The 117770-nt window shown below is 37.3% G+C and overlaps 3 protein-coding genes across 4 annotated transcripts; 2 read left to right on the forward strand and 1 right to left on the reverse strand.

The window, feature by feature from the left end:
• Positions 1-533: 533 nt before the first annotated feature.
• On the reverse strand, positions 534-47897 carry ZFC3H1 (zinc finger C3H1-type containing). The gene is given in 37 exon segments (XM_036864922.1): positions 534-1462; positions 1592-1654; positions 1919-1958; positions 2596-2697; positions 4883-4983; positions 6107-6272; positions 6404-6508; positions 6780-6890; positions 10151-10245; positions 10832-11030; positions 11113-11218; positions 13528-13765; positions 14412-14600; positions 15956-16142; positions 17595-17778; positions 18686-18805; positions 19010-19111; positions 20077-20198; positions 20305-20436; positions 21299-21408; positions 21494-22036; positions 22413-22544; positions 22786-22960; positions 24749-24898; positions 25310-25431; positions 26052-26189; positions 27117-27281; positions 27482-27691; positions 29023-29120; positions 31258-31381; positions 32793-33016; positions 33268-33466; positions 36011-36075; positions 42806-43222; positions 46986-47073; positions 47075-47140; positions 47142-47897. Coding segments are annotated over 37 exon segments (5970 nt in total). The 5' UTR covers positions 47586-47897; the 3' UTR covers positions 534-1324.
• A 134-nt stretch (positions 47898-48031) lies between these two features.
• THAP2 (THAP domain containing 2) lies at positions 48032-61096 on the forward strand. The gene is given in 9 exon segments (XM_036864923.1): positions 48032-48534; positions 48537-48552; positions 54293-54488; positions 57273-57312; positions 57315-57401; positions 57404-57433; positions 57436-57519; positions 57522-57649; positions 57652-61096. Coding segments are annotated over 9 exon segments (702 nt in total). The 5' UTR covers positions 48032-48464; the 3' UTR covers positions 57703-61096.
• Positions 61097-64648: 3552 nt separating this feature from the next.
• Positions 64649-87342, forward strand: TMEM19 (transmembrane protein 19). 2 transcript variants are annotated; one of them, XM_036867235.1, is made up of 6 exons: positions 64649-65360; positions 74230-74343; positions 81700-81837; positions 82222-82476; positions 83326-83535; positions 85529-87342. In XM_036867235.1, the coding sequence occupies exons 1-6, from the start codon at positions 65168-65170 to the stop codon at positions 85693-85695; spliced, it is 1077 nt and encodes a 358-aa protein (XP_036723130.1). In that variant the 5' UTR covers positions 64649-65167; the 3' UTR covers positions 85696-87342. The 2 variants fall into 2 exon arrangements, with proteins under 2 accessions (XP_036723130.1, XP_036723129.1); XM_036867234.1 differs by lacking the exon at positions 74230-74343 and having other exon boundaries at positions 64657-65360.
• The last annotated feature ends 30428 nt before the right edge of the window (positions 87343-117770 follow it).

The raw sequence follows: 117770 nt of genomic DNA on the forward strand, positions 1-117770 counted from the left end.
ATGGGGCTGTTGCTCTGCCTTCAACAATTAGATTGCATTGTAGCTGTTAAGACCAGATTTGTGGCAGTGTGTGTGTCATTAACAATTTTTCTACCAAGCGCAAATAACCCACTACAGACTGAAAACAAAACAAAACAAAACAAAACAAAGCAAAACAAAAACAAAGTCACCTTTACATTTGGTCATATTGATATTCAACGTAAGACCACATGTCACTAAGCAAATCCTTCAAACTATAGTTGGGAGATACTTTCTAAACACCGTGGTCTTAAGAACAAGGAATTTAATGGTAGTGCAAGCCTATCTGTTCATCGTCCTCAAAATAGAACAGGACCCATCTTCTCGTGAATTTTAAAAGACACTGGAATGTTTTTATGGGAAAGCAGGTTCAAAATAAGAAGTACTGATAACGTTATAGTGAATATACATATCTCCTACTTCAACCCTTTCCCACCGGAATGTGAAAAGTGAATAAAGACAGCAACATTTTTCAAAAAGTTAACTTATATTAAAAATATTTTTATAAACAATTTTAATACTACAAAGTAGTATTGCAATACAAAGCAGTTCAAATATTAACTGTTCTTTAAACTGTTAAACTTTATTATAAATTAAAATTTCTTTACAAAAAAAATTGCACATAATATTTGACCACTCTTAGGTTCTGATGCACTGGCATTTGCAATAGTTTCTTTAATCTTCAAGTTAAACAGTCTCGGCAAGGAGTCCAGAACGTAGAAAGGGCAATAAACAACCCTGTTAGAGCATTCAAGTGCAACTAGCAGACTTGTGGCCATGGCAGTTACACTTTCCTTAAGATGGACTGCTTAAGTTTTAAATCCTGAAATGAAGAATCTCAAAAGGTTTAAAGAGGAAAAACTAAAAGGGACTGCCGGCTTTTTACTGTAAACACAGCCCTGGAAATTAAATCCCAAACAAGAATCTCTCAGGCATCAGAGAGTGTCAAGTGAATCAGGAATAGCACAACATAAAGGAAGGGGGAAAAGTAAAAAATAAAAACAAAAACAAAGCAAAATGAAAATAAATGTCAGTCACTTTGAGGAACTATACTTACGTACATGATGTTATGAGAATCTGGCAGGGCCTAGAAGCAGGCCAAACAGGAAGTTCATTTATCCAAGCGAAGAGGGTCATGTTCATTGCTTCCGGTTTTGAGGATAGGATATTGTAGGGGACTTGATATGATCAGTAATGCTTGTCTGCCTTACACAGACCTTAGCCAGGGATCAGCCTAATCTTGAAGGATCATTCAAATAATATTTGGCAATTATTATAAGGACTTAGAACTGACTGCACCCAGTGTTCAGTGATTCTTGCTTTCTGTTTTGTAACTGTTTAAATTTAAGAGCTCATTTAGGCTGACTCCAATCTCTTGGCACTTGGAAACTAGTTTTCTCAGGTTATCAGTTTTACCTCCTTCTGATGCTTCAAACAAGAGTTGCTGTAAAAGACAGGGAAGCACAGAAGTAAGACTTAGCTAGATTTTGAGCATTACCACATCAATGGATATGGCACATGCAGAAAATTTATAGGAAAACTTCAAGATGAAATAAAAGATAAAAAGCATTACATCTTTCCACAGTGATGCACAAAGAGGTAACTTCTGTAAGGCTCTCTGATATAAACGGTGGACCTATAAGATAGATATATATACAATTCCATCAGGAAATGTGGTGGAAAACACCTTCATAATCCTAACTATTTGAATGGTACTGCATAATATAATAACATTCAAGACAACATGGTTATGCTGGATTTTGGAGTTTCCAAACATTTAGAGTTCTTAGAATGTTAACTTCTATGCTTTAATCCTTTTAAATTGAGAAGTCAACAAAAAGGGCAGAATAGCTATTAAAAAAAAAAAAAGCAACCCATCTGATAGTCAATCATGGCTTACCTCTCTTTGTCCCTTTAGAACAATCTCAGCAGCAATGGCTCTAAGAAAAAAAAAAGGAATATAGAAAAGGGAAAAGAAAAATTTATATATCTTTGAACAAAATGAGATACTACCACTGGCAGAATACTGACTGTGGGAATCTGAGTACAAAACTTCCTGAAAGTAACAGGCTAAATTTCCAAGGAGGGTAACCTATAGTGAAAAGAAAAATTCAACAATTTTTATCAACTTTACAATAATAAAGCAGACCAGTGTTTTGAACATAAATAACGTTCAGGAAAAATACTCATAATTACTAGTAAAAAAAAAATACTTGGCACTAACACCTTTAAAAGAAAGAAGACATCAGATTATAATAGGGGGAAAACCCCGCATTTCAAAAGAGATAGTCTTAATATGTGTATAGCAGATCTGTTTGTTTGATAACAGTATTGTTATCTATATGTTCTCCTTCAAGGAAAAGTAAAACTATCCATTTTGCTTTTAGAGGCAATTGTTAATGAGCACTCCTTCACTCTTGGTATAAAACCTCAGCAAGTGCCAAAAACAAATCTAAATTAGAAGAGAGATCTCTCCGGGGGGAAAAAAATAGATGTCATTTCAGATTTACCTGTCTGGAGCAAACCTTATAAATAAAAGCAATAGCTATAAAAACATGTACATGATTGTTGCATTACATTTTCCAGGTGGCCAGGCATGTTGGGATATTATATGTAAACATCTTGGCTTGAAGTTTCAGAATCTGAACATTGCTTTCTTCCCATTCATGTTGAAGTAGCCTGTAAAGTACATTCAGGAAAATGAACAAAAGCATTGCAAGTATAGGGAACTCCAAATGAGCTCTATGAGCAGAATGTTTGATGAAGCATAATTTTTGGTCAGTTAAATTCTATCAAGGCTATTCAGCAAGTATTTGTAGAATGCCTCTTACAAAAATTACCCTGGGAAAGAAACATGCAAACTAGCAAAAGGTCCAGTCAAGACCCATACCATCTTCAACAAACTAAAATAAGGCTGATGTATTCCTATAGGATACTAAAGCATTCTCTCCAAATTACACTCCACATTCTCCCTCCCCGTAAACTTTCTAAAATAATAATTGATATATTAGTGCAATTTCTTGGTATTTTTCTTTCTTTATTAAACACAGTATACTTAATTGTGAACGTTTCTTGAGCTAAAATGTAATAAGTATGGTGACTAATTATTAAGTTCTCTATTCTGAAAAAAAAAGGACAAGGATGACCTTAAGGAAATAAGAAGTATCAAAAGTGGAACTTTACCAACAAAACCAACAATTAAACTACCTATATTCCAAAATGCCTATCATTATAGAAACTACTCAAAACATCAGCACATTTTCTATTTCACATGTTTTATCAAAGGTGATGTTTTATAATACAAATTTCTATAATTAACTTTGGCAGATTAGCATGCTTACTAAGAATTTTTATTATAAAACACTATGGCGGGCTTCCCTAGTGGCGCGGTGGTTGAGAATCTGCCTGCCAATGCAGGGGACGCGGGTTTGAGCCCTGGTCTGGGAAGATCCCACATGCCGCGGAGCAACTGGGCCCGTGAGCCACAATTACTGAGCCTGCGCGTCTGGAGCCTGTGCTCCGCAACAAGAGAGGCCGCGACAGTGAGAGGCCCGCGCACCGCGATGAAGAGTGGCCCCCACTTGCCGCAACTAGAGAAAGCCCTCGCACAGAAACGAAGACCCAACACAGCCAAAAAAAATAAAATAAATAAATAAAATTAAAAAAAAAAAACCACTATGGCGTTATTTTGTTACTCTTATCACAGTCTTAGGCCTTTGTTTTTCAATCTCTTATATCATTTTCCTACAGACATGCTAAGTGGAATGTAAATGCTCTAGAACACAAAGGAATATTTGATAACTATTTTAGGTACCTTATAATCCATAAAACAAGCTTAGAAACATGAGACACAACTGATGCAGTGGAAATGACAGCACAAGTAGAAGCCAAAGCTTTAGTATGCAGTGTACCTTTTTGAATCAAAAAGCACAATTCCTGAGGCTTGAAATGGGTTTTACTCTATCAGAGCAGAAAAACTACAAAGAAATGCTCTAAAAAAATCTTCTAATTGAATGTATGAAATCCCTGGATAAGTGTTTCTCAAATGTGGTTTGAGGGCTCTAGCTCAGGAATCTGCATTTTAAATAACCATCCCATGAGATTCTGATGCATGCTAATATTTGAGAATGGCTAAGAAGTCATAGTAGGACTTCCCTGGTGGCGCCTGCCAATGCAGGGGAAACGGGTTCGAGCCCTGGTCCGGGAAGATCCCACATGCCGCGGAGCAACTAAGCCCATGCACCACAGCTACTGAGCCTGCACTCTAGAGTCCGCGAGGCACAACTACTGAGCCCGCGTGCCACAACTACTGAAGCCCGCGTGCCTAGAGCCCATGCTCTGCAACAAGAGAAGCCACCGCAATGAGAAGCCCGCACACCGCAAGGAAGAGTAGCCCCCGATCGCCGCAGCTAGAGAAACCCCATGCACAGCAATGACGACCCAATGCAGCCAAGAATAAATAAAAAATAAAATAAGTTAATTTAAAAAAAAAGTCATAGTAACCAAAATATACACGGGTGGCTGCTTATCTCTTTAACACTTAAAAAAAACCTCTTAAGTAATACTCCTTTGCTGCATAAAACATGCTTTGTGCTTATAATGCATGTACTACGGACAGATGGTGTGTGCTTAGGGGACACAGGTGAACTTTACTTGAATTATATGCCTCCTTATAATCTGCAGTTTTCTGAAGTGACCAGATCTCCACACTGACTTTTACATGAATAGTTACATATTGCTTAACAACTCTGAAATTAAAGTGGAAATGAGGCGATAGCCAAAGAGCAGACTATTAGCAAGTTTTCAAGAATAATTTTATATGAAGAGCCTATACAATTGAGCTGAGAATTTTATTTTTTCTTACCTCAGTGCAAGTCCAGAATTAGACGGCATAATTGAGCAAAACCGTTCCAAGGTTTTGGAATGCTGGATCTTTGGAATACAGCTCAAATAAAAGAAAATAACCTGTGAAGGTTGGGGAGGTGGGGAAAGGAATACAACAAAATGTGAAATCCAGTTACCTATGTGTTTTAATGAGAAAACCAAAATGGTCTTTAAGACATGAATGTATAAATTATAACAATGTATGATGCTGTGAGTTACAGTTCCTACCATTAATTATATTAGTGACTTTCCAAATATGAATTAGGAAATATGGTCTAGTGATGACAGCCATGGACTGAGAACACTGACAAGAAGCCAGGAGTCCGGGTTTTCATTCCTGAGTCTACCTTTACTTGCTGTATAGCTGGGCAAGTCATAGGGCTAATAATACCTGCCACATCTTGCTCATGGAATGCCCGTGTGTAAATGACTTAATGTCCATAAAGTGGTTTGAGATCCTGGGATAAAGAATGGCATAGAAGTACAAAGCATAATAATTGGTTATCCCGGTAACAACAAAACCACCCCACCAAAAAAAGAAATAAATAAAACACAGAGATGTTTTAGTCTATACTGAGCTTTAGGAGGAGCTTTTAGCTTACACGCACTGAATAAAAGGGGTCTCTGAAAATAAACCACTTTTTTAAAAACCCTTTGCTTCACTGCCTATAAGAAGATGACCTTATAAATATATCAATATCCAGACTCCACTCTTAAAATTCCAAACAGCATCTGATTTCAGCTTTCTTATGTCCTATGTATAGCTATATCTGCTTGACAAAATACTGATAAAAAGAGCAGCTACAACATGTAAGCACATTCTTACTTATTTTGAAGTTATGGAATTTTTCATTCAGTAAAATTTCCAATTACTCAAGCAAAACATTACTGACATTATTACAATAACTTCTTTTGATCTCTCTTCTTTAATACGTATTAAACCTTAACATCTCTTCACTTTTGCTTCAATGTTAAATTTTCTTAAATAGAAGATAATCAATATGCACATTTTATCTTAACTGAACTTTAAAGGGCTCTGTGCCTAGATTTTGAAGAGATAAATAGAAAACATGGTCAAGAACAACAGTAAATGCTAGTAAAGTGGTCCTAGGAAAATCTCTCGATATTAAACAGGAGTTTTGCTATCATTTAAGTCCCCTACTTTTGTATAAATATCTAAAGAAAATAAGCTTTAAATTCTTACCCTATTATGAAATTCATAGTTGGACCAGTAATCAGCACTGCTAAAAGGAATGGGGTATCGGGCAGGGACTGTAACCAAACATCTATTCACTAAATCAGTAAAAAATCTGAATTCCTGGACTTTGTTTCTGGATCCAGCAGCTCTATTATTGGCAAAGACAAGATAACTGCCAAAAGAAAAACATCATAATTTAGAATAATTAAGCCAGTAATTCTCTAACAAGAAAGCTCATCACCCCTTCCCCAACCATACCCCCTTATTTCAAATCCCATTCTTACTAAGAGGAATTAAACTTACTCCATCCAAATCTTCTGCACTATATCAGACTTCATGGCCACCCCTAACGCTGCCTCATATGCCTCCACTGTCTCTTTAATACTTGATTGAAGAGGATGACAAAGGCTGTTTAAAAAAAATGAAGGAAAACATTGTATGTCTACAGCTCAATTCAATCAGGTAAAGGAATGACAAAGTATAAACATTACAGATATTACTACAATAGAATCCTTCTTTTGATCTTTCTTTTTTTAATAACGTATAAACCTTAGCATCCCTTAAATTTTGCTTCAATGACTTTAGCAACAGGTTAATTTTAACACAGTGTAATTCAGTAATAAATAACAAATGCAAGCCTAGTATGCAACATTTCTCTCCACAGTAGATAATGTCTCACCAGTATATCAGCCACAAATAAGGAACTTGGTGGTTAAACATTTCATCATCAAAATTTCCTTTACATAAACGGGCTGGAATATCAAGTGGTCCTGGGATATTTAAGAGATGCCTGAGGAAAAAAATCATGTTTGAAATTATGCCTATGTACACATGGATTACTAATGCTTTTTTAAAAAAAAATCCTGTTTCAACTAAAACTTCCTTGAAATATTTTTATACGGTAATGAGACTTTATTTTCATGTGTATACCACACCACTTTGGTCACATCTCCAGCATCATATATTTATTATCTTATACCTACTTGAATAACTCCTCTTCTAAAATGAATTTTTAAAATTTTATAGCCCAAATTAAACAAACCACCATAATCATCTAATGAAACCTAATTAAAAACAGAGAAGAACAAATGAGACTACCAAGTATCTAAAATTTTCCCACAAAATCTGTACTTTCTTGAAAAAAAAAAAATTCTTTGAGTTATAAAACTTGATATCTGAAAACAATTTCTCCCTCACATACACACATACACACAAATACCACTCTACATTTAATTTTAGACATGATATAAAAGCATATTCTATAACATATTGGCCCATAAGGCACTTGTCAAAAAGAGGTATATGATCAAGTAAGATTGAGAAATACCGCAAATTAAAGCCCCCTCTTAAAAAGCCACAACACATATTAGGATATTAAAGGCTCTAAGAAGCCAATCAGTAAAAAAATCTATTTTACTTTGGTAATTCAGGTTCCCCCCCAATATATTTGAATCTGTGTGTATAACATTACCAGCATCTTCAGGAACAATGTTTTTAAAGGAAATACGTTGATTTCGACAATGACAACCTAGTATAACTGTTCACAGTGAATTTAGCAATTATTTCAAGGAACTAAGTTTTAATGGATTAGAGAGGCTGTATGGCGGCTGGGGTGGGGGAGGTTGTGTGCTGGGGGCCGTAGGAAAGGGAAGAAATGGTACTTCTAGAAGTCAGATTATCATCCCGACTTGGCCGTAACTAGCTGTATTACCATGAGTTAATCACTTAACTTCTAAGAATATTGACTTTTCTCAACTGAAAACTGCAGTAAGTAAGAAGAGGTAACTTTAAATCTAATCTATGTAAGACTATCCCTACGCCAACTTCAGTAAGGTGAATGAAATCCCCAAGTTAACTTTTATGGTTATCTACTAATCTTCAAATTGATTTGAAACACAGGAAAATTACCCCATCTAGATCTTTCTGTCTGTCTTTATACTAAATTTTACACATAAAATTTTCCAGTATAAAATTTATACTAAATGTTATATAGAAAGACAAATGACAGACTCTAATTCTAAATAAATATTACAGTTCTACATACTTTGTTTTACAATTTCTACTCATGAAATAAAAAAGTATTTTGAACTTATTAAGAGCACTGACTTCTCCTATTAATAAGCTTCGGCTCTTTTATAAATTTAAAAAATTTCTATCAATACCAAGTAAGTATGGCAATGCTGAAAACTCTCTCACTTACTGCCATTCTCTTAATATTTGACTCAAAAGATTTCCTAAGTTAATAGAAATACACACTCTGTAAATAAGGACTTCAAACTGTCTAAATAAACTAAGCACAGGATACCTTTTCCTCATAATTCTTGGTGAATTATGAATTACAACTTTACACAAAAAAATTAATAAAGCAAGATGACTTAGCAAATAATCAGAAGATTATTTGGAGGTAGCCCACTTTCACATTTTTATTGCCACTTATTTATTCTGCTTCATTAAGCTGACATCAAGAAGATCTGAAGATCTTTGACCATGGCACAAACTGGCAGCATCTTCTTCAAAGCTAAAACAATTACCTCCATGCTGAAGGGAAGATCAGAACCAGCAAGTCTTTAAAAGTCTGGTTCAGCCTTGAATTTATCCTGTGCTTAAGTCTGAGATGTTAAAGCAATCTAATTTAAACAGGGAGAAAGTCAGCATGGGGAAGCTAAACAATCTCTAAATTTCTCACACAATAGTTAAATTTTTCTCTATTAATTTGCATTTCAAATTATTCTTTTGGAATTAATTATAAGATGTTAATCTATATGTAGCAAAGCAGAAAGACTTTCAGGAAGAGTACTAAAATCACTATGTCAATAAACTGGCTACCTACCATAAGAGGACAGATGTAAAGACTCAAGTCTGGTAAAGAATGGTGACCCCAAATTTTTTGCCAAAACTCAAATAAAACTGCATGGTCACAAAATATTCTAGGGTGGATAGACCACTGACTTAACAAAATGTGGGTTATTTTTGAAAATATTTTTTTATATAACACTGCTATACTGTGGGTGGGTGCAGGGAGGGAGCACCTAAGAAAAGAAAAATATATGCAAGCATTAGACTTGCATATATAAATCCAAGACTCTATCTTCACTTAGTATTTTCCACAAGAATATTTTTTTAGGAGATATCCAGCTTAGACCTTTCTTCTCTCAGTTCTTCCTAACATACAATAAAAAAGTATGTCATGACAAATATTTTCCTTTTGATGCTGTTTTACTTAGGATCAGCAAACTACACCTATCTTCATAAATAAACTTTTATTGGAACACAGCCATGCCTATTCATTTATATATTGTCTATGGCTGCTTTCTTGCTACAAAAGCAAGGTTGACTAGTAGTGACAGGCCATATGGCTTGCAAGCCTAAAATATTTACTATCTGGCCCTTAAGGAAAAAAGTTCGCTGATCCCTACAGAGAGATGAGGAGGAAGAAGGAAAGAGAACTTTAAAAGCCTCCAAAAAAACCCCACTCTTTACGATCTTCTGTGGCCTCTTATTGTTGTTAGAACAAGAACTCACAGGGAAGCAAATAAAGGTAGTAAATACAGAACTCTATATAAGCTACTGAGAAAGTGATGGTTGAGAAAAGAATTCTCCAAAGTTTCTTAACAACCTTTCAGAAGTTAAAGCGGTTCTCTTTAGAATTTTTTTTTTTAAAAAGGCATATTATTTACATTCACTTTAAAATCACCAATCCAATAAATTAAAACTCATTTTTTTGAAAATCACTGAGATTGTCTCAGGATAATTTGTTGCTACAGTATTAATTGCTAAAATTAGCAATGACAGTAATTAAAAGCATGGATCACCATGGTGTTAACATAAATTTAGTGTTCTTAATCCAAAGAACGCAAAACATTTTACATCTTGTGTCCATTTTTATTAAATTCTACTGCCCTTATATCAGTTCTGTAAGAGGGTATTCCAGTGTCTTAAAAAAAAAAAAATCAGTCTAAAATATAATCAATCCACCAAGAAATTGGTAATCTTTCCACTGAGCTACACTATTTCTCATTCCTCTACAAATCAAGAGTTCTACAAACTTACCGAAACAGATCCAAGTTACTATACTTCTCAAACCCAGGTTTAAAGAAGGATGCGATAAATTTCCGCAAAAATGGAAGAAGATTATCTCCTCGATTCTATTTTTAAAAGAGAGAGGAGGGATACACATTAGGCTTACAATGTTTAATTAAAATCTTTCAAGGGAGGAAAGGCCCCCCTGCCCCCCCAACCACTGGTTAGATTAGGTTTTTTTGAGTAGGTGGAGGTAGAGATGACTTTTGTATTCTGATCTCCAAATTGAACTAAACATTAAACAGTTTAACACCCAATATACCACAAGCTCAAGTTTCACTCACCAATTTCACCAATTAGCCATTAAGCTCTATTTACATGTTTGGCACTGTGCTAGGTGTTGGGAGTAGGGGAGCTCTAAATCAGAATAAGACATGGTCCCTGCCCTCTAGGAGTTCTTAGAATAGTATATAAAGTAGCTGTAAGCAAAATTACAATGTAATGTAATTAAGTGCAACGGTAGAACTATGCATGAGGTATTATGGCAGAAAGAGAAGGAATACCTAACAGTATTGCAAAGGGCAAAAGGATCAGTAAAAGCATCCTGGAGAGGCTGATGCCTGAAACATCTTAAAGGACGAATAAACGTGAAACATAAAAATATCATATTTAAGAATTATGAAAAAAAAAGAATTGAGTCTTTTTTTTTACCTGCGAGATGAAGAATTTGCACGTATGATAAAAAACCTCTGCATTCTGAAGATTTTTTTCAAATGCAGTAAGCCACACTGCCCTAGCTTTGTCATGCTGATTTGTTTCCAAATATAAAGCAACGAGGGATTCCAACAACTGGCAGTTCATGGGACATGATTCCAATAAATATTTACAAAGCTTCACTGCAGCCTCATACCTTCACAAGAAAAACACACATTTAAACACATGAAAAAATCAATTTTTAACATGAGGTTAACTGCTTGTCAATTAAGTTTTACCTCCCAAGAAGCTGGTGCAGAACAATCATGTTTGTGTAAAGTGGAACACAAGCCTCTACTCTTTCCTCAACAGTAAGGCTCTCATCTGTGCAAGCTTTCACCGCATCTATCCAAAAACACCACAATAACATGAATCAAACATAAAATGAATTATGTGACTGTGTTATTTAAACTCTAACGTAGCCTATTCTTTTGTTTGACTATATCTTATTCACCTTTACTAAACTCCTGGTTTTCACCCAAAGGAGGTATTTCAGATATCTCCAAACTCCTAAAATTGAATCTTTCACCCTCACTTTCCTGTTAAGAATAAAACACCCAATATGAGCTCTTGCATCTTTGCATTTATACTAAATTCCTGAAAAATTATGTCAAAGAAATTAAAGAATGAATTATCTTTTCATCTTTCTCCGACCCACTTCAAGAGGCCTTGCTCTGCTGATCTACAGCCATTTAAACGTCTCCCCCTAAACTAGATCTTTTCCTTACTCCTTCAAAACACTTTTCCCTTTGTAAAGAGTCCTTTAATCGATGTTGCTACTTCTTAGAGAAAAGTCCTCCACTGTTTCACTTCGCACAACTGTCACCATTTCCTCCTTGCCCAAGGTGGTACGACTTCCCAGAACTGCTGAGTTTAAAAATGAATGCCATTCTGAAACAGCACTTCTGAAGTTCACTTATAAGGATCCTATCTAAACAAATATATCTCTACATTCATTTTATCTGATTAGCAATTGATAATGTTCTTCCTCTTCTTTTTAATTTCTTCTTGCCTCTGCTTCCAAGAGATTGTTTATATTTTCTCTTGGTCTCATTCACTGACTCAATTCTCCCTTTTACCCCTTACTGCTATACTTTAAAATCTCCATTTCCTCAAAGAAAGTATCTCATAGCTTCAGCTGGTGAATAACTTACTGGGAGTGCACATTAAAAACTGTAAAGCACTATATAATACAATAATTTCTATGTTGATAACTTTCAAATCCATTTCTCTATCCATAATTGTCCATTTAAGGTGCACTTCCTTATTTCCTTCTGCCAACAAGCATTTCCACTTGGGTGACCAATTATCATTCACAAATACCACTCCTACTACCAAAATCAGTCTTCCCAATTCACCAGTTTTCTATTAGTACCCTTTCCTTTTCCTGGTCTCAAAACCCTGATATCACCTTTGACTACTTTTTCTCTTCTTCCCTGACATTTAATCTGTCCCTAATCTCTATATGGTAACTTAAAATGTCTCCAATAAATACTCTTTCCCAGGTTACTTTTTTTAATGCCTCACTTATGGCTGTCAGCTTCTGGTTGGTTTTCCTACCTTTGGTATCATTTCTCTCCAGCATATTCTTTCTTTCTTAAAGAATCTCTATTGCCATCAAGCCTACCAGACTTAAAAGTTCTTGAAAATCTGGTATCATTTCCACTTATCAAGCTGAATTCCTACTGTTCTCCAGCACAAAAAGTCTCACTTTGATAAGGAGTCTCCCTTCTTCTAATTTCCCTTTAAATCCATTGCACCAATTCCTATCTACTTGTTGCTTTTTGTTTACTTAGCTCGTCTAATAGGAATGTCCTTTTACTTCCTTTCTTCCCTAGTTTATTCAATGAACATTTACTAAGCGCTCAGTACACTGCCAGACATTATAGGCCCTTGAGAAATATAAAAATAAGACAGGAGTCCCATCTTTGCGGAGGAGGCCCACCATGTCAGTCACATTATAGGCAAGCTTCAAAGTCCAGCTCCAAGTCCTAATTCATCTATGAAGACATACTTGATCATGCCAACCTGCAATAATCTCTTCCCTTCAGGTTTATGGCCTGTACCATGTAATTCTCTAAATCACAGATCCCAGTCTCTTCTCTAAGCACAGAATTTAGACTATATACTAATAGACAGTTATGCGGCCTCATATGTTCATTAATTATGTCAGATGTATAGATTTTATCTTCTAACTAGGCTATATACTTCTTATTAGAAGGGAACAGGCTTTATATCTTATATATGTTCCAAAGCAGATACCTCGGTTAGTACATAGAGGAATCAAACTCACTGATTGATGGAGAAAATATTAATTACTTGAAAAAATAAGATATTATCTTTTAACTTTCACCTTGATAGATTGCTTTACAAAAATATACCTGGTTCTATGATTCAATCAACTCATTAAACCTATGTAAATATGCTATATTATGTACATATTTAGCTGATATCCTTTGCCATAATCAGAAAAACGTGGCTTTCATAGATGCCAATGCCCATCTTATCTGATTCAATCCTTAATTTTTTAAGCAGTTACATAATAAAGTGTAAAACCACAACTTGCAATACATAAATTTGTTTCATTTAATTTCAAAGAATCATAATAAGCAATAAGTTGATGTTCTAAATAATTTATAAACATTTATACTTACCTTCAAATACTGCTAACAACATGTCAGGATTAGTCTTTATATCTTGAACTGCTTGCCACGGCATTACAAATGGTTCTATAGTAACAATTCTTGAAGGATTGGCATTAGACGGATCATAAAATTTTGAAGGGAGAACGTTGAATTCAATAAGATGTATGTAGGCCAGCCATGCCAAACATCGATCACTTGCTTTAAGGTATTCAGCTACTATTCCATCATTAGCCAATTTCAATGCATTCTAGGTAAAATGGAAAAATAATCTGAAGGTGTTTTTAAAAATATTCCTAATAAGATTCAACTGTGAAGGCAAAGAAGATTAAAAGTGTTTTGTTTCTTTGGCATGGTTCTTAAATACCTAAGTCAAAATTCTGATACTCACCAATTTTTTTAATGGAAAAACTCTTTAGAGACATCAATACCAGATTAACATAATTTTTACTATGCTAAGGTTTATGACATAATTAATGAAAAGGTTAAATTTATTTGTACATTTTAAGTATCTTGATATTCAAAATCTAGTAAGATAAAGAGAAAAGAGTAAAATAAACAAAAAACCTCACCACACCCATATAGAAGATTTTCACTATGGACTAATTTTTTCCCCTTTTGGTCTGAATATTGAAGTTTATTCTGGTGGGTACTCAGCAAATATTATTTTCATTTAAACCTCATAAACACTCTAAATAAGGTATTATCCCTACTAAATAAGCAAAGGAGGAAACAGCTGTAAACTTACCCAAATTCACACAACTTACCAGTAAGTGGCAAACAAAGATTCAAATCTAAAGCCTGTGTCCTTATCTTTCAACAATGCTACCTGTACTGTTTTAAACCTTTAAAAAATTCTCTACAGAATGTCATTAAATGCTATAATAAATGTTTACCTGTAAAACTGCAAGTGCACTTTGGCATCTTCCAGTAAATATGTGTAGCTGAACTCTAAACAAAAGAGCCTCTAAAAGCTGAAAGGACAGAATATCTGATGGTTCCCGCTTGGCTGCTCCCATCAGGAACTCCATCATTCTCTCACATACGTAATCCTTTTCTTCAAAGGTGCTTTCTAGGTGCAGAAACTGCCCAAAGGGATTTCATATGATTACTCCTGCTTCATAAGAATAATCTAAAACTACAGATTTTTCACATTTCATTAAGAAACTATCACATATTAAAAATTCAATTTCTATAAAAAGGATAATTGCAAATATGTATAAACCCATCGTACAGTACTATAACCTAGATTTCCCCTTCTACCACAAGTTGGAAAGTGGAATCAGATGAAAACTAAAACAATACAGATATACTCTCAGAATTATCACTAAAGCAATTTCACATCTCCTTTCCTTGAATCAATAAATGGCAGCAAGACCATGGTGGATCTCCAAAAGCTCACATGTTTATGATCACATACAATCTGAATTGCTCAGGTGTGTGACTGTATAAAAATTTTGAGAATAGCATTCATATAAGAAATATGTGACAAAATAATTAAAAGATTTAATCTTTTAAAGAAATTAAGAGGTCCTTTAAAGAAAAAACAACTTAAGGAAAAACATTACACCCTATAATTTGTGGTGATCAATAGCATTAACTTTGGTACAAGGCTGCAGGTTAAAAGTCAAGCATTTTTCGTTATCTAAATCTATTCAGTGAATTAGGAGAGTAAGAAAGTGGCAAGTTCATTCATTAAGACATACCATGTTATCCAAATCTATCTGTTTTGAATTTCAGTTAGCAAGTAAATAACAGATCTGGTAGTAACAGTTTATATGAAAGTTTATCTGAATCTAATAATTCCTGAGTTCAGCTGGTAAAAGTTCACATATTAATGAATATTTATTTTATAAGTGAATTAATCATAATTTTAAGTTTAAGCCTGGGTAAGAAACACCCCATTTTCTCAGAGAATGAGGAAAAAACCCACTTTTTCACCAACTCTTTTAAACTTAGCAAGGTTTGATATTAGTATGATTTACAGATAAAGTTTTCTCCGTAAGTAACGAGGGCATATAATAAAAAGACCAAATTATTTCCTGGCTTTCATGAAAATGTTATATAAGCATAAAAAAATTTTTTTTAAATTATTTTCAGGTGCTTAGCAAAAAATTCATTTAACTTTGCCCAAACCAAAACTGCTTAAGAATAGGTTAGTGTAAAATGTTTTAAAATGTTTATGTTTCCTCACTACCAATGAAGTAAACAACAACAACAAAAATCATCTCTTCACTAAATACTGTCTTGTTTAGTCTAAATTAATCCTGACCCAGAGAAGTGGTTTTGAGGTTACTGGACAGTGAAAGTAAGGTTATTATTATATCTGTAGGCAGACAAAACATATGATCTATTAACCTACACATCAATATTTAAGATGACCTAAAGAATTATTGATAGCACACACATACACACACACAACTTTATCTTTTCTACTCACAGTCCAAAAACTTTGATAATCAGGAGCATATTCAACAGCTGTTTCACACATTTCCTGCACCTCCTCCTTGGTTCCTCTTTTTGAGAACAATCTGAGGTAATGACACCAAATTTCTGGATTGTCTTTGTTGCTTTCCAAAGCTCGAGCCAGAACATTTAAAGCAGAATCCAAGGACTCAGAACATAGCCTACATGTTTGAAAGAAAAAGCAGGACCATTTCTTTTAACACTTGAAAATACTTTTTAAATCAGTCTAGTTCTAATAAGTCAACTTTTTAATTCCATTTTCTATTAGAACCTACCAAGAAGCTAGAATCACCAATGACAAAGGGAGGTAGATTAAGATTTTAAATCACATCCATCCAGAACAGGTCCCGATTTCCCACTGACCCAACAATTCCCTTTTAAGTGGATGTTCAATGCGCATTTACCAGATAAAAACACAGTGCTATAAAACCACTAGATTATCAACTTCAAGTGTGCTTTATGTCCATATTCAGCAATACCTTTTATGATTTACACTGGTCCGGGAATGGGAAAAGTTAAACAATTCTCCCTCAAGGCCAGCTACTACCAGCACAAAATAATCAAAGCTTTCAATATAATAGTTCTTTTCAACAGTCAAGGGCTTGCTATCTCTTGGAGAAGAAAACTGTCTGTCATGATCCTATTCATAAAATAATGTACAGTTTTTTGGCCTTCACTCAGTAAATGAGTCAGAAAAGAAAACACTGTAACTTATCCTATTAACATGAAAATGACACACAAGGCAAGTTAAATAAGCACCATATTCAGGTATGTGTGATGTATTAGCATTCTGCAGTGCTACCTTAAAAAAGTTTTTATACCAAGTTTTAAGACAGAGCAGCCTGTTTAAAAAAAAGAAAACCTTACTATTGTAATTCTAAAATTACAGTAATAAATATTACTCCTGGTAATACGAGATTATTCCTGGCAATCCTATCAACAAGTAGGAGTCAAAAAACACAATTATGTAATAGGAGCTGTCATTTTTGAGGTAAATCACTATTTATCTTATTTGAATACACGTAATATAACACCACACACAGAAAAAAGTCAATTCACCAGAATTTAGAGGTTCTTAGACAAGCTTTAAATCTCCAAATTAAAATTAACATAAAATTTAACCTATTCCACTGTGACTTTATCACAATTTTATTGAGACCATGACTACCTGACTTTTTAAAAAACCCAATGATTAATTCTTGGACGTTTGGTAGTGTATGTATGTCCATGCCACTCTCTCACTTTGTCACAGCTTACCCTTCCCCCTCCCCATATCCTCAAGTCCATGCTCTAGTAGGTCTGTGTCTTTATTCCCGTCTTACCCCTAGGTTCTTCATGACCTTTTTTTTTTTTTCTTCTTAGATTCCATATATATGTGTTAGCATACGGTATTTGTTTTTCTCTTTCTGACTTTACTCTGTATGACAGACTCTAGGTCCATCCACCTCACTACTTCTAATAGCTTTTAAACAATTAAGTGCTTTTGGCTTTGTCAAAAAACAAAGACTCCATTGATAGTAGCAAGGAAACCTGATTACCAGAGATAATTTTTTTACTTCAAACATAAAAATATAAATGTGCAACAGTTTACACAAAGATAGAAGGGGACGTACCCCTCATTTTGATTCAAGTACTTGTATGCAAGCTTGAGCCAAAGTTGTACATGAGAAGGATTTTCAAGTACACTTGCTTCTAAATTAGCAATGTCATCAGTCTCATTTGTAAAGTATCTGACATCATCTGGAGTGACAACTGTATCCAAAGCTGGAACATTTATTCGGTTCTCTGGCTGGAAGGCTATAAGAAAAAGCACTATTAGCTTCACAATTTCTCTAAATCCACAAACCCAAGAAAAAATGATTGGCCTTATCTTTAAAATAATCTAAAAATCTAAAGCTCATAGCTTTAAGGTAGAGCAATCATATAGTTTATTGTCCAAACCAGGACACTTCTAAGAGTAAAAAGGGATGTTAATAAAAATTACACCAGGATGACAGGTATAAACTAGGACTCTGCTGGGCAAACCAGAAGTATGACCTCTCTACTCTAAGGGTAAACGACATCAACTGATAATTAACATTCATTAAGTTTTAAGAGAAAGTTATAACAATTTATGAAGATGACTTATTCCATATTCCACTACATCTAAATTAGAGAAAAAGTGTTAATGTAAATAAGTACAGGAGAGCATATTTGCCAATCCACAAAGAGTAGGCAATTAAATTATGCAAACTTGAGAATATAACGTAAGATGTACTCGACAATAAGGCACTCATTTATACATTACTTTGTTCACTCATTTAATTCATTCATTCTGTGCGCCTACTGCATGTCAGAAAACACAGACTCAAAGATACAACAAAACAGAACTCCTGCTCTCAAGAAGGACACGGGCCAGGCGGTAGTTCTCAGATGGGAGCAGCACTGCTCCCCTCTCCCCACTCAAGTAATATTTAAAGCTGTCACATTTACTAAAGGGTGATCCATGCATTTACTGGGCAGGGGTCATGAAAACAAAACATCCTGCAATATAAGGCACAGTCTTGCCCAAGGAAGAACTAATTGCCTTAAATGCCAAGCAGCATCACTTTTTTAAAAACAGAAACTTTTAAAAGGCTAGTAGATTACACCAAAAGATTAGCAAAGTGTTAGCAAAGTGTTAACACCACAATTTAATGATTCTGGATCTTAAATTACTTCTTACCATACTTAATAGGTCCTGTAGACTGTTCCTCATCACTACTGAAATTATTCTCTGAAATAGGTTTTCTCCAAAACTTTGGCTTCCACTTTCTTTTATCTTTGTAGGTTGTAAATGGAGGTGCTAAAGTAGACAGGAGAAGACTGCTGGTTAACAGAACTAGTCTTTTATAGTTTTGAAGGATACCCAAATAGTACTCAAAAAGAGCTAAATTTATTCTATCATGTTACGCAGACATGATATATATATATTTTTACATAATGCCAAAAAATTTGTTCTCATAAACTCTAAGGTCCTTTTGTGCGAGAGAAAGATACATATACTCACTATGGCCTTTACTTTCATTGATATTGCTCACAAGGAGAACAGCCATCTGGTCCATTGACATTCGATCTTTGTTTACTCCAAAAAGTTTCTCAACATATTTTTCTGAAATTAGAGCAATGATATCTTCATAAGAAGTATAAAAAACATGGATTACAGAGATGAGGCTAATTAAAGAGTATGAAGTAAAGAATAGTTTAAAAATTAAAGGTACTAGTCAAAAACACCTATGGCCTTCTAAAGGGCAGGGTCTACATTATCTTAACTACTACAGCAAATCCTACCATATCATGCACCCCAATTTGGACTGAAAAAAAGTATTTCCTAAAACAACCTAAGCAAGTGAAAATTAAAGTCCCTAATTAGGAATGACTAAATAGATTCAGTGATGTTACAATCACTCTGAGTTGTGATAATACTGAATTTAACAAACCCTAATTCCCCTACTTCGAAAAGACTTGTAGTTTAAGGTTTAATATTTGGCACTAAATCTGGGGAAAAGCTTAACAACATTTATTCACAATGTCTGGCAGTAATCTATGCTTTCTACAGTGTCAAAGTGTATAAAGTCCTTTTTTATTTCATTGTAGAATCTGAAACTATAGTCACCTCAACTTCTAATCCCCCTCTATTTTTGAAAATAGTAAATAAAAATAGGGTCTATTTTTAAATCATTGGTAATATTTCTATACTATGTTAACGTATTCTTCTAAATAAAGTGAAATATTTAGATGAGCTCCGTCAAAAGAACTGTCTGCAATAATGGAAATGTCTTACATCTGCACTGTCTTACTGGTAAGCACTTACCAATACTGAGCTCAGTAGTGCCTACTGAGCACCTGAAATGTGGCTAGTGTGACTGAGGAAGCAAATTTTTATTTTAATTAACTTAGATTTAAATAGCAACACATGGCTAGTGACTACTGTACTGGACAGAGCAGATCTAGATAAAGTGTCATAGATGAATGTATTGAATTATTATGGCTATTTAAAGATGTCAACAACTGAATATAAAACTTTTAAATTGCCTAAATTCAATTTTCACTTGGGAAACAAGAGGTCTTTAAAACCTGCTGCAGCAGCAATTTCTTCATCAGTGCTCGTCTCTGAACAACCAATCAAAGACAGATTATATGACAGAATGTCCTGGAATAGCTGTTTTCGGCTAAGCGTATAGTCTTGTGTATGCTGCCTAAAATAAAATAACAACACAGAAAAGATAATCATGTATATATCAAAGCTACATAACCAAGACTACCTTTTAAATTATAAAATGTTAACAAATAAAAACTACTCACCATTGACAATCATCATCATTACATGTTCCTGTTAAATCAAAACGGCAGAAACACTGATCTGGTTCGATCATATTACTATACGATACTGAGCTTAGGGGAAGTTTTTCCTTGGTTCGATAGTATGGACTGAATCTAAGAAGAGAGGTAGAGAGGCACATTACGATGCTCCATAAACATTCCTCAGAAATTTTTAAATTTTTTCATTTTTTCTTTCTCAACTAAAGTTTCTATACTTTGAGCTTACTATTTATCTAATTACTTAATACCAAAATTAACTCTAGAAAACAACCAGAATATCAAGTCATAGGGACAAACTACTTTTATACCCAGACATAAAATATCTGAAATAGAAAACAAAGAACAAAAATATCCTGTATTCTAAACGTAGTGTTTTCCTACCACATAATAAAATGCTGTATAACGCTGGTACTTCTTCCACACATCACCAGCCAACCAAAAACCTAGAGAAAAAGTCAATAGTACCTAGTAGGTGTTTTACGATTTTATGATTAAATCATACCAATTTAATAGTCTCACAGCTTCTGAAGAGTCTTTAAAAAAAAAAAAGAGACAACCTCCCAAAGTTAATCATCTGAAAATGTCAAATCAATTTTATGAAAGCTAGCCAATGCATTCCTTAGAGTAACAATAAGATGAAAAAGCAAAAATTTTAAATTCTCGTAAGACTCCAGTTATTTTTCCTAAAATTCTTAACAGATATAGTAATTCAGAATTCTCCACAATTTCACCAGTAGCCAGAAATTAGGATTTGATAAGAATTAGTAAACCTAAGTGTGAGTTAAATCTTACTTCCTGTTTGGTTCAAGTATGACAACAAGGCACTTAAATTTTTATATTCCCTAAAAGGACAAGTTCATTTCTGAGCAGCCATGATTCAATTTTTTTTCATGGTCATCACACATTCAAGATTAAGATATCACTAAGAACGAGGAGCAATCCTGAACCTCAAGTTTACTGAATCTTTCTTCTATACCTGTAAGACTTAAAAACTAGAAGGGGACTATGGTAGGGTCTAAACGGACATGGCTTCACTTCTGTTGTTTTACTCTGTCCTGTCACGAAATCCACATCCACAGAAATCTCCTGCAAAAGAAAAGAGAAATCTCATAAGGTAATAAAGGCTAGGGTGAATTCTAGATTTTATAAAGAATATGAAATGTTCAGTTACCTGACCATGCAAAACCTTGTCTGTAATGCCTGTGGTAGTTTTTAAAATCAGTTGTTTTAAGCTATCAGCTTTTGAATATAATTTCTGCAATTCACCAATTTTTAACCCTAGAAAAAGTTCTGGTTTTTCTACTGTATTCTTAGTAGGTTTGTTTATACATTCTTTGTTAGGTGTATCAGTGTGCTTAAGGTTAGGTTTAGTAAAAGAATTGGATTCTAAGAAGGATCTTCTTCTTTCTCTGTTTGACCCAGACAAAATCTCATCATCAACATCATTTTCCTCAGTGTCCAGACTTAATTTATCTTGAGTCAGATCATGAAGTGAGGGTTGAGGCAAAGAAAATTCAGGTTCCTCTTCCACAAGTGGACCAATATTTTGCTGTTCCTTTGCTTTAAGGGCCCTGGCTTCTTTTAGTTTCTGAATTTTCAGGGCATATTCATATTCTAGCTTTTGCAATCGTCTTTTTTCCATAGCAATTAGTTCTGCTGAATGCTTTCTTGGACTTGATATTGGAGAATTGTCCAGTCTCATCATTTTGTTAGGCTGGGGGGAAAAATGATATCAATATTTTATACTGCTATGACTTTATAAACAATTTTTGGTAAGATAATTGTGCTATCCCTACAATACAATGCCAACATTATAAAACTAAGTCAATAACGAGAATAAAACAGTTTTACAAAGGCCTCCAACAGATTTGCTAGTTAATCTATGAGGTACAAAAAACAAACAAAAAAAGTCAAAATAAATAAAAAAATGAGTTTCCAAATATGTGGGTGCCATTTAAAAACAAAACTTTAATCTTATTCTCTTTGAATCTGCAGGGAAAAGCTTGAACTTTTTATGCATCTCTTACCCTCAAAAGAATAATTAAAACCTTCTCCTTTTCAAACATTAAATATTTCTACAAACAACTTACTCCAAGGCGATCTTGTTCCAGTTTACGTTTTCCTATTTCTTTACTAGCCACTGCTTTTGCACGAGCAAGTTCTTCTCCATACTTCAGAGTCAAAGCTTTCTTAACTGTAACACGTTGTTGAACTTTGTGAATCTGAAATATAGGGTAATTCTGAAAATGTAAATCTTAGGAGAGGAAATACCTTCTTAAACATAATTTCTTTAGGGTATTCAACTGAAAATTTAAAATATGCTAATATTACGTCTCAATGGAGAACAATGTATAGGTTACACATTTTGATGGCTTTGGTTTATGGTTTTATTAAAAATTTGGCCCATAAAAATGTGTAGTAAACATGGGACTACAATATTTGAATTTAAGAAAAGAACATTACTTGTTCCTGAAGCTTCTTCAAAAACATTCTGTTGACACTGAGAATTTTCTCTGTTGCCTGAAGCTGCTCTGTAAGTTTTGTAATTTTTGTTTCAGCATTTCGAACAGATTCTTTCTTCTTAGCTTCTTGCTGTACTAGATTCTTTAAAACAGATTCATCTTTCATCAAGAGAATCCTAATTGGGAAATAACAAAAGTCTTATGAACATTTTTCTAAACTAGCGGACTGACACCATCAGAATAAAAAACTTACAAAGTAATAGCTCATTTTTAAAAATATGTTTATGCTACACAGAGGTGAATATTTAGAAGAATAAAATAAGTATTCAGATAGACACTGTTAAATTTTATGAAAGCAAATATGGGTTGGTCGTTTTTTTTTTTGGCGGCACCATGCAGCTTGTGGGATCTTAGTTCCCCGACCAGATACTGAATCCAGGCCCTCAGCAATGAAAGCGCAGAGTCCTAACGACTGGACCACCAGAGAATTCCCTGGGCCTGATCTTTAAAAAAAAAAACAAAAAACATGCGTCTGAGTAATGTGAATTACAGTTGAAAAGCTATTAATAGTAAACTTCAATGTAGCCCTAAATAACTCCTGAAAAATGAGGACTTAAGAGGGCTTCCCAGGTGGCACAGTAGTTAAGAATCCGCCTGCCAATGCAGGGGTCACAGGTTCAAGCTCTGGTCTGGGAAGATCCCAAAGGCCATGGAGCAACCAAGCCCGTGCACCACAACTACTGAGCCTGCGCTATAGAGCCCACGAGCCACAACTACTGAAGCCCGTGCGCCACAACTACTGAAGCCCACACGCCACAACTACTGAAGCCCACATGCCACAATGAAGAGTAGCCCCGCTCACCACAACTAAAGAAAGCCCACGTGCAGCAACGAAGACCCAACACCCAAAAAAAAAAAAATTAAAAACATAAAAAATAAAAAAAACCCTCAAATAAAAAAAGAAAAATGAGGACTTAAGACAGAAAATCGCTATGTTTAGTTTCATTTATAATGCTCCTAATAAACACACAAATAAACATCTAATAAACATAATCAAGCACATTTAATTAATTTACAAACCTCTAACTCATTTTATCTAAAGCAAAGCAAAGGAGAGAAAAAGAAGTCTAATTTTTAAACAACAGACAGATGTAAAGTCTGGAACTGAGAAGTAAAAATCAGGACAAAAAGACAAATTTACAGATACAGATTTTCATCTTTTCAACTACTGAATATTATGATTAAAAAAAAAATGAAACATCTTTCCCAGAAAGATACCATATTTCAAACAGTCACAACACATGACATCTAGAATGAATCATAAAAACAGAGAATATGTGATAAAGAGAATGGGGAATATAAAGACAAAGAATTTTTTAAAATCTTTTCATTTGTTATAAAAGTTATTAAAGAAATGGAATCTATATGAATTTATTTTACTTTCTTTTAAAACATACACAGTACCATTTCTCGTTGATAATTTTGGAGGTTTATGGTCACCACAATATTTCATCTATGAGGAACATTTTTCAGATTTCTAATATCAGGGTACATCTTAATGTTACTGCATATCATAGTTTTTGTAATAACACAATATTTGACCATGTGTCTTACTGAACAGACTAAGTAATGACTATTTCCAACAATCAAGTCTACCAATTTTAACAATAAAATATGCCTTCCAATAAAGGTCTTTAAAAAACATGCCAGAGGTTTTAAGCAGTACATAAATCTGAAGGGGAAAACTTTCTTTTGAAGTCTTGATATTTTTATTTAAACATTAATACTATTACTTCACGTAGATGTACAATTCAACAAAATGATAGCCTTCTCTAGGCTTATCAAGTATGAAAGAATTAGTAATCACACAGTATACTTATTATTGACATACACCACAAAAATACATCCCTCTAATATAGAAACACTTAGATACATGCAGTATTTAATCAGATAATGAGACTCACCTATGTTTTTTAAGTTTTGCTTCTGCATCTGTAACCTGCTTAGTAACCACTGCTATCCTGCCAATCCCATCAATTTCTACATCAGAGTTTGCTGGGGATGATGAACTTGTCTTCAGCTGATCTGATTTAATCAAACGCTGTTTCTCACGACTAAAATAATCAATAAAGATTAATAAATTACACCAAAAAATAAACTGAAATTAGTTTTTAAAGATGTATTCTATTTCATAAAATACAAATATTAACTAAGTGACTAACATATTGACTAATAACAATGATGACCGACATGCATGACCCAAGTTGGCATTCAAAGCTGATAGTGTAGTTCTCCTTTGTAACAGCTTTTATCTTTTTCTAAGCTGTTTATACCTCAGTGCATCACTGCCTTCAAGTTTATAGATGATCATCTGGCTCCCCCTCCTGTGCAAGTTCGAAAAACATTAACTCTTCATCTTGGATAAAAATCAACATCTTCATTTCCCAATGCCAATAAACTGTATACAGATTAAGCACCGAAAACAGCACACACCTTTAAAGCTAATTACATAAAATGCCACTTACTTGGCAATCTCTTCCTTTAACAATCTATATTCAATCTTCTTTTCTTCAGGCAAAGCTTCAGGTGTTCGCATGGGATCATTTTCTTTTTCAGATTTTGGAGGTACTTTCGGTTTTGAAGCTTGCTAGAAAACATTTGAAAGTCAACCAGATCAAAAGCTTTTATAATCCCACACTAAGATCTGTATTTTACATTATCCAGTGCACATTTATATATTTAGAAATAAATAAATATCTTCATCATTATTTTCTATTCCATTTAAAAAAACACAATGCTGGTCGTTAACCACCAAATTAATTGTACAATCCCAGTAAGCAGTCAAGACTTATGGTTTGAAAATAATTGAACTATTTCATATCTAAGCAACTGTTGCAATTAGGAATAGGGATAAAAGTTGTACTTAGGTGATACACTTTAATAAAAAAACGATTTTCTGGTAATGTAACAAAATTCCAAAACAATAAATTTCCTTAGTACAGAGGACAATTACCCACACAATTTTACTATTTTGAAAAAAGGGACAGTCAACTGGAAACAAAAATAAAAGGGTTTTTTTAATAGTTAAATCTATCTAAATTTATACACGCTTCATTATATAAACTCCTAATAATACAAATACTTAAAATATTTCTGTAATTCGATATATTAAAAATCTAAACCTCTAAGGTCTAATTTCCAGGAAAAACAAACAAACTGTAATGATTGTCAGTAAATCTTCTTTTCATCTTTCATTACTGCACTTACCTCGGCAGTTCGCCTTGCTTCTTTAATCATGGACTCCAATCCCCCGAAAACACTACTGGTTGACTTGGATGCCTCTCCATCAGATTCACTGTCATCGGAATCATTTAGGGTTACAACCACTGATTTATGCTTTGGAAGCTGCAAAGACAATCTATCTGTTATTCCTGATAACAAAAGTATCTCTATCCTTTTCTTGGCTCTACCACAATTAGCTTCATGACCTTGAACAAGTCACTTTATCTGTATGAATTTAAATTCATAAAAATAATGGGTTCCAAGCAGACAGTCTATGGTTCCTCCTGTTTATATTGTATTAATTGACTTACTTTGTCCCACTCCACAGATACTGGTTATATCCAAAAACATAAAAATATTCTATTGATTATATTCTCAGTCTCTCTAGATACTACTATCATTTTCTTCATTAAGTCTTATTTTCTCCAACTTTCTATACAGAACCATAATGCAGTCTAAATTAACCTTTTAAAGCCAAAGAAAAAATTAATAATTCTACATTATTATTAACAAAACTTTTTGGCTTTTGTGCTTATATATGGAGGATAAGTTTACCGAACAGAGGCAAGATTTCAACTTGGCTTTGCTCCTTTTATTTTACTTTAAAGCCATTAGAAAACAAGGTAGAAATAAATTGTCATTTCAATCTCCTTAATAAACATTGAAAAACATCATAAGTTCTTCCATTATAGTATAGTCATTAATTGAAAAATTATGAGCAAAGATGGGAGAAATAAAAAATATATATAATTTGCTAAAACTGACTAGACAGAAAATCTAGATGGACCAACTTATATGGAACAAAAACTGAGGAAATGGCAAAAAATACCACTCTGAGGAAAATAATGCTTCCCCAAAAATATTATCATGAACTCTACCAGTTTTCAAGTGAAGAAGCTGCTCCCATTTCACTATTAATAAACAAAAAATAATACATATATGTTTGTATATAATAAACTAGGAGTTAGGGAATAGGACAGCAAAACTGCAGACAAATTTCTCACAAGCTGTTTAAATAACAATAAGACTAATTATTTTGTTTGTTTTTACCGAGATCACAGTTCGTGGAAGACGAGGTCCTCTGTGAAACTTTGGGTTCTGTATCCTAGGCTGAGATACTGTATTAATACTGACTATGGATAGATTGCTTCTTGGCACAGGCTGTGAACTGTTCAGAACTGGAGGTGAAGGCGGGTCACTATTACTGGATGTTTCCTAAAGAAGAAAGAGACAGATATGAAGCAATTTTAAATGAAAAGAAATTTCTGTCACCTTTAAAGGTCTTGAGCAAAGTAGTATCAGACTTATCCCCACTTTACTGAAAAGCCCAATGAATCCCAAACTAGCAGAGAAAAGTAGGGCTACCTAAAACTAAGCTCAATAGCACCACCTAGAGGTTCAGGTACCTAAATTACCTCTGGCTTGAAAGCTCTTTTATTTGCTAGAGATTTAAGTAGCTCTTCTCGAAGCAGCATTTCTTCCTCTTCTTCCTCATCTGCAAAAGGTGGTTTTGGAGGCTGTTCTGGATCTTCAGGTGGAAGAGGTGGTAAAGGTGGTAGAGGAGGTAGAGGTTCAAGAGAAACACACAAGCCTTCCACATAAGGCTGGCTCAAAGGTGGTATTGACTAGTTGTTTTTAAAAAAGAATAAATAATAATTACTATGCAAATTTTACCCATTCCAAGTGTTTATCTTTACAGTAACATTAAATTAGACAAAGGTAAACAGGTTATTACTTTACTGTAAGCATAAGTGAACTAAGAATACTGGAAATCTCAAAATAACCAAATCCAATATTCAGCCATGAAAAAGTATAATTTTTACAAAAAAATAAAAATCAACAATATTTGAAACATTTAATTTATAAACTTCAAGATAGAGAAATCAAACTTTACAGTGTCTATCTCCCTAGATGACTACCTGAAACAAACAGATAACAAAAAATCAGATACATACGACACTAAAGTAAAAATCAAAACTTAGGAACCAAAGGGATTCTGGGTGGGAGTAGTCTAGAGTATCTCAAGAATTAATTGTAAAGAAGAGTCACCACTACCCTCATAAAATCCTTGTGAAATGGCTTCTTAGAGATTATCTATAAAGACAATTTTACCCAAATCCCAGAATTTGCACATATTTTTGCTTCAAAGACCTTCCAGTATTTCCCTTGGCATATAAAACAATTCAAGGAAGAAAGAAAAAATGTTTCTCTCTCACTCTCTGCTCTAATATTCCCCTCATCTTCAACTTCCTAGCAGGACACCATATATCTACCTAGGAACTGTGAAATGGCAAGGTCCCCACTAACCTATTAAGAGAGATCCAGTGTGACCTCTACCACTAACCTATTAAGAGAGATCCAGTGTGACCTCTAGGTTCTCTCATCTGAAATAACTTCAGAAATTTTACTTTGTGATCCCCCACTTCCTTTTTTTTTTTTTTTCTTTTTTTTAACAGGGGACTGACAGTTCTTTCAAAAGGTAGGGAAAAGAAATTAAGTTGCATAGACAATGCTTTTCTTTTACTGAATTTTCAAATTAAAAGTAACTATTTAATCAAAAGAGGAGAAAGGAAAAAAGTTTCTAGAAGCACCTTAATGCACTTAAATCCCAATTCCCCCTAAAAAAATCCAAAACAATAGATAATTCTTACTCTGCTTTGGAATACATTTTCTGAGGAACAAAGAGAAGAAAGAAGGAAACATACTAAGTACTGAAAGAAAATCAACATGAGATTAAAAATTAGCTACGAAAAAATCTACCAAATGGATAGCCTGCCAATAACTAATCAACTGTTTATTCCATAGATTTCATAGCTATTAATTCTGATAAGCAATTTTGATTTTATGCTCTCTTCAAACTTAACTACTAATTAATTACATGCCAGCTTTTCAAAACAAATTAGAAAAGACATAAGGCTACAAAATTTTCGTAGAAATCATATCAATTCTCACTTACAGAAACCTGAGGTGGTGGAGGCAAAGAAACAGATGGTGCCGGAGAAAAATACCCCAATGAACATTCAGAGAAGAATGGTGGTTGCACTGGTGAAGGAGCTGTAAAAAAAATTTTTACAAGAGTTTAATAATAGATATATTTCAACAGGAATAAATTAAATTTATGATATTTTTGAAGAAATACAATTGCATCTAAGTAAAGTACAAGTGAGATTTTATTAATCTCCAATAAAATATTTAACCTCCATGAGACCACCTCCATCTATTTAAAATTGTCCTTATATCATTACAAAATCAGCCATCCACTTAAGCTGATATTTAGTCCCTCAAAACTCTCTACTTTGTTCTACTTTTCACCTAGTGGTGGTAACAGGGAATAGAGCAGGAAAGGCTAGAAACACTTTTTTTGGGGGGGGGAATAAACATACTTTTTAAGAAATAATAAAACAAAAAATTCCCCTGAATCTGCCAAAGTGTCCTAACCAAAGGAAAACAGTGATGTGGTGACTCCATTCCTCCCTTCATGTGGAGAAAAGTTAAGAAATGGACTATTTAAATTGGATAGAAAGCAAACAGGACTAGGAATGGAAAGAATTACCCATTGTATTTAATTATTAAAGTGTACACTTTTTCACATTTTAATAATTCTGGGGACTTCCCTGGTGGTCAGGCAGCTAAGACTCCCAATGCAGGGGGCCCGGGTTTGATCCCTGGTCAGGGAACTAGATCCCACATGCCACAACGAAGAGTTTGCATGCCGCAACTAGAAGATCCCACATGCCGCAACTAAGACCCGACGCAGTCAAATAAATAAATAAATAAATATTAATAATTCTGAAATAGTTACTGATGCATCTCAGTTAAATTGTTAGCATTTCTTCCTTGGCAGCAGCTAAAAATATTGATAATTGCACATTTTACTGTCAGTCGTTTCTTTAGACTCACTGAAATCTGGCAGATTCAAAGACTACTCTTGCTACTCAATAACCATACAACCTTAGGGAAAACTAACATTTCTTTGTCCCCGTTGTCTCTCAAGTCAATATGGATATTAGCCACATGCCTTATACGGGTCTGACTTGTGGCCCAAATGATGCCATTTGACTATACACTGACTTTAGAACACTTTACTTCTTAAAAACATAAATATTTGTAATGAATATGGCAAAAAGTTAAAATTTACAAAACTGAGTAGAGTACATTCTCTGTATAATAATTTCTTATAAAATTCTTTTAAGAGGGTAGATCATAAAATTATTTTATAGAAAGAGTAATAATAATATTGTCAATACTTGGAAACTACAATGAATCATCTCCAAGAACCTGGAAATATGAAAATTAAAGATTGACCAAAGAGAATTAAACTATGAAATCAAAACATAAGATTATTAAATATGAACCAAAACATAGTAACCTGAAAATGAGCACTTTTATTAACATTACCAAATCATACAGATTTTGCCTTCTCTCTAGGCACACTAAAGTAGAATTCTAGTTTAATCTGGTCTCACAATATGACCACTGGAAGAAAAACACTGATCACGTGGCCTTGCAGGTAAGTATTCTAGTTCCTAGAACACCAACTGCATTTGGTTGTCTGCCTCAGTTTTATGTGTGTTAATTAGTAAGAGAACAGGTCTCTCACAGCTGATCACCACTGAATATCAACTAAAGCAAGCCTCTAGCCCGCAAGGATGGTCATACCCTAAAATGTGCAATCTAACTGAGGTACAGCCCTAACGGTTCTAACCAGCTGATCCTAAGACACCACTAGTATAGTATCACTTTCCATCTCCTTATTCCTACAGAGTATCATCAGTGGAAGGAGGAAGGAAGTCTAAAATCAAGAAAGATCCCCCCCCCTTTTTTTTAACTAAAGCGAAGAATGCCTTAGATACAAAGATACTTAAGAAAGCAAAGGTTTGTTTATTCGTTTTTTAAACAGTGTTCTCACCTTTCCCACAATCTTCACTTTTTAGATCACATAGTTAACAGTAGAACACTGCCTTCTTATTAAAATGCTATATAGAAAGAAATACTTAGAAATATAGGTTAATATTACACATTTGAGGTTTGCTCTTGAAGTATTTATAACACCAAATAATGTCTATGGTTGTACAACCCACCAGCAAATCTCACTTTCATTACACATTTCTTTCAAGGTTTTGGGTAGCTTTGTGACCATTTTCTACTTAATAATTGTGAATATGCAAATGTTTTAAGGTTTAGCTCATACCTGGAGAATTGGTTTCACTATCTGTATCCATAGCAACTTCTTCATAGTTATCATATTGATAAATGCCTCCTCCACCATCAGTAGGTTGCTTATCTAAGGATCGTCTCAGGTCAGGATCTGAAGACTAATTACACAAGATTTTTTTTTAGTTTCACAACATTTTCTGTCTTAAGCTTTTCTTAGGCTAGAAATTACAAAACAATTAATAGTTATCTTTTATGTAGAACAGTATCAAAAATCATGATTATCCAGTTAGAACTGCCTATCACGTCTGATTGGGGAAATTCAACATACATGACAGGTACACTGTGGTTGACATTTTACAACTGTCAGAAAATGAAACTAGCAAGTACTATATATACAGATGAAATCTCCCAGAGTGAGCTGAGCCACTAAATAATCAGCTATTCCTCTAGAAAATAAGATGACCCCAAGCTCATAAATACTAATGGCCTCTCTCTGTAAGCTAAGAAACAGATAAATGAATTCAAGTTTTATGTAATCAAAACTATATTTAGAATATTGCCCAAATAATCCATTAACATTTTAGTTATGAATAAACTAATGATAACTGAAAACTAAAACCTCTTGGTCATATGCTCGTATGTTTTCTTTTCTTTTCTTTTCTTTTCTTTTTTTTTTTTACTTCTTACAATGTTCCACTCGGAGACAGTTTATAATAAATTGAAAACTAGCAAAAACTATTCAGATGGATATTAAGAGTAACATACAACTATCAATACAATACTTCTCTAAAAAAAGATTCTATCAAAGTGCTTTCTGGAAGTTCAAAGTATGAATACTTATATATTCCTTACTTAAGCAAACCTAACTCTTGACTTCCTACAATTAAAGAGCTCTTATTCTTTAATATCCCTCTATTCTTTAATAATACACTCACGAGTGTATGAGACTACTCATGAGTGTATTATTAAAGCTCAGAATTCTGAAATTTGTCACTGCTAATAGCACTAGATCAGTATTAAATCTCCAGTTTACTTCCTAACACCATCCATAAAAGACAATGACTCAGTCATTATCAATGACTTATACATAATAAAGGCTCACAAATGCTTGATAACTAAAGTCACATGCACTAACGCTATTACTATATGATGATTTAACTTTCTTTAAAATAGTCCATATCAATTAATCATGACACATTTCTAATTCTACATTACTAAAAAATGGAAAACTAATAGGGAACAGTCATTTTAAGAATAAGTCCTCACTACAACTCAGTAATGTTACTTTCTTCTAAACAGAAAATGACAAAAAAAATCAAAAGGAAGCTTTTCTAACCATAATATTATATTAGTCTTTCATTTCTTCTATTTCTAATATCTATAACTATAAAAACGACTCATTCTCAATTATAACCTACCTTCCCTTCTTCCCAAGAGTTATTTATATAATGAGCTCTATCAAACAAAAGGACTTAATACTTTTTCTTAGTTGACTGAATTTATGAAATAAGACTATAAGGACAGTTAAATTTGAGTAATATTTTGATTTTGTATTTTTGAACTCCTTACTTTACTCCTTGATCTCCTCTTTCCACCAACCAATTTCATGAATCGATTGTATTGCTCTTCCTGATTTGAGAGATCTCGAATTTTTCTGATTTCTTCTTCTCTTTTCCTTCTCTCTTCTTCTTCAGCTTGTTTCCGTTGATCCTCTTCTTTCTGTCTTTCCTGTTCTTTTTGTTGTTGTAGTTTCTTCCATGCCTTTGTTTGCTGCTTCCTCAATGCTTGTTTAGCTTTAAATAAAAAAATACAGAAACATCAGTATCTATTAGAGTTAGAATTTTCTAGAAGATACAAGAAAATAAGAGCTTTAACAATTTTTTTTTCATTATTAAGTCATATATACAGCTGCTCCTCTATGTTCACTTATATAGGATTATCCTTTAGTCAGGATATAATTCTCGGCTCAAAACTTTCTGAATTAAAATCTAAAAACCATACTGATATAGGAAATCAATTAAAAGAATTTAACAGAAATGATCACCTGTAGTGCTAACTTTTTTGGCCGAATGTGTTTTTGTACTGGTTTTAACTTTTTGCTGTACAGTTTTCATCTTAGTCAGCTTTTCTTTGCTTTCTTTCATCACCTGCTGTTCTTTTTGTTGCCATTTTTTACTGGCGGACTGAAGAGCCAAAAGACGAAGCTGCAATTCAGATAGCTCCTCTTCATCTTCACCAAGCTTCTTTAAAAAAGAAACAGTTGCCATTTAAAAATTCCATTATTTGACTTTAAACATATTACCAAGTCAAATCTTTTATAAGATCAGTTAGTTAGTTTTAAGGCAAATACTTAAATGGTAAATATTAATACAAATAAAATAAGGAAACTGAATAACTTACCATAGCCCTATACTCTAATTCAGTCCCTGTAATACAAACAGAAGATCAATCTGTAGAGGGTGTATGTGTATATGTAAGTGTGATGGGTTAGAAGGGGAGGGTACAACTGATGATGAAAAAAAAAAGTTAAGGGTTAGAGATGGCATTTAACTGCCTCCCAAACAGGAGTAGCAATCTCATGGCAGTGAATGCAAGAAGAAATCAACCCAGGGGAGGTAAGGAATGAAGAACGAAGTGGTTCCATAATCATGTGAGGTTACTAGCCTTGCAAGTACTACACAGAACAGGCACAGTGAATGTCAAGATTCAAATTTGCAAACTTTTAAAAATATATACTTTATAAATCTTTAAATCAGTTTTAAAGGAAGAAATATGTAAAGATTTGCTTATATTTGAGCATTCCATGTTCTAAAGCTACAGATATTTATCTGAATATTGAAAATATTTTGAACACCCAAGACTTCTTCAGGGAAGCTAAAACAGGAAAACAGGTTAGGAACAAATGTTTGAGAACTTTTTTCCAATTGAAGTAACTTCTTAATTTTTTCACTCTACTTTTTTTGAGTTAATTTTTAAAATTATTCTATTATGTACATTTTAGCTAAAATATAACTGAAAATGTCAGGCAACCTAAGCAGAGGTTCTAAATTGGAGTCCATGAGACTTTAGTGGGAGGGAAATAAGGGGTCCTTTGGCATCCCCACTCCTTGAAGTTAAACACAAAGCTGTATATGTTTTTCCTTTATGTGTGTATATGGAAAAGGAGGGGCGACTCAAAAGATGCTAAGACTCAAAAAGGTTAAGGCTCGCTTATCCAGTAGCTTTCCCTTATCGGTGAATTGTAATTACATTTTTTAAATCCAATAAATTATTTAATTCTCAAACATTAAAAAAAAAAAAACACCAGTGGATCCTACCTAGTAGTTTAACCTTATATAGACTATTATAAATCTCTAATTAAACTACCAACACATATTTCAGTACTTCAGTTTACCCAAGCCAGGATATAGTTTAGTTACCCTTTCCTTTTTTGGGGAAATATATGTAACAAATGAGCTTAAAAATTATCATGAGTCTTTTTTACTCTAAGTCACTTAAACATATCAAATTCTACTGCTTGGTACTGAAGACCTACAGCCATGCTATCCAAAAATGGGACCAACAAGCCATGTATGGCTATTTAAATTTAACTAAAATTGAATAACAACTTTATTTCCTCAGCCACACTAGTCACATTCCAAGTGCTTAATAGCCACATGTGGCTAATAGCTACCATATTGGAGAGTGCAGGTATAGAACATTTCCATTATTGTAGAAAATTCTATTGGACAGTGCTGATCCAGAGCTTAAGTAAAATAAAGCTATCATTACTGTTCCACTGTGACTTAAAAGTCTTTGATTATCTTTTGCTACTAACCCTTTTGGAATGAAAGAGACCACTGATTCTGTCATTCAACTATATGCTACTTAAAGCAGCTACTTGATCAGCAAGAGCAGTGAGCCTCATTCAAACTCCTTGTTCTGATGCCTAAGTCCTATGTAACTTTAGGCAAATCACTTAATCTATGCACATGAATCTTAGTTCATCTGTAAGAGAGATGTCAACCTACCTACGGAGTTATGGTTATGATATTCAAAACCATACACATATAAACGCACGCACGTGTGTGTGCACATGCGTGTGTATCTATTATATTATCATCCTTAAATTCAGGACCCTCTCTTTCCTAAAGCTTCTAGGCTCTTTGCATCATTTCAGTTTACCCATAAAAAGCAACTGAAATCTTAACAGAAGAAACTGCAGATATTTCAGATCTCTAATTCAACAAACAAAAGGCTTGGGCCAGTGAGTACCTATTACACGTCGAACACAGTGCTTGATGCTCTTGTACTTTATCCTGCTGAACCTCACAACAACCCAGAGAACAGATGACATTAAACTCATTTTGTAGAAAAGAAAACAGAGGCAAGCAAAGGCTAAACAGCTTACACAAGGATCACTCAGCTAATAAGAGGAGCTAGAATTGGATACCACGTCAAGGTTTGTCTAACTCCAAAGCTTTCTCACACAGCATAATCCCCCAAAATTAGGAAAAGAAAATCTGTGGAGGAAAACTAGAAGTTTCAAAAACCAAAAAAGCAAAAACATTATCTATAGATACATATAACATTTCAATTAAATGTAATCTAATTGAACCCAGTGGAGATACTCCAAGATGTCTCTCCAGATTTTCTTATCTTTAAGGCTTATATCCAAATGAAGGTATAGCAATGATGAAAAAAAATGAGTGAAAAACAAGACAGAATTTCCCTTCCAAAAGAACAGAGTAAAGCAGTGCAAGAATCAGTCTTACAGAGATATCCAATCTCACAAAGCAATATCTTACCTTTTCAGATAGAATATCTGAGGCACTAATTCTTCTCGTTAAATTTTGTTCCTTATCTTCTAATCCTTTAAAATAAAACAGCATACTTTGAATGCTTTAAAAGATGGCCACAATCAATTTAAAATAAAATGCTACATGATATTTACTAGTATTTATTTTAAATGGTCTCATTAAAGGGTCTCATTTTCTCAATCTCTCAACCAAAAGGAAAGAATGTTGTTAGAGAGAATGAAAATCTGAACAAACTTTCCACATCAGCCTCATTTCTGAAAGTTACAATGCAAAAACAATTCAAAATATTAAATTATAAATTAAAACTGCACTATGGTAAGAATGACTTCTGAACTAAAAATAATTATTTCAAATAAGAACAGAATTTATAAAGTAGATAGACAAGAAACAAAGCTTCATTACTGAATTGATAAACACAGAAAAGAATATGTGATGATTAATTCAGACCTCAAAAGTTGAAATGAATTCAACATTTAGAGATTGTATTGGATTTATTCATTAAAGAAATGTCTTCGGGACTTGGCCAAAAAGTAGAAAAAAGAAAAAAAAAAGAAATGTCCTCCATTTATTCAGAAAAGCATCAGCAGAAGTAGGTTAAGTATCAACCAAATTAAGTCCTTCCACACATTTTCCAGAATTCCAGCCTTGGGCCCAGATTTCTAATTAAGCTATTACAAAATCTTATGTATATATTATCTAATCTATGACAGCTCTACAAATTACACAATAAACTTACAGTACATATATAAGAGTACTGAGAGAGGCACTTTCATAGCTAAAACAGATTAAGTTAAAAACTAAGAAAATCTTTCCTCAAGATGACACAAGTGAATTTGCAAAGCTAGGATTCAAACTAAGTCTAAACTCCAAGCCTAGTTTTTTTTTTCCATAATACCACTGCCAGTATTCCAAATATCTTAATTTGATTGCTCAAGAAGACCTACTGGTAAAAGAATAGCCAACTTATTCAATACATAGAAAAATTATTATATCAAGTACCCTAGAAAAAGTAAATGCAAGGCAATCACCAAACTTTGAGTTAGGTCAGTTCTGCCATAAGGCTTGTTTTGGAAATATGAATTTGTTGCAACATGATTGATATATTAGAAAATAATCTGAGGACAACACAAACTTCACATTTGCTTACGTACAATTTGCGTCCAAGAAACACTAAAAGAATGCAGAAAGCTGCACCCAGGTGATCCACGTAGGAATATACAAATCCCACACATGGTGATCAATTTACCAGCTACTTCAGTTCACTGTGTATGCACACCCATCCCCATCTGGTGTTGCAACTTACTGTTCAATTTCAAATAACCTTCCCTGCTCTACTTCACAGTAACTCATAAGCTGCAGATCTACTTCCACAAGCACGTTTTAGGTCTTTTCCAAGGTAAAGTGACATATTTATTGTAGTATTTCAAGCATTTTTACCCATTTAATGTGTAAACCTGCATTACCGTTTTTATTAGATTCCAATCTTTTTTCATGTGCCACTGACAAGATTTTTGAGTGTTGTTTTCCCTAACACCATTTGCCCCTAAGCCCTGTGCTTTTTATCGTGCAATTCTGCAGTGTAGTGATTTCCAGGAATGCATATGTCACCTTATAACAAAACTGACCATACTTCAAAGAATAAGAGAATAGTAATAACTATTAGACAAAAATGAACAAGGAAAAAAAACAAAGACAGACTTTCCGCAATAAATGTAGAAAGAACTTTTCTCCTATACTATGAGTCATTAGTCATGAGAGACTATTAGTTAATGAGGCTCTCTTTCGTCTATAAAAGGTGGCAGCACCTCCCTTTAAGGGAGCATAGAGGCAACTATCCACTAAGCTGGCAGATACCTAATGAGCACAATGTAACCTGAAAAACAAGCACAAACCGTAAATTTCAGACCATAAATCTAACTTTACACAAAGATTAATAAAAGCAGGTTATGATTTAATTGACCAAACATGTAGTTTGGTCCTTCTGTCCTACCACTGTCATGGATCTCTATAAAAATATTTCTATTTCAATTCTTACTCAATACTTCCAAAATGAAAATTGGTCTTGTGCAGTCATGCAGTATTTTTAAAATTATTACCTGAAATTCTAAACTGAGCTAGAGACAGGATATAAGTGGTAGCTAAAACCATAATAACTGAGAACACCCAAGGAGAAGAGAACAGTGAGGACATCAACAGTTAAGAAGTTACAAAGGAAAAGTATTTTTCTTTAAAAAAAGGAAAATCAGAAAATTGTAAGAAACTACTGATGTGTACAGTAGCACAGAAATCCCAAAATTTCAGGATTAGTGAGAAAAACATCACTGAATATAACAGATATGTCTACTCCCTACAGGATACTCTCAACAAAGCAGCAGTGATCCTTTGAGAATTTAAAACGAATTATGCCAATCCTTTGCTCAAAACCCTGCAACAGCTATTTCACTCAGAATAAAAACCATCCTACAAAATACTACATGATCTGTCCCAACCCGTTATCTCTGACCTCTTCTCTCCCACTACTCATTCCCCATCACTCTCTCTTCTTTAGTGGCACTGGTTTCCCTGTTATTCCACAAATATGCCAGTACCCTTCTGCCTAAGGGTCATTACTCTAGTTCAGTGATTCTCAAACTTCATCAGGTATCAGAATCAACAAGAGGGCTTCTTAAATACAGATTGCTGGGCCCCATTTCCAGAGTTTCCAATTTAGCAGATCTGGGGTAGGGCCTAAGAATTTGCATTTCTATCAAGTTCCCAGGTAAAGAAGGTCCAAGGACCACAGTCAGAAAATCAATGCTCCAGCTATTTATTCTCTTTGCCTAGAAACCTCTTTCCCCCATTTGGCTATTCCCCCACCATCTTCAAAGCCTTTGTTTAAATCTCACCTTCAAATCCAGGCCTCTCCTGATCACCCATTAATACTGCAGCCTGTACCCACTATCTCCATCCTAACTTACTTACTGCTATGCTTTTTCTCTCTCTACAACTGTTATTTACTCATATTTACTGTCTCCTCTTCTTAAAATGCAAGCCCATGAAGGCATAAATGACTGTCTATTTTCCACTGATGTACTTCCAAGAGGCTGGAATAAAGTGCTCAACTAAATTTTGAATAAAATGGAAGAATGAAATAAAAAATGAATGAAAATGAAAAATGAATTTTACAATTAGGTCAAAGTAACCATGCCATGAGTAGTTTCAGTATTCTGGTAGGGTCAGAAAAGCAAACTACATTGAGTTAAGAAGGAATGAGAGGTGAAGTGAAAGGAGTCAGCGTAGATTAGCCTTTCCGGAAGTCTGGTTGAAAAGACAGGGGGCTTCCCTGCTGGCGCAGTGGTTGAGAATCTGCCTGCCAATGCAGGGGACACGGGTTTGAGCCCTGGTCTGGGAAGATCCCACATGCCACGGAGCGACTAGGCCCGTGAGCCACAATTGCTGAGCCTGCGCGTCTGGAGCCTGTGCTCCGCAACAAGAGAGGCCACGATAGTGAGAGGCCCGCGCACCGCGATGAAGAGTGGCCCCCACTTGCCGCAACTAGAGAAAGCCCTCGCACAGAAACGAAGACCCAACACAGCCATAAGTAAATAAATAAATAAAATTAAAAAAAAAAAAAAAGAAAGAAAAGACAGAAGTTGGGCTTCCCTGGTGGCACAGTGGTTAAGAATCCACCTGCCAATGCAGGGGACACGGGTTCAATCCCTGGTCTGGGAAGATCCCACATGCCGCAGAGCAACTAAGCCGGTGCACCACAACTACTGAGCCTGCGTTCTAGAGCCCACAAGCCACAACTACTGAGCCCACGTGCTGCAACTACTGAAGCCCGTGCACCTAGAGCCCATGTTCTGCAACAAGAGAAGCCACCGCAAGGAGAAGCCCGCGCACTGCAACAAGAGTAGCCCCCGCTCGCCAACTAGAGAAAGCCTGCGTGCGGCAACGAAGACGCAACGCAGCCAAAAATAAATAAATACTTTTATTTTTAAAAAAATGTTTTATTAAAAAAAGAAGACTGATAGCTGACTTTTCAAAATCAACAATGGAAGCCAGAAAATATCTTCAATATACTGAGAATATAATTAACTAATCTAGAATTCTAAACCTAGGAAAATTGTCTTTAAAATAGGGTAAACAGAAGTAAGTTTTTCATATAGCAGACACAAACTAAAGGAAATTCTTAAAAATGTATTTTAAGCATAAGTGATTCTAGACATAGAAGGAAGAGTGAGCCAAGAAAGTGTTAAATACATGGGCAAAGGTAGGCAAATACTGGTACTTGTATATCGGGGAGAGGGTAAATAACTTGATTAACTTTAAACATTGATAAGAATTCATGTTAGAATTCCTAAAGGAATCAATGAGACCAAAAACTTTGTATCTAACTTCCAAATGAGTAAAAGAAAAAAAAAAAGAAAAAAAGGTGTATTTAAAAAAAAAAGTCAAAAGAGGCAAGACAGAAAAAAAAGAACAAAAGGAAATAAATACAAATATCAGTAATCATGAAAAAATGTGAACAAACTATATGTTCTTGTTAAAAGACAAAGATTGTCAGGTTAAAGTACAAATGAAATCCAGCTCCATACAATGTACAAGTAACATTAGGGACATGAAGATACAGAAAGACTGAAAGGATGGAAAGTGGTATACAAAGCATATATACTTATCAAGAGAAAGATGGTGTGGCTATTAACATGAGACAAAATAGTCTTTTAGGCAAAAACATTACTAGAGATAGAGATCACTACATAATAATGAGAATAATAAGTCAATTCCCCAGCCTCAAAGTATTTAAAGCAAAAACTGAAAACTAGAAATCCACTACCATACTGGCAGATTTTAGCAAGCCTCTCAGCAATTGACAGATCAAGCAGATCAAAAAATGTTCATATCTTAGAAGGAAGATATGAACATAAAAGCTTGATCTAACAATCCAAACATTCCTTTCAAACACACAAAGAACAGTTACAAAAATCAATCACATACTAGACAATAAAGCAAGTCTCTACAAATATTTCAAAAGATTGCTACCATATAGATCTCATTCTCTGACAATGTGATTGACTTAGAATTCAATGACAAAAAACACACCTAAAAAACCTACGTGTTTTGGAAGTTAAGAAAACACACTTCTAAAACAGCCTACAGGCCAAAGAATAACCAAAAATTAGAAAATACTTAGAACTGAATGAAAAAAATTTACAAATGACAAACTGAGATGCAGCTTAAGTAGAAGTTTCATAGCCCCAAATGATGTTAATAGTAGAGAGGCTAAAAAATTAATGAGTTTTAAAAGCTGTGGACTTATTTCTGGGGAAATTTTTAAAAGATGATGGAGACACAATTAATAAACTGCTGCGGATAATAAAAGGTAAGATTCTTCAGATAACTTAGTATAAACTGTACAACTTACAGGAAACGAGCACATTACAGAAAAATGGTTTACCTAAACTGCCTTAACCAGAAATAGAAAACATAAACAGTCAGTAGTTTAAAACCTTCCCAGAAAAACAGCCATGCTGGCTGGCCCAGATAATTTTACCAGCAAGATCTACCAAATAAGCCCAGGAATGATTTCCAACCTTAAAAACTATCCCAGAGAACAAAGAGGAAACACTCCCCAACGCATTCTGAGCATCATAACCTTATACTACAACGTGTAGGAAAAAGAGGAACAAAAACTACAGACTATGAACCTACGTGAAAAATCCCTAAACAAAACATTAGCAACCTTATCTATGAGGTTTTGTAACTGCCCCCAAACTGGAAGAACCAACTGTCCCTGAAATGGGAAATGGATAAACAAACTGTAGCATAGTCATACAATGGGACATTCAAACAATAAAACAGAATGAACTACTGAACATATGCAACCACAATGGATCAATCTCAAATACACTATGCTAAGGGAAAGAAGCTAGGGTTAAAAGGCAATGTTCTACAAGACTCCATTTATATGACATTCTGGAAAAGGCCAAAAGTATAGGGTCAGAAAACAGACCAGTGGTTACCAAGTAGGGTTGGTGGCATGAGGAAATCGGTGGGAGTTAATGAAACTGTTCTATAATAGTGATGGCTGGCAATGGTTACCCAACTGCTTGCACTATGTCAAACTCAAAGAAACTATACCAGTTTATAAATGGGTAACTTTTTAATGTATATTAGAATCATACATTCATAAAAAAGAGGAAAAGAAAAAATTAACAAACCAAATCCATGATGTATAAAAATGATATATTATGAACTAACTGGATTTATCCCAATCATACAAGGGTGGTTTAACACTACAAAAATCAATTAATATAATCCATTACACTAATAAATTAAAGGAGAAAAATTAGATGCTCTTCTCCATAAATGAAGAAAAAAGATTTGACAAACTTCAACATCCATTCATGCTGAAAATTTCAAACAAGGAACGGGGGTTGGGGTGGGGGTGAACACCTCCTTTACCCAATAAAGGACTCTTACAAAAAACTTAGCCAACATCATATCTAAAAGTAAATGGCAAAAGTATCCCCCGTAAGTTAGGGAACAAAGGTGCCCACTACCACTTATGTTAAAAACTGTATTATTAGTCCTGACCAGCACTTAAGGCCAAAAGTGGTGAAAGATCAGAATGAAACAAAACTTGTCATCACCCAACAATACGACTATCTACGTAGAAAGTGCAAAAAGAATTCACAGATAAAACACCAGAATCATTTCAATGAAGTACACTACCAAAATAACTAGTTACCCCTTTAGAGGAAAAAGAATATCATCACTAATTGAAATTTTAAATTCCATTACCTTGACTAGATTCAGTAGTGTCAGATTTCAGGGAAAGCTGTTTTGTTCCATCTTTAACTTTTTTCAACCGGTTCTTATCTCCTGGTAAAGTCAATTTTTGCCTGAGTGGTTTTAATTCAAATGCCTGAAAAGTTTTGACCTGTGTTTTCTCCTCAGGAGCTACTTCTTTACTTGAGTCCTTTATAATACTGACATTATCAGTGCTTGTTTGGTCCTCAAAGTTCAGTGTTTTAGGATCTTCTTGCACATTCTCCTCTTTGCTACTCAAAGCTAGTTTTTCATCCTTATTGATGCACTCTAGTTCCAACTGTATTTGCTTATACTTCAAAAGTAAATCTTCAAAAGTTTCTTCCCCACAGTTTTCACTTTTTGATGAATAATTCTGTTTTCTTGATGGAGATCTTCCAAAACTTTTAGCTGAACAGCATATTAAGGAAACCAGTTTCCAAAAATTTTCCGGTTAATTTAACAAAAACACATTAGGCTATAGATGAATTGTCTCCCTTTTTCATGTTTTTCAAGGAAGATGAATTGATACTTTAAAATTACTAAATGCCATTTAACATATGTGCTGCTAATGCCCACTTTCATTATGTGCCCATACTTCAAAATTAACAAGTATGCATATAAATAGTCCACTTACAAAATCACTAGTGTCACTTATTACCTGTTGTATCCACAGGTATTACACCTAATTAGGTTATAGCATCCTTCCTTCTGCAGGTTATCAGGAAAGCCCATAATGAGCTGGATGTTAGAGAGTCCTTTCTGAAGGAAGAGGGAGAAACTGAAAGGTTTGTCACAGATGTGGATAATTTACACTTCAGATAATCAGAAGAAAATGTTTCTTCTTTTTAATTAGTTTCTTGTCATGTCTCAAATTTTTAAAAAGAGATAAAAAATGAACACTGACAACTAATAGTTAAGACTAAGTTATGAATAAGAAACACTGTATTAAAAACCTAACAGATAACAATTGTAGAGCTCATCAAGTATACTAACATCCAACGTATATACAACTAAGACAATGAAGGCAGTTAAATAATAAAAAAAAAAACTTAAGTTGTATTCAAAATGTATCTTCTAAACTAATTTTCCCCTGAAGAAAAGGATATCTAAAACCAATTACTTTTGTTTTTTTTCCTTCTCTAACATAGTAATACATAAAACTTAACTTCTTGGTTGGAAATGGCTACAAAGTTCCAAACTACAATTTTTATTCAAATTAATTCATACATATGAGAACTGTTCCACCTCACTTCTCCAGCCTAGAAATTAACAAAAGACAAGTACTTTACCCTGGTTTTAATACAATATGTCATTTATAGATCATTAAATTGGCTACGATATAACATTACAGTTCCCTAAATAGTTTCTTCTCTGTGTCACAACTTACGGGACAAGCAATCTAGAAAGATTTTTAAACTTCCCTAATGACCAATTTAAGAATGGGAATTACCACCAAATATTTTAGAAACTAAATGAGCACTACAACTGAAAATCTTTAACAGTTCTGCAGCAAAACTGTTCTAGTAAATCTGGTTTTCTGATCTCCTCTTCAGAGCTCAGTTTCTTGAAACAACACTAGTTTCTCATTACCTGTCTTACTCCGCCACCAAATGGAATCTGGCTTCTGCTGGCTGGGTTTATCCACCCTGACTTCTCTGCAGCATTAAACACTGTAAACTACTTCTCTCTTGGCTTCCATAACTCTACTCTCCCCTTGTTTCCTTTTTTTTTTTTTTTTTTTGCCTATAAGTCTTCATGACTCCTTTCTCTTCCAACTCCTGCAAAAATGGTGCTCGCCAGTGAGCTCTACTTAGTCTCTTTCAATTTTGAGCGTTCTAATGCACTCCCATAGTTCTGGCTGGTGATAGCCATTTAGGGTTCTATCTCCCACAAGCCATCCTCCATCCTATTGGTAGACTAATCTTTCTAGAACACAAATCTGATCAGATCTCATCCCTTGGTTTAATCTAAGAATAGAGTCCAAAATCCTTATAATGGCATATAATGCTTTCATGATTCCTTTCCAATCTCAACTCTTCCATGTTTATCACAATTTATGCATAGCTTTGTGTCTAGGTTCTTCTGTTCTTCAAATTGACCCCAATTCAAATGCCACCCACTATGTGAAGTCGGGTAATTACTTGCTCCCCCACCCCACCATTACATACTCTCTGTACATAAACTATGTAACTATCTGCATTTACATCTCACTTTTCCAATGTAGCTACAGTAACTTAAAAAAAAATATGACTAGAGTCCTTGGAAACATTCATAAAGGGAAAAGATTCAATATACTAACAAAAAAATAAAATAACTAAAGGACAGAAAAATGAGAAGCAACTGAGTTATGACTAATTAACCTCCTTCAAGGCTAAATGAAATCTCCTACTTCTGTCTATACAGAACAGCTAGGATGAAACCAGCACTTAAAAGATTTAATTTGAAATTGGTCAAGATGCAATTTCTAACTGAAACCTGGTTTAAAAAAAGAACTGCCAACCTTTACAACTGCAGGTGAAAATGGAATGACTTTCTACTGATGAGACACTGGTCTCATTATGTTAGCTCTGATCAGATTTGAAAGTTTAAAACAGCAGCCATCCAAAGGAGGCATATGCTAAGATTGATTGACAAAGTGTCTCTAAGGAAAATTAAAAATGAATGAGAGAAAAAAAAAATGAAATAGAAAAAAAAAAAGAAAAAAAAATGAATGAGAATGAAAATAACTACTGCAATAGAATCTATTTGGTTTATTAGATTCTGATAGAATCTAATATCTAAATAGAATATGAATCTAAATAGAATAGAATCTAAATAGAATCTAAATAGAATAATGGTTTATTCTATTTCTTTAAAGCTGCATCTAGCATACCTTAATTATTACAGAAAAAAAAAAGTTTTAAAAAACAAAAACCCACCTGCACTCATGCTACTTCACTTCTAGATTATGGCAATGAGTCACAGAATAACCCTTATTCTTTCTTAATGCAATATTTTGTAAAATGTCATTATTACAATCATACAGTGGAAATATGATTAAACTTAGTACAATCATGGTATTAAGGAATTGAATCAACAACAATTTTGTATTACAAGTTTGTTTGCTCACATTACACAAAAGTGGCCTGGGAGCTATGTTTTCCTTCACAAATTCTTATAAAGAATACCACCTCTAGGATGGATTAGTGATACTTCACAAGGAAAACAATGAGCAGAAGATCAAAACAATCATCCTAAGTGCAGCATCTGTGAAAAGAAAAACAGCAAGAAAGTTCATTTCTGATAAGTTACTACAGAATCAGACTGGATATTTTTCCCATACTTGTTTTCACAACATCATGTGCCTGTTCATTAATACGAACATATAAGATTAACGATTAATAAAGGTATGTGTAGATGGTACTGAATGAATGGACAGGAAAGAAGGCCAAAGGCAGGAGGTAGGCAAGTCCACGTACCACTTCCTTCTCTAATAGTAAAATAAACTAAGAAAAAACTTTAAGCTCCCATAGTACTTTTTACATACCTCAATTTGAACTTTTTACACTGAACTATAATTATTTACATTTGCCTCTCCAACACAAATTAGAAGTTACATCTTCGTATTCTTAAAAATTTACATATTTGTACTTGAATAGCCTTTCTGTTTTTAGGCTCAGAATTGACAACTAACAAATCCTGGTTAAAAAATTATCTTGGGCAGAGGTTTTCTAACTTTATTGAAAGAGCATCCCTCTTTTCAAAAATTAAATACCTACGTGATTTTTTTTCTGAAACAATCCTGGAGTGCTCCTAACCCAAACTTTTGATTGTAGAAGTTTTTTCAGAGCACTAGCACCAGAAGCTCCTACTTCTTACCTAAACGTACATTTCTGGTCCCCTTCCTATCCTGACATCTGATTTTTACACTGCCTGAGATTCCACTAGTTTGGCCCCCATCCATAACACGCTCATGTTAAAAAGCAATACACCCAATAAAGAAATTTAAGAAATAACGCTACAGTTGACCACATGGGTGGGGATTACCAAAGAACCGCCTACGTTAAGTATATTGACACAGTGAAAATAAGCGGTTCTGACGGTCCGAAAAGTTACTCATCTCATAGACCTGATAAGACGCTAAAGGAACTTCAGTGACACACCCAGGGCAGACCGCCCACGTTAAGGATACAACTCTTACGAGGTGGAGAGGTCTCTCGCCAGCTCTGACTGCCGCCGAATTCCGGATCCGCTCCTCCTCCCAGAGGAGGTCTGCCCCCCCGGCTTGCCTCCTCGCTCACCCCCTCCTCGACCCCGACTCCAGCGACTCCCACCCCGGTAATGCCTGACCTCGAAAACGGAAACGGTCCAAGGCGATGTGGCTCCGTTCCCAAAAGGACGGCCGGGGGCTGCTTTCGGACAGTGAGCTCGAAGGCATCCGCACGGAGGGCGGATGAGACCGGAACGGCTCTTTGGGTCGGTAGCTGCTGTGTCCCCTGAGGTGGCCCCGCTCCGACACGTGCCGCGAGCGTGAAAAATTCCTCAGCTGCTGCTGAGAAGAGGACGATGACGAGGAGGAGCCACCGCCTCCGCCGGATCCACCTCCCCGGGCCGGGTGAGGAGGCCTTCGCCGCGGGTACGGTAACAGCCCGCCGCCACTGCTGCTGCTGCTGCTCCGGCTCCGTACCTGGCTGTTGTTATCGTCGTCGCTGATCTCCCCATCTTCGAGCTCCCCTTCTTCCTTGGGCGAGAGGCCACTGGAGGCCGGGGCCGGAGTATTTGCGGTCGCCATCCCGGGAGCAGCGCCTTCCACACAACCTTAGCGCTCTGTCCGGGGATCCGCCCGTCAACTGCCTGCCTGCTCAGTTTCCTTCTTTCTCAACGGACCCGGTCGGTGCGGCCTTACCCTACTTGCTCACCTAGCGGGCTCTGCTCCCCAACTTCCCCGCACCCCAGCTCTTTCTCGCCGGACCGTCGCAACCCACTTCCGTGGCCTAGCGCCCCCTTGCTCCTCCGCGATCGGGACTCTTCCGCCTCGCGAGAAAAGAGACCTGGAAGTGGCTCTGCTTGTGACGTCACTTCCTACGGCAAACAGGAAACAAGGCTACCAGTTCACGCGATAATAATTAGGACAACGCGATTCTCACTGGGAGTTGTAGTCTTTTTTTTTTTTTTTTGCCTCTCGCTTAGGGTTTGTCCTTCCAGTCTGAGGCCCATCCCCACTCCAGACGCTGCTTTGGGGTTTTGGTGCGTGGCGGGGTAGGCGGGCCCGTTCTTAATCTCGGCCGCGAGAGTTTCAGAGTAATGGGGGGATGGGAGGGACACACGTCTTTTTTTTAATTGCTCGGAGGACAGCTGCTGAAGAGAAGCAGTTGTCCCACTCCCTTTTGGGAGGCAGGGAGAGGACGGGGTGCGTCCGCAATTGTTGGTGAAGGCAAACGAAGGGGATTGGAGCTGCAGGACTGTCGGCTCCTGTGGCTCAAGTCCGCCATATTAATAAAGAGAAAGGGAAGGCTGACATCCCCCTCCCCGCACAGAAACGTACACCATTTCTTCCCACCTAGCTCCCGCAGCTTAGCTGGGTGGGCCCTTCCACAGCCTCGCTTGCCCACTCTCTTCCCGAAGGAAGCGTAGCAGCCCGCGCCTCAGATTAGGCTTAAGACAGCGCCGAATGAGGGCCGAAAGGGAAATGCCGACCATTGCGACCGCGGCGGGTTGTGCTACTACCTACAACAAGCACATTAAATCAGCTTCCACAGGTAACCTGGGCAGGGAGTGGGGTGGACGGAAACGGGAGTTCCTAGACTGGGTATCGCTTGTGTGGAAAGAACATGATTCTACTAACTCTAATAACTTCGCTAGCTAGCAGCTAGTAGCAGGGACGCATCATTTTTGCCCTTTGTGTGGTTTCTCAAATCTGTCCAATTTTTCGCTCCCTTCGGGGAAGGTTTACTCACTTTGTAAAAGAGAGCCAAGTTTCTACTCTTTTACTCCCTGTGTATTAGACCAGGTTTTGATATTAGTGACGCCCATAACAGGAAGCGAGATCTGCCTTTCAAGTCAGCAATCACCTGAAAAGCCTGCTGTGTTCGTTCCCGTATAATGAGTCAATTCTCACTAGCTGGGTTGACACGGAAGCATTAAATTTTTCAAATAGTCACGCACTAGTAACTCTGCGGTAGGAATTAGTCATCATCATTAGTAGCCGTGGAATTAAGCGATGTTAATGAAAGTGGAAAAGATAAGCTTCTTATTCTTGCTAGAACAGAGTAGTATAAAAAGAACCAGGTTATGTTTTGCCTCGTTTGTTGGAAGAGCAATCAAAAATTCTTTATTTCTGTCAATCAGAACTCTGGAAAGCGCTTTGAACCCCTACATGAAACATAATAAGTACTTGGTAAATGTTTACCTTCTCTGCAAGTGCCTGCCATATGCCTGAAGAAAAGAAGCATTCAAAAAGTTAAGTACAAACAGTTCTGATTTTATACACCTCACAACTTAATAAGATCTTAGAATGTAGAAAATGATATCCTTGACCTTTATCTCTACTTCATTATGACAAAATGTACCCACTTATTAAAGTTACCACTTAAAAAAAAATCTTGTGTGTTTCTGTTTTCATCTACTTCATGCAAATGTAGTGCCTTTATTCATTCATCCATCAAATGTGTACCAGCTCTTCTTTGCCCGACATGGTGCTAGGGATCCAGAAAGTCTTAACCTTCCTGGAGTTGGAATGAGAAAGACCAACATAAATAATTGTGGTCAAGTGCCAAAGAAAAGACCTTCAGGGTCTCTAATTTAGCCTTGGAAAGTCAAAGAACACTTCTCAAAGGATGTGAAATTTCAGATGAGACCAGAAGATGACATAGATTTGGTCCTGTACGATACTTTAAGGATTTTCTGTTTTATCCAATGAGTACTTGAGAAGCCATGGAGGGCTTAAAAAGAATGGCGTGAATTGATTTGTATATTAAAAAGCCCTCAGGCTGCAGTGCAGAGAATTACAGTGTTACTTAAAGTGCTGGTCAAGCATCAGCAAGAGATTAATTTGACAGGAGCTTATTACAGAATGTTAATGCACCTACTATTTCACAGGGATATCCTGCTACAGCGTCAACTGAACTAAATGTACTTCTGTTGCTGGCACAATCAGCACTAGATGAGAAGAGGTGAGCGTTGATAGAGAAAAAAGTTAGGAACCTGTAGTAAAGCAACGGAGAATCCACCCAGTGGCCTAGACTACAGTGATACTGACAGTAGAGATGGAAAGAAGTGGACAGACTTGAGAAATGTTTGAGGAGAAACTACCATATATGGTCATTTGATTTGGAAGATAGGGGGAGGGAGGATTCAAGGTACCAATAATGAATGTTTAGGAGATGCACGGTGGTACACTAACATACATACCTCCTTTCCGTGTTTGACTGTTTGCTTGCTATGAAATTAACATTTTCCTGTGTCACCCCAGAAGTTTAGGTCTTAAAATAACATTATAATAAAATTAATCCCTATTTCATAATTAACACTATTCACTCCTTTCCTAGGACATTGGTAGACTTCTTTTCCCCCATGTACAGCTTATATTGCCTAAACTTACTGTCACCATTTTTCTTATCTCTTAGCCCATTCCAGTCTAAGTGTCGCCAATAATAATCTTTTGAAACTGTTCTTGCTAACATAAGTTGTCACTCCAACGTCCTTTTTTCATGGCGTGTGATCATTTCCTCCTTGAAATACTCTCTACTTTGAATTATTTGACACTAATTTTGTGATTTTCATCTTACTTTTTTGGCCTAACTTCAGTCTCCTCTGCCACTCCACCCCCTAACCAAGGTCTTCCCACTCTTATCAAAAGGATTGCAACCGTTCCTGTGGTCTTGGTTAACATTTACCTGTTAATGCCTCCCAAATCAATACCTCTGGTCCAACTCTCTCTAATGAGTTTTAGACCTGTCGGTAAAGTGTCTCAGTTATTTCCCTGGTCTCTTCAGTTCCTCACATTCAGCGTACTAAAACTGTACTACTGAACTTGCCCTTCCCCCAAACCTACACCACTTCCCATTTTCCCTTTCTCAGTAAATGGAAACACCATCCACCCAGAAACTGGGAGGTCATCCTCCCTTGACTTCTCACCATTCCCTCTCAGTTGGATTATTACAACAACCTTTTAACTGGTTCACTGCTTCCATTCATGCACTCCTAACTGCTCTTCTATAATCAATAGTGTGTTGCTAAATTTTTAACAACAGGATTTCCAGGAGAGGGGGAAAGCCCTGATTTGTAGTGTTTGTCCAATTTCCATGATATAAATAGTCCCACCATAACTGGTTATAAGCTACCAATATGACATCACTGATCATGGAGTTGGGAAGAAAAGTGCAATACTACCCTATTCTATAGCATTTATTCCATACAGGTGTAACAGACATAAGTAACCTGAAGAGTATAGACAACAGTAAAATAATTAGGAAGTGATGGGTTTTTAGTACTTATTACCTTTGTTTTTAATTTATTTAAATGCAAACTTACATAATTTAATTTTTAATAATGGCTGTGTTTAACAACCAGTTAAAACATTTTCTGTTCACAGCTCTAAATTAGGCCTCTTAATGGCTTACCAATGCCATTTTGGATAAAGTTCAAAATTACTCTTTAACTTGGAAAGTCCTCCATCTTCGTTTCTTGTCATAACACTCTTCCCGTCCCCAAGATACTCTTTAACACTCTTCACTACTACCATTCTAATTTCCCTAGCTAATTCGTACTGTCTTAAGGCCTCTTGACGAGATTAGCTCTTCCTGTTTTATGGTTCCATGCAATCCTGTACTTACCCTTTTATAAACTCATGACACTTGTAATTACTTTTATAATAATAATAAACAGCATTTATTTAGTATTTACCACGTACTATGCATTGGGCTAAGCATTTACTCACAATGTCTCATTTAATCCCTAGAACCACACCAGGTACCGTTATTACTCCACTTTATGGATGATAAAGGTTAAACAACATTCTTAAAGTCACCCAGCTATTACGTGAAGGAGCTGGGATTGATACCTGGTTTGATTACAGAGACTATTCTCAGCCACTCTTTTCTACTACATCAAGCTATTTGATTCTCTACCTTCGCCATTACAGTATACCCACATAGAAGGTAGATATCATAAAGGTAGATCAACTTTGTTTACCACTATGTCTTCAGTGCCTAGGACAGTGCTTGGAATGTAAGAGGCATTCAGCTATTAAAGACCCAAGCAAAATAGCATTGTTAAAATACTGAGTGACTTTCCAAAACATCTAATGTTTCTGAAAGCCTGGTTCTGTTATTGTGTAAACAAGAATATATCCATCTATTAACACCACGTTAATTTTTTTTAATTAATATTTGCATGATTTATTATTACTTAAATTCAGCTTATGGGCTGCTTCTTCCACCCTTTGAATTTGCTGAGAAAAATCCAAACAACACGTGCAAAAACATGATTAAGGTTAATACTGTATAAAACATTATCTAAAATCAAATATAAAATTATTGATTATTCTTATTTTATTTCAACACATATCATCTAAAGATTATTTAGTAATGCCAAACTAACTCCATTACTTTGTATATTCATTGATTCACTCAAAAAGTTCATTGAATGCTTACTAACAGGAAAAAGTAGTGAAAAAACAGCTCCTAACCAGGAGAAACCTGTGATCTAGTGGTGGAAATAGAAAAGTAAACAATTAGAATACAATTATATTAGTGCTCTATGATATAGGAACATCTAACCAAGTCTTCTGATCATAAAAAAACTTGTTAGGAACATGGGATTCCTAAACTGAGTCTTAAAAGAAAGAAGCAGAATTTGATCACGTTAAGGTCCAGTTGGAGATGTTGGTTTTATAATTTAGAACATTTTTTTAGTTTAAAAAAGAGCTAAAAGGGGAGGGGGTGAAAGATAATGTTTGAAAGAAAGTCTTCGCATATCTGAAGAGTCTTATACAAATGCTAATACAATAGTACTGATAGTACTTATTTGTTCTTGAGGTCCCAGGAAGAAGAAGTTTGCTCATAAACTAAAGCTGAGTTTTTAGTTTAGTCCTCAGGAAACATTTTCAGATCACTAAATATTGGAACAGAGAGCTTTGAGATGAGAATACATTATTATTAAGAGGTGAGGGCCAGGCCAAGTAGATAAAGTCTCCATTAGAGAGACTTGTATTTCTAGTGAAATGCAAAAAAACGTACATATATGAAAACATGTGAACTGCAGAGTGACACACAAATGTTATCCTCAGGTGAGGGTGTGTTTGGGGCAGTGGGGGCAGGGACATGAGATGGCAGGGTGTCTAAGTAAGTCTGGGCCTTCACCTCTGTGGCCCTCCCTGCTGGTAATTTGAGCAAGCCTAGTATATCTGACACAGCCAAAGCTGTTACCTAATGAAGCTTCAGTTGGGGGCTTTCGAGCCACATGATCTTCTAACATAAATTTAATGGTTCTTTTTAGGTACTAGTGAGTTCATAATTAATACTTAAAGGATAAGGTAGTCAAACTAAAGAAGAGTTCAGTTCAAACCTATTACATGTGAATGTTGATTCCTCTATTTGCAAGTCAGTCAACACAGTTACCATTCGAACTTTTAGTCCCTTATAATTTTCTCTTCCTTAACAGGTGTACACTGGGTGCATATCAGTATATTTTATATCTGAAATAAATATAAAAGGAAAAACATTCCTGCTGGGCTTGTCATCAGCATTTTACTTTTTGTAGTAATTAATTATGCCTTCTACTGTACTACATAGCTTAAGAGGTCATTTTTAAAAAATATATGCAGTTTAACTTCATGGAAGTAATATAGTGAATTATAAATTCATATATTCTGTATTTATATTAATTAAGCAAATTTTTGTTGAGTCCCAGCTGTTTGCAAGGCACTATGTAAGTGTTAAAGATAGATAAAAAGATAAAATGATCCATGTCCTCAAGAAACTTGTAATCTTTGATTTCACTGGAAATTTATTAAAATGGAAAATTACAAAGCAATGTAGTAAGTATCATAATGAACACAGAGGAAGGAATACCAGAATCTGTCATGATAAAATTTAATCTGTAGATGATCTGCTTTGTCTTGACCACGTACATGAGCAGCAGATCAAAGCACTGTGAAATTATTCCTGCTTATAATGGATCTACATAAATTTGATGTAGATCAGTTTAGTCTTGTTTATTTTACTGCCCTTGTTAAGGACTAGTTTGGGAAGAAAGGTCTCTTTTTAAAACCCTGAAAAATTAAACCACTTAAGTTAGTTTTTTATTAACTTTTTTACAACTTACAAAAATGAGCATGAATTGGTTTCTGTTCCAGTATCTGGATACTGGAAATTTTTAAATTTTTATGTAAATGGAAGACATTTTAAATTGTTACCTTTCAAAATTTCTTTTAACCATTTAGGTACAACCAGAAGTGTGATAGTTGGAATTTGAGTTGCCTTTTTTTTTTTTTTAAAGGTTTCCTTTGGATCCTAAAAGAAGAAAAGAATGGGTTCGCCTGGTTAGGCGCAAAAATTTTGTGCCAGGAAAACATACTTTTCTTTGTTCAAAGCACTTTGAAGCCTCCTGCTTTGACCTAACAGGACAAACTAGACGACTTAAAATGGATGCTGTTCCAACCATTTTTGATTTTTGTACCCACATAAAGTCCATGGTAAGTAATACTGCTTTTACGCCATTTTAACCATTTTTAGAATCCATCCCTTTTTGTTTGTAACATGGAACAATTAAGAATATATTGAAGTTCATATAGAATGCTGTGCCTCAAGAAAACTGCAAAACTGCAATAAAGATACAGGCTAGAATTAGTGCTCAGCGCTCCTGACTCCAGTATTCTTTCCCCAACCTAAACTGTTTTATTATATTGGAATTTTACATCCTTGTTAACTATTATCAATAATTGACCCATTGGTAAAACTGAGAAATCGTAATGAAACCTCCAGCATCACTCTGCTGTGATTTTAAGATTATATGCAAATAATGTGTGTTAAGTGCTTTCAGGGCAGCACACCCAAAGAATACCAGAGTTACACCAAAGAATATAAGTTCAGAGGGAGGCATAACAGAAAACCTCATAGAGCTCAGACATTTCGGCTGGGCTTGAGCTTGGAGTTTGGAACGTAGCAGAGGGTTCTTGACTTTGCACAGCGCAGCTGCAATAGCATGATGAGAACAAAAGATAATGAGTTGAGGAGTGAATGGAAAATAAGTGTTAGCAAGTGATATTTAAAAGGAAGGAGAAATTTAAGGTATAGTATGAATGTATTAAAACAATGTTTTATCTAGTTAGGGAAGATCTGATCAGAGGGGAAAAAGCTAGATGAGAAAGACAGGGTCACTGAAAGGTTCAGAAGGGGGTGGAATGAACAAAATAAAGTGTTTAGCTTTGAAAAGGAGGATAGACATCTTTTCCTCTCAGAGAGGAAAAATCACTGCTTTTCTTGAGTTATTTTTGACAGTTAAATTTGTAAATCTACATGAGTTACTATCTGAATGGAAGAGAAGGGAGAGGAGATTGTGGTAAACCAATTATCACAGATACTAGAAAAGCTCCAGGAGGGCAAGCATTTCATTTCTGAATCCTCAGAACCTCAAATAGTGCCTGGTATATAGTACACACTCATATATTTATTGAATTTGAAGTATACCTTGTTTTGACATTTTGATCATTTGTTCATTCAACAGATGTTTACTAAACTTTACATTATGTCAAAATCCAAGTTAGATGCTGGGAATATACAGATCAAAAAAGAGTCCCTGCCAATTCCCCTAGACAGAAGGAATGCCAGTTGTAGGTTTCATGAAGACAGGAACCATATTTATCTTACTTGTTCACTGTTGTGTCCCCAGGAATTCATAAATGAATTCCTGTGTTTCAATAAATGTTTGTTGAATGAATGAAAGACACAAAGCTATGAAATTAATCAAATAATCTGGGAATTATAAGTGGTTTAATATTATTGGAGTAAAAATTAAGATGGTGAATGGCAGCACTTCTCTGGTGGTGCAGTGGTTAAGAATCCGCCTGCCTGCCAATGCAGGGGACACGGGTTCGAGCCTTGGTCTGGGAAGATCCCACGTGCTGTGGAGCAGCTAAACCCGTGCGCCACAACTACTGAGCCTGCGCTCTAGAGCCCGCACGCCACAATTACTGAAGCCCGCACGCCTAGAGCCTGTGCTCTGCAACAAGAGAAGCCACCACAATGAGAAGCCCGCGCACCGCAACAAAGAGTAACCGCCACTCGCCGCAACTAGAGAAAGCCCATACACAGCAATGAAGACCCAACGCAGCCAAAAATTAATTTATTAATTAATTAATTTTTAAAAAGATGGTGAATGGCAGAATGGGGTGAGATCCTAAATGGTACAGTATGCCATATAAAGATAATTTTTTTTCTTTAGATAACAGGGAGGTAAAGAAGAATTTAGCCAGTATTAAATCATCAAATCTGTTAGAAAATTATTCTGTGGCAGAAAATAGACTAGTGAGGATCAAAATGAGCCAGAGATCAATAAAGAAGTTTTTAATATATTCAAGCCAGACATGAATGATATGGGCCTGATATGGGTAGTAGCATTGAGAATGGTGGAGAGGAGGGACTTCCCTGGTGGTTCAGTGGTTAAGATGCCGTGATTCCACTGCAGGGGGCGTGGATTTGATCCCTGGTCGGGGAAGATCCCACATGCCGCACAATGTTGCAAAATAAATAAATAAAAATAAAAACCTTTAAAAAAAAAAAAATGAAGAGAGTGAAAAAAAAGAATGATGGAGAGGAGAGGATTTGTGATACAGATATTTAGGAGATAGAATTAATAGGACTTGATGACTAATTGAATGAAAGAGATAAAGGGAAAAAAGGGTCCTCAGGTTTCTGATCTGGAAAGAAAGTTTCTAGCCAGATTTTAAAACCTCGAATGTATCAATAAGATATAACTGTGCATAATTAATAGGTAAATCTATTAAGGAGCTTGATACTTTGGAATATGTTTGTATTAAGTAGGACCACAGGTCTGAAATGTTAATCAAATTGAGAGGATAGTATTTACCTAAAAGAGAGATCAAATCAGTATCACAAATTAACCAAATGTCTAAATGCATTCTATATGGGCCTTAGAATATTGCAAAGAATTTTTTTAAGTCTCTACAGAATCACATTCAATAATTTGGAAGAGACCTAGGAAGTCCATTCTCTATTTCCAGACCAATGCTTTTATCTCTCTGGAGAGAAAAGACAAAAAGAAATAGGTGGCTGTAGTTAATTCAACCAGTTGAGAAACTTGAATCCATGACTACATGAGATGGACTGCTGATGTTTCCTATCAGATTTTTAAAATCAGTTTTTAAAAGAGCAGTTTAAATACTGTTATCCAAAACAAAATTTACTTATTTGTGATATTCCATAATTTATGTTCAACCTTCTAATTTTATTCTGCTCAGAAACTCAAGTCAAGGAATCTTCTGAAGAAAAACAGCAGTTGTACCCAAACGGACCATCTAATTTAAAATCAAACATTAGTAGTCAGCAAGTACTACTTGAACACAGTTATGCCTTTAGGAATCCTATGGAAGCAAAAAGAGGATAATTAAACTGGAAAAGGAATAGCAAGTTTAAGAAGGAAAATGAAAACTTGCCTACAGAAAGAACGCAGAGCAACTCGAAGATGGATCAAAGCCACGTGCTTGGTGAGAATCTAGAAGCAAATAATATATTACTTAAGGGCACATCAGAACACATTTTACCAACTGCCTTAACAGTCTTCCTTTGGAAGATTTCAAGATTCTTGAAACAAGATCAACAAGGTAAAACGTTACCAATTCTCTAATCCAAAAACAGACTAAAGAACCTTCAATTAGGATTGATGCTTGAACTTCATTCTGTTCAAAGGTAAGATATTTAAGGAAATTATTCCAAAATTGGGGTATTTAATAAAGTTCTACCTGAAGTAACAACATTACTGCATAATTTATTTATGAAGATTTGATTACAAAAAAAAATGGAGAACTTCTTATGAAACTTATTTGAATGAGAATGGAAGTGCCTTATGTGAGAATTATGTACTTAAAATTTCTTCTAGGAAATTGTATGTTTATAAAGTGTTTTGTGTTTTTGTCTTTTTAAACTTCTTTAAAGAACAGTCTATCACAAGTAATGTTTTTAATTTATATTATAAAAAATTTTTTTCCTGTTACCAAAGTTGGGATATTTACATTCTAAGTAATTTGCCTAGTAGGAGTTAACCAACATGAAATAAAACTTTAAAAACTGCTGGATTTTGTATTAATTAAAATTATTATTATTGGCACTGTGATTGGGAAAAATTTTAGGAAAAAACTTGAAGTACAGGGCAAGTTTCTTTTATTTAAACTTTTCATATCTTTTATCAGTAAAACTGAGCTAATCATGGCCTCCCTCATAACAAAATTAGCTTTTGCAATAGCTTGTAAAATATTTTGAAAATAGTATTTTCAAATGTGAAGTACCCTTGCATCATCCAAGTAATTCAGACTACTAAAAACAGGTAGCTGATTATATTCACCTTCTAAGAAAATATGTTATGAAATAACAGAGATTGAGATCTAGCTTTTACTTTAATCAAAAAGATAAATGTATACCCATTTATTCTCATAATAAAAATATTACATTTTCGATTTCAAACTGATACATTAATAGGCAAACATGCTACACAGTCCATGTTAGGAATACTCTCTCTGTCCCCATGTGTGTTGATACCAAAATCTTAAGCTTTCTTTTTTTTCCATAAACCCACAATAGAATCGAATTATAGAAAAGTACTTACCATATTATATCTTTACAACTTATAACCTAAAATGAAGTCAATTTATCTTACACATCAGCTTGCTTTTTATCTCCTCTTTTAGTGAGAGTCAAATAGAGCTACCATACTGCATAAGGGAAATGGAATGTAGATCTCTATAAAATACATGTGTCTCTGATAAAGCTATGCAAGTGCCTAATTATTTTACAAAATAGAATATCAGAACTATTCTTATAGTTTCCACTTGAACAGTTAAAGGGTTTGCCTTATTTACCAGATAAATGTTTAATAAGAACGCTTTCCTTCAAACAGCTTTGGTCAAATCATGTAAAAATTTATTATGTACAATCAGGTTACCCAGGCCTGATTTGAGCTTCTGACACTGCCATATGAAAGTAGCATATACATAATCACATATTACTGTAAATCCTTCCCATAAGGTAATGGCTACTTGGTGATAAAAAAATTTTTTTATAACATGTGCTGAGATCCTAGCAAAAAGTCTTTTTACATTATTACCACCCTTTCTTTTAATAAGGAATGCCTTCCAAGCAACTAGATGCACAAAGGCAAAGTAGGAAACGTCCTCTTTAGTTAGTCATCAGGCACTTTAAATAAATATTTATGAAAATTCTTTTGTGTATAATGTAAACCTTGTTAGTCATGTTATCTTTTTTTTTTTATGTCATGTTATTTTTAATATTGGATGTAGCTCCTTGGAATTGTCATTACATGTTTTCAACTAACTTTATATGGTTTGAAACATAAACATCAGCAAACACTTACTGACCATTTCTATTTTATACCTCAAAAATAAGTTGGGCAAAATAATCATTTAAACATAAACTATGTTTCCCAAGTATAAACTCTCATGTGGTTCACCGCCCCTCCCCAGTACAAAACAAAACACTAATGCAGCTGATTCCCATCTACAATAATACCCTGATATCTTAATATAACATTTTTTAAATCACAAAATAAAGCATCATAAATACAACAAGCTTTTGGCAAAGTTACTTAGACTTCATTTATTAATATTTGAGAGCACTGAATAAACTACCACTCAGTAATTCTAAAGTAAAAATTTTTGCTGGTTTTTTTTCCATATCATTTTCATGTTACTGTTCCAATAACATGCTCCAAACTCTCCCTGCATTAAATTATTTTAACATACATCTGTCTACCTTAAAACTACTTTCATTCATAGAGAAAAACGTAAAAGGAATCTTTTAAAATTCTGTTTTCAGTCTGTTGATAAACTTATCACTTAGCTCGTAGACCATAAAACTAATCAAAATTATAACAGTTCTTTGTCCTCTGCTTTGACACAACACATATCCTCTGTTCTATGCCTGTCATTCATTCTATGTCTACCAGGCACTAACCCCTACAAAGAACCAGCCAAAGGCTAGAATTTGATATAAAGATGAATATGACATGATTTCCTGCCCTTAAGTTGCTCAAAGTCTCTTGCGAGAAACAAATATTATTCATAATACAATATGATAAATGCTATGAAAGAAGTATGTGTGAAGCGCTTTGGTAAATGTTGTTGAATTGGAATTTAATGAGAACGTGTAGACTTTAGACCTTTTTACAATAAACCAGTTTTCTTTTGAAACAAACAGATTTTCTTCTTACAATGACTTACCAAAGGAGATTTTGTAGAAGGACATGGGTGTTGACCTGAATTACATACAGTGTTTATTTAATGAATTGTAAGACTTCTTTTTCCTGTTAAAATGAACACTGAACAAATTTGTTGTTAATGATATCTTGTTAAAAGGAAAACATAAGTAAGTAAAACACTATATCAAAGCCAAGACTGGAGTTTGACATTTGATATTTTTACTAAACAACAAACCCTACTATCACGAATTTTTTAAAATAATTTTAACTCAGAGTCTTAAAGTGAACAAAGCACTATGGCACCAATTAGTTCTCTTACTTGTTCTTCACATATATTCTGTGTGGTAGGTGGTATTATCTCAATTTATAGATGAAGAAATCCTTGTTAATGTAATTTATTTATTCATTCAGACATTTATAATGTGTCAGCTGGCACAAGGGATAGAAATGCAGTAATCTAGGAAATCTAAGGTTACATTATAGCCTTCTGTTAAATATATAAATCATTAAAATAGGACAGGTTATGTGTCTCAAAAAACTAAAATAAAAAATATTGTGTGTATATATACAGTAAAGACAGTCTGTGAAGTCATTGTTGATCTCTTCTAGGTAGACTTTATAATGTTGGGTTTTTCTAATCTCATTTCTCAATGTTAGAATACAGGTAAATTTTAATTTTGGTATAATATAGAAAGTGGTTCCTCTTTATATCAGAATATGGGATTCTTTTAGTATTTAGACAGTTGGAAACTTCATAAAATTAATGATTTTATAATGTATATTAAACAATTGTATATTGTTTTCACAAAAAAATGTATTCTGAGTATGTTGATATTAAAAACTTTTCCAAGGAAATTAGTGTCATGCCTATTATTTCTAAAATATGCACATAAACATTTCTGTGGAAATCCATCCCCTAATTGACCCCCTAAAATACTTCTGTAGAAGTCCGCCTCCTTAAACTGAAGCAAACTGTAAGCAAAATAAAGATATGTAAAGCCTAAAAGAGGATTATCATTTTCATTATTATGGCTCAAATTATATCTAAACATACATCATAGTTTATTTGCACTGTTTTGTTTTTGTTTTTTATTTATTTATTTATTTATTTATTTATTTATGGCTGTGTTGGGTCTTCGTTTCTGTGCGAGGGCTTTCTCTAGTTGCGGCAAGCGGGGGCCACTCTTCATCGCGGTGCGCGGGGCTCTCACCGTCGCGGCCTCTCTTGTTGCAGAGCACAGGCTCCAGACGCGCAGGCTCAGTAATTGTGGCTCACGGGCCTAGTTGCTCCGCGGCATGTGGGATCTTCCCAGACCAGGGCTCGAACCCGTGTCCCCTGCATTGGCAGGCAGATTCTCAACCACTGAGCCACCAGGGAAGCCCTGCACTGTTTGAAATACTGGTTATACAATCTACACCAGATATATGAAGGGCTATAAAAATGTCCTGTCTACCCTGACAATAATTTGAGGCTCACACAAAGATTTATTTGTAGATATGCTTACCAAAGCATTATTTTAATAGCAAGGAAATAAGATATTTTTTCTTATTAATTTTTTCTAAGTATTAAAATATTATTTAGTACTTTAATTTAAAAAACACTTTTAACATTCACTAAGAGACACTGAGCAAACTAGAATGAACCAGATGGAAATGGTTCCTGTCCTCAAGTCTACCAGGAAAAAAAAAATTCCATTTGTTTATTCCTGCCCTCACTGCTCCCTACCGTCTTCCTAATGCCTTTTCAGAATAAGTTGAATCTAAAACAACATACCAGTCTTCAAATTGCTGCCTAGGCTTTTAAAATCAGTGCTCCAAAAGCTTAAAAAAATAAGAACTTTGGGTTCAGTGCCAAGAAAGCAGATACGTGCCTATCTCTCAGATGAATTTTCAGTTTAATTATTTAGCTAGTATTTCAGACCTTGTTATGTCTAAATCCTCCATTCTCATGAATTTCTATTTTCACTCTCTTAACCACCAAATCTTTACATATTGCCCTTACTTTAGCTTGGTCATTTAGCAATCTCCCTGTCATCTTTTAAGTGTTAGCTCTGATGCTCTCTCTCTTTCTGTGACACTTTTCCTTAACGTACCAAAGTGACATAAGTGCTTCTCTCCTTGAGTCCTGTTTTATACATAACTTGGATAAAGTCATCATCTCATTATAATGTTATTGTCTACACATCTGTCTTCATTTTCTGTGTTCCTTCAAGGCAGTGTGTGTTTGTGTGTATGTTTTTTTCTTTTTGGGACTCAGGGGTCTGACATGTATATATTAGCCATTCTAATATTAGCACATTTCTCTTTAGATTTCACAAAATCTAAATCACTCCTTTGGCTTAGATTCAAAGTGACTGTACATAGAACCCACTGATATTTTCCTAGCATCAGTAAGTGCTTTTTGCCATTGGGATGATTTGTACAATTGGTATTATGTATCAAATGTCTATCCCAGAAAATGTTTATGTCAAAGAACACTTAAACATAAATAGGTATTTATATTGTGAAATTTAAAGATTATTACTCCAACGATGAACTTTCAGTCTGTTGCTCTGATTACAATAACAATTCTCAAACTGTAATGTTGTCTGAGGGAAAGTAATCTGTGGTAAAACAATTAACTCTGTTGGAAAGATTTAACAAAAGTGTTCAAAGTTTCTTAACTTCTCAGAGCCTTTAGTGCACTCTCACAGTCCTATGAGGAAACAAAATTTCTGAACCTTAAATTTGATCAGAGGTATTTTGGAGGGGAGGTGGTGGTGGAGGGTAGCGTACCTACTAACGTCTTGAGGAATATAGTTTAGAAAATGCTTAACCATAAAATTCTCTGTTGCTAGAAAATGGCTTTTAAAGCAAGTAGAAAAAGACTTTGTTGAAATGTTTCCAGATTAAGTCTCTAAACATTATCAGATTGTAAAATCATTGTTTCTTTTTAAAGAATATTTTAACTACGTTAATTCCCCCAAATTGTTTCAGCCTTAAGCTAGAATAACTTGTTTTATGAAGAACAACAGCAATAATTGGACACTGGGAAAAACTGGAAGAGAAATATTCATTTGAAGAGTCAGTCACCAACACTGTTATTATTTAATATGCAATTTTAGCTACATATTCATGAGAGAGAAAATCACCCCTGACATTCAGGAACTAGCCAGACAAAGCTAGCCTTCACTGTTGTTAGAAGATGGCCTGCAGAGGCCATGGTTTCCTATTAGACATAAAAATCTCATAGAACACCAAAATCAGGCAAGATAACCCTGTAACTGTACTAAAGTAAAGGGGGGGAGAAAAGCAATACCAGTTCATAATTTTGTCTAAGCAAAGACAAAAACAAGGTGACTATGCAAACCACAAAAATATTAGGTTTTATTAATAATAACTATGCCTAATTGTCTAGTATCACTAATATTGGCCAGTCAGCTTTCTAAGGTAATCCAATTATTTGCCTGTGCTGAACAAACCCAGACAAAACTTAAGTGGGCACATAATTTCTGCATAAAGACTACATATGCATATAGTAAGAGAAGTCCACTACTACTTAGTCCTACTTCACAAATTTGGTTCTCAGGTAATTAATCGGATGCCTTACCAAAGGAAAGGGCTTTAAATAGTCTTGGCATATAATACAGTGTGAGTTTTCAAAAAGTAATTACTCTTAGCCAGTTAAAACACATTTGGGTACTATGAAAGTGAGTTGCTTCCTCTTTTTACACTGTCAGCAATTAACTGAAGAAGTTCAGAATATAATATAATTATCAATTAGTTACTGTTAACCCAGCAAACAAAAATTAATTTCAATTAAAACGTGAAATCAGCCACAAGATTCAGATGTTTAAGATGACAAGCCGTTCTGCTTTCTAAGTGAATTCACTGAATGCACAGACTTTAAATAGGAGAGGTGCGGAAACAATTTCCACAATGTTCCACATAATAATTACTTGAGAATTCAGCAGTAGGAACTATGTCAAGCTATCTTTACATCTCCAGCGGCTAACAGTGTCCAGCACCTTACAGGTGCTGTTTTTAAGTTATCTTCTCAGTCATAAAATTCCCTTTCTACAGACCAATATATCCCCCACCCCTGAAAAGTCCATAATATTGTATGCCATGAACTGTTCACAGACGAAAAAAGCATTCGACTCTGATGCTTGACATGGTCTACTGGGTCTAAGTTCACTTTGTTTCATTCCTCTATTCTGTTACTGCCTTGGTGGTGGTTTCACTTTTCAGCGTTTGGGTATGTCCTCAAACACAAAACTTTTATAGGTGTTCCAAGGGTGCAGACTCTAAGGAGCATCACAAACGTACAGGGCCCTGCCGACGGCAGTCCTCATTTGGTCCTCTAGCCCTTGGAGCCGCCCTTTAAACGCTCACGTGAGCGAGGCGACGCCCACGGGTGGCCGCGGCGCAGGCGCGCAGGAGGCGAGCCACGGGACGCTGACAAGCGGCGAGGAGCGAGCTGAGCTCTAGGGACCTCGGCCCTGGCCGCCTGGACCCGGACTCTAGGGCTGCGCCGGCAGCCGTCGAGAGTGACCGCACTCCGTCACTCGGGGCTCGCCGCCGGGACACTCCAAATTCCGGCCCCGCGCCTCACCTCTCTGCACCACCGAGCCCCAGCGTCGGCGTGTGGGCGGGCGGTGGGGGCGGAGCTCGCCCTCCCGGGCCGCTGATTGGCTGTCTCCGCTTCCCTTTCACCTTCCCGGCTGCAAAGTTCAGGTGTGAAGGGACCGCGGTCTGCGAGCCCGCTGCTGTCGGAGAGGTTGCGGTTTGCTCTCCCAGGGAGGCCTTAACCTCGCCCAGCCTTCTGCGGCAGCGCCCCACCAGCCCAGTTTCCAGAAATAGTTTGGGTTTATATTATTTTCTCGGACGGTGGAAGATGTTGGCATTTATGTTCGCCTCTACACGAATGTTTTGCTGGCAACTTAAATGACTATTTTTCTCAGAAACGCGAGATATTTTCTCCCCCAGGTGTTCATACTGTTATTTTTCATGACAAATCTTGACCACAGTACATACAAAAAATACATAGAGACGATAACTAATATAGTTATATTGAGTCTGATCATTTGCATTTCTTTTGCTTTCTGGATTATGTCTATGACTGCAAGCACCTATTATGGTGAGTATGAATGTTCTAAATTGTCTTTCTATAATCTAATCGGTGAAATTTAGGAGGTACCATTGTGAAAGCCAAAACTCATATCCTCTGAATGGTTATAAACTGTTGTGTTTACTTAATTTCCACGGCCTGATTTGCATTTACTAACATGGAAATATGCAGTGCCTTGAACGTTTTAAAGCTTTTAGTAAATGCTGCTTGTCATAATACTAGTTATACCGGTTCCAAAATATGTCTTATATTTCATGTAACTATTACATCTAGCTTGGTGAAAAATAAGTGAGGTTAAACATAATTTTGCAAAGCAATTGCAGTGATGCTTTTAATAAGAATATTAGTAAGGTAGTTTATCAGTTTCATGTGTCCTGTAAAAAGTAAAAAGTAAAAATAAATGATGATACAATGTTTACATTTGGAGATTTGGAAGATTTGTCTGCTGTTTGGTCACTGCAAAAGAACAGACTTGTTTTTTGTTTTTTTTTTTTAATTTTTACACTTCATTTATTTATTTATTTATTTATGGCTGTGTTGGGTCTTCGTTTCTGTGCGTGGGCTTTCTCAGGTTGTGGCGAGTGGGGGCCACTCCTCATCGCAGTGCGCGGGCCTCTCACCGTCGCGGGCTCTCTTGTTGCGGAGCACAGGCTCCAAACGCACAGGCTCAGTACTTGTGTCTCACGGGCCCAGCTGCTCCGCAGCATGTGGGATCCTCCCAGACCAGGGCTCGAACCCGTGTCCCCTGCACTGGCAGGCAGATTCTCAACCACTGCGCCACCAGGGAAGCCCAAACAGACTTGTTTTAAAGGCTGAAGCCAATTTGCATAAATACGAGGTACTCTGAACTCAAATCTTTAAGATTTTGAAACTGCCTTAGAGCATAAGTATGCCTTTGTACAAACTTCCTTGGTACCCCTTTATAAAAACAGAATACCGTTCAGTTCAAAGGAAAAGTGAAAAACAGAGTGAGAAAGTGAACTCTTATAAATGGTTTTATCATAAATGATTACCTTTTTAGACCTTAGTCCTTTTGCAAAGAAACGTGAATTATCGAGTGCGTGTTCTCCAAGGTACACGTGCTTTCAGGGCTGTTCATTCATAGTGATTCCCAGTAGGGGATGAGGGCTCGGGGAGGAGAGGTATGTGAGAAGATTTTCCTTAATGCCAGTATTAACTATGACTTGAACTACATAGAATAAATCAGGATTTGTAAATTGCAGTGACCCCTTGGGGCCAGGCACCTGATGCAGATAGGTGAAGCTGTCCAAGGCTTTACTTTGCATATTAAACACATGGGAACAGTTTACACTTCTAGAAATAAGATTTTCCCAATTTTTTTTTTTTAATATTTCACCCTCTTTTTTTTTTTTTTAAGTTTAGCTCAATCTTTTTTTGTTTGTTTGTTTGTTTGTTTGTTTATACTGCAGGTTCTTATTAGGCATCAATTTTATACACATCAGTGTATACATGTCAATCCCAATCGCCCAATTCAGCACACCACCATCCCCACCCCACTGCAGTTTTCCCCCATTGGTGTCCATATGTCCATTCTCTACATCTGTGTCTCAACTTCTGCCCTGCAAACTGGCTCATCTGTACCATTTTTCTAGGTTCCACATACATGCATTAATATACGATATTTGTTTTTCTCTTTCTGACTTACTTCACTCTGTATGACAGTCTCTAGATCCATCCACTTCTCAACAAATGACTCAATTTCGTTCCTTTTTATGGCTGAGTAATATTCCATTGTATAATATGTACCACAACTTCTTTATCCATTCGTCTGTTGATGGGCATTTAGGGTGCTTCCATGACCTGGCTATTGTAAATAGTGCTGCAATGAACATTTGGGTGCATGTGTCTTTTTGAATTACGGTTTTCTCTGGGTATATGCCCAGTAGTGGTATTGCTGGGTCATATGGTAATTCTATTTTTAGTTTTTTAAGGAACCTCCATATTGTTCTCCATAGTGGCTGTATCAATTTACATTCCCACCAACAGTGCAAGAGGGTTCCCTTTTCTCCACACCCTCTCCAGCATTTGTTGTTTGTTGATTTTCTGATGATGCCCATTCTAACAGGAGTGAGGTGATACCTCATTGTAGTTTTGATTTGCATTTCTCTAATAATTAGTGATGTTGAGCATCTTTTCATGTGCTTCGTGGCCGTCTGTATGTCTTCTTTGGAGAAATGTCTATTTAGGTCTTCTGCCCATTTTTGGATTGGGGTGTTTGTTTCTTTAATATTGAGCTGAATGAGCTGTTTATATATTTTGGAGATTAATCCTTTGTCCGTTGATTCATTTGCAAATATTTTCTCCCATTCTGAGGGTTGTCTTTTCGTCTTGTTTATGGTTTCCTTTGCTGTGCAAAAGCTTTGAAGTTTCATTAGGTCCCATTTGTTTATTTTTGTTTTTATTTCCATTACTCTAGGAGGTGGATCAAAAAAGATCTTGCTGTGATTTATGTCAAAGAGTGTTCTTCCTATGTTTTCCTCTAAGAGTTTTATAGTGTCCAGTCTTATATTTAGGTCTCTAATCCATTTTGAGTTTATTTTTGTGTACGGTGTTAGGGAGTATTCTAATTTCATTCTTTTACATGTAGCTATCCAGTTTTCCCAGCACCACTTATTGAAGAGACTGTCTTTTCTCCATTGTATATCTTTGCCTCCTTTGTCATAGATTAGTTGACCATAGGTGCGTGGGTTAATCTCTGGGCTTTCTATCTTGTTCCATTGATCTATGTTTCTGTTTTTGTGCCAGTACCATATTGTCTTGATTACTGTAGCTTTGTAGTATAGTCTGAAGTCAGGGAGTCTGATTCCTCCAGCTCCATTTTTTTGCCTCAAGACTGCTTTGGCTATTCGGGGTCTTTTGTGTCTCCATACAAATTTTAAGATGATTTGTTCTAGCTCCATAAAAAATGCCATTGGTAATTTGATAGGGATTGCATTGAATCTGTAGATTGCTTTGGGTAGTATACTCATTTTCACAATGTTGATTCTTCCAATCCAAGAACATGGCATATCTCTCCATCTGTTGGTATCATCTTTAATTTCTTTCATCAGTGTCTTATAGTTTTCTGCATACAGGTCTTTTGTCTCCCTAGGTAGGTTTATTCCTAGGTATTTTATTCTTTTTGTTGCAATGGTAAATGGGAGTGTTTCCATAATTTCTCTTTCAGATTTTTCATCATTAGTGTATAGGAATGCAAGAGATTTCTGTGCATTAATTTTGTATCCTGCAACTTTACCATATTCATTAATTAGCTCTAGCAGTTTTCTGGTGGCAGTTTTAGGATTCTCTATGTATAGTATCATGTCATCCGCAAACAGTGACAGTTTTACTTCATCTTTTCCAATTTGTATTCCTTTTATTTCTTTTTCTTCTCTGATTGCCATGGCTAGGACTTCCAGAACTATGTTGAATAATAGTGGTGAGAGTGGACATCCTTGTCTCGTTCCTGATCTTAGAGGAAATGCTTTCAGTTTTTCACCATTAAGAATGATGTTTGCTGTGGGTTTGTCATATATGGCCTTTATTATGTTGAGGTAGGTTCCCTCTACGCCCACTTTCTGGAGAGTTTTTATCATAAATGGGTGTTGAATTTTGTCAAAAGCTTTTTCTGCATCTATTGAGATGATCATATGGTTTTTATTCTTCAATTTGTTAATATGGTGTATCACATTGATTGATTTGCGTATATTGAAGAATCCTTGCATCCCTGGGATAAATCCCACTTGATCGTGGTGTATGATCCTTCTAATGTGTTGTTGGATTCTGTTTGCTAGTATTTTGTTGAGGATTTTTGCATCTATATTCATCAGTGATATTGGTCTGTAATTTTCTTTTTTTGTAGTGTCTTTGTCTGGTTTTGGTATCAGGGTGATGGTGGCCTCATAGAATGAGTTTGGGAGTGTTCCTTCCTCTGCAATTTTTGGAAGAGTTTGAGAAGGATAGGTGTTAGCTCTTCTCTAAATGTTTGATAGAATTCACCTGTGAAGCCATCTGGTCCTGGACTTTTGTTTGTTGGAAGATTTTTAATCACAGTTTCAATTTCATTACTTGTGATTGGTCTGTTCATATTCTCTGTTTCTTCCTGGTTCAGTCTTGGAAGGTTATACCTTTCTAAAAATGTGTCCATTTCTTCCAGGTTGTCCATTTTATTGGCATAAAGTTGCTTGTAGTAGTCTCTTAGGATGCTTTGTATTTCTGCGGTGTCTGTTGTAACTTCTCCTTTTTCATTTCTGATTTTATTGATTTGAGTCCTCTCCCTCTTTTTCTTGATGAGTCTGGCTAATGGCTTATCAATTTTGTTTATCTTCTCAAAGAACCAACTTTTAGTTTTATTGATCTTTGCTATTGTTTTCTTTGTTTCTATTTCATTTATTTCTGCTCTGATCTTTATGATTTCTTTCCTTCTGCTAACTTTGGGTTTTGTTTGTTCTTCTTTCTCTAGTTTCTTTAGGTGTAAGGTTAGATTGTTTACTTGAGATTTTTCTTGTTTCTTGAGGTAGGCTTGTATAGCTATAAACTTCCCTCTTAGAACTGCTTTCGCTGCATCCCATAGGTTTTGGGTCGTCGTGTTTTCATTGTCATTTGTCTCTAGGTATTTTTTTATTTCCTCTTTGATTTCTTCAGTGATCTCTTGGTTATTTAGTAACGTATTGTTTAGCCTCCATGTGTTTGTCTTTTTACGTTTTTTTCCCTGTAATTCATTTCTAATCTCATAGCGTTGTGGTCAGAAAAGATGCTTGATATGATTTCAATTTTCTTAAATTTACTGAGGCTTGATTTGTGACCCAAGATGTGATCTATCCTGGAGAATGTTCTGTGCGCACTTGAGAAGAACGTGTAATCTGCTGTTTTTAGATGGAATGTCCTATATATATCAATTAAATCTATCTGGTCTATTGTGTCATTTAAAGCTTCTGTTTCCTTATTTATTTTCATTTTGGATGATCTGTCCATTGGTGTAAGTGAGGTGTTAAAGTCCCCCACTATGATTGTGTTACTGTCAATTTCCTCTTTTATAGCTGTTAGCAGTTGCCTTATGTATTGAGGTGCTCCTATGTTGGGTGCATATATATTTATAATTGTTATATCTTCTTCTTGGATTGATCCCTTGATCATTATGTAGTGTCCTTCCTTGTCTCTTGTAACATTCTTTATTTTAAAGTCTATTTTATCTGATATGAGTATAGCTACTCCAGCTTTCTTTTGATTTGCATTTGCATGGAATATCTTTTTCCATCCCCTCACTTTCAGTCTGTATGTGTCCCTAGGTCTAAAGTGGGTCTCTTGTAGACAGCATATATATGGGTCTTGTTTTTGTATCCATTCAGCCAGTCTATGTCTTTTGGTTGGGGCATTTAATCCATTCACGTTTAAGGTAATTATCGATATGTATGTTCCTATGACCATTTTCTTAATTGTTTTGGGTTTGTTTTTGTAGGTCCTTTTCTTCTCTTGTGTTTCCCACTTAGAGAAGTTCCTTTAGCATTTGTTGTAGAGCTGGTTTGGTGGTGCTGAATTCTCTTAGCTTTTGCTTGTCTGTAAAGCTTTTGATTTCTCCATCGAATCTGAATGAGATCCTTGCCAGGTAGATTAATCTTGGTTGTAGGTTCTTCCCTTTCATCACTTTAAGTATATCATGCCACTCCCTTCTGGCTTGCAGAGTTTCTGCTGAGAAATCAGCTGTTAACCTTATGGGAGTTCCCTTGTATGTTATTTGTCGTTTTTCCCTTGCTGCTTTCAATAATTTTTCTTTGTCTTTAATTTTTGCCACTTTGATTACTATGTGTCTCGGCGTGTTTCTCCTTGGGTTTATCCTGTATGGGACTCTCTGCGCTTCCTGGACTTGGGTGGCTATTTCCTTTCCCATGTTAGGGAAGTTTTCGACTATAATCTCTTCAAATATTTTCTCTGGTCCTTTCTCTCTCTCTTCACCTTCTGGGACCCCTATAATGCGAATGTTGTTGCGTTTAATGTTGTCCCAGAGGTCTCTTAGGCTGTCTTCATTTCTTTTCATTCTTTTTTCTTTAGTCTGTTCTGCAGCAGTGAATTCCACCATTTTGTCTTCCAGGTCACTTATCCGTTCTTCTGCCTCAGTTATTCTGCTATTGATTCCTTCTAGTGTAGTTTTCATTTCAGTTATTGTATTGGTCATCTCTGTTTGTTTGTTCTTTAATTCTTCTAGGTCTTTGTTAATCATTTCTTGCATCTTCTCAATCTTTGCCTCCATTCTTATTCCGAGGTCCTGGATCATCTTCACTATCATTATTCTGAATTCTTTTTCTGGAAGGTTGCCTATCTCCACTTCATTTAGTTGTTTTTCTGGGGGTTTTTCTTGTTCCTTCATCTGGTACATAGCCCTCTGCCTTTTCATCTTGTCTATCTTTCTGTAACTGTGGTTTTTGGTCCACAGGCTACAGGATTGTAGTTATTCTTGCTTCTGCTGTCTGCCCTCTGGTGGTTGAGGCTATCTAAGAGGCTTGATGGGAGGCTCTGGTGGTGGGTAGAGCTGACTGTTGCTGTGGCGGTCAGAGCTCAGTAAAACTTTAATCCACTTGAGTGTTGATGGGTGGGGCTGGGTTCCCTCCCTGTTGGTTGTTTTGCCTGAGGCAACCCAACACTGGAGCCTACCTGGGCTCTTTGGTGGGGTTAATGGCAGACTCTGGGAGGGCTTACGCCAAGGAGCACTTCCCAGAACCTCCGCTGCCAGAGTCCTTGTCCCCACAGTGAAACAGAGCCACCCCCCGCCTCTGCAGGAGACCCCCCAACACCAGCAGGTAGGTCTGGTTCAGTCTCCCCCAGGGTCACTGCTCCTTCCCCTGGGTCCCGATGCGCACACTAATTTGTGTGTGCCCTCCAAGAGTGGGATCTCAGTTTCCCCCAGTCCTGTCGAAGTCCTGCAATCAATTCCCACTAGGCTTCAAAGTCTGATTCTCTAGGAATTCCTCCTCCCGTTTCTGGACCCCCAGGTTGGGAAGCCTGACGTGGGGCTCAGAACCTTCACTCCAGTGGGTGGACTTCTGTGGTATAAGTGTTCGCCAGTCTGTGAGTCACCCTCCCAGCAGTTATGGGAGTAGATTTTACTCTGATTGCGCCCCTCCTACCGTCTCACTGTGGCTTCTCCTCTGTCCTTGGACGTGGGGTATCCTCCTTGGTGAAGTCCAGGGTCTTCCTGTCAATGATTGTCCAGCAGCCAGTTGTGATTCTGGTGCTCTCGCAAGAGGGAGTGAGAGCACGTCCTTCTACTCCGCCATCTTGGTTAATCCTCGCATCAAGTTTTTGAAAACTATTACAGCACCTGCTCCAGTGGGAGGGAGCTGTGAAGGAGGAAAGGTTTCCACACACTAGGAAGGCCCTTCGCGGGCGGAGACTGCAGGTAGCAGAGGGGGGAAGCTTCGGAGCTGCGGAGGAGAGCGCAGCCACAGGGGTGCGGAGGGCAAAGCGGAGAGATTCCCGCACAGAGGAGCGGTGCCGAGCAGCACTCTAGCTCAATCGAATGGAATAGTAGCCTCGGGAAAAAAATGAACAATGCCGTTTACAGGACTACAGATGAGCCTTGGCTAGTCCCTATCTTTTCCAGGCGCCATTCCCCTTCACCTGCTGGTGGACACTTTGGCCAGCTGACAATGCAGATATTTTCAAACTTTAAGGTGAATAAAAATCATCTGGAGGGTGTAGACCAGCAGCAGCCATGGGTAGACGGCAGGCTCGGCCACCACGGGCGACTCCAGCCTCAGCTTCTCCCCCACGTTTTCGCGCGCGGTCCCCGCACCAGGCTAGTCTGGCGGTTGGGGGAGGGGCGGGGCGCCGCCGGCGGGGGCGGGACAGGCGGGCGGGCGGGAGGCTGAGGGGAGGGGGCCTGGCCTGGGCCTCAGCCGGCGCCGCCGCCGCCGCCGCCGCCGCTGCCGGCCTGCTCCCGTCCGGCCCCCGGCTCCCTCTTTGTGGTCACAGGCCCAGGGCCCCCAGCGCTGCTGCCAACTGGGGCCGGCGTGAGGCAAGCACAGTGAGCCGGGGCCGGGCTGAACCACTCACTCGCGGCGAGCGCCTCCCGCCCCGTCCATTTCACCCTCTTTGTCTTGCATTTTCCAATTTTTGATAGAAACCTGGGCACAAGCAATAGTTCACACTTTTCTTTACTATAATCACTCAGCCTTGGTGTTTAGGAGTCTGTCAGGAATGGTGGGGACTTTAAATGGGAAAGCCATGACCTGTCTAAAGGAGGTGGCTTCTCTTCACCTGTAGTCAATTCTGCCACGTGGGCCTGAACTTCCAGTTTTTAAAACAGAAAACAAGAATCTGGATTTTTATATGAAATTTCCTAATCTTTAAATATTGATTCAAATTGAAAAAACTTATGCTAGCTAAACAAAACATCTGTGAGCTGGTTGCAACCTTTGGAAAAATCAGTTGCTAACCTTTGAGTCCTGAGGTGTGTAGCCTGTGGGAGTGTTACCTCTTTAAAAAAAAATCTCTGTGAAAGGTAGAGAGAGGAATAATTGGATCCTGTTAAGAAAGGTGTTTGTTCTATACAGTTCTTGAGAATGAATACATGCCTCCTTTCCAAAAAAATAAAGAACCAGAGCTTCATTTCAAATCTCCAAATATGTATCAAATACCCATTATTATAAATAGTTGTAAATGGTTCTCTAAACTTGGACAGGACTTATTTGGTCATTCCCCACTAGGATTGTCTCTCTGAAAATATATAATTCTCAACATAAATATTTTACTTTGGTGGCTTTATCTCAGTTTCTCTACTTACCACAGTATTTTAATCCAGAATGCAGTTATCAAAGCTTGCAGCCAAGGCTAATCTGTGCAGGCTTCGTACAATTTATGCTCTATGTTTATAATTTTTCAGGTAACTTACAGCCTATTTCTCCTTGGCGTTGGCTGTTTTCTGTTGTTGTTCCTGTTTTGATCGTCTCTAATGGCTTTAAAAAGAAAAGTCTAAATCATACTGGGGCTTTAGGAGGTATGTTTTTCTTTTGAATGTTTAACCATATAGTAAGTGCTTGCTTATATAATTTAAACTCATGTTTCTAAATTCTGAATATATGAGCCTATAAATCACAATGTTACATATTTTAGACAATGATAAAGTTATGCATTACTCAACTTTACTATTCTGTCAAAATTTCAGATACTAACATACCCTTTTAGTGTGATGTACAAATTGAACCTTGTAATTGATAACAACTAGATTGGTAGGATAGACTTTTGAGGACCTTGGTTATTCTGCTCCTGAGTTGGATTAAATTTTCTGCTAGCAGTAACATTGGAACATTTTTCCTCGAGGTAAAATAGAGGAGCCATTGAGAAGAATAGCACTTGGAAATTGCTATTAGTATCCTCAGCAGAGTAGTCCCAGCTGAGTATTCTTGATTCATTCTTCAGAATTGAGATGGAGACAGGCCATTTATTTATTCTTCTAGCAAATATTTGTTGATCAATTACTGTGTGCCACTCTTCTAGAAACTGGGGATATAGCTGATTTCAGATTTTATGGAACTTTTATTCTTTAGTACAGATAGATAATAAACAAATAAAATACATAAAACTTTTAATATAATGATAAAGTTAATGAGAAAAAAATTAAAGATAATAAAGTGTGTATATTGGGGAATGTGGGGCATTCTTCTGTGGATAGGGTCTGGATTAACCTTTCTTCTAAAGAGGTAGTTTTGAACTGGGACCTGAAGAAGTCAGAAATGAGAAGATCTGAGAGAAGCATGTTCCGCTGACAGAACAAGTAGAAAGGCCCTGACATGTTCAAGCCTGGCTTGTTCAGGAGTGAGAATAAGGCTCATTTGACTGGAAAACAGGAAGAAAAGGAAAAGTAGAGTAAGATAAGGTTGAAGAAATAGGTAAGGACCAGATAATACGGGGCTTATCAGGACATAGTAAAGATTTTATCCCAAACTAGAATTCCCCCCTGCCTCGAACCAGGGGATTGATGGGATCTGATCTGACTTTGGGATTTTCATATCCTACCAGTGTTATAAGCCCCAAGACATGAGGATTTCCCCCCCACCAAATACTTCCTGTAGGCTGAGATCACTACAGGATAAGGCTTATTTAGAACTGGCAGGTCTTGAAGCTGCCTACTCAGCCTTCAAAATGCTGATGATCATTAGCCCTAATGCACCGTAGAGACACCCTGTCCCCTCTGTGTTCACATACAGCAGATGTTTCATAAAGTTTTATAAACTAGAGCAGGCCTTCACGGAGGCAAGATAGCCTGATAGGTAAAAGAACAAGCACTAGAATCAGGCAGGATGAGTTTGAGTAATAGTTCTGGCTTTGGAAAAGTCACGTAACCTCTCTGTACCTCAGTTTTCTCTTCAGAGAAATGGGTTTTTAATATCTAACCTAGAAATTAACGCAACATTGTAAATCAACTATACTTCAATTTTTAAAAACTTCAAAAAATAAATAAATGCTTCCTGTGCATTAAAAAAAAAAATCTAACCTAGAGAAGGACAAACCATGAAAGTAATAAAGCTAAACTTCATGGCATTTCATTTGCAATGGTACCTTTCAAGGTTCTAGGAAGAGCCCTAGCAATGTGCTCTCATGGTCTTCTTGTTTTGTAAATTTTACAGAGGTGAAAGATATTTTTGTGCTTTTTTTTAAAAGAGGGCCCCCAATTTATAAGTTTCAGGACCCACAAAATCTTGATCCACCCCTGATTTCATTCTTAGGATTGCAGTAAGAATTAAATGAGATAATCAATGTAAAGTTTTTAGCTCAGAGCCTAGCACATAGCCAACATGTATAGGGTGCTTGTTATTATTAGGCACAGTTCTTCAGAATCATGCTCATTTTCTTTCTTCATAATTGAGATACACTGTTCAAGTTCTGTTGAGAAACTGAGAAATCTGTTGTTAGCACTTTGAAAGTAATTGCTCATTTATAGCAAATAATTTGAGCAATCTCTGCTTGAATATAATAATACAGAGTTATGCTTTGCTAAAAATGTCCTTTCTCAGGTAGCCTTGCCTTGGTTTTCATCATTCTTGACCTGTGGGAAGAAGCGTCAAGTTCTTCTTGAAGTACTGTCTTCCTTTGGCTTCCATGCTGTATATGATCCTGTTTCTTCTCTTACTTTTCTGATCTCCACTTTTTTTCTTTCTTACCTCCATTTCCTTTTCTGCCTCCTAGCCCTTGGGCCTCTACTCCTCTCCTACCTGGCTTGATTTAGAATTAGAAGATATCGGGACTTCCCTGGCGGTCTAGTGGTTAAGACTTCGCCTTCTAGTGCAGGGGGAGCGGGTTGGATCCCTGGTTGGGGAGCTAAGATCCCACATGCCTTGTGGCCAAAAAACCAAAACATAAAACAGAAGCAATATTATAACAAATTCAATAAAGACTTTAAAAAAAAAAAGAATTAAAAGATATATATTTGAATTGTAGCATTGCCACCTGCTATCTTTGTGAACTTGGCCATGTCACGTAACTCCTCAGAGACTCACTTTCTTCATCTCCTGTGAAATAGGTCCTTATGGGCTTATTGGTGAGGCTCAAACAAGATAATGTGTGGGACAACATATCTTTTTACACTATGAAGTATTATACAATAAACTCCCCAAAGACACAGAGTGTATCATATGCTTCTGTGTCCCATGCTTTTTTGAATAGTGCTACACACTGTTATAATAGTGCTTAGGAAATATATGTAGATTGATTTTGAAACCACTACCCTTTTCCTAATCGTTGCATTCTGTGGAATTTTGGTATCTTTTTTGTTTGGAGCTTTTTTTTTTTTTCCTTAAGGACAAAAAACTGTAATGTTGCTTCAAAGTATATCATAGTACTTGGGAATACTGTCCTGAAGTATGACTGCAAGTCACTTAAACTTTGTGTTATAATTTTCCCACCCATTAAATTAGAGGGAATAATATTATCTATAGCATTGGCTTACCATGAGGAGTCATACATGTAAAAATGCTCAGCACAGGACCTGGCACTCATAAAATAATAACATGCATTTTATAAATGTTAGTATTGTTTTCCTTCCACAACTACTATCACAGTCATAGGAATTTTACTAAGGTTTGCCCTATCATGTCTTTAGTGTGCTTGGGATTGAGAAGAGTTTCAGAACTTCCTCAGGATCTGGGTATTGAGAGTCCTTCATGACACAGGAGCATATACCTCAGTGTTGAAGGAAGAGGGGAGGGGTTGAGGCAGTGCTTAGGGTGGACACTGAAGTGGAGGGCTCTTATCTCCTTGAAAGAAAGAATGCTTCTAGAATAAGGAGAGGATCACATGAGGGGTTATGTAAGAATGTACGTGTAAACTGTAAAGCACTGTGCAGGTGATTTTCTCCAAGAAAGTGTTGTCTAGTCTAGTTATTCAGTGTGTTCCTTTGAACATGTCTGTGTGGACAGTTTGTCATCAGTCTCTTGGCTTGACAAGTTTAAATTTAATTTCACTTGCCAAGACGCTTAGGCTTAATGGTTTCCCATTTTTTTTTATTCATTCATTCATTCAACAAATATTTAGTAAGGGTCCCCTGTATGCCAGACATTGTTCTGGGCACTTAAGACTTAGTAATGAACAAAACAGATAAAAATCCCACTGTCAGAGGAGACAGATGATAAGTAAGGTGGGTTTGAGACATTTAATCCCCAGAAGGAGATGCCGTAAGCGTAATGGAAGTGCACAGCCAATGAGGTGTTGTCAGGAAGGGCCAGTGGTTTTGCTCTGTGTGGTCTCACAAGGATGGCCTTACCTCTTTGGTTATCATAATTGGGGTCTGGCGTTCAGTCTTTTGAAATAGAAACCTCATTCTATCAGGTACCCAGAGTTGATTAGAGCCAAGAAAACTGGTTTATGTTGCCATTGTTATAAGAGACTAATATATGAGCCAGAATGCTACTTCATTAATCTGATAAAGTGTAGAACTACTGGACCAACTGGAATACAAACATCAGTGTTCAGACATGTCCAATTCTTGCAGTCAGACCACTTGAGAAGTCAGATTGTAATGAGAAGGTTGCTTTGGCGGAGCACAGAGTCTGAGAAACAGTCAGTAATGCAAATCCACAGGTCAAACAGTCCTGTCTCTTGTATAGTATTTAAGTCTGCCAACCTCTGGTTCTCTTGGCCTTCATATTATGTATTTTGGGCTAACCAGCCTTCTTCTGATTCCCATAGTCTTTCTCTAGGCAAATTACTTATGATATAATTGATTAAGTTTGAGTTTATTAAGTTATAAAATTCCAGTCCTACCTTTCCCTTTCCTGTCTCCCAGATATTATTGCCAGGTCCCCTTGGTTGGAATTTTGGGTAACTCTACTCCCACTATCAGAGACATTTGTAGACAATGTTGGTTTTACTTCCCTAGATGGCATCTGCCAGTTATAGAATTTACCTGTTTTAAGCTCAGAAGGCAGCTATATTTCTTGAGTCTTCACAGTCTTTGGGAGCATCCTATTGTTATGCAAATTAAGTCCTTAGCACGGACAATTAAAGATGATAGAGGTGGGTTGAAGAGGTGGAAAAGACACCAGCTGGAGTTAGCAGTCACTAATCTAAAAGTTGTCATAACTGGGAGATGCAAAAAGTTCTAAGATATTTTTTAGACTACATAAGAGAAATCATTCCTTCAAAGCACATTAACTTCAATTTATTTCCTCATTCTGAACCTGTCATCAACTTGAACACTGATCACTTCGTGTGATATTTTGAGGTGTTTGAAGTAAAAAGGATGTAGATGCCTTTTGGTAGCATATCAGTGTAGGTTTTTTTAGGGCCATCTCACTTTGGGTGTGCTTAAGACTGTGGAACAAATTGTTAACAGTGACGGTCCATGGAGAAGGGATGGGAGTGGCGGTGGTGAGGGAGAGAGGCACTTTGACTTCTGTATGTTTTGGCTTTCCCCTCCAATACCCATGTAGTAATTTTGTAATATATTTTAAAACAGTTGAAAAAACTTAAAGGTTGGGTAACATAATAATATTCATCCTTATTATTATAATAATAACACATAATTGCAATAATAATGATGTTCTTATTGAGGTTTTGCCACTGTAACTGCCATTATTGCCAATGATATTAGTTAACATTTATCACGGGCCCCTTACGTGCTGGGTTTAAAATAAGCATATTATAAAAATTATCTCATTTAACTTTTCACATCAAGCCAGTGAGGTGGGAATTATTATTCTTCTTGATACACCAATAAGAAATTGAGGCTTAAAGTTAGGTAACATCTAGTCATGCAGAAGTAAGTGGAAGAGTCAAGATTTTAACTCGAGACTGTTCAACTCCAGAGCTGAAGCACTTTATTTTACTTTATACAGCATTATAGTGATTTCTTGCACGCTCAGTAAAAAAGTACTAAACATAAGTAAAATGCCAATAACTGAGTATCTCTGGATGGATCAATCAGTCAGGATGGAGCTAACCAATAGAAAATTTCCTATTGCTACAGAAATAGGAACCTGGTCCCTTGTTCTATTATTTAATACTTATTTATTAAATACATGGTAACTTATTTAATAATTATTTAATATCTATTCTGTTACTTAGTAGAACTTTGCTTACTATGTTATTTAATAAAAATCTTCATATAGCAAAACTCAATCTATTTATGTTAAGAGTTACAGAGAGCAGAAATTGTCAACCATGAACCCCGTGGTTGCCACTCTTGGGTGCCACTGATCTGAGTACTCAGTGGCAGACTAGCACATTCTCTCCCTGAAAGAAGGAAGATAAAATTGTCAAAAGTGTGCTTGAAAGTTCCAAATCACATATAGAGAATGCTACCTTTTGTGTAAGGAAGACGGAAAAATAAGAAAACATGCATATATCTGCTTATCTTCATAAAAGAAAACACAGGAATGATAAACTGGAGAACAATGGTGTTGAATACATACAAAGAATGGAAAGAGAGCAAAATATAGAGGGAGGGGCAGAAGGGACATGGGAGGAAGTGACACCTCTCTAAATATACCTTTTTGTATAAGTGTGACTTCTAAAAGCATGTTTAAGAATATCAGTGAAGTTAGGAAGGGGGAGATCTAAAACTGAAAGCAAACTAAAACAGATGAACCCAACTGTATTTTAAATGAATACTGTAAGCACACTGAAGGGAGAAAAAGAAAAAGAGTAACTTATGGACCCAGTATTTAACTATATTCTTTATTCCTTCAGTGTGGGGTTACAGGAAGGGGAGGATTACAAAGAAATCTTAACCTATTTTTAGTAGGTTTGTTTTTGTTGTAGTATGGGTGAAGCAATTCTAAAACAGTTTTTTAGATGTAATAGAGCATTGAGTAGATGAGTGAAATTGTCTTTGTTGTTTGAGGCCAGAGTTCTAACTAAGGAAAAAGGCGTACAAATATGGAATGGGGAAAAGCAAGAGAGAACCTGTGGAGATAGATTGGAATTGGAGTTACTGGTGTGATCTTGTGATTTCCAAAATATTTATGTGTATGTGTATATACATGTATATGTGCCCATATATAAGCATGCATATATATGCATGTGTGTATATTTGTATGTGTGTGTATTCACTTGCTTTGTCCACAAAAAGCAAATATACCCCAGTAGCAATGAACACACCATGAGCCTAGATTTTGACCTCTACTCTCCATTCCCCACTGTAATGAACCAGAGCTCCTCAGAGAAATGTCTGCTTCCAGGGCTGGGGCAAGGTAGGTCTAAGATGAGCCTCGAGCATTTTGTTATACCCAAAAGAAAAGAAATGCTAAAAAAAAAAAAAAAAAAAGAGGGAGAGAGGGAGGTCATGTGACATGAATACTGTATTGAGCTTGTCTATTTTGTCTGGTATTAGTATAGCCACCGCTGCTCTCTTTTGGTCACTTATTTGCATGGATTATCTTTTTCAATCCTTTTACTTTCAAACTATTTGTGTCTTTGGATTTAAAGTGAGTCTCTTGTAGACAGCATATAGTTGGACCACGTATTTTTATCCATTTTGCCAATCTCCGTCTTTTGATTGGATCATTTAACCCATTTACATTTAAAATAATTACTAATAAGGAGAGACTTACTTCTGTCATGTTGGAATTTGTTTTCTATATGCCTCTCTCTCTCAGATTTACTCTTGGTTGCTCTATTTATTGAATTTTCCTTGTAAAGTAGAAAAAAAACCCAGGCTATGCGGGGAAAATGTAAAAAATAGAAACTTGAAAGACCCTATACTGTTTGGTAATATCTTAGTTGGTAAAAATGTAAATGTATGGGAAATGAACATTTCCAGTTATAATATGAAAATAACTGAAAAAAATCATTCTTTTTTTCACAGCATTCATGTATGGACTAAGTGTAATTTTGTGTATATATGTGTTTCTTTCAGGGCTCGTGGTTGGATTTATCCTAACCATTGCAAATTTCAGCTTTTTCACCTCTTTGCTGATGTTTTTTCTTTCTTCCTCAAGACTCACTAAATGGAAGGGAGAAACAAAGAAACGTCTAGATTCAGAATACAAGGAAGGTAGAATGAATTATGTTTAATGTTACTTAAAATAGTAACCTTTATTTCATCTTAACATATCATAAGCTTTTAATCAGAACATGTTTAGACTATTGAAACATAAATTTTATATGAGAATTGCTTTAGTAGTAGCCTGATATAGTTTATTATTACTTTACCACAATAGCAAATAACAGCAGAATTTTAGAACTACTGAAGTCTATCATTAATTATTCTAAAACAATATGAAGGTGGGCAAAGTTACCATCCCACTTGTAGTCATTTTTGAAATTTTAGTCATTTTTCTTTTCTTAAGTTTTGAAATGTAAGTCCCTATAAATGCATGATTTTCCTCCTGAGGAGAAAACCTTTTTTTGTCCTTTTCATTCCCTTGTTTGTTCCTAGGTGGGCAGAGGAATTGGATTCAGGTATTCTGTAATGGAGCTGTGCCCACAGAGCTGGCCCTGCTATACATGATAGAAAATGGCCCTGGGGAAATCCCAATAGATTTTTCCAAGCAGCACACTGCTTCTTGGATGTGTTTGTCTCTCTTGGCTGCACTGGCCAGCTCTGCTGGAGACACATGGGCTTCAGAAATTGGCACCGTTCTGAGTAAAAGCCCACCGAGGCTGATAACAACCTGGGAGAAAGTTCCAGTAGGTGAGTCTTTATTTAAGTTTCTTTAAAAAACAAAACTGAACAAAAAGCCTCTTGATTTACTGTTTCTTATTTAAAAGGCTTTTAAGAATTTCAGTGTGTCTTCTTAATTGGAAAATCACTATAGGATATTAAATAGGTGATAATAAATAATATTTGCAGGAAGTGTTAGTAATTCCTAGATAAACAATATAGAAACATAGAGATTGGCCCACAGGCTTATCAGTGGGAAAGGAAAAGGATGGAAATGTTACAGTATTTCTTGGGGGCCTGTTATGTGGTTAGTGCTTCAATGTATATCTCATTTCCCCATTACCATTATCAACTACTACTACTACTAGTACTGCTACTAGTACTTTATCATTGTCTCCTCCTTCCTCTCATTTTCCTTCTTTTTTTCCCCTTCATCATTATCGTCATCATCATAACAGTTAACATATTTGAGTACCTACTATGCACAAAGCAGTGTTCTAACTGCTCTCCTTGGATTACTGTTTACTCTTAATAATCATGTGAATTGGTCCTTTTACTGTTTACATCTTACAAATGAGTAAACTAAGGCATAGAGAAGTTAGGTAACTTCACCACAGTAACCAGACTTGGAAATGACAGGACTAAGATTGAAACCGGGCAGTCTAGCTCTACTAAACTATTCCACATCACTGCTTAGAATGTCAGGAGTTACTGAGGAGAAAAGCCTGTTTTCTAAGTAGGATGGTCTTTGGATTGCATCAAAGTGAACCCTTTCTTTAAATTAGTCTTGATTAGATAGGTACCAAAATATTTTGCTTTTTTTGACTTTATGTGTTTGCTGATTGTTAACCAGATGTTTTTATCCATGTTCTTCTTTAGGGACCAACGGAGGAGTTACGATGGTGGGCCTTGCCTCCAGTCTCCTTGGTGGGACCTTTGTGGGCATTGCATACTTCCTCACGCAGTTGGTTTTTGTTAATGATTTAGACATTTCTGCTCCTCAGTGGCCAATTATTGCATTTGGGGGTCTGGCTGGATTACTAGGATCAATTGTGGATTCGTATTTAGGAGCTACCATGCAATTTAGTGGTAAGAACATTACCTTATTGTTGTCACTTATTGGTGTATTAAAGAAATGGGAACTCAGCCATGCACAGTGGTGGCAGGGCCTAGCTGCTACAAAGAAGATATGTTTTAGACAACACTCATGTTTATGGGCAAAAAATTCGAGGACTCTATTTTTGACTAATTGTATAACAAGTTATTTTAGTTTATTTTCTGTGGAAAGTGTAGAGCATTACAACAAGGATTTTTAATGTAGGGTTGCTTTTTTCACCCATGCTGTTGATTGTTAAATGCAGTAGTTTGATCATGACACTGAATAAATGTGTCCTTAAAAAAAAGGGGGGGGGGACTTCCCTGGTGGTCCAGTGGTAAAGAATCTGCCTTCCAGTGCAGGGAATGCAGGTTCAATCCCTGGTCAGGGAACTAAGATCCCACATGCCGCGGGGCAACTAAGCCCACGTGCCATGACTACTGAGCTCACACGCCTCAACTCGAGAGCCTGCGTGCCACAAACTACAGAGCCCTAGCGCCCTGGAGCCTGCACGCCACAACTAGAGAAGAGAAAACCCGCACGCCGCAGCTAGAGAGAAGCCCGCGCACCACAACGAAGAGCCCGCGTGCTGCAACTAAGTCCCTACGCAGCCAAAAATAAATAAATAAATAAATCTTTAAAAAAAGAAAGAAATGGGGAAGAAATATGGAAAAGGAAAGAAAAGAGATGCGATAATAAAAACAATTGCCAAGACACAGGTTGTTGGGGGACCCAGAATGAAAGAGCACAAGTCTCCTCTACCATTTTGAATGTCTCATTCTTTTGTGTTAAATTGATTGAAAGAGAATTTCTCCTACAGAGCAATGAGTAGAAGCTTTGCAGGGAAGATAGGATAGTGCAGGAGACAGATGCTTTTGCTTATGGGACTTTACCTAATCCCACGGAAGCAGAATTTTGGAGTCAGATCATTATAATGCCCCTCCTTCCATTTATTTTCCAAGTCCATTTGAGAAATAATTATTCTAATAATCTGACTATACACATACGATGTACTTTTCTCCTGTGACATCATGTTTGCTATCCTCCCCACTGAGTTTTTAGTCCCACTCAAGATATATGGGAGAGTCAGTTTTCTCCAGAATTTTCTGTGCTTTGCATCTAAGGCTGTCCTGTCATGTCAGTGTACTGACATGTTCTGTTAGGCGTGTATTTGCTCCACCCTCTAACCAACCACGTTTTCTCCTTTGATTCTTACAGTGAAGAGGCTAGCTGTCTGGAGAATGGTCCCCTGAATACAGTGCCCCCAGTTCTGTTCATGTCCCAAGATAATCGACTTGTCCTTCCACCCCCCTTTCCACCATCAGAACATTTGTTCTCTCAGGTTCCTTAGTCTTATCTAGATGCTGAGGAGGAAGCAATCTGATTTTAATTTATACTAAAGGGTTAGTAACCATATATGCACACGTGTGCGCACACACACACACACACACACACACACCCATTACACGTTTTTTTAAAGAGCCTAGGTTTTATTCTAAACTGGGCTCTAACTGGGAAGTTTCTGATCATATTGAGTGGGTTGGGGAAAAAAATGCGGGCTGGGGAGCAGATTAGATTCATCTCTGTGTGCCTTCTTTGTGTAAGCACCTTGCTACTCCTGGGTATCCATTGTAGAGGCTCCTATTCTCAGGAGTTTCACAGGTTGGTCTTAGGGGGGAGCCACCGGGAAGGCAAGCCCTGTCTGCCAGTTTCATGCCATCTCTGCTTTTCAGTTTCTCCCTTCTGCTTTGGAAAGAACTCCAGCATTGTTGAGAGAGCAGTATTGAGGTGTATTGAAACCCATTTATTCAAAGAGACCTTTTGTAATCATGGGTTCCGTATCACTCACCATATACATTATCCTCTAAAGTCATTTTACGAATGGCTGAGAATCTTTGAAAGATTATCTCCTTTGGAGGAGAAAGCTAATTTTTTTTTTCCAAGTCATTTGGATTTTCCACCTCACTTGCTTCTTTTTCATTCCAGGTTTGGATGAAAGCACTGGCATGGTGGTCAGCAGCCCGGCGAATGAGGTGAAGTACATAGCAGGAAAACCCATTCTCGATAACAATGCCGTGAATCTGTTTTCTTCTGTCCTTGTCGCCCTCTTGCTCCCAACAGCAGCTGCTTGGGGTTTTTGGCCCAGACAGTGAATTTTATGTCATTTACAAAAGTTAAAACTTAGGTAAATTCAGCTAAATTTGCAATTCCAAGCTTCATCCCAAGAAGAGTAATTGTAATGACAAAGCAGAAATGCCAGCTTCTCCTCTGTTCCATTACAGTGGAACTCCACGTTTTTCCTCTCTCTAACTCCATTGTAACAACTAATATGTTTTTGGTGAAAGACAAGGCTCATAGAATTTATGCATATTTTTCTTCTGCTGAATGGAACTTGAGCAATGAAACTATAATGTCCCTATATATTGAACTGAAAGTTCCTGCATGGTAGATATAAATTTTGTTTTGTTTGTTTAAATCAGTAAAAGGACTAAAAGTGATAAAATTTTTAAATGGCTCAGTTGTGGCAGAGAAATGTCACCATGCCAATTATCCAAATGTTGTATCTGTTTTAAGTATTTAAACCGATGTGTGTGGAAGCCTGAATAAGTGTAGTATCCTGGACTTCTCCCCTTACTTGCCATTTATTATTGTAAAAAGTGCGGAGTTTGGTTCCTGGTGAGCTGCGAGGTCTACTCCACGTTTGTTCTTCCTTCCTCAGGGTTAGTGATGAAAAAAAAGTAAATATTGTTTTCATGTGACCATTAGAATGCATGAAAAAAATTTATTTTTAGGTAAAGGAAAAGAGATATATCTTATGTCTAAAAAATATGCACCTTACTATATGTTTTAGTTGGTCTCTGAGCAGAAATTATCTTGAATTTAATATTTTTAATGTATTTTCTAGCTTTCTTTGAAATTTGTCTAGGAATCTGATTTACATTGGCATCTTGACCAGTTAAAGAGTCACTGGAAAATTATTGCAATTATTTCATTTGCTGTCCTAGAATTCACTGGAAAATGCTATGATTTCCTATTATGTACCTTCTAAGTTGTGCTCTGCTTTACATAGAGCCTCAACCAAAGTGAATTCTACTTTTCAGTTTTGTTCTTCACTTTGATGTACGTACTAAAGGGGTTTAACATAGTATGGATTATTGTGCTAAAGTATTTTGAAATATTTCACATGTGATTTCCATACCTTTCTTCCCCTTCCCCTTTTGCATTCATAGAAAAATTGAGGAGAGATTCCATGAATAAGCCACTATCAGAGTGGAGAAAGCTTTATTTTCTTTGTTGGTGACCCTGCTACAGTGATTATCTAGAAATGACTTGGTTCAGGAAGAATTTTTTAAAAAACAGTTGACACACTTAAGCCTTAAGCCAAGAAACTCAGTGGGTCTCAGCCCATCTGCTTTGTGTATACATTGGCATCACCTGAGCATCTTTAAAAAAAATACTTGTGTCTGGGCTTCACCCAAAGATTGTGTCTGGTCTGGGTTACAGCCTGGGTACTGGGACTTTTTAAAGCTCTGGCTGCCCGTTAGAGTCATGTAGGGAGTTTTTAAAAATACTGTTGTCAAGGCTCCTTTCTAGACCAAGTAAATCAGAATGTCTGAAAGTGAGACCCATGCATGGGTCATTTTTAGAAAGCTCCCTCCCTGGGATAGTCTAATGTTTAAACAGGTTGAGAACTACTAAATAAGAATATCCTTACAAAAATGTCAAATTATTGTGTTGTACACCTGAAACTAATGTTGTATGTCAATAAAAAAAGATAAAAAAGAAAAGAATATCCTATACCTAAAAGTCTCAAAAGAGTGGGAATTTTCATTTTTATGCAGACAACTATTAGCAGCAGTGCCGTGTGCTGTCTTTATGGATGGATAGCTTCTGGTAATTATACAGTCTTACAGCTACATCACTTACCAAATCATTCCTGTGGCAGTTTTTTGTGCAGCCTGTTTATTCCTACAGCTGTTCTAACATGCCTCTTTTCTCTTTTCCTGGAGATTCATCCTCATGACATACTTCGGGACAAAAATACTCATTGGAGCCATTTGGGGTTTGGTAGAATCACCACATCAGTAACAGTTTGGGGACATACTGCTTCACAATCCTTTGTTTGAAAACCTAGGGCTAGTTGTGTTTTGGAATCAAAATTTTTCAGATTTTAGAAAAGTGATAGGGTACATATAAAATATTTTACTTAAAAATCCCAAAAGAGTCTAGGATGGCACCCATTATCAAATACACTAATATTTCTGTGTTGAGTATATGAATACCACCAATAAGTGTGTTAACTAAAGACTATGAGAGCCTCAGATCAGTTTTTGTCGTAGAATTTAGGAAGAAACTTTCTGTTTTCAGAGCATTTTTGGATATGATAATTGTAGATTTTTTTAAATGAAGCACTTTTAAAAAAAACTCATATGTATCTTACTGAAACAGTAAACAGTTTGTGTAAAAAAACACTTTTCATGGAAAGAGCTCCATGTAGCCGTATGATAAAATAATATGTACTACTGCCTACCTAGGCAGCTTACAAGCATATATACTACTTCTTGCCATACTGTCACACAGTAGAAAAGAGCAAGGTGTATGTGGCTCAGGGCAGCTCCCGAAGGAGACCTGAAGACTTTAAGGAGTGTTATTTGAAGACTTGCCAAATGGAGCCAACAGAACAGTGAACTGCTACAACAGGTCATTCCATTCCTAGCTTTTCTCGTTCCTTGAGTTATCTATGCCTCAGCCTAGGGGCGTATGTCTCTTTCTTATTTCTAGCTGCTTTACATGTAGGATGCTGGCTTCAGAAATGCCAACCTCATCCCAATTAGGTATAGGCCTAGTATAGAGAAAAATCATGTGTGGTGACATATTGTAAACTTTGCCACATGCCTGCAATATGAACAGCTGCCTCATGTTTGCACAGTGGGTGACCTGGAGCTCCCATCATCTCATGTTCCTGATGCCATCGCAACGAGAAAAGACTGTACTTAGCTACCAAATCCCAGGTGGCTTGCACGTGGTTTAAACATGAAAACACAATTATGCAGCTTAACTATGGAGTACTGTTGCTATAACTCCAAGTGGAACATTTGGAAACTGAACTGAACATTTTTAAAATATGTAAGTGTTTAATATATGTTTGTTTGTTAAGTTGTTCGACGCTAATCAGTTCTCCCTTTAAGAATCACTGAAAGTTGATAATCAGGAACATATTTCTGGAAGAAAATGAAAAATGAAAAAAACAGTTTAGCTACCTGAATTTCAGAGGACTGAGATGACGCCAACATTTCTCAATCGTGATGCAGTTTTTTTTTTGTTTGTTTGTTTTTAAACTTTTTTGGGGTTTATTTATTTTATTTATTTATTTATTTATGGCTGTGTTGGGTCTTCGTTTCTGTGCGAGGGCTTTCTCCAGCTGTGGCAAGTGGGGGCCGCTCTTCATCGCGGTGCGCGGGCCTCTCATTATCGCGGCCTCTCTTGTTGTGGAGCATAGGCTCCAGACGCGCAGGCTCAGCAGTGATGCAGTTTTAATGGCTTTGGAACTAAGGAGTCAGGAAATGATTGTAGAAGGAGTGAGGGTGAGGCCAGGTTAGCAGGGCAAGGCTCCTGAAATTATTTTGCCTGCGAAGACTAGACATGTTAATTCATTTTCGTTTATCATAACCACACCCTTCAAAACTTATTTTATACATGTGACAACTCTTTTTTTAATGTTTGGATTTTTTTCTCTTTTTTTTTAATGCGTAGTTAATACCCAGAATCTATCCTTCTTTTTAAAAAATTACAACATTAGAGGTAAAACTAAAATATGCTTTGCCTCCACTCCTCAGCAAACCTACCTTGCTCCCACCTTCCCCAAGATAACTACTGCTAGAAATTTGAGATATTTTCCACATAACATTTGTTTTGAGTGTACTTTAACATATATTCTTCTTAATCAGTGAAATGTTATAATTTGTACTATCATTTTGCTGCTTCAAGTCAGGTACTTACACCCGAGAAAAACCTGTTTAGGAAAAAAGATTAGAAGGATGTATACCAAAACATTAATGTGTTATCTGTTAAGATTACAGATGATTTTTATTTTTGTTAAAATAAATAATTTTAAGTTTATGGTATATGAATTATATCTCAATAAAACTGCTATTAAAATACTTATACAAAAATAATTTTAAATACTTTCCTAAAAAGTCTACAGTCAAATGTGTTTCTTCTACAAATCAAAAAATGCTCAAAGTAAACAAAATAACCTCTGGGAATAACCCCTCTTCCCCACTGCCCTTCCCCATTGTTATTTTAAATGCTATTCCTTCTCTTTATAAAAGACCTTATTAGCAATGAATTTAAAAGTAAAATGGGGTTTAGCGCAACATAAATCCAGTGCAACATTCTCTTGGTGTCTCTATGCCTTAGGCACTGCGTCTGAAGCTGGTGAATCACAGATGAATGAGACAAGGACTGTGCCATCCATGTGCGATAAGAGTGGGGAAGACAAATGTGTGTAACTAACATGTTGAACAAATATGACATGTGGTCTGTGATTTTTTAAAGTGACTTTATTTTTGTCTTCTACTGGCCCTTTAAACTTCCCATAACCGTATATGAAAACTCCAGCAAGCTGTGAACATTTCTTCTTATTCTTAGAAACGGGTAGGAGAACAGGTGAACTGTGAAAGAGCAGAGAACCGTGTTCCCCTTTCCCACGGCAGGCTTCCAGCTAAAGCAGGTCCAAGGTGAGGGTTGGGATTTGGTTTTTTTGGCTTTGGGTTTGGGTTTTTTTGGCTTTTTTTTTTTTTTTTTTTTTTTTGGCTGTATTGGGTCTTTGTTTCTGTGCGAGGGCTTTCTCCAGCTGCGGCGAGCGGGGGCCACCCCCCACCGCGGTGCGCGGGGCCCCTCACCGCCGCGCCCCCCCCCCACCCCGTTGCGGAGCACAGGCCCCAGACGCGCAGGCTCAGCAGCCGTGGCCCACGGGCCCAGCCGCTCCGCGGCATGTGGGATCCTCCCAGACCAGGGCTCGAACCCGTGTCCCCTGCACCGGCAGGCAGACTCTCAACCACTGCGCCACCAGGGAAGCCCAGGCTTTTGTTTTCTAACCCAGGTTTGGCTATTCTAAATGCTGAGTTGAGACTCTTAATAAACTAAAATTTTGCTGATGCTGGTTGACTGTTTGCCCCCAAAATTCATATGTTGAAATCCTAACCCCCCAATGTGATGGTGTTAGGAGATGGGGGCCTTTGGGAGGTGATTAGGTCATGAGGTGGAGCCCTCATGAATGGGATCAGTGCTTTATAAAAGAAACCCCAGAGAGCTCTCTTGTCCTCTCCACCATGTGAGGACACTTGAGAAAATGGCCATCTGCAACCCAGAAGAGGGCCCGCACAGAATCTGACCTTGCTAGCACCCTGATCCTGGACTTCTAGCTTCCAGAACTGTGAGAAATAAATTTCTGTTGCTTATAAGTCACCCAGTCTCTGGTATTTTTGTTATAGCAGTCGGAACAGACTAAGACACTGCTGTAGAAGTGGGAAGGGAGATAGAGGCAGGAAGAAGATAAATCTGTAATGATACTTTTGCCTGTCCAGGCATGGCAGATGGCAAAAGCTGCTGTTATTGGATGAGTCTGGTAGAGAAGGTTAAAATTGGTATTAGCTTGGGGGGTGCTTTTGTGGGCTATTTGGAGGTTTCCTGCTGAGCCCCTCTTTTACAGTTCTTCTTACACCAGCAGATGCATCTCTAGTTCAAATGGTTGTTTGCATCAGTTATCTATTAACTCAGACCACCCCAAAACTTAGCGGCTTACAGCAAAAACCATTTATTTTCTCACATTTTGTGGCTGGCTGTTTGGGTTGGGCTCAGCTGGGCAATTCGATTTTAAGTGATGTCAGCTGGGCTCACTCACCCATGTTTGCAGTCAGTTGACAGGTCAGCTGGGGGGCTAGTTTTGATGGCCTCATTTGTATGACTCGCACCTTGATGCGGACTCTTGGCTGGGCTTACGTGACCTATCTATCATCCTCCAGTAGGCTTCTTTACTTGATGACACAGGCGTTCCAAGAAAGATAAAGTAGGAGCTGCAAGTTCTCTCAAGGACTAGCCTTAGAAGTCTCATGATATCATTTCTGCTGCAATTACTGGTCCAAAAAGTTAAAAGGCTACTTAGATTCAAGGGGTGGGGAAATGTACTCCACCTCATCATGGAAAGAGTAGTAGAGTCACATTGTAAAGGAGAAAGGTGACAGATGTGACGCATTGGGGGCCATTATTCTAACAAACTACCACTGTTACTTCTCAGATCCTGGGCATCTAGTCTCTTTCCGCTGTGGTGTTCTCACCTCTCAGGTATTGGATAGGATTCAAGACAACCTCATGATAAGGTTTCACCAGGTGAACTTCATGTGCTCCATGGGGAAAATCCCTTGCTTTGACAACCCCTGAAAGTGCTAGCCAATCTCAGTGCAATGTCTGGCTTTACCAGCAAAGAGGAGTCAGGCACATTCTTGCCCCCTGGAGTCCCAGGCAGGAGTCAGCCCCCAGGATGAATGTTGGCTTTAACTTTCTCAGGCATGAGTCAGGCACGGGCCATCTCTCTCTCTCTCAACTAAAGGAAACACTCTCCAAAGGTGCACTTGAAGTTTCGTCCCCAGGTTGGGGACTCACAGCCCGGCTACCACTCTCTCTAAAGAAACTGTTCACTACTCTCCTCACAGAAGCTTTCTCTTCTCTGGCCCCATTTTATAACTCTGGTCTGGCTGAGGCGTCTAGGAGTTACGCAACAGGTTGTCAGGTTCTCTGTGGAAGGGTGTGTGTGATATCCTCACTTTAGTCTCCTGATGTCAATCATAGTAGCGTCTCCATCGAAGCCAGGCAGTTAGAATCATTTGCATCCTAACACCATGTGTTCACATATGTTATGATGTGTGGCTAGTATATAGCAAGAGTATGACAAAGGCAGTGAGAACCCTGCCACTTGCTGCTTGGGTGATGTGGGAACACCTGGCAGAGAACATTAAGTGGGACATTACAAGATGAGTAAAAGTTTGCCAAGTCAAGATGGTGGGGACTCCCTCCCAGAGGGTATGACAACACATCCAAATACTGAATTGCAAAGGGTGTGACATTTTTGAGGGGAAAAAAAAGTTCACTGTGACTAGAGATTAGGTGGAGGGAAGTTGTATGAAATGAGACTAGAGAGGTAGTTTGAGATCCATTTGTAGAGGGCCCTAATACTAGCTAGATGACCTTGGGGCAAAACATAGTCTTTCTGTATGGAAAATGGGGTTAATAGGCATACTTCAGTTTCACATATTGTTGATATCAAATCAGTCAATGTGAGTGAAAAGCCTTTGAAGCAACCACGTGTTGTAGGCAGAATAATGTTGTCCCCAGAAGATGTCCATGTCCCAATCTTTGGAGCTTGTGACAACCATACCTGGCAAAGGAGGCTTGCAGACGTGATTAAGCTTAAGAGCCTTGAGGTCGGGAGATTATCCTGGATTATCCAGGTGGATCCAGTCTCCTCACATGCATCCTCAAAAGTGGAAAACCTTTCCTGGCTGTCATCAGAGAAAGAGATGTGACAACAGAAAGAGGGTCAGAGAGATGCCGCTTTTGAAGATGGATGAAGGGGGCCACAAGCCAAGGAATGTGGGCAGCCTCTAGAAGCTGGAAAAGGCAAGGAAATGTGTTCTTCCCTAGAGCCTCCAGAAAGGAAGGTAGCCCTGCTGACGCCTTGATTTTAGGACTTCTGACCTTCGGAACCGTAAGGTAATAAATCTGTGTTGTTTTAAGTCACTAAGTTTGTGATCATTTTTTCAGCAGCCACAGAACTAATAGACCATGTCAGCTTTGAAAGACAGCATAATGCAACACAGGCTCGGAGCTAGACTGCCTGGGTTCAAATCCTAGCTCTGCCACTCACTAGCTGCATGACCCTGTTTACTTAACCTCTCTGTGTCTCAGATTCTTCATCCATAAAATGGGGCTACTGTTGCTGTGAGGATCAAATGAGTTCAGTCTTCTGACATACCTGGCACAGTCTCTAGCATATAATATGCAGTCCGTAAATGTTATCATTACTATTTGACACATCTAAAGTGCCATGCAAGTGCAAGTTGCTTCTACTTTTATATTTGGTATTATTGTTATTATTCTATGAAAAAACTCCCAATATTATATGAATGAACTGAGTTCATGTAATTCATTTTGCAAGAGAGAAGAAAAGTATATTTTTTTACATCAAAATATATTAACCAAAACCTCATTCTTAAACTTTTGGGATGATTTTTCTCCTAATGAGATAATGGGTGCCTAATAGTAAGTACAAGTCTCCCCATGCTGTTTAGACTTATGAATGGTTATTTCCCTACTCATGCTTCATGCATCCGGGCCATCTGGACTATTAATAGTCCCAGAATATATCCTATGCTTTTCGATATCTCCATGTTATTCCACAGATTCTTTTTCTTTTTTTTTTTTTTTAATATTTCAGCTTACTTTTTTTTTTTTTTTTAAACTTTGGGTTTATTTATTTTATTTATTTATTTATTTATGGCTGTGTTGGGTCTTCGTTTCTGTGCGAGGACTTTCTCCAGCTGTGGCAAGTGGGGGCCACTCTTCATCGCGGTGCGCGGGCCTCTCGCTATCGCGGCTTCTCTTGTTGCGGAGCACAGGCTCCAGACGCGCAGGCTCAGTAGCTGTGGCTCACGGGCCTAGTTGCTCCGCGGCATGCGGGATCTTCCCAGACCAGGGCTCGAACTCATGTCCCCTGCATTGGCAGGCAGATTCTCAACCACTGCGCCACCAGGGAAGCCCCACACATTCTTACTAGAGGGTTCTTGCTTCTTCTGGCAGGAAGTTCACTGGCATCTGTGAGAAGACATATGTACTTCCACATGATAAATTAGATCCTTGAGTGATAGGATTATGGAAAATAACCTCTGTGTCCACTTTCCAAATTCCTTTACTCTTAATTTCCACCTCATATTCCCACCCCCAAAGTCCTACCTTTAGAGCCTTTGAGGGAAGAAACAAGAGCTATTACAAAAAGTAGGAGGTGCTGTCTAAATATCCAGATCACCATGGTCCCTGCTGGGCTTCCATCTGATAGAAGAAGAGAAAAGTCAACTGGCTTGAGAGGAAATGTCTTTGAGCCATCTTTGTGTCATACTTGCTGTCCCACTTTCCCTAAGAACTGGACAGCTCTCACCAATTTTTACATAATGACAGGTTAAAATGTGCCCCTGGAAGATTTTTCTCACTGCCCACCTCCCACCACCAGATTTTTGTGTTCCCAGTTATAATCAGGGTTGCTAAGATGACTTAGTGTGCAATTCATAATGCAGCCTTCACACGACACAAATGCTCTTATAAGTAGCACTGTAAAACAAAAGAAGCGACAAACTTTTACACTAAGGAATTGGAAGCTTATTACATGAAACAGTTTGGTTTTAGTTTTTCAACTTCTAAGTTTGGGATTTTCAAACACATACAAAGTAAACAGAATAATATAATGAGCCCTGGTGTATCCATCTCCCAGCTTCAACAGTTATTGACATTCTACCATTCTTGTTTCATCTATACTGCCACTCACTCCCAGTCTTCACCTGATTTTTTTCTTATGGTTCTATTGTTTGAAGTAAGTCTTTCTACATTGGAACACAAATATTTTTAACTGTATAACTTTGATAAATGATACACCCATGTGAAGCACACCCTTTCAAGATATAGAACATTTCCATCACCCCAGAAATTCCCTTGTGTCATTTCCTGTCAATTCTTCCTCTTCCCAGGGGTAATAACCATAAAGTAGTTTTGCCTGTTCTAGAACAGCATACAAATCGCATACAGTGTGTACTCTTGTGTCTGGCTTTTTTTTTTTTTTTTTCATTATAATGTCTGAGGTTTATCTATATGGTTATATGTGTATGTAATTTCTTCTCATCGCTAAAAAGTATTCCATTGTATGATGTCATAAACAACCTCTAAGATGGCCCCTGGTTTAGTCCCCTTTCATATTGAATAGAGTTGGCCTGTATTATCAATAGGATATGGAAGAAATGACAGTATGTGACTTCTGAGGCTAGTTCATAAAAGACATCACAGCTTCTACCTTGCTTTCTTTTGGATCACTCATTTCTGGGGAAAGCCAGCCTTCATGTCACAAAAACACTTAAGCAGTGGAGAAGCACACGTGGAGAGAAATTGAGAGCTCTTGTCAACAACCAGCACCATGTGAAGTAAATCCTCCAGTACTCTTCAAGCCTTCAGCCTGGCCAAAATTTTGGCTGCAATTTCATAGGGACTCCACCTAACTAAGATGCTCCTGAATTCCTGACCCACAGAAACTATGTTCTTGAGAGATGTTGGTCTGTAGTTTTCCTTTCTGGTTTGGTATTAGGGTAATGCTACCCTCATCGAGTAAGCTAGGAAGTGTTCCCTCTGCTTCTATTTTTTTGTAACAGATTATAGAGAACTGGTATCTTTTGTTCCTTAAATGCTTGGTAAAGTTCACCAGTGAAACCATCTGGGCCTGGTGCTTTCTATTTTGGAAGATTATTAATTATTGATTCAATTTCCTAAATAGATGACCTATTCAGATTATTTCTCCTTGTGTGAGTTTTAGTAGGTTGTGTCTTACAAGGAATTGGTCCATTTCATCTAAGTTATCAAATTTGTGGAAATAAGAGTTGTTTATAATATTCCTCTATTATCCTTTTAGTGTCTATGAGATTGGTAGTGATGGCACCTCTTTCCTTTCTGTGATTAGTAAAAGTCTTTCCCCACGTCAAAGGCTAGAGGAGGCTGGAGTTGGGTATTTCCCCATCCCCAGGAGGGTTAGGCTTGGTGAAATCACAGTCTCTTAGGCTCTAGTAAAATAGTTTTCCTTGAGGGACAACCTTGGTAAGGAGAACTGAAAGCTCTGGGCATATTTTAAATGGTTACTTTTCTCCTCCCCCTGGAGGGGTTTTCTCTGATCTTTACAGTGAGAATTTGGTATGGCTCTTGGAAGTAAAATTCAGGAAAGTATGGGGCTTCCCTAATCCGGGGCCCCCTAGGAGTTTTTAACTCTCAAGGCAGTCTACACTGAGCTTCCAGCAGTTTGGTAATTACAGTTTAAAGTTTTTCTGTTTATATTGGCTCCGGCTGCTGGCTTTTGCTCCTGGGCTGCTGCTCCCTGTTAGCTGTGATTCTCAGTATCCACCTGTCTGTCCCTCCAGTTTTGGGGGAAGCAGTTTGCCCTGTGACCTTGGTTCTCTGATAAATCAAAGAAGAGTTGTAGATTCTGTTTGTTCAGCTTTTTCCTTGTTGTCAGATGAGAAACTGGAATCCACCAATGTGGTTTTAACCCTTATGTTAACCATTTACAAACTGTGTGGTAAGCCTAATTTTCTTTTTTAATAAACTTATTTATTTATTTTTGGCTGCATTGGGTCTCTGTTGCTGCACGTGGGCTTTCTCTAGTTGCGGTGAGTGGGGGCTACTCTTCGTTGTAGTGCGCGGGCTTCTCATTGTGGTGGCATCTCTTGTTGCAGAGCATGGGCTCTAGGCGCACGGGCTTCAGTAATTGTGGCACGTGGGCTCAGTAGTTGTGGCTTATGGGCTCTAGAGCACAGGCTCAGTTGCTCCACGGCATGTGGGATCTTCCCGGACCAGGGCTCGAACCCGTGTTCCCTGAATTGGCAGGCGGATTCTTAACCACTACGCCACCAGGGATGCACAAGTCTAATTTTCTTATCTGTGAATAGTAATAGTTACTTTGCAAAGTTTCAAAGAGATTTGGAGTTCATGTATGCAAATCACTTGTAGAGGAATTTAATGGCTGGTAGCTTTATTATTATTATTATTATTATTTTTTTTTAAAGCTTTCCCTTTTTTTTTTTTTTAAATATTCCATTGGCTGGGTAGACCACACGTTTCTATTTTTTTTTTTTAATTTAATTTATTTATTTATTTATGGCTGTGTTGGATCTTCGTTTATGTGCGAGGGCTTTCTCTAGTTGCGGCGAGCAGGGGCCACTCTTCATCGCGGTGCGCGGGCCTCTCACTGTCGCGGCCTCTCTTGTTGCGGAGCACAGGCTCCAGACGCGCAGGCTCAGTAGTTGTGGCTCACGGGCCCAGTTGCTCCGCGGCATGTGGGATCCTCCCAGACCAGGGCTCGAACCCGTGTCCCCTGCATTGGCAGGCAGACTCTCAACCACTGCGCCACCAGGGAATCCCTGGTAGCTTTATTATTGATTGATGGTACACTTTTCTGAGGAACTGGGCACGTTCCAAATAGTAATCCAGTCTGAACTAAAGATTAACAAACTTTCAAAACAGTTAAATTAAGCCTTTAGTCACTTCTACTTTCACTTGAAAACTGAAACTCAGTTCAGTTTCCAGTATCTTCTAGTACTCACTTTACACTATTGTACAGTAAAAATTGTTTTTCTGAATGATGACTGAATTAAACTTTCATTCATTCCATATATCTAAATTACTTTCTTGATCCTCTTGTTTTATATCTGCAGCAGCGAATCACTTAATGCTAGAAAGTTCACTGGACTGAGAAATGGGAGAAATGAGACCAAATCCTAATTCTAGCACTAATTAGCTGAATGATTTTGGGCAAGTCACTTAAATGCTTGAGTGTCAATTTCTTTATCCAAACCACAACCTATTCGAAATGGATGATCAAAAACTCCTTTCAGGGCTAAATTTCATTTATTCATTTATTTATTAAATTTATTAAATTTAATAAATTAAATTTATTTAATATTTAATAATTAATAAATTAAATTTATTTAATATTTATTAAATATTTATTCATGAGCTATTGGTTGTACAGATCTTCCTTGACTTATGATGGGGTTACATCCTGATATACCCAATGAATACTGAAAATATCATAAGTTAAAATGCATTTAATACACCTAACCTACCAAACATCATAGCTTAGCCTGGCTTGCCTTAAACGTGCTCAGAACACTGACATCAACCTACAGTTGGGCAAAATCATCTAACACAAAGCCTATTTAATAATAAAGTGTTGAATAGCTCATGTAATTTATTGAATACTGTACTGAAAGTGAAAAAACAGAATGGTTATCTGGGTACAGAATGGCTGTAAGTGTCGGTTGTCTACCCTCACAGTCATGTAGCTGACTGGGAGCTTCAGCTCACTGCCACTGCCCAGCAACACGGAAGAGTATCCTACTTCATATCGCTAGCCTGGGAAAAGATCAAAATTCAAGATTCGAAGTATGATTTCTACAGAATGTGTATCACTTTTGCACCATTGTAAAGTAGAAAAATTGTAAGTCGAACCATTGTAAATCAGGGACCGTCTGTATTGTACAGTATTAAGCATAAAGCATTGAGACAAGGAAGTAGGACAAAATAAACATAAAGCATATAGTCTAGCTAGGAGTTTAGGCATTAAGCCAATAATCCCACCAGTAAATACGTAATTACACATTGTGATAGGTGTTGTGAAGGAAACTATAATGTTGGTGAATGATTACAACAACGGGACCTAGAAGGACTGATTGTATTGGAAAGTCAAGAAATATTTTTCTGAGGAAATGCTATTAGGCAATGGCCAGGTTAAACAAAAGGGGGGGGGGGCAGGGTGGGGAGTGGAGAGCATTCCTGGAACAAGAAACAGCCGGCAGAAAAGAGCTTGGCCTGTTGAAGGAGGACAAAGGTGTCTGGCCAGGCTGGAACATAGTGAACAGTGGGGAGAATGATTCAAGGAGGATGGGTCGAGCCCCCGGCAGACAGGGACTGGACATCCATAGAGCCTTGCCTTGTCAGACTTCGGATTCTATCTCAATGCAATGGAAAATGACTGCAAAGTTTTTCCAAATTTCCATGATTCTGAAATTTAGTCTTACTCTGTAGTCCTCTCTCTAAGATCTGTATTCTGCAGAGCAAAAGAATCTGAGGAAACTCATTTGCAATGACTAATACATGAGGAGATCAATCTACAAACACTGAATTTTCTTTGGTGTAGGAGTTAAGGCAATATTTTCAGTGTTGGCTGCAGAGTGAAGTCACCTGGGAAGTTTTGAAAACTCCTATTGCCTTGTTTCTCCTATGGAGAGATTTGATCTAACTAGCCTGGGGTACAGCAAGAGAGTTTCTAAAAGATTCTCTGTGATTCAAATGTGCAGCCAAAACTGAGAACAATTGAGAGGGAAAGCTAGAAAGCTCAAAGTTTTAACAGTTTTTGTTCACCACATATGCAGCTATTTTCAGAAGGAATTTTTAAAACAGCCCATATGCTTGCCAGGAACTGTTCTCAGTACTTCACAAAAGTAGACTCATGATTCTCACAATAAACCCATAAGAATACTCATAATTTTCCCCATTGGATAAATAAGGAAATTGAAACAGAGAGTGTGAATAATCTGCCCAAGACCACATCACTAGTAAACAGCAGAGCTGGTATTTGAGCTGAGACAGTCTGGCTTCAAAGTACACATTCTTATCTGCTTTGTTTTAAGACCTCTGTGGAGTAAGAGAGGTGACAACCTGCCTGCTTTCTACACCGCCAGTATCAACTGAAATAAAAACACACAACTTAAAAGTTGTAGGTTAAGTTTTATTCAGGGCCTCGCTGAGGACTATAGACTGGGAAATAGTCTCTCAGTAGCTCTGAGGAATTACTCCAAAGAGGTAGGGGAGTACATATATATATACATACATATACATATATATATATGTGTGTGTGTGTGTATATGTATATATATATATGAATTTTTTTGGCTGGGAAATATATGTGGTTACACATAATAAGATTACTGCTAATCACAAAAAACTCTCAAGTTCTAGATAGAGGAAAAGAAACACATTCAAGAGAGCAAAAAGACCTAATTTTGTAAATTAAAAAGGCTCCCAGAATTCCAGGGCAGGCTGAATTGATAGAAAAGACACATGCACAATCTGGTAAAATTCCTGAACTCTAAAGAACAAATATTATTTGCTACCATTTAGAAAGAACAAGCTGCTGAAAAAAGAATCACCTTTGCATTGGACTCCTTATCTGTAACACTAGTAGCTTCAAGGCAGTAGATTAGCATCTTTAGAGAGAGAAAAAGCAAGATTCTTTACCTAGTTATGATACAATTAATCTGTCAAGTGAAAGAACGATCTTTGAGAATGTGCAATAACTCAGAGAGTAGATCGTTCCCATGCCTCATCTAGAAAAATATTAAAGAAAAGACAACAAATTAATGTGCACAAATGCTTCAAAATAGAAACAGAAGAAACAGAATGAGCAATACACATTGCTATGTATATGCACAGTTACATGTAAATAGATAAGGATAGATTGGGCATGTGTAAAGTAAACTTGTAATAGAAATAGAAAAACTTGAAAGGAAACTCTAAGAACCTAGAAGTAAAAATATGAAACTCTCAAAATCTAAGAGGGTTAGTGGAAGAAGAGAGGAATTAAAAACTTCTAAGACCTCATGGACAGAGGGAAGAAGGAGGAGAGTGAAATTATTCTTAAGACCTTAACATATTGGTAAAGAGAAGTAGAGGAGAAACAGAACCAATTTAGCTCCACTGCTAAGATGGAACCTCTGAGATCTCTACTGAATGACCCATTTATTCAGTGAGGTGTGTTCACTCTGTCTGATGGGCACTAGAACGATCCCAAGTCTTGTGTGAGCTCTAGGAATTTTCTGGCAACACAGCTCCTCTGTAAATATTCCCTCCTCAGCAGTTGTTCTTTGCCCCACCTCATGGAGTTTTACCTTTCACACACAAGAGTGGAATTTAGTCTGAGAGAATCAAGGAGGGACATCTGTGAAAAAATTCTGGAGTTCTTTTTCTAGTACCTTTCTCTCCTATTCACTGTCCCACAAATTTTAGCTGTCTTGGCATACCTGAACTTTAATCTCTATCTTATCTTAATGAGACTTTCCTGCCCTGTGATGAAAATTGTCCTTAGGGAGAAAGCCAGGGCATTCCTAGTGCTCACCTACTTCATTTCCCTTTGCTGAAACATCACAGTCCTGTGCTGCCTGTTATCCAGTTGTTTCATATTTCCCCGCCTACATTTTTTATCCCTACTTTTCTAGTTGTTTACAGTTAGGGGAAGGGGAGTCCCAGAGCAGCAGAAAGCTAACCTTGACTTAATAATCAGACTCTTTGTAACAGTCCCTCTGTTCTTAAAACTTAACAGTTAGAACATCTGAAAATGGTTGATGAAATTTCCTTTGCTCCTAAATGTGGAAAAAGCACATGAGGATGGAAGCAGTAAAGACGCTATTCATGCTGTCAAGTCCATAGTTTACGGCAAGGTGTTTTCTAATGAAAACCACTCTGGGGGCTATTATAGGTATATATAGATACATAAAGAAGACAAATCTTGTTAATTTCTTTTTCTACAGAGCATCCTAAGGGATCCCACTGGGGAAGAGAAGAATAGCTTCACCTCCTTCTTAATCAATCATAATAACTAATGTAGCTCATAAAAATCTGTGCCTTTGAGAGTTTTTTGTTTGCCTGTGTAGAGGTGACAACAAATAACATACTCGTTATCAGTAAATGGTTTTCAATTATTCATTGATTTAACAAAATATTTTAAAATGCCTACAGTGTGCCAGGCACTACAGTAGACACTGGGCATACAAAGATAAATAAGAAACCGTCTCTGATGTCAGGGGGCTTATGAGATAGTGTGTAGACAAACTCCTAAACATTTAATTATGGTTCATTATATAACCACAAAAATGAGAATGTATACAGGGCATCACAGGGGCACAGAGAAGAGATACCTAATCCAGTGTAGAGGGGAATGGTTAATAAAGTCAAACGCAGCAGAGAAGGCCAGACAGTTAATTGAGAAATGTCTATGGGATTTTGCAATATGGAGATCATTGTCAATTATACCCAAGGAGTGCTATAGAAGCAGCTGGAGTGGTTTGAGTACTGAAAAAGTGGAGACAATACATGAAGACATCTTACTGAAAAGGTGGATTTGAAATTGAAAACTCGTTTAAAGAGAGAAAGGCAATATACTGTGAGATTAATATCTGGAGCCATACTGCTTGCATTTGGAAGCAGGCTCTAATTTTCTTTATGTAATCTTGGTCAAGTTACTTAACCTCTCTGTACCTTGGTTTTTCTTCTCTGTACATTGAGTATAATACTAAGAGTAGCCACCTCATAGCATTGTTATTGGGATTAAATTAGTTAATAAGTGTAAATAGAAGTCTGGTACATAGAAAGTACTGAATAATTGTAGCCATTCCCATTATTATTAAGTAGGAGTGTTGGAAGTTGAGGAAGAACATACCCATTGACCTAGTTTTTAGTGATCTAGAAGGCAAAGTCATTTACTGAGAGAACCTGTTGTAGGTTTCATTAGAACCAGTAATGCCAATTAAAAGACAGAGATTGTCAGACTAGATATTTCTTAAAAAGCAAGACTTAACTATTCGCTCTATAAGAAACCCATAGACATAGATTAAAAGTAGAAGGATGGAAAAAGATATACCATGCAAACACTAATCAAAAGAATTTTATAAGAGCTATATTAATATCAGACACAGTAGACTTCAAAGCAAGGAATACTATCAAGAATAAAGAGGGATATTACATAATAACAAAGAGGTCAATTCTTCAAGAAGACATAACAGTCCTAAATGCGTATGCACCTAACAACAGAGCTTCCAAATGCCTGAAACAAAAACTGATAGAACTGAAAGGAGAATTAGACAAATCCACAACTGGAGTTGGAGATTTCAACATAGAAGTAGTAGACAGAAAATCAATAAAGATAGAGAAGATCAAAATAACCCTACCAATTCACTTGACCTAGTTGACATTTATTAAAAACTTGACCCAGCAATAGCAGAATACACATTCCTTTCAAATACACATAGAATGTTCACTGTAGACCAGATTCTTGGTCATGAGACAGACAAACAAATTTAAGGAATAAAATCATACAAAGTATGTTCTCAAACCATAATAGTTAAGTTTATAAATCAATAGCAGAAAGATATATGGCAAATCCTCACATATTTGGAAATTAAATGACATTTATAAATAACTGTATCCATTTTCTATTGCTGCTATAACAAATTATCACAATTTTATTGGCTTAAAACGAGACAAATTCATTATCTTACAGTTCTACAGGTTAAGACATCCAACATGGGTCTCACTGGGCTAAAATCAAGGTGCTGAAAGGGCTCTATCCCTTCTAGAGGATCTAAGGAAGAGTATGCTTCTTTGCTTTTTCTGGCTTCCAGAGGCCACCTGCATTCCCTAGTTCATGATTCCCTTCCTACATCTTCAGAGTTGGTAATGGTGGATCACATCACCCTGACCTTGTTTTCGTCATCACATCCTTTCTGTTTCCTGCTTGCACTTTTAAGGATTGTTGTGGTTACATTGGGCCCCCCTGGATAATCCAGGATAATCTCACTATTTTAAGGTCAGATGATTAGCAACCTTAATTCCATCGGCAACCTTGATTCCCCTTTGTCATGTAACCTAACATATTCACAGGTTCCTGAAATTAGGATATAGACATTTTGGGGTTGAAGAGAGGGAGAAGAGGGACATAATTGTGCCTTCCACAATGACCCATGGGTCAAAGAAGAAATCCCAAGGGAAACGAAAAAATACATATAGATATATATTTTTTAACAGAATGAAAATGAAAATATTCAGTGTTAAAATTTATGGATGTAGCTATTATAAACACTTAAATAGAAAAGAATAAATATCTCAAACCAGTAATCTAAGCTTCTACCATAAGAAGCTGGAGAAAAATAGAGCACATTAAACCCAAGCCAGCAAAAGGCAGGAAATAACAAAGATAAGAACTCAGTGAAGTTAAGAACTGAAAAATAATTGAGAAAATCAATGAAATCAAAACTGATTTTTAGAAAAATAAATAAATAAAATTGATAAATTTCTTGCCAGACTGACCAAGAAAAAAACACAGAGAATATATAATAACCAATACCAGGGATAAAAGAGGGGAAATCACTATTTATGCACAGAGACTAAAAGGATAATAAGGAGATACGATGAACAATTTAAATTAAGACCAGAAGTAGACTGAGGAAAGTTTGTAATAGTGATAAAAGGGGGTGGGAGGAAGCTGAAGCCAGAAAAGTAAAAGAACTGACAGGTAGCCCAAGAATGAAGTTGATGACTATGATTCTGTATTGATGCACATAATCTAGGTGGCTCAGAATAATTTTCCAGAAGTTTACTTGAAGGTTAGTGTTCTGTGATGATGCAGCAGAAATATAAGGATATAAGAGAATCAAGAATGCTGGTTAGGGCTTCCCTGGTGGCGCAGTGGTTGAGAATCTGCCTGCCAATGCCGGGGACGCGGGTTCGAGCCCTGGTCTGGGAAGATCCCACATGCCGCGGAGCAGCTGGGCCCGTGAGCCACAATTACTGAGCCTGCGCGTCTGGAGCCTGTGCTCCGCAACAAGAGAGGCCGCGATAGTGAGAGGCCCACGCACCGCGATGAAGAGTGGCCCCCACTTGCCACAACTAGAGAAAGCCCTCGCACAGAAACGAAGACCCAACACAGCCATAAATAAATAAATAAATTAATTAATTAATTAAAAAAAAAAATAATGCTGGTTAGAGAGAGTTTAGATGCTCAGTCAGGAGTCCAAACAGTGATGGAGGAGAGTGTGGTTATGAGGGAGCTAGAAGTAGGGGAGATAGAGAGACCAAGAGAAAGCTGATAGATGGACTGGGAAATGGGGGTGAATTTTCTGCATTACAGCTCCTCTGTAAATGTTCCTTCCTCAGCAGTTGTTCTTTGCCCTGCCTCATGGAGTTCCACCCTTCACACACAAGACTGGAATTTCATCAAAAAGATTCAAGAGAGAGACATCTATGCAAATGGAGGTTGGGAGTTGGTGACAGATGGAGGTTCAAGGAATTGGAGGTTTGTACAAAGGCAGAAAATCCTTACTGAAAATGAAGGCCTAAGAGAGCTGGTATTAGGGAGGTTTGGTCAATTTTTTTGTATCTCCCATGTTCCAGGCATTATTCTGGACACAGGATATAATGGAGAGCAAGGCAGACAGATCTTTACTACCATAGAGTTTACAGCTTTAGTACTGATAAATAAATAGGTAATTGTAATATTCAATGATACATGCTATGAAGTATTTAGAAAGTGGTATAGAGGAGTGGTAAGATTTTAAATGAGACCCTACAAGGCAGGAATGAATAGCCAAGAGAAGAAAACACTCAAGCAAATGGTACTGAGTGCTATAATCCTCAGTATTTATGTGTACTACTTACAAATTTCCCATTAGACCATCCACAGCTATCAAAAAGCTCTCCATTCTCAGCATCACAAATCTCCCATTAGAACCCTCAGCCAAATTATTTCACCAGGGCAAAACAATTTTTCTAAGAGGCTTTTCCGTCTTTACACTAATTTATTTCTCAAGAAGATGGAAAAGGACAGTCATTCAGACCTACTTTAAGTGGACAAATCTCTTCAGAATTTCCAGTTCCATTTAACTACTGACATCTAGTTTTAAAAAGTGAGACTGACTCAGACTGCTTGCTACCTTTCTGAACGGAACTTTTTAGTAGGGTACTTTGGTACACACCACTGGTACACAATTCTGTTGCCAAGTATGTCAAACGTACACTTCCATCTGATACAACCTCATGCTCTGGTTATTTCAAAATACACGTACAATTTATAAATAGTAATATAAAATGCACATTACATTTAAACTCTTTGGCTTCTTTGTTTGCCTTCCCTTTTTAACTCTTGAGATTGTATATTTTTAGTATAAATTGGTAAGTTCTGAGAATCTGCAAGTTTGGTTTAAATTCCTTTGACAAGAATATGTAAAGTTTCTTGAGACACTTTTTTTTTTTTTTTACAGTAAGATACATGTTTAATAAAGATTAGGTACAGGGTATTAAAAGACATCTAACAAGTCTTGGGCTGGGAATAGGAGGGAAAGCTCCAGGTTGGTTTCTTTTCTTTTCTTTTCTTTTTTAAACATCTTTATTGGAGTATAATTGTTTTACAATGGTGTGTTAGTTTCTGCTTTATAACAAAGTGAATCAGCTATACGTAGACATATATCCCCATATCACCTCCCTCTTGCGTCTCCCTCCCACCCTCCCTATCCCACCCCTCTAGGTGGTCACAAAGCACCAAGCTGATCTCCCTGTGCTATGCGGCTGCTTCCCACTAGCTATCTATTTTACATTTGGTAGTGTATATATGTCCATGCCACTCTTTCACTTCGTCCCAGCTTACCCTTCCCCCTCCTCGTGTCCTCAAGTCCGTTCTCTACATCGTATTTATTCCTGTCTTGAGACACTTTTAGTTAACATTGACGTCTTAAGGATAAATGGCTCCCCTCCCTAGCCTATGTGTCCCTTGGAATATTTTTGTTTTCTACAACTCAGAAGAAAATCTACTTCTAAGTCATAGTCTTGAATGTACTCTGGCCAACCTGGTAAATTTCATCGAGCTGCTTGTGCCCCTTTGTGGCCAGTGCTTACAATTACAGCTCGGTTTTGTTTGCCGGGGAGAAGCATTTGAATTGCTGCTTCACATGCATGAACAGTTGCCTCTAAAAGCTAGAAAGAACCGCAGGAAGATGAGATCAGAACCAACCGGAAGCTAGGGGCACATGGGCTGCACAGGAGAGAGTAGGTGAGCAAGGACCAGATTCTGATTGAAAGGAGAAGGAATTGTGGATGCTGGGATGGCCACTACACCTTATTGTAATTGTTTCTGTGTTGCCTCCCACACTAGAATATGAGCTCCGTGAAGGCAGAAATATCTTGCCTGGCATTCAGCAAAGGTTGCTGAACAACTGAGCAAATAAAGGAACGAATGGGTTTAGTTCACAGAAGTTTCACAGTAGATGATAGCTATTTTTCTTTCTATTGTTAATTATTCTTATTAGATGCTTAAGATGGAAAATGCTTTGATGATTTTATTTAACAAAGCCCCCTATGTCCAAGAGCATTTCTCAAACCTCAGTATTTTATAGGCTTAGCTTTATTTATTCACTTGTTTTTAATTAATAAATATGAATTGAGCACTACATTCCAGGATCTGGAGATACAAAAATGTGACAGACACAGTTCTAGCCCCCAGTGGAAAGTACATCAGACTATTATACTGAAAATCCCTGTCTTGCTGCCAAGCACCAAATTTCAGCTCTTTTGCTCTGGCAGCTGCAGGAACAATATCTTTAGTTTTGTTTCCTCTGTTTCCTTTATCTCTCTTATTGTATCCCTGTTTTTTCCTCCACTTTATCTCCTAATACTCAATATATTCTTTTTCAAATGATTGCATATTATAGTATATTAACCCCAAACTTTTTTTTAAAGTTTTTTTTAAATTAATTTATTTAATTTATTTATTTTTGGCTGCGTTGGGTCTTCGTTGCTGCTCGCGGGCTTTCTCTAGTTGCGGCGAGCGGGGGTTACTCGTCATTGCGGTGCACGGGCTTCTCATTGCGGTGGCCTCTCTTGTAGAGCACGGGCTCTAGGTGAACAGGCTTCAGTAGTTGTGGCACGTGGGCTCAGTAGATGTGGCTCACGGGCTCTAGAGCGCAGGCTCAGTAGTTGTGGCGCACGGGCTCAGCTGCTCTGTGGCATGTGGGATCCTCCTGGACCAGGGCTCGAACCCATGTCTCCTGCACTGGCAGGCATATTCCCAACCACTGCACCACCAGGGAAGCCCAAACCCAAACTTTCTGTATTTGTAGAAAAGCTGTACAGAAACAGTGCATCTATACTAGAATTTTCTATTGATATAAGTAGTTATAGCGGTATTTTTGAATTCCTTTTTTGTCCCTAAGGAGAAACCTAATTAGAATAAGAATGTATTTCTGTAACACTTGCTAAAGGAAGGAACGTTCATGGAGGATTATAAATGCCTTGGGGATACGAGATGTTTCTACATGAAGAAATGGAGCTGAGAAAACACTTAAATGATTGTTTAAAAGATATACATAGATAATAGTGGCAAAGTTGGAAATAGTTTCCTGAGCTCTTGAGTTTCTCATTCTTTTACTACTTGTTCAGCCATGCTTTCTGTTGGCCTCAATAATATAATACACCTAGGGGATTTATAATTATGATGGGCTGCAAAAGTATACATACTTTATTAGGCTAAAGCAGGGTTTCTCAACCTTGGCATTTTGATATTTGGGGCAGGATAATTCTTCGTTGGGGCTGGGAGGGGAGTTGTCCTGTGCGTTATTATAGAATATTTAGCCTCATTTCTAGCCTCTTCCCACTAAATGCCAGTAGCTAAAATGTCACCAGATGTTGCCAAATGTCCCCTGGAGAGCATAATTACCTCTGGTTGAGAACCACTGAACTAAATCAACTATTTTCAGTTAGTTCCTAAGCATTACAAGTTTAATTCAACCCCTACCTATTAAAACTGTTAAACCAAGATCTCTAATTACTACATTGTAGCTAAACCAGTAGGCACTCACAGGTCCTTATTTAACTTGATTTCTCCAAAGCATTTCATGATTCCTTCTTTTTTAAGACATTCTCTTCTCCTTAACATTGACTTCTCCTAGTTTTCCCTTTACTTCTTTGGGTAGCCCTTGCAGTTCCTCTTTCTTTGCCCATCCCTTAAAAGTCAGTACTTTCAGGGTTCTGTCCTAGGCCCTGGGGCCGCTTACTTTTACACACTTTCTCTGTGTGATCTCATCCACTCCTGTGGAGTCGACTTCCCTGTCTATATTGATGACTCTCTCACACTTGCCTCAAGCCCAGATCTCTCTCCTATGCTGTCAGCCCATATAGCCAGGTAAAAATACTAGGTATTTCTATTTGGGAATGTCTCAGGGCTTCAAAATAAAAATGCCCCAAACCAAAAGAACAGAACCAATTTTTTTTTTCTTCTACTGTGTTTCTTATTTCAGTGAAAGGCATCACCATTTACCAGTTGCCTAAGCCAGAAATGCAGGGCTCCAATTCCTCTGTCTCTCTCGCTTTACTTAACCATGTCTCCTAAATCAGTGCTTTACAAACTTTAGTGTGAATAAGAATCACAAGGAGGTTTTGTTAAAACTCAGATTCCTGGATCCTGCCCCCATTCCGATTTAAGGGGGAGGGTGAGAGTGGGGACTGAAAATCTGCATTTCTAACAAGCTTCCAGCTGATGCTGGTGGTCTGCAGACCACACTTTGTGTCACACTGTCCTAATGGACTTCTCACTGTTTTTATGATAAAGCCCCAAATTTTTAGCATGACTTTCAAGGTTCTACATGATTTCATTTACTTCCTTATGTTCATTTCTCACCATGCTCATCTCATTCCTGGTGCTTGTTTAATGGCATGCTGTGTCCTGAAATCTGAATGTTTACCTCTTTGCTTGGCTGATTCCTACTCTTCTTCCAATGTTTAGATCATTTATTTATTCTATAGAAGGTACATGATCTTTGTCCACAAACAAGAAATTTAATTTTTCTAAAACTGAACTTATTTGACTTCTACTAGATAATAGAAACTAAATCTCAATGTGGGTAATCTTAGTCAATTCAGAGTGTCCTTCACATCTTGCCCAGGTCGTATCAGTATTTGACCTACTGTTACCGAATCGGTTGACTGTACCCACGCCGGGGTCCTAGCCCGGGCTGAGACCCATTGTCTCGGCTTCTTTTTCTGCTCAGATGTGTACAGCCAATAAAGAAATTGATGCTGAGACTGGAACAGCACAAGCTCTATTCAATAGCCAGAGAATGGAGAAGCAGGAACTTCGTTCGCAAATCAACTTCTCTACCCGATTTGGGCGGAGACACCATATATATAGGAGGGTTGAGGTAAAAGGGAGGGAATTGGAGAGAGAGGGAGAAATATTCATAACTTATCCAAGAACAGGGGTGTGATTTGGACCCGAAACTGATGCAACATTCCTTTTCAGTCTTTGTATGGGCTTTTCCGGTTGCTGTCATGACAATTGTCAACTGTCATGGTGCTGGTGGGTGTGTCATTTAGCATGCTAATGTATTACAGTGAGCGTATAATGAGGCTCAAGGTCTACTGGAAGTCAAATCTTCTGATATCTTAGGCCTACTTGGTTCTAACCAGTTCTTGTTTTTCTCTTTGCAACTTCCTCCTGAAATTTAGATAAGAGTAATTGGTTTCCATTCAAGGGAGGGGCAGGGGTACGATTCTGGGGCAACAAACTTGGTAACACTATGAAATTTGGAGATGCTGGGCATCGGGGTCTCAGTTATCATCATCCAAACATGCTGGCATCTGTCATCTATTGCATTCTCATAGCCACTTGGCCCTCAAGTACTGCTGTGTCCTCCTTGTCTTAGCCACAAAATCTCTTCAAGTAGGGTGACCAAGAATTCTGGTTTGTCCAGGAATGAGGGGTTTCCCAGGATGTGGGACTCTCAGCGCTCAAACCAGGACAGTCTTAGGCAAACTGGGATGATAGATCACCCTATCGCCAAGTCCAACTCTATCAGTTTTCCTCTGTAGCTTGTAGAAACATTTGAAGACTCTCTTAATGCTGGCATTGAGGAAGCTCTGTAAGTTTATTCCAGGCTTTCTCTCTAGACACTCGATGCAGCCACCACTACTCTATAGCTCCATGTCCCTCTTAGATACAGGTGAACTTTACAAAGCTTGTTACCTTCTCGGGCTTTGTTGAGGAAGAGAGAAATTTGTTTCCTTCGGTCATGGATTCCCCAAAACTATCTGGGATGCTATCATTATGAATATATTGGGCTGCAAATAACAGATAATCATACTACAGTGGATTATATAAACTAGGTGTTTGTGGATTAGGATGTCTATTCAAGACTATTTCTAACTTACTGCTCTGCCATTTTTAGTACATGATTTTGATCCTCATGGTTGTAAGATAACTCATAACTCAAAGACTATTAATTCGAGTGTTTCTCTTCTTATCTCTGTAGTAGAGGAAGACAAGGCAGAAGGGGTTGGAATGTTGGAGAAACATCAGTATCTGCCGCAGGAATACTCACCAATGTCTAACTCCCTTGCTTTTCCTCTAATTCTCCTTGACTAATACTTATTAATCAAGCAGTGACTCTGATTGTTTATACATTCTATTTAAAAAAACAACAACAACAACTTTAAATACCAGTGGCCTGGGCTTCTAAAAATCAAAATGTAAAAATTAAAATCTTTGTTGTACTGTGTTCTGCTGTCCCTATCTTTCCTTGGTACATAGGAAGCCTCATGGCTTATGGAAATACTAGGGGGAAATTCCCATAGGTTAAAATATCAAGATATTATCCTACCTCAATCCATGGAACAAATGTTTATTGAGTGACCATTATATGCTGGGCACAGTGCTAGGCCCTGGAGACTCAGTGGTATGCCAGTCATCAAGGTATCTGTTCTCATGGAGCTTATAAACATGGAAACAAATAAATGTTAGTAGTATGACAAAAGTATTGAAACTGAGCAGGACCCTGTGGGGCCCTCCTGGGTACAAATCCTTTCCGTGTCCCCTGTTTCTTGTTTGCAGGAAAAAGGCTTCAGTCTCCTACACCTTTCTTGAGTTCCAAAGAGCATATTCAAACAGTTACTAATCAGGGAAGTGAGGGAATGCAGAAGCAAGGGAGGAGCAGTCAAGAAAAAATAGTGCAGGATGGGGCAAGGTCCTGGTTCTTCCTCAAGGGATATATATAACAATATCTTTGAGTTCTTCTGCAGGAACTAAGGCCCCCATCCAGGTGGAGGATGGCAACTTCAGGCTGAGGACAAGATTCCTAGAGCACCACCCTGTTACCTCACCACCAACCAAATCAGAAGAAACTCACACACCCTGCAGCCCTCACCCCAAATTTTGCCTATAAAAACTTCCCTGAAATTGGAGAGTTTGGGGTTTTTTTTGAGCGTGAGCCACCCATTCTCCTTGCTTGGCCCTGCAATACACCTTTCTCTGCTCCAAACAAGAGCCGAGAGGCAGGTAAGGACTAGGCCTATAAGACGATCAGAATGGAAGCATGTAAGACAGGAGCATAATGATAGGAAGAGAAGATGATATGAGATGAAGGTGGAAAGTCAGGCAACATCCTGATTATGTAGGGACTTTATAGGTCATGGTAAGGAATTTGAGTTTGTTTGTTTATTTTTAAAATTACTCTGGCAGCTGTTTGAAGAATAGATTGCAGTGGGTAATAGGGCAAAAGTAGAGGCAGGGAGACATGTTAGAAGCCTATTGTAGTAGCCTAAGAAAAAGTTGATTGTGGGTTGGACTAGGGTGGTAGAGATGGAGAACTGATGGATTCAAGATCTGTTTTAGGGCTTCCCTGGTGGCGCAGTGGTTGAGAATCTGCCTGCCAATGCAGGGGACACGGGTTCGAGCCCTGGTCTGGGAAGATCCCACATGCCACGGAGCAACTGGGCCCGTGAGCCACAATTACTGAGCCTGCGTGTCTGGAGCCTGTGCTCCGCAACAAGAGAGGCCGCGACGGTGAGAGGCCCACGCACCGCGATGAAGAGTGGTCTCCACTTGCCGCAACTAGAGAAAGCCCTCGCACAGAAACGAAGACTCAACACAGTCATAAATAAATAAATAAAAAATAAAAAAGAACGTGAATTTCTTTAAAAAAAAAAAAGATCTGTTTTAGAGGTACAGTTGACTAGATATGGTAGTGGATTGGATGTGAAGAGTAAGAGAAAACAAAAAGATATCAGCTAGGTTTTAGCTCTAGCAAATAGATGTATAATAGAACTCTTTACCAAGACAGGAAAAACCAGGGGAGGAACAACTTTTGGAGAGAAATTGAGGGATCCATTTTAAACTATCGTGTTTGATATGTCTATTTGACATTTGAGTGATGATGTTAAATGGGAGTTGCCTATACATATCTGGTGCACAAGGGAGTGATCAGGAGTGAAAGACGTACATTTAGGAGTAATGAATATGTAACAGATATTTCACGCCAAAGGACTGGGTGTGATCACTTAGAGAGAGAGTTTTATTGGAGACAACTGAGTCTGGAAGCCCACTAACATTTAGAGGTTGGGAACAGGTGGAGAAGCAAGCAAAGAGATGGAAAAGAAGCAGCCAATAAAGTATGGGAAAACTGGAAGATTGTGATGACCCAGAAGCCAAGGGAGGCACACATGCCACAAAAGAGAGAGTGGCCAGCTGAGTCAAATCTGCCCAAATACTGAGAAAATTGAAGATAAAGGAATGTGTCCATTTGATCTGATTTATCTTGTGGAACAGCTGGGTTAGTTGCTATTCCTATGTGGTTCCATAGCTCCCTGTACCTGCCCTATAGACCATTTACCATACTTTATTGTAACTTTTAATTATTTGTGGTGCCCATTAGATTATAAATTCCTTAAGGGCAGAAGTCATGTCTGACAGGATTACATTTGTAGTACCGTATCTGACACATAGTAAATGCTAAATAAATACTTGTTCAATGATGAATGAATGAACAAAGAATGAATGAAACAAGGACGTACAAAAGGCCATCGACAGTCACCCTCCCTCCCAAATGAACAAATAAGCATTACCTGACTCTTCAATACTGGATAGTTCATCAAAATTCAACAGTTGAGAGCCCCAGGTAGTCACACTAGAGACCATGAGGTTGGTCTTAATCCACAATATAGTATAAGAACAGGGAGAGAAAGAAGGGGCCATTAAAAAAACTAGGACTTAACAGACTTTAAAAGTAGTCCATAAACCAAATCTGATAACCACCACAAAACTGGTGGGATGATTCTTCCCCTCTTACAGAAGCTATTAGAGCTGCACATTACCTTTCTGTGGCAACTTTTCCCATATGATACTGTGCTACACATTCATGGTTAAGTAGATTTCACCTGTATAATTATGCTTGGGGTTTGGGGGTTTTTTTGGGTAGGTGGGAGAGGGAGGCAGGAAGACGATTGTTTTTGGTGAAAAGGAGCTATATGCTTTGGAATTTGCACCCTACCATGCCTCAGCCCTCACCAATCAGGAATCTATTTTGAGTTATCTACTGACTGAGGAGTCCTCACGTTTTTGTAGCTCCCATCTATGAAGGAACTAGAGTTCCAGTTTTTTGTGGCATCTTCTATCAAGTTTATACAGACCAATCACAGTTGACTCCAAAACTGATCTAAGTTCTTATGAGCACACAAGCTATCCCAGAATTAGCCTGAATTTCTTTCAATGCTTAGACTAATATAAGCCACTTGTGTAGCTCCAGTATACTTATGTATTAGTTTCCTAGGGCTTCTGTAACAAATTATCACAAACTTAGTGGCGTAAAACAACATATATTTAGTCTCTTCCAGTTCTGGAGTTCAGGAGTCCAAAATCAGTTTCACTAGGTTGAAATGAATTTGTTGGCAGGGCTGTACTCCCTCCAGAGACTCTGGGGGGAAATCTATTCATCTCTTTTAGCTTCTGGTGGCTGTCAGCTTTCCTTGGCTTGTGGCTGCCTCACTCTAATCTCTGTCTCCATGGTCACATTGCCTTCTCTTTTGTGTGTGTAGCATCTCCTTCTGCTTTCCTCTTATAAGGATATTTGTGATTGCCTTTGGGCCCACCCAGATAATCCAAAAAAATTTCTCCATCTCAAGATCCTAAATTTAATCACATCTGAAAAGACCCATTTTCCAAATAAGGTAACATTTACAGGCACAAGGTATTCAAACCTGATGTCTTTGAGGGGCCATTACCAACCTGCCACAACTTACATCTATATTTACCCACTCTGTGCTCAAAGTTTTGCCAAACCGACTTATTATAATCTGTGAACATTTGCAACACATTCCTTAAATCCCAGTGTAAGCTAAACCTGGAAAATTATTTTAACTTGAAACTTATTTTATTTTACAATAAAATAATTTGCATTGTTTTTCAGTGATAAATACAAAGTACTGCATGTAGATTCTAAGATGATCAAGCTATTAAATGATCTGGGATCCATATCATTTGAACAGTGGTTGAGAGCATTGGCTATATTGAAAAGAGAAGGGAAGAAAAAAGGCTTAAAGGAAGATCATACAGCTTTCTTCATATGTATAAAGATGTTTCACAAAGAATAGAGATTAGATACATGTTGTGTAGGTTGGATGAGGAACAATTAATTGCAGGCAGAGAGAGGCAAATTTCAATCCAATATTAAGAATTCAGAATGGATAATGGAAAGGGCCCCCTTCAAAATGAAGTTTCTTCCTTATTCTGGAAGAATTCATGAATATGCAAAGACCCTGAGAGGAGGAATGCAGAGAGAAGTAGAGGATATTTTTTTTAAAAACATAAGTTCTCTTTAATGGCTGATTCTAAATAAATTGAAGTGGTATTATCCTTCTCCAATCCATTTTTCAAATTACAGCCAGAGCGATCTTTTAAAAGTCAAATCTGATTATATCAGCCCCTTTAATTAAAACCCTTCGTTTGGTGAAAGGTCCTTTCAGTATTGATTCCTGGTTTCCATGCCAGTCTCATCTGAAGCTCTCCGTGTTCTTCTCACACTTGTTTCTCATCTTCAGATGCTCCTTCCTACCTCAAGGCTGTAGGACATGCTATTCTCTCTGCTGGCAAAGCTCTCCTTCCTTCTTGCCTACGTTACTCCTACCCAAATGTAGCATTGGGTATATCAAAGGTAGCATACCAGGAGATTTCCCTAGTACGCTAAACCAGTTGGGTCCCCATGTACATTTGCAAAATACCCTGAACTGCTTTATCAAGATGAAAGCATTCTATCATATAATGGCCGTGTCTGTCTTTCCTGCTAAAGAGTAAGTTCTTGATGACAAAGACATTGTATCTTTTTTTTTAACGTCTTTATTGGAGTATAATTGCTTTACAAGGTGTGTTAGTTTCTGCTGTATAACAAAGTGAATCAGCTATACATATACATATATCCCCATATCCCCTCCCTCTTGCGTCTCCCTCCCACCCTCCCTATCCCACCACTCTAGGTGGTCACAAAGCACTGAGCTGATCTCCCTGTGCTATGCAGCTGCTTCCCACTAGCTATCTATTTTACATTTGGTAGTGTATATATGTCCATGCCACTCTCTCACTTAGTCCCAGCTTCCCCTTCCCCTTCCCATGTCCTCAAGTCCATTCTCTATGTCTGCGTCTTTATTCCTGTCCTGCCCCTAGGTTCTTCAGAACTTTTTTTTTTTTAGATTCCATATATATGTGTTATCATACGGTATTTGTTTTTCTCTTTCTGACTTACTTCACTCTGTATGACAGACTCTAGGTCCATCCATCTCACTACAAATAACTCAATTTCGTTTCATGTACGGCTGAGTAATATTCCATTGTATATAGGTGCCACATCTTCTTTATCCATTCATCTGTCAATGGACACTTAGGTTGCTTCCATGTCCTGGCTATTGTAAATAGTGCTGCAGTGAAAGACATTGTATCTTGTTCAGCACAGTGCCTGGCACGTGGTGGGCACCTTCAAATATTTGTTGAATGAATGAATGGACTATCTGGCTTGACATGGAAAAGGAGTCTCATGAGAAAGAATATGTTTACCTAACTGACACCATATTTCTAGTTGCAAACTTTTAGAAACACTAGTATGGTTTCTTGGAAGAGTGTATTTCATGAAAGAAAGGGGAGGCAGATGAGGAAATATAAGTGATCGTCAAACAAGCCAGGTCTGTCAAGGTGGAGTCAATATGGAAGGTCAGAAGTTTAATGGTGGGGGAACGGGAAGCTTCATGGAAGACAGAAAAACTGGGAAACCAAGGCATAATGGCTTAAGATGTATTGTTTACTCATTCATTCCCAAATATTTATAGATGCCTCTTATGTGCCTGGCATTTGGAGTCAGAAAGTCAAAGCACGTCTCACCTAGTTCTTGTCCTTAACAAATCTACAGCCTAATAAGGAAAGACAAATATTCAGCAAAGTAATTTCCACGAAGCGTGGTAAGCGCCGCTAGACAAGGTATACCAGTGTTATGAAATACCTAACTTGGGTGGGGAGAGTGATGGAAGGACAGAGGGAGAAGGATGGGTGGTCAGGGAAGCCTTTCCTGTTTAAGCTGAGACCTGAAAGATGAGGAGGAGTCCAGGTGGTCTGGGAAACTGAAAGAAGTTCAATAGCTAGGATTTGGGATCCCCCAGAGAAACACTGTCAAGATACTGAAGGACACCTTGGCAGGTTTGGTTTACGGGGACCGCGGATGGGAGAGGTCATTAGCCTTGTGGACATCCCCTGGGCAAGAACGAGAACATTCTGCACTTCAATATTCCACCTGAGCTG

Source organism: Balaenoptera musculus, chromosome 10 (assembly GCF_009873245.2).
Source record: "Balaenoptera musculus isolate JJ_BM4_2016_0621 chromosome 10, mBalMus1.pri.v3, whole genome shotgun sequence".
Classification (NCBI taxonomy): Eukaryota; Metazoa; Chordata; class Mammalia; order Artiodactyla; family Balaenopteridae; genus Balaenoptera; species Balaenoptera musculus.

What these genes read in the sequence shown, in the direction of transcription:
- TMEM19 (XM_036867235.1), top strand. Translation starts at nt 65,168, where the DNA reads ATGACTATTTTTCTCAGAAACGCGAGATATTTTCTCCCCCAGGTGTTC. An exon ending in CTGGGAGAAAGTTCCAGTAG is followed by an intron (nt 82,477 to 83,325) that starts GTGAGTCTTTAT and finishes GTTCTTCTTTAG; the next exon opens with GGACCAACGGAGGAGTTACG. An exon ending in AGCTACCATGCAATTTAGTG is followed by an intron (nt 83,536 to 85,528) that starts GTAAGAACATTA and finishes TTTTCATTCCAG; the next exon opens with GTTTGGATGAAAGCACTGGC.